At 37.7% G+C, this 144,179-nt stretch overlaps 1 protein-coding gene, 1 long non-coding RNA gene and 1 pseudogene across 4 annotated transcripts; 1 reads left to right on the plus strand and 2 right to left on the minus strand.

The window, feature by feature from the left end:
- Positions 1-309, minus strand: part of LOC109392689 (eukaryotic translation initiation factor 1A, X-chromosomal-like) — a 536-nt pseudogene extending 227 nt beyond the window's left edge.
- Positions 310-38,853: 38,544 nt separating this feature from the next.
- Positions 38,854-87,684, minus strand: TSC22D2 (TSC22 domain family member 2). 3 transcript variants are annotated; one of them, XM_019661310.1, is made up of 4 exons: positions 82,838-87,684; positions 71,505-71,576; positions 41,395-41,446; positions 38,854-40,558 (listed from the first exon to the last, which is right to left on the minus strand). In XM_019661310.1, the coding sequence occupies exons 1-4, from the start codon at positions 84,811-84,813 to the stop codon at positions 40,298-40,300; spliced, it is 2,361 nt and encodes a 786-aa protein (XP_019516855.1). In that variant the 5' UTR covers positions 84,814-87,684; the 3' UTR covers positions 38,854-40,297. The 3 variants fall into 3 exon arrangements, 2 of the variants coding, with proteins under 2 accessions (XP_019516855.1, XP_019516856.1); XR_002126110.1 differs by lacking the exon at positions 71,505-71,576 and adding an exon at positions 61,568-61,726 and having other exon boundaries at positions 40,530-40,558; positions 82,838-84,829; XM_019661311.1 differs by lacking the exon at positions 71,505-71,576 and having other exon boundaries at positions 82,838-87,682.
- A 4,309-nt stretch (positions 87,685-91,993) lies between these two features.
- LOC109392696 (uncharacterized) lies at positions 91,994-101,573 on the plus strand. Its single transcript, XR_002126111.1, has 3 exons — positions 91,994-92,376; positions 99,251-99,356; positions 101,162-101,573. It is a non-coding gene; the product is annotated as an uncharacterized LOC109392696 (long non-coding RNA).
- Positions 101,574-144,179: the final 42,606 nt, after the last annotated feature.

Here is a 144,179-nt window from a genome sequence, read left to right on the forward strand (position 1 = left end):
GCTATCCAGTAGTCTGCAACCCCACAATATAATGTCTGAAGTTCTAATCCAAACCTTTTTTTTTTCCTCTCAATTTCTCCTGATCATCAAAACACATTGCTTCTCATTGTCCATTTCCCAAAATTTACCTTGCTGGGCCAAGTGGTCCAATTTCCTTGAATACTACTTCTCTTATTTCAGATTCGTTCTCATTCTTACCTCTGCACCTATTTTTACTTTCATTCTTTGGCATGACTGCAATGAAAATCTGGGTCTCTATCACCCTTCCTGGTGTGTGGGGCCCAGCAGCCATGGGAGGCTGGGTGTCATATGTGGGAGAACATTCACTGAGGTTTCCTTATTTTCCTTTTTCCCATCTCTGATTCATATGAGGTTGGACAATAAGTTTGTGAACTCATCCTAGAAAAAGTGCTACAACCTCATTGCTGAATATCACTATGGTCATCTTCGAAATACTCCCCTTGGGAAGCTATGCTTCGATGCCAGCACCTAGTCCACCCTTCAAAGCAATTTTGGAACTCTTTTTCTGGAATGGCCATCAGAGCTGTTGTCATACTACCCTTGATGACCGGAATGTGATCAAAATGTCTTCCTTTTAATATTTCCTTTATCTTTGGGTAAAGAAAGAAGTCATTGGGGGGCAGATCAGGTGAGTAGGGAGGGGTTCCAATATAGTTATTTGTTTACTGGCTAAAAGCTCCCCGTAGACAGTGCCATGGGAGCTGGTGCATGTCGTGATGCAAAAGCCATAAATTGTTGGCAAAAAGTTCAGGCTGTATAACTTTTTCACGTGGCCTTTTTAGCACTTCCAAATAGTAAATTTGATTAAGTGTTTGTCCAGTTGGTACAAGTTCATAATGAATAATCCCTCTGATATCAAAAAAAGTTAGCAACATCATTGCAACAAGTTCACAAACTTAGTAATTGTCATACTTTGTGTTTTTTTTTTTTTAAAGATTTTATTGGGGAGTTGGGGGAGGGGAACAGTGCTGGGGAATCGGGGAAAGGGGAACAGACAAGTTGCTGTCATTTTGTTCTTCAGTCTAGTTGTGGAGGATGTTGCTTCACTGGCCCAAGCTGGCATTATCATTGCGCTCTTCCCGGGTGAGGCAGATCAGTTGCTGGTCTCTGGACTGTTGGGAGCCGGCTGCACCTCAGTATCTGATATCGCCTATCACACTGCTATTGTGACAAATCCTGAAGCTCTGGCTGAGAAACAGATACGGCTTTATGTTTTGAAAATTTTAAATTCCCCTTTCGATGCCCCCAGTAGGGTAAAGATCTGACACCCCTTCTTATATTGATTGTTTTATTTTCTTTAAGTGAGTTTTGGACATATTATGATAATTCTATTTTACTGTTAGTTTCTTAGATTCTTAGTGATAGACAAGTTATACACCTTATAATTCTTAAAGATCCTGTTTAGCCAGTAGTGTTTGAAATAGTTGCTAAGTAGTAAACATCCTTTAAGTGCCAAGGCAGGAACTCAGCTCTGGCCATTAGTGGAAGAAATTGATACATAGTTAGGATAAGTTAGTCATTAGTGAAGAACAGATCCGGCTGTACCCTGCAAAAGAAACATCGTGAGGAAGTAAAATTCGGTGAAAAGCAAACTTCTAAAGAAAATGGACCCTGGGAAGGAAGGAACATTGAAACTATGTAGAAAACAATTTCCTAATGGATAAAGGTTTAAACATGGGAAAAAAACTTTGGGAAAAACAGCTCAATGACGTAAATAGTTACCTGCCCAGTTTAAAAAGGACAGGCTGTAAAAATAAAGTGAGACATTAATTCTTGAAAAGCGCTTCTCTGTCTCCGCGTTCTTTCCTCGCCGACTCCGTCTCCACCTAAGGGAACCCCTGGACTTGTGGGAGCCGGTCTCCCGCACTGGACGGTCGCTCACTGCGGCTGCTGGCCGCTCACGCTGGCTGCTGGCTACACACAGTAGCTTATGACAGCCCACTGCAGCAGGGGCTGCAGCCTACGCTGTTGCCGGTGACCCACAGCAGCCCAGCTCCAGGTCGAGCTGTTGTTCAGCATCTTAGCTGTAGAGGGCAGTGTCACTGGCCCTCATATGTGGGATCCGAACCGGTGCTCTCTGGCATCCCAAGCTACTTCTTAACCAATGCGCCACTCGGCTGGCCCACTTTGTGTGTTGTTTAATATACCCAGTCTATGGTATTTTTGTCGTAGCTGCCAAACTAACATATCACTTCTCAACTAGGTTCTGACTTTTGGACTTCCATGTTCATCTTGTTATTGTCCAATTTTAGCAAGAATCCTGCCTAGTTAGTTCAGCCAGAACCCCCCATCCTCAATATCTGATCAGGGTCCTTATCTGTCATCATCCCCCAGATGACGTCTGATCACTCTTACTTGCCTTTTTGCAAGAATTCTGTCAGGCCAATTTAGCTAGAATTCCCCCTTACTGCTGATGTTTTTTCTTAAGAGTTTTCCATTCACTGACACCCCCCACTTCTGCCCTGCTCCTTGGCTATAAATTTCCATTTTCCCTTTTTGCATTTGAAGTTGAGCCCAATCTCTCTCTTCTACTGTAAAACCCCATTACATGGTCCTTACACCTATAGAAATAGTCCTGAATAGTCTGCTTTACTATTCTATAATTAATGTTGTGAATATTTTTTTAAACACAATTTTGAATTTTATAGTAATTTTTCAGAGAAGACTTTACCTTCGTAATGATTTCTTTATCTTCATAATTGGAAATACCAGCATTTTGCCTTCTATCTTTTGCTCAGTTGATAGAGCCTAATTTGGGGGTGGGAGTAGGGGATTAAGAAAGAAAAAGAATTACTTTATTTTTATTTTAAAAATCTTATTTGGGAATTGAGGGAGAGAACAGTGTTGGGGAATCAGGGAAGGGGAACAGACAAGTTGCTGTCCTTTTGTTCTTCAGTCTAGTTGTGCAGGACATCGCTTCACTGGCCCATGTCGATATTGTGATCCTTGCGCTCTTCCCGGCTGAGGCAGATCAGTCGCTGGCCACTGGATGGCTGCTGACGGCAGCTCATGGCAGCTCATGCTGGTTGCTGGCTGCTTACGCTGGCTGCTGGCCACTCATGACAGCCCAGCTCCAGGTCGAGCTGTTGTTCACCATCTTAGCTGTAGAGGGAGTAGCATCACTGGCCCATGGGGGATCCGAACTGGCGGCCCTGTTGCTCAGAGCTCACGCTCCCAAGGCAACTCTTAACCAACGAGCCACTTAGCCAGCCCAAGAAAAGGAATTACTTTAATGTTATTTGTCCCATTTTCTCTTGAACATTATATTCTAGTCACCCTTGGGAGCTTAGTGTATCAGGTTCTTTATTTATGGAAGAGTGGGTGATGGATAGCAGAGGGCAGTTGTTGGTTTGTAGACTATGCACAGGGTATAAATACTTTGGGTTCTAGGGACATAAAACCTGTTCTCCATCTACCTACTCCAAACCACTCCTTGTGAAGCATATTTTGAAAACCACTACATGAGTTTGAAAGATGAAGTTGCAGTCAGGATTTTCCTTTGTATTTCAGGGTTGGAGCTTATCGCTTTTGTTTCTAGGAAGAAGATCAAACAGATTTTGCTCATATGTTTTCATAAGGCTGAAAGCACTTTGGGGACAGCCCTGCATGTCTAGCCCTGATCACTCTAAAGAAGTTAGAGGGATGAAATGGCATCTTTGGGTGGGATAAAAGGTGGGAAAGAGGACCTCCTCCTCCAGCGCTGGGTGGGCAAGCAGCTGGCTCTTCAATTCACTGATTTTATACCTTTATCTCTGAGGCATCAACAGTGTCTCCTATATAGAGAGGCACGTGACTGAGGCAGTTGCTATTTCAAGTAGAAGAGATTGAGGGATGGGGTAAAATGCAGTCTGTCTTTGACTGAAATGTTGTTATGAGCACATGACTGTGTTTGTATACCTCTACATGAGAAAAGCCTTCTTTACTTGGCACCAGTGCCAAAACCCATAGGAAAACAGTGGCAGATATACCCATAAAATTAAAAACCTCCAATATAAACAGTAACTTTGGAAAAACATTATTTAAAAACTGGAACTATTACAGATAATGGGGCAGTGTCTTTATTAATAAAGAGGGCTTAAACCCAATGAAAAAATAAAATATCTAATTTTTTAAAGGCAAAGGACATGAAAAGAAAAACCACACACTAGAAATGAGCAATAAAAGTATGAAAATTTGTTTTATATCATTAATAGTAAAAGACACGGAAAAGAAAAATAAGTTATTTTTCACATGTTGTGTTGGCAAATATAAAACCCTCCTCTTCTACCCCACAAACTGAATTCCCACCAAAACTGACTGGGAGCGGTGGATTAGGGCTGTCCCTGCACAGCCATGGTGCTGGGCACACAGGGAGGTCAGGGGGAGCCAGTTTTGATGGCACAGGTCAGGGAGGGGTTCTCTCTGATGTGTGCAGCCTCACGTATCTCATGTTCACTGCATCTCCTAATCGCACCATTTTCTCTTGTGCTTGATTTAATCTTGTGTTGTATGAATTCATCACAGCCTATAGCATACAGTGTTTATAAAGTCTACAGGAGTGGACAGTCATGTCCTAGACTTTCTAATTCACTCACTACTCACTTACTCACCCAGGGCAACTTCCAGTCCTGCAGGCTCCATTCATGGTAAGTGCCCTATACAGGGGCACCATTTTTCATCTTTTAGACCCTATTTTCACTTCACTTTTTCTATGTTTTGATAACAGATACCATCGTGTTACAGCTGCCTGCACTATTCAGTACAGGCACATGCTGTATAGGTTTGTTCCAGCCCAGGAGCAATAGTCTCTACCATGTAGCCTAGGTGTGTAGTAGGCTGTACATCCATGTACATGTAAGTGCCCTCTATGATGTTCGCACAACAATGAAATTGCTTAACAAAACATTGCTCAGAATGCATCCTTATCCTTAAGCAATATGAGTATTTTTTTTACTATATTTTTACTAGTACAGGTGGTCCAGACTTACAATTTTTCGACTTTACAATGGTGTGAAAGCGATACAAATTCGATAGAAAGGGCACTTCAAATTTTGAATTTTGACCTTTTCTGGGCTAGCAATATGTGGTACAATACTTTTTCACGATGCCAGATAGTGGCAGTGAGCTGCAGATCACAGGGGATACAACCGATATTCTATGGTGCACTGTGTTGTCAGCATTTTTGGATGTTGTGTTCTGAGCATGTTTGAAGTAGGATAGGGTAAGCTATGATGTTTGGTAGGTTACGTGTATTATTAATAATTGCATTTTGACTTACAACATTTTCAACTTACAATGGGCTTCTCGGGATGTAACCCATCCTCGTAAGTCAAGGTTCACCTATATCCTCCTCTATGTGTGTTTTAAAATATTTATTCTTTAATGTAACAGAATTTATTTTCATGCATCATGTGAAGTAGAGATTTAACTTTGCTTTTCTTTAATATTGTGTTAAAATAGAGTTTGAAAATGGAAAGAATATACAACTTTTCATCAACTTTGACAGGAGTTGTGTTAATCTTGCTCTCATTAATTTCAAGAGAGCATTGCTATGGATTTGGAAGGAATTTTTTGTTTTTTTTCTTCCTGATTAAAGTGGTCATACTTGTTCATTATAGGACTTTTGGAAACTATGGGCATGTCTGAAGCCTAAAGTCAAAATGGGGAAATTATACTCACCTCTACTCTAGTCTATTCTCGGTCCTGGCTCCACTCCTGTGATCTCTCTCTGTCTCTCTCTCTCTGTCTCTCTCTCTCTGTCTCTCTCTCTCTGTCTCTCTGTCTCTCTCTGTCTCTCTCTCTCTGTCTCTCTCTCTCTGTCTCTCTCTCTCTGTCTCTCTCTCTCTCCCTGGCTCCACTCCTGTGATCTCTCTCTGTCTCTCTCTCTCTCTCTCTCTCTCTCTCTCTCTCTCTCTCTCTCACACACACACTCACACACACACACACTGGCAGTTTTTTATGACCACAATTTCATCTCTTCTTTGTTATCAGGTGAATCGGTAACCACAGGAGCACCTGCTGACCTCAGCTTAAATTCCTGAGAATCCAAATAAACTTAGTTAACAAAAGAATCACGGAGTTCAAAAGAGACCCTAATGGGATTTTCCCCCCCTCATCCTCTTGACCTTGCACAGAAAGGATTGTACCAACAACATTCCAGAAAAACTCTGCTCCAGAGAATTCCAGCATCTCCCTCCAGAAACCTTCACTTGCTATTTCTGCAGACAGAAATTTCTTGCAAACATTCACCCCACCGCTGTCTGATGAAATTTAAGCTCATCCCTTCCTGTCCCTTTCTCAGACAGAAGGCAGCTATTCACCACCTCTCATGGATATTCTTGCACACACTTCCATCCATACTTCAGCTGTATTCAAGGGGTCAGAGGCCCCGTCTCTGCCTAACTGCAGGACAGCAGTGGTGTCCTTGGATTGACAAGTAGCTTTTTCTTTTTACACTTCTCTTTTTCTGTTAAAAGAGTACCGTTTAGTTCAGCATTTACAGCAAAGCAGATGTTGAGGCAGACTACCTAGGTTATATTTTTGGACTTTTCTTGGGCTTCAGTTTTTTTCTCACCAAAAATAAAAACAGTATTATTTCACCAATACCCACGGTCCAATAGGACTATTTTTGGACCCAAGTATAAAGAAAAAAGTGTAGGGGTCTTATGTAGCACTTTGGCTTTTGGATTATTTCTATTATTTTTTATATTTATTTTTTAATTTTTAACTGTGGTAAACACACGCAGTCTGACAATTAAGTTTGCGAACTTGTTGCATTGATGTTGCTAACCCTTTTTGATATCAGAGGTACTATTCATTATGAATTTTTACCAACTGGACAAACAGTTAACCAAGTTTACTATTTGGAAGTGCTGAAAACGCTACATGAAAAAGTTAGACGACCTGAACTTTTTCCAACAATTCATGGCTCTTGTATCATGACAATGCACCAGCTCACACAGCACTGTCTGTGAAGGAGTTTTTAGCCAAAAAATAACTGTATTGGAACACCCTCCCTACTCACCTGATCTGGCCCCCAGTGACTTATTTCTTTACCCAAAGACAAAGGAAATATTGAAAGGTAGACATTTTGACGACATGCAGGACATCAAGGATAATACAATGACAGCTCTGATGGTCATTCCAAAAAGAGTTCCAAAATTGCTTTGAAGGGTGGACTAGGTGCTGGTGTTGGTGCATAACTTCCCAAGAGGAGTACTTCAAAGGTGACCATAGTGATATTCAGCAATGAGGTATGTAGCACTTTTTCTAGGATGAGTTCGTGAACTTAATTGTCAAACCTCGTATACCACACCTTGTTTATCCATTGATAGACACTTGGATTGCTTCCATCTTTTGGCTTTTTGGATTATTTTTGCTATAAGGAATATTTTTGTGATTTGAGGACAATGTGTACTTAAAAGAAAAGTAAATAGAATAGGGATTATGGGTTGCTTCATGGTATTTGTGTATTTATTCTAAGTGGCTATACAGTCTTAGAAGAAAGTTTTTCTTAGTACGTCATGTTAGACTTTACGACCCTCTAATTACTTATACAGTCTCCAGTTCTTCTGTGCCTACTGTCTAACTAAATATGAATCACTGAGCTCATCTGGGACAATTCAGCTGAGAACAGAGCAATGAGTTAGATGGCAGAATCATACCTAGCCATGTATCAGAGGTACTATCTCTTTCTAGTTGAGATTTTATGTAATACTACATGTTTGCAAAGTGTTGTGTGATCACATTAATCAGGCAAGCATCTTAAACGTCTTCTGAGGATTTATATTTTTATCAGTTCAGTGCCCTGCATTTGAAATCTCCAGATCTAACAGGGATAAGGGGGAGGGTGATTCCTGGCCTGGGGGCTAATGGGAGGGGAAGAGAAAAAAGGGGCGAGGAGTTATCTTCTCAACAGCTTTAGTGAAACTGACATATTACCAAACAAAATTGTCTCCAAAACTACAAAAAATGAAAAAGCAGCTTGTAGCCACGTAGCTCTGAGTTCCTAATCTACTCCTCAGCGACATCTAAAGTTCCATAAATAATACATCGCCGCTTCAAAACACTCCTAGGGAGCATCCTTTATCATTGTCAAGGGAGGCAAGTAAAAATCGGGTGCATCAGAAGAATGGCAGCCAGTGTGCCTAGGCGTTCCTCGTCCAACAGCCAAGAAAACTAGCTCCAAGCTTCCAGGAGGGAATTCAACCCCAGCCTTAGAAGTTAGTCACAGACCTCAGACCTTCTTAATATCATGAGTGTTGGTAACCTAGATTTTTCAAGGTGCTTGTCCCCAAGGGATAACTAAAACAAAATTCACAGTAGGGCTCAGTGTCTCATTGCACGCTGGGGAGGTGTTGTATTTCACAAATCAGCTGCCTTGACATCTCGGGCCATTTCATCTTTTCTCTGGCTCATTTTGCCTCCTTGTTCTTAGCTGCAGTGGGTGCCCTGTATTCACATGTTATTATTATAATCCTGCCATCCGAGCTTCTCCTCTAGCTGTGCTTTAGGCACTTAGTCTGAGACTTTGGTTTCCTGTTCACTTGGTTTCCCTTCTTTGTGTAGCCTCATCCTTACTACGACCTGCTTTTCAATCACTGGCTCCTTCCAATGTAAGTAGGGTTGCCAGTCTCCCGAGTGGGCCTGCGCAGGGTTACGAGTGGACTGGGCGCCTGCACTAGCTCTTTCCTATCCTAAGGAGCTAAACAGCAGGAGGCTAAAGCGCAGGGAGCCCAACCACTACTACAGGGCTCTTCTGATGGGAGGCATTCAGAATCACCTGAGGGCCTGTGGAAACAAATAATTGCCAGGCATGACTCGCAGATTTTATGATTGAGCAGGTCTGAGTTGGGCTTAGAGAATTTCCCTGGTGATGCTGGTATAGGGATTACATTTTGAAAATTAATGCTTGAGGGTAAAATATTAATATTGGAAAGAACCACATCTTATACTATTGGCTACTTACACACAAGACACTATTCTAAGTACTTTACTCATTTTGTTTTTACAACCACTTTTTTTCTTCTATTTTCAAATGAGGAAACTAAGTCAGAGAGGTTTACTGTCTTTCTCAAAGTCCCACTGTGAGAAAGTGCTGGTGCTGGGCTATTAACCTTGGTAGTCAGTTTCAGAGTCCATGGGTTTAAATTAACCTCTACAATATCAAGTAATGTATCTGACAGCTTGAAATGAGTATATTTTTCATTTACTTATGTATGAACCTAGAAAAACTCAGAGATGCTCAAGAAAAACAATCATTGGTATTACTATTAATCCAAGTGGTGCATTTCTCATCATTTCAATTCATTTTTATTAATATAATATATCAACCCCCATTGTGGACCAGAAGGATGGAGAATGAAGGAATATCATAAAAATTTTTAATGGAAAAATTTAAAGATGATTCACCTCTCAAAATGAGGAGTATTCTTGCATATTTTATTTCTCTCTATCTCCTGTCCTTTAGAATCAATCCCCTCTTCAATCTTCAGTTGCAGTAGCATTTCTTTCATGTACTTCGATCACCTGTGAAGATGTGGATTATTACTTTTCTTCTCCCCAAAGAAGGGCCCTTTGTGTCTCTCTGTGCCACTGATGCTTTATTCTGGGTTTTTCGTAGAGCTGAAGCTGAAAAAATTATTGATTTGGGAGTTTGCTGCTTAAATGGCTGTAAGTCATGACAAATTAGCTACTCTTGGATCTCCATACCCATGACCATGATAATTTAGAGCAAAGAAAGGTCTGGAACCAATACTACTGTGTTTCATCTAATCTAAGATGCCACTAATTGTAAGAAGGACCATTTTTTAATGTACAGGCATATCTGGTTTTATTGTACTTCATTTTATTGAACTTCATAGATGTTGCATTTTTTGCAAATTGAAGGCAAAACCCTTCACCATCCAAAAAATTATGACTCACTTTATTGTGGTGGTATGGAGCCAAACCTGCAGTATCTCCAAAGTATGCCTGTATCACTAAGAACAAAAAAGAATGCTGTCAATCAAACTCTGACACAGTGTTTCAGCTGAAGTCCTTGTGCAATAATTGGTCACACTAATCTCTCATTACTTTGACAATTCTTTCATCTGTTCTGGGGGATTTGGCAGAATTGTCAAGTTCATTCAGGTGCCATTTCTTGGCATGTGACATGCCAGTGATTCTCAAATTTGACTGGGCACATGACAGTTGGGAGTCTTGTTAAAATGCAGATTCTGATTCCATAGGTCTAGGGTGGGGCTAAAAATCTGCATTTCTAATGAGCCCCTAGATAATGCTGATGCGCTGGTTGCACACAACTCATTGAGCTGCAACGTGACAGGTAACCTTTTACATATGTCTCCTTCGCAAAATGTAACTCCTTTTCATCTACTCATGGATATCTTCCTTTTTTAGGTATTCTAAAACACGTGCTTGTTGCTTTGCAAGAAAGCATAGGGTTTCAGTAATTCCTTCAACAATAAATATTTACTTTGCAAATATCAAATATAAGTCCCACATCTTTGCTACTGGACCTTTCTTTGTACAATAACCTTTTGCTTCAATATTGAGTCATAGTGTAAACATTTTGAAGGCATTTTAAAGGGAATAAAGCCCTTGTTAACATATCCAATAGGACAATGCACACAAGAGAGAAGATAATATGGGCAGCTATGACCACGTTCATGAACGTACAGGCAATGACAAGTGGGTCACAGCTGCTGCCTGGAAGACAGTGAACACAGGACACCATCAGTGTGTACGACTCATTCTGATTTCTCAGCAATATGAAAATATGGAAAAAAAGAACATATGTAAAGTATAATTATGGTGTATTAAAAGAACAAAAACAATAGGAGGACAAGGAGATACATTGGAAAGGAACCTATATAAAAGTGTCTTGTAAAAGAAGAAAGTGCCTTGCACTTATCTGTTCGTTCATGATATATTTATTGTTTGCCGTAGGTAAGGCACTTGTGCCCTGAGGAAATAGCCGCGAACAAGCAGATCCACATTCCCTGCCTTCATGAGGCTTCCAATTCAGCAGGGAGACCAACATTAAAGAGACAGTCAAGCCTCATTATTTGTGGATTCTGGGTTTGCAGAAACGAACTGATAGGAGTATTCCCCCCCCCCCCCCCCGTTACATTAAGGGCTTGTATTCTGATTTTCAACCACCAGGTGGCGATCAAACAAACCAATTAAAGTACTGTATTCTCTGTCTTCTGTTTTACACCGAACTTGAGCAATTCCTTCATCTAAATCAGGGGCACGGAGAATTGTTTTTCTCTTGTGAGTGAGCTATTGACCTTCTAGGGAATAAAACCTCATAGATCAAAGCCACATGCAAATTCAAAACAAACAGTTTTCAAAGAGAACAATAATGTGTTCAAATCAATTACTTTTAAAATTAAAATTGGGAAACCTGTATATTTCAGATAAGTTTAGCAAAAGCAAATATATTTCCATGCTACATTATGGCCAGTTAGAGGATGGCTGAGATAAAGTAGAGAAAAACAGCAGGAAAAAAAAAAAAGAGGAAGAAAGAAAAGCAGACACAGACAGGCACACACAGAGTGAAACGCTGGGCGAACACTGAAGGCTCAGCTGGAGAGTGAGAGAGAAGTTCGGAGAGGAAGCCAAGGTCCGGTCCGACTTGGGGCCACACCATTTTCTGTGCACCGAGGTACCCGGGTCAGTAAACCCACAGAACACTTTCAAAGGCGGTCTAAACTCCAAGCATCCCCTTTCTGATCTGGGAATTGGGTTTGCTTTTATTGTCAAACTTCAAAGTTTAATTTTAAAATGAAGATTTCCGCGAAACGTGAAAGAGTTCCCACCCCATGCGAAGAAATCACTTGAGTTTTTAAAAACCCCTTCTTGTAATTTTAGGAGTACTGCCTTTGGGGGTGCGATATTTAATATCCAGAAATAGGTAGTCTTATGTCTATTTTTTTAAGTTAGGGGTTTTCGTTCCATCATATTGGAAGGTACAGTAATTCCGGTGGGCATGTATCGCCAATCAAATATATTATGTGTGCGCGCGCACGCCATAGCAGGTCACGTGCCTGCATACCTAATTAGAGCCCTGTGAAGATGTTCTTGGAACAAAGACAAGATTTCCCTTCAGGGAACATAGGGTGGTAACACAGACCCTGCTTCTTGCCTCTTGAGGGATCCAAAAGTTTCAGGCACCTCAGCTCACCACAAAGAGGGGGAAAGAGCTGTGTTTGCATAGCTCACTTCTCCTTATTTACCAGGAACTGGATGCTTTGAAATTAGGAGCCAGACCCCAGTTATGGGCAGGACTGCTCTGTGAGAGTGACATTGTTCAGCTGAAATGGCTAGCAAACTGCCTGACACAGCTGTCATTGTAACTAGAAAGTAATGGGGGTACGAGAGCCAGCCTCATTGTTTTAGAAAAGCCCATCTCCTAGCTACTGTGAACCACCACCATTTATCATATGTGAGGCTCCTGTGAAGTTACATCGTATGAAAGGTGGTAGCCTTTTCACAAAAATTCAACGGTATTCACATTTCTTCCTATACCACTTGGGGATTTTGAAAAAATGGAGCAAAAAGAGAAGCTAACCCTGCCTTGTTATTTAACAAGTACCTACTTACTTATACGAGCTTTAGAGCAAGAACAAAATCACCTCACTGCAAGCAGCTGTGTGAGCTTGGGCTACTCATTCCGCGTGTCTGGGTGTCTGAGTCTCCAAAGTGGAGCATCCACCCCTGGGGCCTGTGTCTCAATGATCCACTGGGAGCTGGAAGAAATGTTAGAACCTTTACTTACATTATTTTTCCACCTGAAATGTAAGGACACATATTAAGCTTTACTAATATTTAATATATGGATCAAGAGCATACAAGCATATAATTTATAAATGCATACATTTTGGACGTGCATGCTCAAAAACGTTTTACTCTTAATGGACTATGATTTAAAGTGTGAAGATGACTGAAATACACCTTTCAAAGATTTGGCTAGGTTTAGTGTTTTTTCAAATTACTGGTTGCAACCTATTGTTGGGTTGTGCAATCATTTTAATGGATTTTTAGAGTGAAATAAAATATCAGAGTGCATTGCTCATAGTAAGACGTAAGTATTGTTCTGTGAAACTTTTCAGATGAACACGTGTGTGAGTATTGGGTTCTGAGTAAAATGTTTCCCCTATTGTGGTTAAAAAAAATTGAAAGCCACTAGGCTAGAGCAGCAGTTCTCAAAGTGTCATCCTGGGACTAGCGGTAGCATCCTATGGGAATTTATTAGGAAGGCACATTCTTCCATCCCACCCTAGATTTACTGTACCAGAAAGTTGGGGTGCGGCTCAGCAATACGTATGGTTCAGCTAATGCTCCTGGTGATTTTGATGAGTGCTGAAGTTGAGAGCCAATAATGGCCTAGAAATCTCTAGGACTCATTTGGTTACAAAAGTCTACAACTCTGTTAGATAATCCTTTAACTAAGGCACTGCTTTTCAAACTTACCTGGTCATAAGAATCACCTGGGTGATGTAAAAGTATCTCAGGGATCCTAACTACGCAGGTCTGGAGTGGGGCCTTGGAACTCTCTTTTTAACAAAAATCTCTGGTGATTCTTGTGATCAGACACGTTTGGGAGACACTTTCATTAAGAAATGTAGAGATTAGAGAGTCTGTTGAATGTAATTATTTTACAGAGCAGAAACGGTGTTATGGAGAAACCAAGCCTAAGGCAGGGAAATAAGCAATTCAAACCAAAACCTAATGCTAAAAATTATCTAAATATTTTTAAACGGAAGGAAATGAACTTTCTTACATTTTGAGTAGCTGTGACTGAGATTCTCTTCTGAGAAACTTACTCTGGAGTTCTGTATGGCACTTCAGCTCTAACACACAGTAGGTGCTCAAGAATTGCTAACAGAATGAGCCTTGCATGCCTACAATATTTTGTCCTGGGGGGACGGAGGCACCTCCTGGACTCAGAGAATTTGGGCACGGGTTGGAGGACATGTTCTCAAATTCCTTCATGGCTAAATCAACAAATTCTGACACATTGGAGGGGTAGAGACCCCACTTTCAAAAGTGACTATCACAATTGACGTAAAAGTAAATATCATAATACATTAAAAATAAAATCTTTAGGGGTCGGCTGGTGGCGCAGTTAGTTAAGAGCGCGAGCTCTGAGCAATAGGGTCGCCGGTTGGATTTTCACATGGGCCAGTGAGCTGCGCCCGAGCTGAGCTGCCGCTGAGCTGCCAACAGGTGGCAAGATGGCTCAGCTGATGAGAGCACGTGCTCCTAACAAGGTTGCCGACTCCTGCATGGGATGGTGGGCTGTGCTGCGCACCCCCCCCCACACACAACTAGATTGAAAGCGGCAACTGGACTTGGAGCTGAGCTTGTGCCCTGCACAACTAAGATTGAAGGACAACGACTTAACTTGGAGCTGATGGGTCCTGTAAAAACACAGTGTTCCCCTTCCCCAATTCCCCAACACTGTTCCCTTCCCCAGTTCCCCAATTCCCCAATAAAATCTTAAAAATAAATAAATAAATAAATAAATAAATAAATAAAATCTTTATAAGTTATACAAACAATGTCTTCACATTATAAATATATTCAATAAAAATCTGAAATCCTCTGACACCCCACTCCCATTCTTAGCCCTAAAACCCAAGTAATTATTGCTAACAGTTTGGAAGATGTTTTACGACTTTTTAATATCCATACATATAGCCTTTAAAAAACAGAATTATTATTGATGTTATGCTATAATTTTTTAGTACACAATACATCATGGGTATTTTTCTGTGTCATTACATATCTAGCCAATTCTTTTGAACACTGGCAGATTTTAAATGTTTAATTTAATATTTACCAAACTTAATTGACCTCAGAACACTTTTAAAATTAGAATGTATTTTGAGTGCATATTCACAAGCCTCAAAGCAGACAATGTGTGCTTGGATTAAAGGAGACAGCTAAGCAATGTCTCCTGGACAGATTAATGCTGCAACAAATGATATAAATTTAATTTATTGCATTTTAAAAATCTTTATAACAGGAAGAATAATAAGGGTGAAAAAGTTAAATCTTCATATTTTACTAAGAACAAAGTATACTGAAATTAAGTAAAATATTTTCATTTTATATTTTGTTATAAACTATGACATAAAAAAACTTACAATAAAAATAGCATTTTGGGATTATTTTATCACATTGCTTAATAGCTGCAATGCTCTTTTGGGGTAAAAAAATCTTACCTGAGATAAAATATCAGATCTGTTGTTATATGTTGTCTCATAGCACAATATTTTAGAAATCCCATTTTTTATATAAGAACACTATAACAAAGGAAAGAAGCACATAAACAACACAAACATTTTACAGTCTTCATGTGTTTTTTATTTAGATGCTCTAAAAATTCTTTAGTATATTCTCTATGATAGCTCTCTGCTGATTTTTCTAGAATCTGATGTATACATCATTCATTTTTATGTTGATGTGTTCAACAATATTCCTCTTAGTTTGCACCAATCTTTTGAACTACAGGACTGTTTTTCATTTAAAACTGTCTTCTTTCAGCCTTAGCTCCATGAGAAACAAGTTTGTATATTATAAGGGTATAATAATGCCATAAATGTCAAATAGTAACCTCAAAGTTGTGTGGCAATTATGAGATAAGACACCTGGCATGGAGCCATTGTTATCCAGGAGAAGATGTGTAATAAGTCAGAATTTGTGCTTCCTAGGCATGCACTTATGAGGCCTGACAATTAAGTTCGCGAACTTGTTGCAATGATGTTGCTAATCTTTTTTGATATCAGAGGGATTATTCATTATGAATTTGTACCAACTGGACAAACAGTTAACTAAGTTGACTATTTGGAAGTGCTGAAAAGGCTGTGTGAAAAAATTAGACGACCTGAACTTTTTGCCAACAATTCATGGCTCTTGCATCATGACAATGCACCAGCTCACACGGCGCTGTCTGTGAGGAGTTTTTAGCCAGTAAACAAATAGCTGTATTGGAACATCCTCCCTACTCAACTGATCTGGCCCCCAGTAACTTCTTTCTTTACCCAAAGATAAAGGAAACATTGAAAGGAAGACATTTTCATGACATTCAGGACATCAAGGATAATACGACGACAGCTCTGATGGCCATTCCAGAAAAAGAGTTCCAAAATTGCTTTGAAGGGTGGACTCAGTGCATAGCTCCCCAAGGGGAGTACTTCGAAGGTGACAGTAGGGATATTCAGCAATGAGGTATGTAGCACTTCTAGGATGAGTTCACTAACTTGATTGTCAGACCTCATATATATGAGATATTTTTCTCCTGCAATTTTCTAACATTCTGGGGTAGGAAGTAACCTTAGTATTTGCTAACCTTAGTATTTGCTGAAACTTTATGGTTTAGGACACAATTGTTATATTTAACAAGAGAATAAATAAATGCTAATAAGATGCTATAAATTTAACATTTGGGCCTATTTTTTCTGATATAAAAATTAAACTCTTCAATCTGGTTGATTCAGCCCAGGACTCAGGCTCAATGGAGGCTGATATTCCTTTACTGAGATGTCTGCTATTAATTTATTTTCTACCTATTATTTCATTCAGCCCTTAGAAACAATCTGTGAAACAGGTGTTGTTGCCATTTTACAGATGAGGAAACTGAGGCCAGGAGTGGTAAAGTGACTTGTGCAAGGTCCTTAGAATTAAAATTTGAATTAGTTCAATATCAAAACCTGTGCTGTATCTACCTGGATTCCCTATGCTTCGTTCATTTATTTACCATTAAAATTATGCCACATGTACCACTGCTTTATTTTTTTGGTTAAAGTATATTTTTAAATTCTCTCTCTCTCTCTCTCTCTCTCAGGTTGTTACATAAGCACATTAGCATATTGTAAAAAGAAATTTTATTAGCGATCTTCAAAGCACAGATTGAAGATTTTACAAAGGGAAGGATAGTTTTAAGACAATTGATTTTCAGATCCTCAGCTTCCATAACTTTCCTAACACAGGTCTACCTGAGAATGTTCTCTTCCCTTCTTCCCCTGCCCATTCTGTTTTTATTATGTGGCCTTGCCCTGGGGGATCAAAAATGTCTAGGGTCCAAACAAATGGACAATAAAAATATCAGCTTAAATATTGACGGGTAACAAGTCATTTTGTAAGGTAGGAGTTTCTCAAGTTTTGATTTTGGCAAAATTGAAAAAAGATCTAATTGAATTTTCAAGCTTGTTGATCACTAAAAGTAATATCTGAGGAGAGATCATTATGTGGATCTTGGAATAGAATTCAAAGATTGATGTTGCTGTGTTAAAACTCTGATTTCCATCTACTCATGTCAACAAGGTTTTTCAGAGCTGACATCTATAAAAATGAAAAATAGAAATAGAATTGATGCTAAATCTGTCTCATTCAACCAGTAAGTAATATTCACCCATGGATACATGAGTTAACTTAAAAACATTCATCTTATTAAGATATGTGTTTCCAGTATAGCTTTTCTTTGCAAGTTTGAAATTTATCATGATTTTGAATATATTTAGTTTTTTTTTTTATCAATTGTATGCTGATATAATTATAATGATATAATGATACCTAACTGAGAAAAAATTTAACACCTAGAACTTTATGGTCCTGGGTAATAAAAATTGTCTTAGTCTTTTCAGGCTGCTATAACAGAATTGTAACCTTAGACTAGATGGCTGACAAACAACAAACATTTATTTCTCATAGTTTGGAGGCTGGGAAGTCCAAAGCAAGCTGCTGGCAGATTCAGTGTCTGGCGAAAACTTGCTTCTTGGTTCATAGGTAGCCATCTTCTTGCTGTATCCTTACGTGGTAGAAGGGGCAAAGAGATCTCTCTGTAGCCTCTTCTATTATATAAGAACATTAATCACATTCATGAGGGCTATACCCTTATGACCCAATCAGTTCTTACCTCCTAATACCATCACATTGGGAATTAGGATTTCAACTTATGAATTATGGGGGAACACAAACATTCAATCTAAAACAAAACAGTTTATTTTTATTCTTACAAGCATATTTTTGTTGCAGTAAGTAGAATAGGGTTAGCAAGACTTTCAGGCTTAAGGATATGTTACATAGGTCAGGGTTTCTTAACCACAACCCATTATGGGGCGGTTAATTCTCTGTTGTAGCTTGAGGAAATGCTTTCCTGTGCTATTAAGGATAATTAGCATTCCTGGCCTCTACCAACTAGATACCAGTAGCACTCCCCTGCCCCCCAAATCTGTCTAGATATAAGTCCCTTATAGGGCAAAATCATGCAATGTTCAGAACCACGCATTAGGCTGTAATTTTGTGGGGGGAGTGAAATAGAAAATGGAAATTCAAGGAGTAAAGGAATCATGTGCTGCCTGTTAAAGAAGAGTGTTCATTTTTAGTTGGTAATGGATATGTAGTCACTCAGGAATTTCGATTCTATGGCTCCATAACACCACATAAATGGAAAACCAGTTTTCCTTGCTGTTATGGTTGAATTGTGTTTTGCAAAAAAGCTATATCATGGGGCTGGCCGGGTGGCTCAGTGGGTTAGAGTGCAAGCTCTGAGCAACAGGGTTGCCAGTTTGATTCCCACATGGGCCAGTGAGCAGCACCCGAGCTGAGCTGCTGAGCTGCCAACAGGCGGCCAGAAGGCTCAGCTGGTGAGAGTGCGTGTTCTTAACAACAAGGTTGCCAGTTTGACTCCCGCAGGGGATGGTGCACTGCGCCCCCCGCAACTAGATTGAAAAGCGGCGACTAAATTTGGAGCTGAGCTTGCACCCTCCACAACTAAGATTGAAGGACAACAACTTGACTTGGAGCTGATGGGTCCTGGAAAAACACAATGTTCTCCTTCGCCAATTCCCCAACACTGTTCCCTTCCCCAATTCCCCAATAAAATCTTTAAATAAATATATATGTGTGTATATATATATATATGTATATATAAATATATAAATATAAATATAAATATTTGTGCCCCAAAAAGATATAATGAAGCTTTAACCCCATCACCCCAAAATAGGACATTATTTGGAAATAGGGTCATTACAGAGATAATCAAGTTAAAATGGGGTCATTAGGGTGGATCCTAATCCAGTCTGGCTGGTGTCCATATAAAACGAGGAAATTTGGACACAGACCCAGACACGCATAGAAGGGAGACAATGTGAAGAGGGCCGTGTGAAGGCAGAGAGGGGTTGCATGGGTGCAGCTGCAAAACAAGGGAAGTCAAGGATTGCTGGTCCCCACGGGAAGCTAGGAAGAGGCAAGGAAGGATTCTACCTAGAGTTTCGGGGGAGCATGGCTCTGCCAACATCTTGATTTTGGACTTCTAGCCTACAAACTGTAAGGCCATAAATTTCTGTTTTTTTAAGTCACTCAGTTTGTGTTTTGTTGTTGTTGTTATGGCAGTCCTCATAAACTAATATATGTGCCATACTAAAAAACCCCCATAAAAACAAATACAATGCAACTAAGACAATGCTCTGAATTAATGTATGAATGGATACACAAAATGTGGTATATATACACACAGTGGAATATGATTCAGCCATGAAAAGAAAGGAAATTCTGGTACATGCTACAACATGGATGAAACTTGAGGACATTGTGCTGAGTGAAATAAGCCAGTCACAAAAAGACAAATACTGTATGATTCCACTTATATGAGGTACTTAGAGTACTCAAATTGATACAGACAAAAAGTAGAAGGGTGGTTGCTGGGGGCTGGGAAAAAGGGAGAATGTGGAGTTATTGTTTAATGAGTTTTAGTATTTAGTACAGAGTTTTAGTATTTTTTTCCCTTGTACTATATTTTATTCAGCATTTTCTCTGTGCCAGGCATTATGCTTAATGCTTTACATTTATTTGTATAATTTAATTCATATATATATATATATATATATATATTATTGTTAGTTTCAGGTGTACAGAACAATGCAATAGTTATCCTTTTCACCCTTCACACAGAAACAACCCCCCTCCCCAATCTACTGCCCTCCCACCCCCAATATCATACTTATCTATTACAATTCCATTGACTCCATTCCCACATAGAGTTTTAGTATTTCAAGATGAAAAGAGTTCTGTGGATGGATAATGATAATAGCAAAACAATGTGGATGTGCTGAACTGTACACTTAAAAATAGTTAACATGGGGGCCAGCCGAGTGGCGCGTTGGTTAAGAGCTGTCTTGGGACGCCAGCTCTGAATAGCAGAGCCTGGGTTTGGATTCCACATGAGGGCCAGTGACGCTGTGCCCTCTACAGCTAAGATGGTGAACAACAGCTCGACCTGGAGCTGAGCTGCTGTGAGTCGCTGGTGACAGCACAGGCTGCAGTGGGGCTGGCCGGCAGCTGGCATGTGCTTTCGTGAGCTGCTGTGAGCCACGGTGAGCAGCCATCCAGAGGCTGGCAACTGATCTGCCTCGCCCGGGAAGAGCGCAATGATGGTGCCAACTTGGGCCAGTGAAGCAACATCCTCCACAACTAGACTGAAGAACAAAAAGGACAGCAACTTGTCTGTTCCCCTCCCCCAATTCCCCAATAAAATCTTAAAAAAAAAATAGTTAACATGGTAAATTTTATGATGTGTATCTTATCACAATTAAAAAGAAAAAAGAATAGCCAATGTTTTTTTAATTTTCTTTTTTTTAAAGATTTTAATTAAAAATATAGCTAATGTACAATATTATATTAGTTGCAGGGGTACACAATAGTTATTTAACATTTATATACCTAAAAAAGTGATCACCATGATAAGCCCAGCAACCATATGATACTCACGATATTATTGACCATATTCCCTATGCTGTACATTATATCCACATGACTTATTTGTTTTATACCTGAAAATTTAGGCCTCTTATCCCCTTTTCCCTCCTCCCCTTTTTAAATTTATCAATTACAGTTGATATTCAATATTATTTTATATTAATTTCAGGTGTATGGCATAGTGGTTAGACATTTATATAATTTAAGTAGTGATCCGCCTGACTAGTCTAGTACCCACCTGGCACTTTACATAGTTATTACCATATTGTTGACTATATTCCCTATGCTTTACTTTACATCCCCATGACTATTTTGTAACTACCAATTTGTACTTTTTAATCCCTTCAACCTTTTCATCCTGTCCCCAAGACCTTCTTATCTATCACCCCAACAAACCTAGTACCCATCTGACACCACACATAGTTATTACAATATTATTGACTATACTCCTTATGCTATACCCTACATCCCAATGACTACTTCGTAACAATCAGTTTGTTCTTCTTAATCCCTTCACCTTCTTTCACTCACACCCCTAAACCCCCTCTCATCTGACAACCATCAAAATGTTTTCTGTATCAATGAGTTTTTGTTTTATTTGTTAATTTTGTTATTTAGATTCCACATATAAGTGAAATCACATTGCATCTGTCTTTGTCTGACATACTCCACTCAACACAACACCTCCAGGTCCATTCATGCCACTGCAGATGGCAAGAACCCATTCCCTTCCCTGGCTGAGCAATATTCCATTGTATACATGTACCTCTTCTTTATCTATTCTTTCATCGATGGAAACCCAGACTGCCTCCACATCTTGGCCATTGTAAACAATGCTGCAATGAACATATGGATGCACACATCCCCTCAAATTAGCATTTTGGGTTTCTTTGGATAAATACCCTGAAGTGGGATTATTGGGCCTTTCATTGTCTATTCTTATAGCCTTTGTTTTAAAGTCTATTTTGTCTGGCATAAGTATTGCTATCCCAGCTTTTTTTTTTTTTTCACTTCCATTTTCATGAAATACTTTTTCCATCCTTTTACTTTCTGTCTGTATGTATCTTGCAATTTGAAGGAAGTCTCTTATAGGCAGCATGTGTAATGGTTCTGTTTTCTTATCCATTTAGCCCTCCTATGTCTTTGGATTGGAGCATTTAATCCATTTACATAGAAAGTAATTGTTAATAGATATGTAGCTATTGCCATTTTATTGTTCACAATTTTATTTATTTATTTTTCATCTTAAAGTTGTCCCTTTAACATTTCTTGTAATACTGGGTTGGTGGTGATGAACTCCTTTAGCTTTTTCTTGTCTGGGGAGTTCTGTATTTGTCCTTCAATTTTAAATGACAGCCTTGCTGGGTAGAGTAGTCTTGGTTGTAGGTCCTAGCTTTTCATCACGTTGAATATTTCGTGCCAATCCCTTGTGACCTGCAAAGTTTCTGCTGAGAAATCAGTGGACAATCTATGGGAGCTCTCTTATAAGTTATTAGGTACCTTTCTCTTGCTGCTTTTAGGATTCTCTTTAACCTTTGCCGTTTTAATTATAACGTGTCTAGGTGTGGGCCTTTTTGGGTTCATCCTGTTTGGGCTTCCTGGATTTGTATGTCTGTTTCCTTCACCAGGTTAGGAAAGTTTCAGTCATTATTCCTTCAAATAGGTTCTCAATCTCTTTTTTTCTCTCTTCTCCTTCTGATACCCTTATGATGCGAATGTTGTTATGCTTGATGTTGTCCCATAGATCTCTTAAACTGTTCTCATTTTTTAAAAAACCCTTTTTTTCTTTTTGCTGTTCTGATTGGGTATTTTCTGCTACCTTGTCTTCCAAGTTGCTGATTCAATTCTCTGCATCATCTAGTCTGCTGGTGATTCCTTCTAGTGCAGTCTTCATTTCAGTTATTGTATTCTTAATTTCTGACTGGTTCTTTTTTTATAGTTTCTATGTCCTTTTTTATGCTTGCTATCTCTTTGTTGGAGTTCTCACTAAGTTCCTTGAGCATCCTTATAACTGGTGTTTTGAACTCTGTCTCTGGTAGGTTGCTTGCCTCTATTTTGTTTAGTTCTTTTTCTGGATTTTTCTCCTGTTATTTCATACATGCATTTCTTTGTGTCCTCATTTTGGCTGTGTCTCTGTATTTGTTTCTATGTATTGTGTAGATATGCTATGTCTCCAAGTCTTGCTGTGTGGCCTTATGTAGTACGTGTCTTGTGAGGCCCAATGGCACAGTCTCCCTGGTCATCTGCTCCTGGTACTCCAGGAGTGTCCCTTGTGTGGGCTTTGTGTGCCCTTCTGTTATAGTTGAGCCTTGATAGTTGGCATATCAGTGGGTGGCATTGACCCTCAGGCTGACTGGCTGTGGTTTGGCCACATCCACATCTTATGGGCTGCTGCGCAGAAGGCTGACCTCACTGAGTGGGATTCACCCCAGCAGGTTCTGGTGCTGTTGAGACCATCCTTTGTGTGTGCCACTTGTAGGGTGTTGGGAGCCGGCTACACCTCAGTATCTGACATGCCTATCACACTGCTATTGGGACAAATCCTGAAGCTCTGGCTGAGAAACAGATGCTGCTTTAATGTTTTGAAAAATTTAAATTCCCCTTTGGATGCCCCCAGTAGGATAAAGATCTGACACCCCTTCTTATATTGATTGTTTTATTTTCTTTAAATAAGTGAGTTTTGGACATATTACGATAATTCTGTTTTACTGTTAGTTTCTTAAATGTTAGATTCTTAGTGATAGACAAGTTATGCACCTTATAATTCTTAAAGATCCTGTTTAGCCAGTAGTGTTTGAAATAGTTGCTAAGTAGTAAACATCCTTTAAGTGCCAAGGCAGGAACTCAGCTCTGGCCATTAGTGGAAGAAATTGATACATAGTTAGGATAAGTTAGTCATTAGTGAAGAACAGATCCGGCTGTACCCTGCAAAAGAAACATCGTGAGGAAGTAAAATTCGGTGAAAAGCAAACTTCTAAAGAAAATGGACCCTGGGAAGGAAGGAACATTGAAACTATGTAAAAAACAATTTCCTAATGGATAAAGGTTTAAACATGGAAAAACAACTTTGGGAAAAACAGCTCAATGATGTAAATAGTTACCTGCCCAGTATAAAAAGGACAGGCTGTAAAAATAAAGTGAGACATTAATTCTTGAAAAGCGCTTCTCTGTCTCCGCGTTCTTTCCTCGCCGACTCCGTCTCCACCTAAGGGAACCCCTGGACTTGTGGGAGCCGGTCTCCCGCAGTAGGGCTAATTCGGTGGTGCCCTGCTATGGTCTGAAGCCAACCTCTAGTATGGTGGTTCTGGGGCCTCTTGGGAGGGGCTCTGGTGCAGGCCCAGAACAACCACTGCCTATGACTGGCCAGGAGTTACCTGGTAAGAGCTACAAAGCAATTCATGGTTGTTCACTGCCTGTGCTAAACCTGGAAGCGCATGAAAGGAGCCATGATGTGAACCAAGGATGGCTGCCACCAGTACCATGCCTGGGGTAACTACAAAAACCCAGGACACCTGGAATCCTGCTTCCTACATGCCAGCTCCCTTAAGGTTTTGCTCCTGATAAAGCCTCACGTGGTACTTGAGTTAGGTGAGGCAGGGTCTCAGGGAGTCACTAGAGTGGGAAGAGTTGTGGTCACCAGGTTAATGGAGACTCCGGTTTGGTGCCAATACTAAGCCTGGAGTGACTTAGCAAAAGTCCCAGAGCACACCGAGGTCAGTTACCACCTGCCTGGAGCCTGCCAGACTCTGATAGTTTCCGGAGAAAGAGTGCAATTCTGGAGGGGCTGGCTACTCATGGAGAAAGTGCCCCCCAGCGATGTGTGAGTTGGGTGGGGTGGGCTCCAGCTGAGTCAGCAGGGCAGAGCAGTGGAGCTCACCAGGCTAATCAGATTCAGATTTGGCCTGTGAGGGGAGGGCTCAACACAGGAAAGAAGGTGCCCACCTGCTCGCTGCATTAGAGGATGATTCCTCACCAGGAAAATGCCAACTGTCCTCTAGTCCTCCCTCTGAGGCCACACACCTCAGTCTGTCCTTTGTATGCCTCTGAGGGCCCCCGACTCACTGTCCCTCCGCTGGAGCCCAAGGTGAGTGCCTTTGAGCAAATGAGTCTGTGCGTGGGCCGTTTAAGAGGACAACTGGGTTTCCCCTGCAACTTTCCATCCCACTGCAACAACTGAAATCCTTGCTGTTTTTGACAGCAGATTTTGTGGCAGGTCTTTTTTCTGGCACCAATATTCTGGGCCGGGGATCCTGGTGTGGGACTGGGGCCTCTCCCTCCTCCAGGGGAAACCTTGGTGGCTGAGATATCCTTCCTGATTCTCAATCACCAAAGGGAGGTTTGGGGCCCATTCAGTGTCTCCGCCCTTCCTACCAGTCTCAATGTGGCTTCTTTATAATTTTAGTTATAGAACTTCTGTTCGGCTAGACTTCAGATGGTTCTCCAGGTTTATTGTTTTATAATTTAGTTGTAATTTTAATTTGTTTATGGAAGGACACAGGCACAGTGTTTTTCTACTCCTCTATCTTGGATTTCTCTCAAGAATAGGCAATGTTAAAAGAGATGATAAAGGCACAATAACACAAAATTGAGGTGACCTAATGACACATATTTGGAGTTTCTTGAAATTTGAATAATATTTTGTATGAGTCAATATTATTTTTTTGCTGGATAAACGTCTACACAGGTCATCTCACAAGGTGGGAAACTCTACCCTATATCACATAGTAAATTCTTCTAAAAAAGTTTTAAGCTACACATAGCCAGAGCCAGGGCTTGAACCTAAACCTTTTGACTCTTAGTCCAGTACACTTTCCTTATAATGCAAAAGAACTTTTATTTTGAAGTAGTTACATATGGTACTTAGGTATTAGACCAGGAAGCAAACTGAGCTCAGTAGCCCTGTTAGGTTGGTGGTTGGCAGTAAAGTATTCTGAGGTGAATAGGGAAAAAAGAAACTCTTGGATTTTTGTTTCCAGGGGGAGGTCAGGGAGATTTGAAGCAAAAGTAAAATGCCAAAGAGAGATATAGTGACCAGAAAAAATAAATGCAGTCTCTATTATATCATTACAGTGTCACTGAGGAGGAAAAGTCAAGATCCATATTTGAAAATTGCAAAACATAGGCCTCTTGGAAAATGGAAGTTATTTGATAGTTGTCTATTTTATTCCTGCTTTGTTTGATCATCCTGGGGGCCTTGCAACATAGGTAGTTATTCAGTGATGGCTGGAGACAGATGCTTCGAGGCATTTAATCTAGAGTTAGAAGCAAGAAAATTTGGGGATAATTTTGTTAAGTGTGAATGGGAATAGTTTCCCTAACCAAATATTATTTGAAACACTATTTTATGCTTGGATTAGAAGAGACATTTGAAATGTGGGTTTAACATTAGTTTGGAAATTGTCTTTAAGCAGGGATTGTATAATTTATTTGAAAACTGGGCTTGATTAAAAATGCATTAAGGAACAATCAGATGCTGTGTGCTGCTAGTGTGGTGCAGGATGAGGCACAGAGCACCATGTAAGAGCTTCTTGTCAATAGTGTGGAACTTGAACCCAAGCATGCCTTTAGCAGTAATTCCTATTTACAGGAAATAGAGGTAGGAGGAGAGAAGAAAAGGTTAAATGACAACATGTGAGCTGAGATTCGCTTAAAATACTTCAGCAAGGAGAAAGAAGAAAGGAATGTGCACTCTTTTGCTGTAGCTGCCATAACAAATTGCCACAAACTTGGTGGCTTAAAAGAACAGAAATTTATTCTCATTCAGTTTTGGGAGGCCGAAAGTGAACAATCAAAGTGTTGACAAAGCTGCAATCCCTCTGCAAACTCTGGGGGAGAATTCCTTCCTTGCCCCTTGCAGCTTCCATTGATTCCAGGTGTTCTGTGGCTTGTGGCTGCATCACTCCAGTCTCTGCTTCCACAGTCCTATCGCTTCCTCGTCCTCTGTGTCAAAACGCCCTCTGTCTCTTTCTTATGTAAGGATATATGTGATTGCATTTCATCCACCTGGGTAATTCAAAATGAGTGCATCCTCTCAATATCCTGAACTTAATTACACCTTTTGTCATGTAATAGGTACTCTTTTGTCATATATAAGGCAATATTAATCACAGGTTCCCAGGAATTAGGGTGTGGACATTTCTGTTGGGGTAGGGAGGGCACCCGCTACATAAGGAAAGGAGAAATCTTGATAATTGATCAATTCAGTTAATTAACATATTTTCCGAACTTTACTGAGGAATAATTAACAAATATAATTGTATGTATTTAAAGTGTAGAACATGACGACTTCATATCTATACATTAACACAACCATCATCTCACATAGTTAAGTGTGTGTGTGTGTGTGTGTGTGTGTGTGTGTGTGTGTGTGTGTGTTGAAAGTGCTTAAGATCTACTCTCAGAAATTTTTAAGTATACAATATTGTATTATTAACTATAGTGACCATGCTGTATATTACATTCTCAGAACTTATTCACCTTGATAAATTGATAAATTCGAGAAATGGGCCTATAAAGGTTTTAGCTTGGATAAATTTATAAATTTTCCAAAAAAAAAAAATTGGATTTCTACCTCAGGCAATAATGGAGTAACTAAAACCAGATTTAACTTCTGCTGTAAACAAGTAGGAAACTGGACAAAATAGATGAAACAACTGTTTCCAAACACTGGACAAAAGACAATGCAGAACTGTGATTCCTGACAGAAGGAAACTACATTAGATGAGTCCTAGGATCAACCTTGCTTTCTGCATAGAGGTAATTTCCAGACCACAGCACAGGGAGGAAAGACTCAACTAGGGGAGAGAGCATGTCACTGAGTTGAGAAGACTCAGATTGGAGTTTGAAAAAGCTGAGGTGATTGGAATTAAGATAGAGCAACATGTATGAATCTCCAAAAACACTGCACTGAGCAAAAGAAGCCAGACCTAGAAGATCAATTCTGTAGGATTCCATTTATATTAAATTCAAGGAATGGGAAATCTAAAGTGTCAAAAAAAGAAAAAAAGAAAAAAAGAAAACCAGACTAGGGCAGGAAATGGGTGGGACTCAGCTACAACGTGGCAGGAGGGCACTACTGAAGGGACAGATGCTGTTCTCCATCTTGGCTGGGATTGCTGGTGCACAACAGCATACATTTGTCACAAGTCATCAAACTGTTTATTTTATTTTATTGGGGAATTGGGGAAGGGGAACAGCCAAGTTGTTGTCCTTCAATCTTAGTTGTGGAGGGCGCAGCTAACTCAGCTCCAAGTCCAGTCACGCAGCTCAGCTCAAGGTGCTGTGTTAAATCTTAGTTGCAGGTGGGCATAGCCCACCATCTCATGCGGGAGTTGAACCAGCAACCTTGTTGTTAGCAGCATGTGCTCTCACCAGCTGACCCATCCTACCATCTATTGGCAGCTCAGCGGCAGCTCAGCTTGGGCACAGCTCACTGGCCTATGTGGGAATTGAACCGGTGGCCCTGTTGCTCAGAGCTCGCACTCTTAAGCCAACTCTTAACCAACTGAGCCACTTGGCCGGCCCCGAGGCTACTTTAAATAATGCTTTTTTGCTTCAATTCATCCCCTGGGAGCACCTACATTCTAGCCATTTTTGCTTTTCTATTCACTCAGCGTTTCCCCTGGAGTTGTATAGCTAAATAGGATAGAGGAGAAAAAGGGGTTCAATAAAAGCAATACAGCATTTGGATATCTTATCATTAGAATAGAATATATTTGGAGGATAAAGGGAATCTGTGTTTTGGAACTAGGGAACTGAGTTTCTGCTCCTATTACTTATTAAAAACCTCTGGCTTTACCCTATATGAGCCTTAGTTCCCTATTTTTTCTTTTTTATAGCGAAATGACCTTACACCTATGGCTCAGCCATCCTCTTGCCTTTTTATAAAAATTTATTCATTTAAAAGAAATAAAGAGGTACAAAACTTCATTATAAAAAAATAAGTCACGGGGATGTAATGTGTAGCCATGTTCTTGTATTATCCACATGATGTGAAGACAAAGGATTCAAGAAATGTTGGCTAATGTTATTCTTATTCTAAAGAAATTCTCATCCATTGGGACAAAGACATTATAGAGAAACAATTTTGGTTACAGGAAAAAAATCAAGCGCTGTCTAAGTGTCCATTAGTAGGGGAATGCCATGGTATGGCTTATGATACAATACTATGCAACCATTTAAAGGAGTGAAGATGACATCTGTGCTGTTATGAAAGTGTGTCCATGATTACTGTAGATTTGTAGAAAACAGGTTGAAGAAGAATATATTTGGTATGGTACCATTTATATTTTTAAAAACTCAACATGTATATATGGGTGTGCATCTTAATTATATGCAGAGAAAACTCTCTGATAGAGATAAACTCTGCAGACTAGGGATAAGGATGAATAGGAAGGAACAGCTTTGCCTTTAAAAAAAAACTTCTTTATTGGAATTTTTCAATGAGCATGTGCTACTTATTAAGAAAATACATATTTCTAACAAATAAGCCGTCAGCACCTCTCCCCTGCACTGAGGCTGCAGAAGTCAGAGATGCCAGTAAGCTAATTGCAATCTGTTTAGTGTTCTTATAAATGGAGACGTACCTCTCTTTATTCCACAGAGGATATATTGTCATACTCGTATATTGTTCTCGTCTTGCCCATCCCGTACAGTTATCTTTTTGAATCACAGAGCCGTGTCAATGAGATCAAATAGATGAATCAATTATTAGAAATAATTTGTGGACAACTTCAATGTAATTTGTTCCAGAAAAGGATTATTTTTTCCCTGTGACCTCTAAACCATTTGAGTACAATGGGGGAAACACATAGGCTATGGCATCCCACAGCTTAGACTCTAGTGCTACCATCACCAAGATGCTGGGCAGGTTACTATCTCTATCTGTCAAATGAGTAAAATGGTTGCTTTCCCCAGACTTACTAGAGTAGTTGTGAGGATCTAACGAGATAAAGGGGGAAAAAGATTTTGGAAAAGGTGGTTTAACTTATCTAGGTCACCTGAATGATCATAGGTGCGTTTCTCAGGGCCTACATACATCATCCAATCTTTCCCAAGAACTTTTGGTCAAAAAGTGATGAGGATAGAGAGTACAGCCTTAACCAGATGCCTAGAAAGAGGTAAAAAGGCAAGCAAGAGAAAGCTCTTAGTATGCTTACTCTGGGTCAGGTGCCAGTTAAGCGATGTGTATATTTTATCACGTTCAATCCTCACAACAAAACTATGATTTGGTTATCTCAGGCTATTAATACATTTACAGATCAGAACACTAGAAAATAAAGAATATGTAACATAAATGTGAACATCATCCATCCATCCATCTATTTAATAATAGTACTAGGTCCCAGGAATGCAACTGTGAATAAAAAAGTAGAAGCCCCTGCTGTCACAGAACTTACCTTCAGGGGCGGCCTGGTTTTGAAGTTTCCCAGCTGTCTGAGGGCAGAGGGGGGCATTCTCATTCAGTGTTACACCACACAGCTCCTGGCACTAGCATTGCCACCCTCCCACCCCATCTTTTCTAGACTCTTTACTTCAAGTCCCACATGTAGGGTCCAGCAACCTTGATGCCCTCCCCCTCCACCCCACCCCCAGACTCTCCACCCTGTGCCAACACTCGTAAATATTCGGGAGCAAAGGCTTGTATTAACCAGTTTTTCTTCCCAAGGCGATTATCTGAGCAAAGGAAACTTCCAGGAAAGCTGCGTTTCTGGATGACTCAGCTGTCATCACAGCCATTGCTTAACGCTGAACTGGGATGGGTTTGGGAAGCCTAAGTCATCGAGAAAGCTCAGACTCACAGGTTTGGAACTTGAAGCTGCAAGGGGTGGGCGGGCCGTGTTTCTGCAGCTGGTGCCATGTTGCTCATTCTCTCTGGAGAAAAGGGCAGGGTCTCCTTCAGGAGTTCCATTTAAAAAGAGGGTGAGACTGCTGGGGCAGGGGCTTCTTTTCACTCTTTCTCAATGAGTGTTTAACAAGGATAGTCAACCAGGGGGCAGGATTGGGTGGGGAAAGCGGAGAAGAAAGAATTCGGGCTGGAGAAAGGCGGATATGGTAGGAGTGGCTACTGGCAGGGCCACACACACCTAAGTTCTAGTGCCAACCACTTCGGTTCTTAAACTGATGTCTCAACACTGAAATCTCTTGTGTCTGGGGCAAGGGCAAGGCTGAGCGAATGATAGATAAAGAAACCAGTCCTCATGGGAAGACAAGGCGTGCTTAACGAAGGCAGCAGCACACGTGGGTCCCAGTGTCGCTGATCTTTATTGCCTTGCTTAGAAGTAATGCTGAATAAGCTAAACTGTTGCCCATCCTACGCTGTGTATCTTCCTGCTTGTCAGCTTGGGTGGAGAGTATCTCCAGTCTGCACTGGCAGAAAGGAAGCACACAAAAGTCCACTGCTCATTAGGAACTCTTCACCCCCTGGATCCTGAGGGCACCCTGACCTGCTTTTGTGGCTGCTGATGCTGCTTCTGAACTTACTCTCATTCCCTTAAGGTACTTTTGACTCAGAAGTTACTCCCAGACTCAGCAGTAAACAGACAAGTTTTCAGCTTGCCATTTCCTGTCATCAACTTTTTGGGGGTTGTAATTTCCTGGCTTCTCTCCCCAATAACACCTGAAATACAGCATCCCAAATCAGCTTGCTTTATTCTCTCTTCTTCTGAGAATAAAATATCAGAGTAAGTCTTCTTCAGTTGCTCCTTATTTATTTTTATACCTTTCTAGGTACTCAATTCAGAAATAAACTTAGAAATAGAAGGAAAGAGTTAAGTCCCTGCCTTCCTTATAGAAACTCTACCTTAAGGTAACTGAGCAGTTGATAAGGGCAAGTTTCTTTTCGGAGAAGCATTTCACTAATGACTGAGAAGGAATGATAGAATTAATAAGCTAATGTGTCTGGGTAATGATTATCAATGCTGCCCAAATTACAAAATAGAGAAAGCCAGACATTATGTGATGGAAGTATATACCACTGCTTATGAATTAAACTTGACAAAATATAAACCTGAATCTGGTTATGCTTCTAGATATAACTAATTTACAGAAGATACAGGGAGGGGACAGATGATTCTACAAGAATGCAATAGGAAAATTCAATCTTGGGAAAAGCTACAGGAAAACCACCCAAACTTTTAAACAATTTCAAGGGGAAAAAAAAGAGAGGGGAGTGGGGAATCTATAGATTAAAAAAGACTTAAGAGGCACACTGACCAATTGCAATGTATGATCTTATTTTGATCCAAATTCAAAAAAATGCACTATAAAAAAACATCTAAGACAAGCAGAGAAATGTAGACATTGACTAGATTTTTAATGAAATTAGGGAATTAATGTTGAAGTGGGATAATGATATTAGTTATTTTAAAAAAAGAATCCTTATGTTTCAGAGATATATATGGAAATATTATATGGATGAAGTATTATGATTATCTTGAATTTCTTTCAAAATAATCCAGAGGATAGTGGGGTAAATGGGTATGAGTATAAATAATACAAGGCTAGCCAGGAGTAGGTAATTGTTTAAGCTGGGTGATAGGTGCAAAGGAGTTTATTAAAAGTGTTTACTTTTATATATGATTGAAAATTTCCACAAAAAATTATAAATTGTAAGATAAACTACTGGGAGAATGAACATGAAAGGTATAATTCCCCTATCCTTAGAGGGGTAAAAAATGAATAAGAAAACAATGAATTGAATAAAAACCAGGAAAAAGGAAAAAAGGGAATGATAACCTAGAAAGCATTTTGAGGAGATAACACACAATAAGATGGCAGAAATACATCCAATTATGCCAGTGATAATAATAAATGGGAATGGATTAATCTATTAAAAGATAGCTTGGGTTACAATTTTCAGCTACATACTTTTTTTTTTTTTTTACAAGAGAAACCCCTAAAAAACGAAAAGGAGGAAAATGAAGAGATAGAAAATGATCTACACAAATGATAAACAGAAATTAGGTAAAACAGTTCAATAAGATAAGAACTGGAACATTTCGGATGGAATTAACAACAAAGTGATCATTGGTGACTATGACAAGAATGGTTTGGGGGCACAGTGGGAGCCCCCACCAGAAGGCACGTGACGAGCAGTGAATGGAAGCGGAAGTGGGAAGGAAGCAGCAGCAGCAGAAAAAGCAAGTGGAGGGAACACATTCCCAGTTAGGGGAGGAGGGTTATTAGTTATCATTTATTTACTTATTGAGCCTGTACAAATACTGACGCAATGAAGCTGGAGGAGAGGGCGAAGTGGAAGAAAGGAGAGAGAGGGGGGAAACAATCCTGGGGCGGGGAGAAGGCTGAAAATGAGACCCAGAGCATCAGAGGAGACATTAGCAGCAGACAAGAAGAAAACACCTTCTATTTTATTTTATGTCTAATTTATTAATTTGTCATTACACAAACAATACATGAATGCATCCTCAAAAACAGCAAACAGTACAGTTAAAGCTAATGCACTCCACCAAACTCCTGTTAACAGTTTGGTTTTATCCTTCCAGACCTCCTCTATACATTTTTATAATACACAAATAGGTACCTAAGGAGTACACTATACAGTATTCGTGTGCGTGAATGTGTGTGGCATGTGTTTTAACATCAGTGGCGTCATATATAGTACAGGTATGGTCCTTCAATTTCCCCCCAAACTTTAAAAAAACTCACATTGTATCTTACAGATCTTTCCATGTTAGTACATGTAGGGCTTTCCTTCTTTTTCATGGAGGCCCAGTATCTTATAATGTATACCACGCTCCATCCTCTTGATGGGCATTTTGTTTTTTCCAATTTTATACTATTACAAACAAAGGTGTAATCGACATCATTGTACAAACCACCTTGCGAACAAAGAGTGTAAAGTGTGTTTCATTAAAAACTGGAATTGTTGAGTCCCAGGGCATGTGAATTTTAAATTTTAGTGGATACCACTTAATTGCATTTAAAAGTGGCCGTGCCCATTATTTATACACTCCCCAGCAACGCACGTTTCTTATTTTCCCATACCCTTGCCAGCTCTTGATTTATATATGTTTTAAATATTTGCCAATTGGATCTGAAAGTTTCTTGCGTTTTAATGTGCATTTCCCTTATTTTGCTGAGATTGGGCATCTCTTCATAACCTATTTGTAAAACGTTTTGTTTATGTGCATTTCACAGGGATATTTCTCAAAGGGCTCTGTGCTGAAAAAGCAGAAGACTCGCTGCTAGTCTAGCTGGAATTAATTTTTGTGAGTTAGAGATCTAAATTTATTTTTTTCCCCAAATGCTTATGTTGTTCCAGTACTATTTGTTGAATAAACCATTCTTTCCCTACTGACTGGAAATGTCATTTTATCATTTACTCAATATATGTGTGTGTTTCCAGATTCTCAGCTCTATCAGATTTATTTTTGGTATCAGGCACCTGAGTTATTCTTAACTTGGTTCATTGAATGGCAGATGGTTTTGTCAGCCAAGATAATGTGTCAGCCTATGAGACAATAGATATATAATTCGTAACACACAAATCCTATTCTAGTTTACAATTTAAATCAGTTTCATTATCTACAAACTTGGAATATTAAAAAAACGTGTAAACTTCTCTCTCAATTGGTTTCTCTTTTTTTTTAGAGGATATCTCATAGGCTCAATGTAGAGATAGGAGGCTTTGCACCAGGTCCCCTCTAAAAGTATTTCTAAAAGTATTACTTGAGGCTAAAGCTTTTTGGTGATTTAAAGTTGTTTCCTGGCAATGTCAAAGGATTTCATGGGGCATGGCAAGTTTACTATTGATTTATGCAAAACCTTTCATTCAACTGAGATGAGGTCCACAAACTATGACATATACTTTGAATAAATAATATGGCACTTTCGTTTTTACTTTTATGTTGGACTATAAAGTCCTGGAGTGCACAAATCATGTCCCATTTGTCTTTCTATCCCCAAATATCTAGTACATATACAGCACCTGAATAGAAACAGAATTGCATTTCAACAGTGTTTCTACAAAATAAAAAAGTAAAACCCGAACTTCTCAAAAACAAAACCTTCACTTTAGGGGCTTTACAAAGTTTCACGTATTTTTTAAATTTTTTTATGTCCATTTGCCACCTGATTAAATTACATATAATTTTTTTTTTGTAGGAACACTACAGTCATACACTGAACTGGTATTGTTTTCATGCTCAAGTATGGGGGAAATGTCCCCTTGCGGTCTGTGACTTCCTCGGGTATACTCTGTCAATAGGTGCGCTGCTTGCCAGTGAAATTATGGCAAGAACTGTGTGATCTGGAAAACATTTTAGATTGCAAGGGGCAAGAATACTTTACAGTTGTTATATAGAAATATCTCAGGCATGCAAAAGAGCGAAATGAGAAGATAAACTTGGCTTTTTTTACAGGAAAGTAGAAATGTGGCATTTGTTTTAAAATTCAGTATTTTTTATGGATTAAATTAGCACACCTTTTCCTTCCCTCTTTCAAAGGGATAACTTTGGCTTCTGTGGCCAATGTCTTAGTCCATAAACTTAGACGCTCTGTTTTATAGCCCAACCCATGACATCAGATCATGGGAAAATTCCCCAACTGCCTAATCTATCAGTTTCCCTGGTGAGAAGAAGGAAAAATAATGCTAATTCACCATCTAAGTATGTTGAACCAATTCTATGACCAAGTAGATTGTGCCAGTGCAAAATACCAGTCTCTTACTTTACCATTACCAATCCTGAAAGGCTATCCTACTTTGACAATTACATTAAGAAAAAAAAAAGGATGTCTATGACCTTTAACTTGCCTTGTACAGTGCCTCACCATTTGTCATCTGTGAACATAGCATGTTCTACCAATTGCAGCACACTCAGGTTGTTAAATAGCACTGTACAGCAATCTCTCCACGGACAAAGGGAATCTATGCAAAGCACAGATCTTGCTATAGAAGTTCTGTGACCTGGTGGGGAACTATATGAAACAGGGATGCCTTCTGGAATGTCGAAAAGAAGAAAACAGGGGGCAAATATACGTGACTAAATAATAAACTATTGCTAGAAAATAGACACTTGCATTAGTAGAGTTGAGGCAGGAGGAGGTGGGAGAGAAGGTCCAGTTTCATGTAGGCAGGGGATTTACAGGGAAGCAGCTTTCTGACTTCAACTGTGGCAAAGAATGAAAGGTCGAAACTTAGCAAAACCTATCCTAACTTGGGCTGTATCTGCCGTGGGGCCAGAACCCATATTATCCTTTCTGGGGAGGAGGGACTAGCTCTCAGGGACAAGCTTTGGACTCACGCTTCTGGGCCACTCTAATCCTAGTCACCATAAAAAAACTAAATTTACCTTTAAGGCTGAATTTACACAGAGGCATAAAGTGACAATCAAGTCTCCTCTATCCCCCTCTCTTTTTGATAAATTCTTGAAATTCCTTCAACAGGATTCAGAGACTTTTAATTTTTTAGGGATCTATGGCTGTTGGAAGGAAAAGTCTGAGTCAAACTTTCCAAGACTTGCTCTCTGATCTTTTCTTGGAGCAAGAAAAAACAGGAACCTGAGGCTGGGAATTGAATTTTCATTGTGGAGGAAAAAACGGTACAAAGACGCAAGATGAACTTCCTTCATGAGCATCACAAGACGACCTGTGTAATTTCGCCTATTCATTTCTTCTCTGGGTTATTGTTGTCCTTCCTAAATTCTTTCTCAGCTTCCAGTTTGAGCCCCCAATCTACTTCCCATCTGCCACTGGAACAATTAAGCTTTCTCGAAAGCAAATCTGATCACAACCCCACTCTTAAAATCATTCAATCATTCTTGCTTTCTGAATAGGTGCCAAATTACTACGGTGGCTGAGGCAATCATTGCCTGCCTGCCTCCGGTGGAACAATTTTGTGCCTACTCAAGGAGCTTCCTGTTCTCCTCTAAGCAGTTTTCTTACTCTTGTGACCTTCAAGACACCGGTGTCATCTTTGAGGAAGCCTTCCCTGATATAGCCATCCATGACTGTGTATGTCTTTATTATTGCTTTGTACCTGTTGGTTTGCCGTATTCTCAATTAAACTGTGAATCTTGAAGGCTGATTTTTGTCCTTTTAGCAGGATTCTTCAAGAGAATTATGTTACAAAGTGCCTGCTACTGAACTATAAAGCTTCCTTTTAAAACATACGTGACTCCATCTTAAAAATGTTTTCAGAAAGTTAGCTGGTATTTCTGGTTCTACAAAGATGTATTTCTATGAAGAACAAGTATTTTGGTTACTTTAATCTTAAGGACTGCCCCCCCCCCCGCCCCCTCCAAGGTCCAGGAATGACTAGAGTTTGGAACATGGGGAAATACCATAATCTCTGACCTGTGACAATTCTTTGTGATTATCCATCACTGGGGGCTTGGTGGTTAAGCATCCTTGTGTTAATACTTCTACTTAGTTCAGAACTTTGGAAACAGAATTGGAAATATCCAGCTATTTGGACATACAATTATGAGTTAAACTAACTGCATACTTAACACCCAAGAGGGAGTGTACTAAGTTGTAAAATCACATTTAACTACCTAAAATGAATTTCCTTTGAGAAAAGTTAGGTTTGTATTACAGACACATTGCCATTATCAAAGGAAATTTTCTTGGTTTTTTGGTTGTTTAAAGTAAACCCAACAGGAAACTTATGTGGCACCTAGGTCTATGGGCATTGCACTGAGAAAATTATAGCTGGCATTCCTAGAAGGCTATAACCCCAAACTGGCATCTCAATAAATTAATATCCAGCTGTGTGGTGCAGGAGACCCTAAATCTCTGAGGTCAAACTGAAATTTACTTCAGATGTTAAACAAATGAATTGGGGGAATACACGATGTTTCCAAATACAGAAACGTAACTTTCCCACCCTTGAGTTTTGCCCTGACTTTGGAGTGGGGGCGTGCCTCAGGAGAGTATGTTTGAATGAAAGGCTTCCTTTCAGTTATTTTTGGGGGTGAATGTAGGGAGGAGGTTGAGTTCAAAGGGAAGGAGGGAGGGATAGGAGAGCAGAGGACAGGCACTATTATAATTTTGCATTTTTTGAACATTGCATTATGAGTTGAGTATCTTCTCATGTCATTAAACTGAAAAGTTTATTAATATTTAAGGCTCTTGATACATATTGCCAAATTACTTTCTGTAAGTACACAGGAAAACTTGCCTTTCTACATTAGGCCCTACTATTTAGTGGTTGAAACTTTAGAAGCTACCATCTATTTCTTCTGTAAACTATCCATGTTTTTTCTTTTTAAAATGTAAAAATTGTAGTAACTGCTTTAAATTACCATTTTAAACTAACATTAATCATTTCCTCTGTGACTATTAATTTTATGTTTATAAAGTGTTTTCCTACCCCCAGAACCAAGATTTGTATTCTCACAAATTCCCACCTTTTCTAATACTAGTTTTTCTCTGCCCACATTAAATATCAGTTTGTACTTGAGGGGCCCAACTGGCTAGCCTTTTGGTTAACATCCCATTGTGGAAATTTCACTTTCTATGTCATGTGTGGCAGCTCCACTTAAAATCTTACTCCACCCACATCTTTAGGGTTGCTTCTTCAAGCCTACATACTTAGTTCCTTTAGTTATTTCTAATGTTATCCATTAACATTAAAATTTTGTTTATATTGAACAATATATCCTGAAGGACAACTACAATATAAAATATTTGGTAATCCCACGCCACGTATGCCCCGATTTAATGCATTTAGTTTGTGGCTAATCTGATTAAATTTTTATTTTAAGTAGATACAGAACATTTATTTATCCTCTTTTAACACAGAGAGCTAACTACTGGTTCTCTAACTCTTGTTTAGCTAGCTGGCTATAGATACAGAGCATGTTAATTTCTACAGGCACCTTTCTGAATTCAAGTAAATGTTTTGGTAGACAAGGATTTCCTATTTAAATGTCATTGACAGACATAATATGAATATTGAGTACAAATATTGCTCACCATTCTTGCATTCTTTAAGTTATTTTACTTTGAAAATTTAAGAACTATCAAGTTATTAATAATATAGGTTTTCATTAAAAGAATATTTTGAACGGTGAAAATACAAATCTAATCAAATTAAATTTTGAACACATATAGAGCCAAATATTTCAACAAAACTGCAGTTTAATTTCAGAAAATGTGTTAAAATATATATTTATACATCAATTTCTGACATACACTTAATGTTAGTATACACAAAATGATGCTTTCTCTTGAAACTGTATTTATGAAATGTACATTTTAATTTAAATACTCAGTATACACTGCACTTAATCTGCATGTTGCATTTATTAAATACATTAAAATCTGCAATGTAACAAAATGTTTTCTGCATACGAAATTCAAAACACCATTTTAAATGAACAAAAGATGGCTCACTTCATTTTTTCTTGTATTTTACAACTAGTGTACAGTACACTAGCTCAGCTCCACATCCTACCTGTTAGTTCTTTTTTATCTGACATTGTTCACAGACTAGTACATATTACAATAAGAGTGCTGGATAAAAACATGAGGTACGAAAGTGGTTCAAAGAGTATAGATCATGCAGATCATGCTAGACAGCAAAGAAAATTGTGACCCAGAAAACACTAAATAAAAATACATAAAGAATGTGCATTATAAAAAAAAAAACAAACTCCATTACACAGCTTTGCTTCTTTGGTTACAAAGTAGGTTGAACAATTTCACAGCTTTTTATTCCCACCCGAAAAAAAAGTCATACGAAATGTCGAAAAGCAGAGGAATCGTGGCAATTTCTCTATTAGAAAGTAGAAACAAATGAACAAAGTTTTCTTCATCAAAATAGCCCAATTATTTATTATATCACAATAACTGGTGACTACCTGTACAGTTGCACTATGTTCTTCATACTTACACTATACAAAATTTACATTCAAGCTGGGTCTTGACTACTAAAAATAAATACCGAAGGTAAATTGCCATTAGTGTTAGAAATATGCCAGGATTCTTTTGTTCAATTATTGCCTAAACGTTTTATCTGTTAAATGCAATCCTGTTTTCAATTCCTTTACTGATACTTATAATTATTCAAAAAAATTATAAAAGTTCTGTGACATTGTTCATGTACATTTATGAAAATAGCAGCCCTGTAATAAATAAAACACAAACAAATGAAAACTTACGTAGGCAAATGTTACTGATATTGAAAGAAAAGTGGCTCTTTAGATGAACTGTTATTTATAATGTGATAGGAAGGCTCAGGGTAAATCCATGGGTATAGGAAACATGGGAGAGCCACCAAAGCTCTTAATAGACCCCACTCATGCGCACCAGGTAAAATGCAGACTCTGCTCGCCTTAAGAAACCCCGTCTATTATTCTCCTTGTGTACTGATGACAAAACTGGCCATCAGCAGTGCTGCATGACATTTCAGAGAGGAAAAGCTCTTGTAGAATGATTGTCTAATACTGAAAAGGCCAAACACACAACCGAAGCATGGCTACTTGCTTTCGTATAAAGTGGAAAGAACACCAGTGGCACACAAGGATAGATTGCTTTCAGTTTTTCTTAATGAGGCAAGAAAGCTTTATGCTGAGGAGACATTCGGCTGCTGTGGAGGTTGTGTTGGCTGCGGAGGCTGTGCTATCACTGCTTGCTGTTGAGAAGTGCTACCAGGATTGGCCTGTTGGGCTGGGAGTTGGGATAATTGATCATTGTTTGAAAGAGATTTTAACAGTGCATTTTCTCGTTCAAGTAAAGAGTTTCTTTCAACTAATTCTTTTATTTGTTCCTTTAGAACTTCCACTTCTTCTCTTACTGCATACATCAAATGGCTTTTCACCAGATCCTGTGAAAAACAAAATTAGGAATGTCAAAAAGAGAGAAAGGGGAAGGTGCTGCTATTTGGTTCTAGCCTACCTGGTGCCTTAAAACATACGGTGTTTTTCTATTAGTTTCCCTGCTCTTGCTTAATGTTTCTACTGTATCACCCTAAGGGAGGTGGGGTGGAAAACAAATCCAGTTCCCAATTAGGGCAGCAAGCCCAGTATTTTCTTTTCAAAGTTTGGATGATACTAAATTAGTTATAGTACTGCTTTAACAGGTAAGCTGATCTGCAATTTCCAACTTAGGTTGTTGTTTTTCTTTTTAAATAGTTTGAGAATAATGGTCCTTACTTATAGCCTATCTACACTTTAAATAAACTTGAATCAAAATATTTTATATAATATGAATATCTTTAATGGAATAAAAAACTGATAGTAATAGCAGAAATCATAACAAGAATCAACAGAAAACAAGTCTATGTATTAAAGTTGAGTAGTGTCTGTAAATAACCAAAGGATGACAAAAATTTCCATCCGGAGTTTTCATTTAATAGTCTTTTGTCTCAACTATTTTTGATGCTGAAATATTTGGGGGAACATAACACATTGTTATGCCCCTTACAATGATAATGAATGAAATGTGAGATGTTCGAATGGGGGAAATACTTACTCCATTGGTACTTCTTGACTAAAATTTCTCAATGTTTTAACATCTTTAACTAAATCTCATTATCAAGAAATGTACTTTAGTCATCTTGGTTTCAAGAAATTAGGTGTTTGTTATTTAGAATTGATAAAAACCAAGTGCTTCATGTAACCAACAACCTATGAAATGAGAGAACTATCAACTTTTACTTACCATTGCTTGTTCTATTTTGTTGTCAATGGCTACACCACCTCCCCCAGATGCACTGGAAAAAATTAGAATATTTCATTAAATTATTCTAAAAAATGTAATCTCCTTTTCAACTCTTAAAATAATTACGAACATTTGTGTTTTACTTAAAATAAAAAAAATAGTAGTTAAAATAGCTTACTAAGTGTATTTTCACAATTTCAGTACTCAGAGCTCTCACTGTGAAAATGAGAATCTCAGTAAATAGATGACTTCTAAAAATCCTTTGTAGTTCCAACTTTTCTAATTAGCCTATGACAAAATATACTACTTTAATAGTAACTCCCAATTCTAGTCAGGAGTTCTCGATTCAGTGAATTTAAAAAGATAAATTCTGAATGAGCAGTACCCTTTCTACATCCCTTTTACTTCATTTACCAACTATATATTCTAATTGCCTTTCAGGTGGAAATTCCAGTAGTTACTTATTGCATTAAAATTTGGATGATGACTTTTCTTAATATAGATTTTATGTGTTAATATCTGGTTTTTAAATTTTTAGAGCTGGCTTTTAAAAATGATTCAGAGGGTTTTAGGGCAAGCAGTACTTGCAGGATTGGTTAATAAGGAACTCAACATTCTGGCAGACCTACATGCTTTGACTGTAGCTTACTATTTACTAGCTGGCAAAAATCAGTTACTAAGGTATGTGGTTTGGACCAGTTTTTCCTGGAAATAATTGAAAGTAGTCTAGCTGATAAATACATCCCAAGTTTGAATATCACCTTAGCATCTGTATGATAATGACACAGAATGTTGGAATAACTACACTCTTTGGCAGTTTATATTCTTCCACGTATTAACTTAAATACTAAGAGTAGCGAGGATCTTTGTCCTTTTCTTGGTGTTTTTGTAAATTTTGAATAGTTATTAGGTTTTCTTGTAAAGACCAATCTGATACTTTAATCCACTGTATCAATACAAAAAGAAGTCTTTAAACAACTTTTATATAAAACATTACTAAATACTCTTCGTAAAGTATACCCCACCTAAGAAAATTTAGATGCTAATATATTTAAAGACTATTTTACTTTAGAGGATGTGGACCCTTAAACCAAGGCTCAGCAATATCCTGTCTGATGTAGTGGTGCCTTTTATACTATAATCCAAGTAGATCTGGTTATAATCCTGGTTCTGACTCACTATCTATGTGACCATCAGCAAATCAACTATTTAACTTCATTGTACCTCAGTTTCCTCATCTATAAAATGAAGGGATTGGTATCTCAATGCCTCAATGGACTTTCTACTTCTAAATCCTCAAAACTCTGAATCAATACATGAGAAACACTAAGCTGGTTTATCTGAGCATTAAACACAATAATTACAGCATACTACTTACTTCATTTCTTGCTGCTATTTTTAAGATGAAAAGGGGATTCTGTATATCTTTAAATGCTTTGAGAGAGTTGTACAAAGCAAAGTATGTCTATATGTAACTATAAACTATAGAACAACTATATAAACTATAAGGCTTCATTCACTGTAAAGTTCAGTCCAGACACCATGTGGATATATTCACCAAATAATGGCCACAATTTAGTAAAAAAGATAGTGATAGAGATTTAGAAATTGCCTCAAAGTCCTAGATTATACTTTCTGTATTTTTAATTTCTATGTCAAGGAAAAACTGAATTAATTATAGTCATTTCATTCCTTAAATACATTCTTTTCAACACATCTGTTTGAAATAGAACACCTTAAATGCTAACTTTAATACCAGTTTTATATAAGCAACCAAAACGAACAAAAAAACCCAAATAAACCCCAAACCCTTTTAAAAAGGGTTTATTGCTTCATTTTTTGATAATTAAAATAAAATCAGTAAGTTCCCAAACCATTCCCTCAGCTAAGAAACAATAATTAGCATGCTATTCTTTGCTGATCTAATAAACTTTAGTCCTGACTCAGACCTCTTTTAACAGCAACAGAGGAAAGGGTTTGCAAAGTACAAATAGATCATGTTAAAGATCTGTGTCCCTTATATATCAATTCTGTTAAGCATTGTACTTTAGCAAAATTAAATCAGTTGCAGATATGCGTACAATTACTATCACTATAGTGACTTCTGGCTATTTTGAAGGCTGTTATTCAAGAATTCTATAACCTACCCCAGTGGTTCTCAAACTTCAATATGCAGCAGTCAGCTGGAGGCCTTGCTAACAGAGATTGCTGGGTTCCACCTCAGTTTCTGATACAGTAGGTCTGGGGTAGGGCCCAGGAATTTCCCTTGCTATAAAAAGTTTCCAGGGCTGGCAGAGTGGCGTGATGGTTAAGAACTGGCTTGGGACGCCAAAGGGCCCCAGTTCAGATCCCACATATGAGGGCCAGTGACAATGCCCTCTACAGCTAAGATGCTGAACAACAGCTCGACCTGGAGCTGGGCTGCCGTGAGTCACCGGCGACGGCATAGGCTGCAGCCCCTGTGGCAGTGGGTTGCCATGGGCTACCGTGTGTAGCCAGTGTGAGCGGCCAGCAGCCGCAGTGAGTGGCCATCCAGAAGCTGGAGACTGATCTGCCTCACCTGGAAGAGCGCAATGATAATACCAACATGGGCCAGTGAAGCAACGTCCTCCACAACTAGACTGAACAACAAAATGACAGCAACTTGTCTGTTCCCCTTCCCCCAATTCCCCAGCACTGTTCCCATCCCCCCAATTCCCCAATAAAAATCTTAAAAAAAAAAAATGTTTCCAGGTGATGCTGCTTCTGCTGCCTGACAGAACATAGGTACTTTGAGAACCACTGGCTTACAGAGATGCAAGTTAGAGAAAGAATAACAAAAACCCAATTCTATTTTAAAAACTTCTTAGTCTGGTACACAAAACCCTTCATAACCTTGAACCCTGCCTTTATAGTCTCCTTTCCTCTCATACTCCATCTGGCCTATTGTGTTGTGGCCTTACAAAACTATTTTCAGTCTGTGGGACATATGTTCTTCTCAGGTTTCCATGCCTTTGCAAAAACTGCTCCCTCATCTGGAAATGCTGACAGTTCAAATTCATCCAGTTATTTTTTACTTGTTCCTTAAGATGATCCAGTGCCATCATTTCTGTGATGCCTTATGGTTTTCTAAGGTAGTACCAAATACTCCATCCCTCCTGTGGTCCACTGATCTTCATAAACTTTATAGTGCATAACCAGGAAGGCAGAATAGCAAATGTGAATTCTGGGAAATTACTTAACCTTTCTAGACCTCATTTTTTCATCTCAAATAAAGATTATATGCCCCAATTCATAAACTCCTGTGAGGATTAAGTGAGTTTAAATAATACTATCACCGTTAACTCTGTGTCCTTGAGGGAGGTTCCTTATCTTCTTCACTTCTGTGAAGAAGCGAACACAGAGCTTGGGACATACGAGCTCAAATGAATGAAAGAATCAATATGATAGCAATTGGATGTGAAACAATTACTGGCTCATACTGGGAAGCCATTAAAAATTTCTGAGTTTGACTAAATCAGTAGTTCTCAATATGGTCCCTGGACCAGCAGCATCAGCTACCACCTGAGAACCTGTTGGAAATGTAAACATTTGGGTCTACCCCCAAACCCCTTAATTAGATACTCAAGGTGGGATCCAGAAAGTCTATTTTAATAACTCCTTCAGGTGATTCTGATAGAAATAAAGCTTGAGGACCAATGCTTTAAATAACTTATTTACAATAAAGATACCAATATAGTAGTCTTAAATAAGCAGTATTCTGTTCTATTTCAAGATCCCAAAACATGGGTTAAGAATATTGTTTCAATGAGGGTAACAAGTTTTCTACTGTGTTCAAAGTCAATGTAGTAGTTTGAGCGTCATGTTTCTCTTTTAAAATGAGAAAGATCAACTGAAGCAGAATGAATAATTTTCCTTTGTTTGCTTCCTTGACCCAGTGTTATAGTATTACACCTGTTTTCTTTTTTATTATTGCATTCACCACACTACAACTTGGTTAACCAGTTTCAGAATGTAAGTTTAAGGGAAGGCTTCCTGTTTAAGACTTTATAATTATTCTTATAAACTATAAATGCTATATAAAGGCGAGGCATAATTTTTAAAAAGAAACTTTTTGTTTACTATGGGTCACTCTTTTAAAATAAAACCGTACCTTGATTAGCATTTCCTAGGTGAATTAAAAATTATGGGTATGGGAAAATGGACAGAAATACAGAACTGTGGGCAAAAAATACAAGGATGATGAATTTTTATTTATTTAAATTGTAGTCCCAAAGGAACCAAATAAGCTTGAATTTAGTGTTTTTAAAAAGTAAATTATAATCATATTCAAAGGAAAAAGTAAAACTCGCTGAAAATATGCTACAGCAAGATAGCTTGGCTTTCCATGATACAGTTCATCTTTTAATTCCCCCCAACTTGCTGCCCACCACAGCTTTTCTTCCCAGGCCTCCCTACTCTTCTCACAATTAGATCACCTGCAACCTCACTGAAGCTACAAGAGGCCAGATATGATCCTCTGGCTTTACAAGTTCCCTACATTTTTATCCTCATCCTCCAATAGGCTAACGGCTTCATTCATACTCTCAGCTTAGCAACTTTGTACAAACCATCCCGTCTTTCCTCTCTAAAAATTAAAATCAAAGAGTCATGCTAACTTGATCTCACATTTAAAAAAAAATTCTATGGGAAATCAAACTTTTCTTTATTAATGTGGGCAGAGACGTCACGGCTATTTGTTTAAAATAAAAATAGTGCAAGTTTCTTCTCTTACATTTTGACTACTTTGTCTTTTTTCTGTTCTCCCCTCGATACAAATGCTAGTTAACAAAGCAGCAAGGCAGAAGAAAAGAACACTTAAAAGACTGCCTATTTTATGGCAGGCACACATTACTTTAGTGAGTCCTTACTGCAAGCCTGAGAAACATTCTCATTTTACAGTTAAGTAATTTACTCAAAGACAGTGCTCTAGGGACAGGATTCAAAACTAGACCCAGTTAATGTCAAAACACATGCTTTTCCTACCATAATATTAAGACTGAAAGGGAAAAAGCAAGTATCTATAATGACCTAAAAGAAACAGAGTTGTGTATATTATGAAGAGTACTTTGACTAAGCACCACATGCTAATTGTGAAACCATAGCATGGATCCAAAGATTAAAACTGTTCATAATATGCCATTTATCTTATCTAGCACATTCCTAGAAGAGGTTCAGCTCTGAGAACAAGGGAGGTAACTTCCTGGAAAAGGCAATTGCTTAGTGATCTTTAAACAGCCAGCATAGTTTTACCTTTTCACTAAGAGCTAAAATGTCCTTTTGGTTTGTTAGAAAGCTGAAGATATCTTTAAAATATAAAAGCTGAAGATATCTTTAAAATATATGTATCTATACACAGAATATTGTAAAAAAAGAAAAAAAATCACCCTGCTTCATTCACCCAAAGACCCTTCTAACTTTTCTGTGCTGAATTGCAATCACAAAATCCACTATAGAAATTTCCTAAATTACAAAATCAAATCTTTTGTATTAAGAACAAACTTTTTCGATTGAGCTGGCAAATCTGATATACTTATGTTCAAGCTTCCTTATCCAAACCAGGTAAAAATGATTCTTCATAAACTGACAAGGAGAAGCTATAATCTTTCCTGGAGACCAGTCCTTAAGAATCATGTACTACTGTTTCCAATATATCATCTACAATCTTCACCCCTCCAATCCCCAGTAAGCTCTTATAAATATCATCATTACTACTAAAATGCACTAATTTTAACCTGGATAACATTTTGCCTCTTCTCTAAGAAATGCATGTTTTTGTTTTTTAGAAAGAAACTGTTAAAGCTGATTGCAAAAAAAATAAATCTAATGAACCTAGCTCAGCAAACCTGTGAAGGTTAAATAGGAAAAAAAAAAATCTAGCACTCTTGTGCCAGTGGAATCTAAAAAAATATTTATAGTTTAACACTTAATTTAAAAACAAATAACAATTCTCCTTCCAAAAAGGAGCCTAAACAGATAAAATTCATGCAGACTTAATCTCTGGCCAAATGTAAACCTGTGTGATTAAGAACAAAATCTATCGGGGCCGGCTGGGCTGAGTGGCTCAGTTAGTTAAGAGCTCGCTCAAAGGTTTGAGCTCTGAGCAACAGCGGTTTGGGTCCAGCCCGAGCTGAGCAGCCACTGAGCTGCCAACAGGTAGCGTCTATCAAACATAATAGTAAATAAAGCTAAGATCTCAAAACTTTATGTATTCTAATTATTGATCATAAATCCTACCAATGTAAAAACAAATAATCTGATACATTTCATGATTTTAAAAAACTCATTAAAATGCCCCATGGAGATTTTTATTATTGATAACACAAAATAAGTGATTTTTTTTGTGGATGATAAAAGCTATTATTCGTGCTACGAAAAGCAGGTAAAATAGCTACTCACTAAATGTTATTATTTTTCTACAATGGTGTGAAAAAAGCTTTTTACCAAGGACCTATTAAAAATCCCAATAAATATTTACATAAAGATTGATATTTGTTTTTAGTATCTACAAAAACTTTGCTCACTAATGCCCTCAGCATATTCTACATTCATCTAATTAATTTTAGGTCAAAATCCTGGCCAGAAAAGAATACTTCAAAAGAGGAAAAAAGGATACATGCTGTGGATTGCACCAATGTCAATTTCCTGGCTTTGGATAGCTACAGCTACAGTTATGCAAGATGTCACTACTGGAGGCAACTGGTTGAAGGGATACAAGAGACCTACCTTCCTGTGCTTTTTTTTTTTTTGTAACTTTTTATGAATCTATAATTTATAATTATTTCAAAAGTTAAAAATGATACATGCACATGGTAAAAAAATACACAAAAAGATATACAATCAATACAAAGTTTCTGTCCTATGTCATCTGTATCAATGGCCTTTAAAAAAAGCCCATTTAGGAAGAATTTCTTTAATACTTTGGAGTGGGAGAGGCCTTCCTTATTATGTCTCAAAAATATAGAAATATAGAAAACTAAATATAGAAAATTAAACTTTGTCAATAATTTCCCTAAAATATAAAGTATTAAAATAATAATAAAGTGCTTCTACAAATCTGTAAGACTAGAATCCCAATAGAAAAATGGGTAGAGTTCACACGGATGGTTCACAAGAAATGACATGAAAAAACAGTCAACATCTCATTCATAATAAAAATACCGATTAAAAACTATATCATTTCCCTCAACAGACTGGCAAACATATTAAAATTTAATACACTGTCAGTGAGGCTGTGGGAAATGGGCCTTCTCATACAGTGCTGATGCAAGTGTTATAACGGTATATCCCATATAGATACCATTTTGGTTATATCTAACACAATTTCTTTCTCTCTCTCTCTCTCTCTCTCTCTCTGTCTCTCTCTGTCTGTCTGTCTCTCTCTCTCTCTCTATTCACTCTTTGAGCCAGTAATCCTACACCTGGGAATTTATCCCGTAGATATTTTTACAAAAATAGGAAACAATGTATTTACAAGGCTACTTATCATAGGGAACTGGTTAAATAAGACATGGTAGAGCCATCTTTCAATTAAATACTACCCATCTATAAAAAAAACACCACCACAAAGATGCTTTTCTGTGTAGATGGAAACAATGCATCCTGGAGATCTTTAAAAGTACAGATGTGTGTATATTAATTAGCATTTGTATGAAGGGGGAGATAATATACATATATTGTATTTGTTTCCATTATGCATAAAGAAACTGGAAGGATACATACATACAAACTAAGAAAGTGGTTATCTATTTGGGAAGGCAGGCAGATGGGGGACGGGGATAGAAGCAAGACTACTTTCAGTGTGTTTTGGAGAATACTGAAAAACATTCCAAAATGAAAATGACTCATTGAAGGAGTTATTACCCTGTATAGTGTGAACTCAAAACATGAACAAATGGCAGACAGGAAAGGAGGGAAAAGGAGCCAACAATTCCACTTTCTTTAGGAACTATTTCATTTTGGTATTTACTATGTTCAACTAAGAAACAACAATCAATGTAAAGTTGTATTTGTGATTTGTAAAATTTATTTCCTTGGCTTAGGGGGAATTATAGTCCCCTAAAAATATATATAGTATAAATAACATTCATAACTCCCAGTATAGTTATTTCTGTTCACAGTGATTCTGGTAAGTAAAAAGTAAAAGTTTGTGATAAAGATCTATGATACAATAGGCTACACATAAACTTACACAATAAAAACGTTACATTAAAAATGCATTCCAAAGAAGGTGTAGATAAGATTAACATTAACTTCACCTTTTTCCAGGTCTCTTTACATTTCCAAGTTATGATATTTTGGGGGAATTATTTTAGTATTTGGTAGTAATATTCTGATATAATTATAGTTTTTACTTGTAGAGACACTCTAAGGAAACAATTCAAAAACTAGCTGAACCGAAGTTGTATTAAAACACTCAAGATGGAAGATATAAAAATTTAGTCTGGAAAAACTAGAGACTGATACAAAACTGAAATATGCACAGCAATTTTACCATTACAACCCAAATATTCTAAATAAACTAATAAAGTTTAATATTCTATTATTTCAAGTTAAATACTTAAATGTTCTAAGAACATGGAATCATATCTACTTAAGATACATGAGTTTATGGACTAGCTAGTTATTTCATATTAGACTCACTTTAGGCAAGGTTTGACAGGACGAGAAAGTTATTTCCTTCCTCTGAGTCACAGTGAAAATAAGAAAGGGGTAGGAGGAGGGTGGCCTTTTTCCAATGTTGGAGTGCTTACATTTAGAGCAGGCTCTCTTGAAAGAGCTTTCATTGTACTGTTTACACAGCAGCAATAGGTAATTTGATGATAGCGCAATTCATGACTAAAGAATGAAGGACACACACACTAAGGGACTTAAGCCCAAATTAAAAATTTGACACTATAGTCCTGGCTACTTTAAATTAATTCCTGGAGACCGGAAAACAGTATATGACTGACAATTATTTAGATTGATACGTACCCTGGTACTTAAGAGTAAAAAAGGGAGAGGGATTTAGAAAGGATTTCAAATTTTGTCAATTGATATCTAGCTTAGAATACCTCACAAACATCTAAATAATGTAGTTATACCGAAAAGGAATAAAATTTATGCAGTCCCATATATTCATTCTATTGTAGATATTCTAAAACCATTCCTTTAGTGTTTTGGGACAGAAACTGATGGCAACCAATTTCTAAAAACATCAGAATTTAGTGATTAAGGTATACCTTAATCTAGTAAAAGATCTGTTTTTCAATACTGATTTTAATATCTTTCCTAAAAAGTACAAAATTTTAATAGGAAAGGAGAGAAAAATTCAATAAAAATTCTTAAATATAAATGAAGACAATAAAAACCTAAGAGTTCAAATTACTTCAGCTGTGTTAGGAAAACAGTAAAGATTTAGAAAAAGCCTTCCAGGGAAAGGACTATGTTTAACAGTCATATTGTGGTGAAGATCAATTCTCCTTCAAAAGGTTGAAAATAGCATTCCTTCTCTTGACTACCAGGAAATAGCACTTTCACCATCTAAGGAATTTTCATGGTGTAAACGCATGAAAATGAACAAAATCGGAGAAAGAAAATGATAGAAAAGAACGTCAAGGAAATAAAAACAAAAACTCTTAAGATTTGTATTTCATTTCAGACACCAACAAGCACTGAATAAATTTTCACTCAGCAGTACGCCTATTATAAAAACAACCTTTTTATATATCTAAGTCCTTCTAACATTTCTAAAAGTGATTCAGAATTCAATAATGACATAAAAATGGGCCAAAGGGGGGGGGAATAAGAACTGAGCTTACTAATTGATTTCCAATGCTAACCATTACTACATTCTCCCCCATTCTAAATGCCAGCTCAGAATTTAAACTGGATATCCGAAACTCCTGAGACCCCTCACGGCTCACTCGCACTCTCTTTGCTCACACTGTTTCTTACTCTCTGGGTACTTCTGTGGAAATTCTACCATTGTTTTTATAGCTTTCAGCTAAATATTTTCTGTAAAGTCTTCTCTATCCCTTTCAGAAGAAGCATACAAGTCATGCCCCATATTCCTCTTACTGCATTAACCACATAGACTGTTTTAACAGCTGTGTCTATCTCTTACTAGACAGAGGTATATGTGCTATACAAAATCTACCAAAAGGTTGGCAGCCATCTACTAAAGAATTCGTACATTGTAGAAGTCTGGACTCACAAATTGTATACTTGGAATTATAGTTCTATTATAAATACATCACTTGCACTTTCTAGCTCTGACATGAGCGAGCTGTACTGGAGCATCCCCAAAGCTACTTCCTACACTTATCAGCAAAACTTTTTCTAAGCAGTCCTAGGACATGAGTAATGCTATCATTTGAACTAAATTCAAAACAAATAATTGAGGAAATATTCTTTAATCTCATTCCTCATTTTTAGTTTGAAACTAAACTTGTTGTATGTCCTTGCTGCCTAATACCTAATTTATACATCTAGGTAATCCAATTTCCTTTGGAATCAATGGGTCATAAATCCTGAACTAACGTGGTCTCTTATTTCCTATATGGCTAAGTCTCAATGAGCTCTTTCTGGATAACACTTTTGTAAAAACTGACAAATCCCAATCTGTCTCCTCTGCACAATGTCCAACACTCAGTGAGGACTGGATGGAAGAACACAAAGTTGGACGGTGCCCAGCGGTGGGGAGATTACTAGGTGTGGAGTTAGCAAATACATGTTGCAGCTTGGCCTCACCTCAAATTTGCTGTGTCCTGAGGCAAGTTAATCTCATTGGGCTTTTTTTCCTTCATCATTAGTTTCAAAGACTTTTATGGAACTTAATGTAACCAGTTGAATGTGGTTTTTGGTGTGTGGAGGTGGTGGTGGTGGTGTTGATGGGTGGTGAGAAGGAAAGACAGTACATTCAAGAGAGGTCTTGGAAAGATGTGATGTTACCTAAGCAAGCAAGAGAGGAGGGATAGCAGGGCACTGCAAGTAGTTGGTCATGGGCATTAAGCAAGCAAAATGATACAGTTTTTGTGACTAAAACACAGAGAATCTGTGAGAGATCAGAGGGATGATAAGGCGAGGGGCTCACCCATATGAAAAGAATGCCAGGATGACTAGAGTTTTTAGTCTGGAGCAAGTAGGAGTTAACCAGATGGTTAATGTGTCACAGGAAGAAAGCTGTATTGGGGGGATTGGGGTGGGGGGATGAAGAGTGAGTGGCAGAGGAACTTGGGAATAAAAATGATAAAATGAAAATTTCAAGTATCACTTCGGACTGCTGAATTTTGAGCCACCTGGAATGGAGATCCTGGAAATATAGAAAGAAGGTTGATGGAAATAGGTATCTGGAACTCAAGAGTAATTTCTGGCCTAGAAGTCCAGATTTGAGATTTGTCAGAGTGTGGTAGGTAGTTCAAACTGTGAGAAATGAACTTGCTTACACAATGAAAAGACAAACGGGGCCCAAACACTGGAGAACACCAATCTGTGAAGAGTTATGGAAGATGGACTTGGGAGGGAAGAAACTACCCCTCTGGGAAACCTAATTATTTATGTCACTGACTGGCTTCATAATTGTCTCTTCTTTCTCAACCATTCTACTATGTTTTTTCAACAAAACAGCTATTGTTGAACAAATCCTCTCAATCCCATTTCCACAATGAAGCTTAACCAAATAAGTGAAAATGAGACTACCCCCTTGAATACCAAATGCCAAATACCAGTGAGGAGCATTTAGGTAAATTGTGCTCATTTCATAACTAATCTTTTCATTTATGCCCATTTCTTGAAGGTACAGAGATATTACTTAAAATAGTTTTATAGAAAACATAATTCTATGAAAAACATATTTGCCTTGGTACCTTATATTCCTTCCTAATTTGTCCCAAAGCCCAGGGACAGTAATAAATAAAAATGGAGGCGATCAAGGAACTGTTTTAAAATAGGGATAAACCCAGAAGAATAAAAGAGTGTCATGAGGTTTTTAAAGAGATAGTTGCTTCATTCTGATTTAGACTGAAGGGACAGCACCAATCGTGGTCATTAACCCTTAATAAAATAAAGAGAATATTTTATCAGGGAAAAAAAATCTACCTTATTTTACTTTTATTAAATCAATCAATGTTTTGCATTTGGTATTTTAAAAATTTGGATTGGCTTGGGTCTGAGCAAAGAATTAGAATGCTCATCTTCAACAAATATAAAGAAAGCACTGGGACTATATGCTCTGAAGAGTTAAAGTTTTCTAGGTTATCAGTTTACTACCACTTGGTACCACTTACCAGTTTACTCTCTTTTACTCTCAACTTCATTCTGGGGGCAAAAATTCTGGGGTGAGAGAGCTTACCTCTTAACAGCTGCCTACGCAAAAGGCTGAATTCTCAAGAAATAGTCAAGTGGTTTAAAAGCACAGGCTTTAGAATTATACAAGTCGGTTTTATATCCCAACTCCACAACTTACTGGTGGGGTGATTTGAGCATGTTAAAATACTAAAACCAATTTCCTCATCTGTAAATGAGGTCATGGTTATATCTACCTTAGAGGATTATCATAAGGATTATGAGACTTTTTACAATAGTAAACACTTAAAAAATTAGTTCCTTCTATTGTTTGAATCAAATTAGACTTCAACACTGTATAAGGTCTACTATCCCAAGTATCTTAAATTACAAACGAAGCCATGAGGTACAAATAAAAATCAATTATGATTAGTATAAGAAACAGCCTTCGTATTTATGTCTCACCCAAAGAATGACATAATCCTAGTTATGCCTTAAATTTACTTAATTTCTTTGTATTCAATTAGTCACATGTTAAAAGATTTAATGCAGTCACAAAATATATGCTAATAAAAATTGTTTGACTTGAGATTTAAACTTACATCAATACTTCTTAGCACAATATTCTGTGGATTGAACATTAACAAAGTTCTCACTGATCCTCTTTAGGATCTCAATGTTTCATTGTGTAGGATAAAAATTATCTTATCTTAATGTGGGAAATTTTTCCAAAGGCCACTGGGATGTAACTAAATTAATTTAATTAAAAATAAAAATTTCCAAAACAGCGTTTAACTAAAAATATCCCATGCCTTCTTTTATATGAAATTTCAACAATAAACATTACTAAAAACAAATTATAAGAATGGAATCAAGTATTGCTTTGCTTCTAAACCACGTATTACTCTAGTTGAGAATCACAGCTTTATAATTACCTAATTCAAAAATGGATTCTGGTATATGACAATAAAGTATAAAGTAACACTACTATAAAATCTAAAGGGTTTTAAGGTTTTTTCACTCAAGCAAAACTGTACTCAAATAGGTACATTTTCTGTGACAAGAAGTTTTTAACAATTAACAACTTTTTCTCAAATCAGTCTAGATCCATGTCCTTGAATTCTAGGCAATAACAATTCTATAATATAGATATGGTGAATGACAGCATTTTACAATAGTTTGCACACATCAATTTGTGTAAAATCGATAATGAGTTCTAGACTTAAATCATGACCTGAAAATCTGTTAATTCAATTTAGATTCTAGAGTTAAGACTGTCATCTGAGATGGGATGCTTCACCTATATTCTCTTTGCTCTCTTCCTTTCTTGTCAATAGGCCAACCCCTCTGATTCTTCCATAGATAGTTTTGTTTGTATTGCCTTTATTGAATGTTTTTCTCCTTGAATTAAACCTTAAAGGCAGAAACTGTGTTCATCTTAAGGGTCTATGTATTTAGACCCTTATAACTTAGACCCTTAGAACACCATATAACTGATATCAAATATTTAATTGAAAAAAAAGGATGGACTCAAATGTATAGTATTTAATATATTATCTAATTATAATTTGTAAGCTCAGTATGAACTTATGTTGGGCTCATCGTGCCAGTAAGAAGAACTAAGAAATTAATCAGCTATTTAAACTACTAGAAACTAATTAGAATAAGTGTCATGGAACACGGTAAAAAATGTGTAGACTTCCTGAGTTATTTCTCTCTGACCAAGATAGCTTAAATACAAAGTCAATAAACCTTTTTGTGATGTTCCTTGCGTCTGGTTGTTACTCATGGAGGAGGAAAAAAGTTAACTGTTTCTATAGACATAGATAACTGAAATAAGGAGGAAAACTGTTTTGGTATGAGGAAGAGAAAAGCTAAAGCTATGGATTTTAAGGTTACTTTTGACAAAATTACGCCAGTGAAACTTAGCAGTTCCATATACTGATCATGGTGATGAAAAAGTCATAGAAGACTTCATGGGATTGCAGATTGGTGCAGCCACTATGGAAATCAGTATGGAAGTGTCTTAAAAAACTGGAAATGGAACTACCTTATGACCCAGCAATTCCACTCTTAGGTATCCATCTAGAAAAACCCAAGACACCAATTTGAAAAAATATATGCACCCGTATGTTTACTGCAGTGCTATTTACAATAGACAAGACTTGGAAACAACCGAAATGTCCATCTGTAAATTACTAGATTAAGAAACTGTGGTACATTTATACAATGGCGTATTACTCAGCTATAAAGAAGAAGGAAATCTTAAACATTTGCAATGATATGGATGGACCTACAGAACATTATGCTAAGTGAAATCAGTCAGAGAAAGACAAATATCATATGATCCACTTATATGTGGAATCTAAAGAACTGAATATGAAATGTATGACTAGTGCATTGTTTTGTACACCTGAAACTAATTTAAAAAATGTGTAATAAAAAAATAATAAAGAACTGAATAAATGAGCAAAGTAAACAGAAATAGTCTCAGAGATATAAAGAAAAAACTGATGGTTGCTAGATGCGAGGGGGATGGGAATGAGGGGGAAGAGATTAAACAGCATAAATAGGTAACTACAATATTGCCACAGGGATATGAAAGACAGTTCGAGGAATATAATTAATAATGTTGTAAAGTTTTGTAGGGTGTCAGATAGGCACATGTCTTGTTAGGGAGACCACTTCATGGACGGTGTAGATGCCTGACCACTGTGCTGTACACCTGAAGCTGAAGCTGAATAATACTGTATATCAACTAAAATTTAATATTTATATAGTCATGGGATATGAAGTACAGCACAGGGAATAGAATCAATGGAATTGTAATAGAGATATACATTGTCAGAAGGGCAATAGATTGGGGGAGGGAGGTTATCACTTTGTGAGGGATGAAATGCATAACTATTACATTGTTTTGTACACCAGAAACTAATAAAAAAATTCTTAATGATCTTTTAGATAAAACCTTTACAAAGATCTTTTTATATGAGAATCATGGATTTATGGAGAAATCATTTTTGTAAACATAGTGAAAGGCTTAATTGTATAATCATGCCTCATAAATATCCATCTGTGGGGTTCTTTCAACTGCCCAATATCATAGTTTATAGACAATCAGAACTGAATCTAAAGGGAAGAAGTGAAGAACCAAAAACTATCCCTGAAGGTGGAAAGAGGAGGCCAAAGCCTTGCTGGTTTGGTCCAGTATGATACAGAAGACAATTCAAATTGCCATGCATTTAAGCATGCCTCATGAGCAAGTAGAAGTTCTACATGAACTAGATCCAGGAGTCTGAAGAAATTCAGATGTACTTTGCTCTTTTTACACTGGTGGATCAAAGCACATATGAAGGAGTCCTGTGAAATCCTTGCATCAGCACCAGAATCAGTTACGATGTGGGAAAACATCCTAGTGATCTCTACTATATTAAACAATGTCTCCTCATCCATTTTTGAAAAAGAACTTTAGTACTACGTTTGTACTAACACCAATGACCTATGGCCAAGAACAGAAACCCATATTTTTTATTATGGCAGCTATGAAAACACAGAAATAACTAGAGAATGTTCTCAGCTCAATATTTCCACAGAATTGTATGTAGTTCAGCTTATATTTTTACATAAACCTAATCTCTTTACTAAGTGCTTTAAGTAATGTTAATCATCTGATTTTTCTGCTTCACATTTTAGATTTTCTGTTGTACAGAAAGGGTTTACAAAAGGTCTGAACATGAGATGGAAAAAGGAAAGAAGACCAGAATGCCAAGATAATAAACATCACTGGAGGTGTTCAAAGGTTAGAGGGCAACTTGGAAGGTGTGTTGTAGACATGATCCAAATATGACCAAAGTGGATGGAATAAATTGACTACTAAATTCCCTTCCAAGTCAGATTTATACTTCTAGACTAGCTCTGGCTCTGGAGTCATACCCAGGTTTGAATCCCAATTCCATTACTTTTATGATATTTAGCTTTTCCAAAAGGTAATAATAGGACCAGATACTAGGATTCAGTGAGATAATGCATTAGTGTCTGGCACATGGTAAACACTTAATATGTTAACTATATAATTTGTATTAGTAAGGTATAGTGAGAAAAATCTAAGTAACATGAATTACACAAGAACACTGACTTAGAGTTAGGTGATCTGTTTCTACATGTGACACTTGCCCCTAACTGTATATAACAACTTCTAATATTCTTTCCAGATACCAAATTTTGTGATGCCACTTTGCAGAGGGATTTTAATGTACTTAAACATTTATCAGATGCTGATTGTAGGGTTACAGTATCAAAAAAACATAACTCCAGAGTTTCTAGTTTCGTGCAGAAGACCAACAAGTTAGAGGTGTGATAAATGCTAAGACAGAGAAAGATCTTTAGAGAGTGTCTTAGGGTCAGGAAAGAATGTTAGTAGAGGAAGTGTCACAGTCGGGTAGAGAAAAGGGACACATACAAGTATGTTCCCAAAACAAAGAAACAAAAACAGTAGGTACAGTTAGTGATTTAGAAAACTCAAATAATGAAGACCAGTTAGAAGGTTGTTGCATTTCCACCTAAGAAAGGATTGTGCCCTGAATGGGGATGAGAGATGTAAAGGCTGAAGAAATACTCAGGAGGCAAACACTGATTAACTGGCTATGAGAGATCAGGGGAGTTTCAATGTAAGGACAGATGCCTTGGTAACAAATGTGGGCGCCTAGAGCATATAGATGGCTTCCTACAGGATATAGGTGACACCCAACACCCACGTATATGCTTTTAGCATGAAGAAGAATGTGAAAAGAGGGTCTGGACAGCATCCTGAGGACACCAGTAATACTTAAAAGGACAAACAGAAAGAAAAAGCCTGTCAAGGGTACTGAGAAGAAACAACCAGAGTGGTAGAAAGAAAAAACTAGAAGGGATGCTTTCATAGATGTTAAAATACCAGTCCAAAATTCAAAACCTATGACATATCAGCATTAACTTTGTACAAATGGACAAATATTTGAAACACTAAAAACTATTTAAAAGCTACTTAACCATGATTGTAACTATTAATATCCATGCATATGTACTCAAAGTCAGGAAGGGAATATGCACACACAGATTGTAATTGTGTTAAAAACTTGGAGTAGATTTGATTGTTCTTATTTCCCACACTTTCCATAGTTTTAATTTTGAAAAGGCAAATACATTACTACTAAAGAAGCTGAGGTACAAATGTATTATCTAAAAGATGATAGGATTCTCACATTCTAATGACCTATCAAGTTGTACGTTTTTAACCATGACCCTGAAGAAATTAAGTTTATACTTGATCTGCAGACTATTTCAATTTAACTGAAGAGTAAACAAGTCCTTATGGTTTTACTTGTGTTTTTTTTTAAAGCAGTACTATTATTGTGGATTTAATTTAAGCCATATTTAGACAAAGAAACTTTACTATAAACACTTAAAAATAGGGAATCAGTTATAAGGTTTGGAGCTCATTTGAGAATAAAATTAAACCAACCAAAAGGATCTGCACAAAGTAGGTGCTGGGTTAAAAATTCTATGTATCCAAAAATAAATTTTGTCGCATACTTTAAAAGTAGACATAAAAGAGGTTTCTTAACAGAATTATTCACAATTAAGAACAAATGGGAAACTGATATAGCACTTAGTAGGGGTTTTTATATGTGATCCCCCTAATCCAAGAAACATTTGCAGCTCAAAGTAGCTTTTTAAACTGCTTTTCAGTATTTGCTATTTATAAATCCTAAATATTAAAAGGTGAGTTCCTTAATGGTTATACTTACTACAATACTATTCTAGTAAGTACCAAAACTTTTATAATATATATAATAAATTTGCTTATAATCATAAGCATTAAATTTGAACAGTGGTTATTTTTTAATGCAATGAATACTTAATGTTAGATAGTAAGCAACTTAACCGAATTTATTTTTTGGCAAGTGCTTTAAAAGATGGTTTTATAATAGAGGATTACCCATTGCTACTTAAGTTCAAAGGAAATCAAATTTATGTATTCACATTCATACAATATAAATTCTCCCTTATCCTTCGAGTTTTCCAGGGTTACTATGCATATCAGCATACCAACTGAGAGCCCAAGTTCCAGTTATAATACTAGATTTGAATGATAGCTAACAGCTATGTGGCCTGGGCAAATTACTTAATCTCTATAAAACTTTCAATTTCCTTCTCTGTAAATTGAGGATATTGATAGTATCTATGTAACATGGCTGTTGTGGATATTAAATGAGATAACATGCCAAAAATACTTAGCACAGTATCTGACACATAGTAAGCACTCAGGAGCAAGAACACAACTATTCTGTGGAGAAATCCAATCAACAGCGAGCACACAGATTGACAGTATGAAATTCCTAAAATGAATCAGTCTAATAATGATCATTTATAAGAAACTAGCCTTGGATAAAAAGCAGCAAGAGTTATAGAATCAGTGTACTCATTAAAAATTTCTTCCATTAAGTTACACACTTAGGTGTCTAACAAAGCGTGTCCCTTAGACACATTCACTAGCAATGTAACTCAACTGTTTTTGGAAATCTGACAAATGGTCTGAACCTTTTACTGAAAACCGAATATACATAAATTTCCATCCAATATTCCATAGGGTTCACAATCCCTTGACTACTAAATATGGATATCCTACATTAAAGAAATTATAAATTATTTTCCTAATTACCAAAGTTACGTAGATTTATTGTAGAAAAATTAAAAAAAAAAGTATCTAGAATAAGGGGCAAGTGTTGTTAGTTTGTTATATTTCCTTCCAGACTACCACTGACTGCAATTACTGGTTTAAGAAATCTAAGTTTAGAGAATATGAACAATACATAGTCATGGACTACCATATCAGAAACAATTTAGGATATTATTCAAAAGACAGAATGGGTATGAGTGTGTATGTAAGGAAGAGAATAACATATCTTTGGTTTAGAATAAAATCAGAAATAGATATGGTACCCTGCTTTAGATGATAATTTCAAATAATCTGATAGACTTGCAGGATCTGTGTACCATACTTTTAACAAAAATATTAATTCTACAACTGTATGACCTTGGACATATAACTTAACCCAGGTTCATTTTCTTCAACTGCAAAATATGATCTTCAGATTGCAGATTAAGATTTTATTCTAATCTAAAGTGTATTATTCCAAGAATCCCCCTACAAAATACAGCTGTACTAAAAACAAAGCAAAATAAGAAGGCACACATAACAGGTTAAGAAATTATTGTTTTCTAAGCAGAATATAATTCTGAAAGTAAACGTTTTAATTTTCAGGGGATACAAAAAAATGTATCTTGACTTCTAATGTATCATTTTCATTTGATATTGGCATCTTAGGTGTTCTCAATGTAAGAACTGAGAAAATTTTCTTGGCTTTATTTTTAGAGACATCTAAAAGAAAAAAGCCTTTTATGAAGAGAAATAAAATCCCAAAGTCAATCAAATTAATTTACACTCTATTTTATGAAGAAAATGAATATAAGTTTTTTTAAAAAAAGATTAATATATTATTTCTCAAATATTTCCTGGGATAATAACTAGAAAGTATTTGGGGCTCTTACCCATATTGTAAGCATCTACAGCAGATGCAATAGCAATATTTAAATAATCTTACTACAATACAGGATGTCACTTTATTTTTTAAACTGATTATTTATTAAACACCACTGTAAAGGTATGGCCTTTAGCCTCATGAAACTTTGAAAGAATTACATACTTCAAGTATTTAAAATCCCAAGGTTTAACTTATACTTAATACTATACTCTTACTTACACAATGTGCTCATTTTGTTCATAAATATTCATCTCAATACAATAACATCAGGTATAATACATAAAATCTAATCCATTAAGTCTTACCAATTTATGACCTGATGAGACACTCTTGTGGACAACATTCAGTCCTTAGAAGCTAGAATAACCCTCCAACCATGTGAGGGCATCACAACTTTTAAACTTTCGGCTTTCGATCATTATTATGTCACATTCCTCCTCCGATGCTGAATTCTAAAAAAAATTCTAGCAAAGAGTTTAAGTAAATAAGTGTTTTAATCAAATAGCCTTTAAAAATCTTTTATAGCAAAGTTTTATGTTTTACCATGATTACACAACTGATATTTTGTTAAGTATTTTTTGATGTAAAATAATTTCATATTTGATCTGGATACTCCAAACTTTAAATTTCAACATGGACTTTCAGGCCATCGGAATACTTGTTAGTAAAGAGTCAAGTAGAAATGGAATCAATTATAAGTTTAAGATCATGATCCAGAAATTAGGATTTAACACCATAACTTGCTATGGACAGCTTTGTAGTCTTGTAGAATGGCACTGGAATTCTACTGCTTGGTCCACATCCATATACAAGTTTCTAGACTTATAGCACATGTGGCTGGATCAGTAATCATCTATACCAATCATTTAAATGCTCAAGACAGCAATTTTTATACCTAAATCTTAGTCTGTCTCTACTACCCCCAATTTTAAAATTAGACAACATGGAAAGAATAAAATGTTATTATGTGTTTTATATAATAGCCATAACAACATGTCCTATTCAGAAGTGGTCCTACTGTTCATCTGTGTATGGGCAAGTAAGAAAATTGGGAGTAGGAAATTTTAATAATGGTAAAAATTACTTCACTAAGAATATAATCTTAAATTTATTAAATTTTACAAGAAAGCTTTCAATTGGGCATCTATTTTAATCGCTGAAGGGTGATATTAATAAAATTTTGTCTGATAAGGCTCATTTATATTTTCAGTTGCCAGTAACCCACAGAAAAGGCCCACATATTTATGGGTTTTTTGTTTTGTTTTGTTTTTGCCTAAATTAACCTCCTAATAACATAATGAGGCAAGGGGAAAGAGGGAAGAAGGGAGGCCTTTATTGAGGAAGATCAGAATGTGTAAAGCTATAGAAAACTCAAAGATAGCATTGTAAAGGAAACTGTAGCCATCTCCAGATATTTGACCCAATGTAGGGTTCAGAGTTATGCTGTTATAGATTTTAACTTTTAATGGAACTTTTCTACTATACATGGTCATTTAAAAATCTCCCATACAATCTGAACAACTATTAGGATTTTTCCAATTTACAAATATAATTTTTCCAAATGTAATCTCACAACACATTTGACTTCAATAAAATCATACTTTACTGTCATTTGTCAAAGCACAGCCTTACAATGTAATCACCTGGTGAAGGCAAAAATCCATATTGATGAGGATGAGGATAAATAAGAGTTTAAAGTTGTGGTCATTTCATCAACATATTACCAAAATGTTTTTAGCAAGTTTTAATTCAGCTCTTGTCGCCTATTAACCAAAGTACTACCTTGATTTTTAAAAATGTTATTTTGATGATTTTTACCCAGCCATGTTAAGTAAAGTACATGCTTCCTGAAATATATGTATCTGTAACGCTGGTAATTTGCTTGCCTGTAAGGCTTTGATGAACTGGCCATTTAAAGGGCAGACTACCTGACTCTTTGCAAAAGGGCCTGCCAACAATAAGCGTTGTTATGACAGATGCCTGGAAAGCCTGTGGAAGATAGAAGTTATACCACCCATTAAAGCAAAAATAGTTATTTCACTTTGAAGTTTATAGTAAAAAACTTTTAAGTGTGTGTGCATAAATGTATGGTAAAATTTGGACTTAAGAGCTATATACATTAAAAAATATATATAACTTCTATACAAAAAGTTTTCTGAGCATGTGTTTTTAAAATTGCTACCAGGTACAGGGGTCACACAAGAGTTTCAATCACTAATTCCAACATGTAAGAAATCTTTATTAAAAAATCTGAAATAAAATTAGGTAACTGAAAGGCTTGTGGCTGGATAGAGGTAAGATTAATTAGATATCCTGTAAATGTAATTTAAAATTAGAATTCTCCTAAAAATGAATATTTATTTAGAAAGCTGTTCTAATATATAAACCATAATCTTTAATCTCTGGCAACATAGCTATCAAAAACAAGTCCTGAATGTTTCCTACAGTTATCATTTCATTCTTTTTCAATTTGTTATGAGGAAAAACCCCATTTAACAGAGAATATCCTATTAAAAGTTCTGATAGTACAGTTCAGCAAGAACTAGGCTTAAGTTTACCATTATTTAGTTAATTTCATGGCAATCTTATATTAACAGAACAAAATAGAGAGCAGAGGAGCAAAAAGGTGGATGATTTGCAATTTCCAAGTCATTATTTGAAAATTGGTATGTGAATTCAAACAAACCTACAAGAGTTCCTAAAGGAACTTACTATTTGAATGAATGTGCTTAGCTTCATTTGATATAACATTTCACTTTCAAGTGTAAACCACATTCTTTAAAAAGTTCACTACACTGTTTTGAGAAATCTTAGACATGATAAACCAATGCTTGCTTTTCTAAAGGTCAGAAATGCTGATTTTTTTTTTTTTTAAAGATTTTTATTGGGGAATTGGGGGAATACAGGTTGAGCTGTTGTTCAGCAGCTTAGCTGTAGAGGGCAGTGTCACGGCCCTCACATGTGGGATCCGAACCGGGGTCCCCCCGGCGTCCCAAGCCAGCTCCCAACCAATGCGCCACTCGGCCGGCCCCAGAAATGCTGATTTTTGAATGAAGAAAGGGAAAAATGGAGCAACCCTGTATGCCCCCAATAAATTACATACAGTCTTTCCATAGATTATGTACTGAGGAAATGATGCTAGAAATATCAAAGATAAACTTATTGAAAAAAATTAGTCTAAATGTACCTGATAGAATGAGAACACTGGAAAGACAGTGTGCTCCAAGAAATTCACATATAAAAAGACAAAATTATAGGAAACCTCATATCTCTGTGGTTGAGCCAAGATACTAAATATATTTTTAAAAAGGTGTTTAGTATGTTATGCATTGTATCAAATGCACCTACTGGTGGAAGATATACAAAATGTATAAAGAATTTCATTAATACAGCTTTAAAAAACAGCTATAACAAGATAGGTTATTGACATTTTTAATTCATACTCCTCATTCTTTCAAAAGGAGCAGAAAACAGATTACAGAGGTACAAAAAAGGAAACTGAAACAGGGGGTGGAGGAAGATAAAAATGGAATAACAAAGTTAAGTGGAAGCCAGTTATATATTACTCAAATATATGCAATAAGGACCTGTAGGCTTTAACAGAAAGCTGCATATTTGATTCTGAGCTTTTATTAATGACAGCTAGCAAAAAGGAAACGCAATTGCTCTTAAAATTTAAGATACCATCACATATTATGCTTTTAAGAACTGATATCTCATTTCTTGAAACAAAGTATGTTATGATCATCCCAGACATACAATTAGTCACATTTTTCTGGAGAAATTAGCAATATCTACAACCAACAGCTGCTGCAAATAAACACAGAAATTTTCTGAAGATTAATGGTTAACAGTCACTGTGAACAGAAGAATGGGATTAGTCAGACACTACAATTTCTTTTCCTTCCTTGTTCCTCTTCTAATAGTGTGTAGGTCTAGGAACAGACTGCCTTATTTATCTTGATATTACCAAGCATATATGCAGAAAGATACGTTTTTGGATTCCTGGATACAGGTTATGCATACCACTATTTCTTGGCCAAATAGCTTGATTAAAAACTAAAAAAAAAACAAAACAAAAAAACAATGAGCACCTTCTGAATCTTTTAGTATTTATAATGAAGGATCTTCAAACTTTGAAAACAATCAGGGAAAAAAAAAGCATAAAAATGCTATTTCTTAAGGATATTTATTAGGGACACACATTCAAAATTATCAGCACCTGTTTATATTTATTTCTGTCAAATATGAAAAATATTTTAGAAGTAGTCAACTGAAACCTAAACACAGAAGCTAATTTTTGGTAAGCTAGTACATTTAAATACTCTATATCAATCACAAAATCTATTTCCTGATTCGAGCGATTTAGAATACTCACATGTGTATGCACATACACAAACAGAATGTCAGCTGTTCTGTCATTGCTCTCATCTACCTACCTACCTACCAACTCAAATCCTCATGAAAACAAAAAATTAAAATAAGCCTACCTAATATTTCTTTCTTCTCAAAAGTTTGCCAAACTACATACAGGTTTAAATACATTGAAAAAGTGTGAATTAAAAATTTTAAATTATTGAGGACTAGAATGGAAACAAAACAAACGTTATATATTTGTCTGGTTCAACAATTCCAGACTATAAATTTCCTTCTCATTTGACCAAGTTCAGGAAGAGTTTTTTCTTAAAAAGTTATGCTACAAAATTTTAGACTCTATAGAAAAAAATAAATTGGGTTTAGCAGATTACTTTATGCACTTATAAACATACATGTTTCTCTTCTACTCAAAGGCTTGGTTTACTTAAAATACATTTGGTGAAAAGTAAAAATAAAATAACAAAAATAATGACGTTACCAACTATTTCTACCTTTTTCAACGGTTTCTCAAATTTCACCCTGAAAATAATTACGGTGGCCTGTCAGAGTAGGCTGTGGTGATTTATGTTGAGAAAATATACTAAAGAGGAAGATGGTAAACACATGAGCAGAAGTATATAATGGAGAAGCAGTTAGTAATTTCTCATCACCAATTCTGAAGTCCGTTCATGTGCTGAAAATAATGCCAGCATGTCAGGTGCCGCATTTCAGCTAGCCACAGAAAAGCTGAGAGAGAAGAAATGCTATATATAAACATATATAAATCAGTCAGTCAATCGGTCAATCTGTCAGTCAATCAATCAATCTTCAGTCTCTTCTAGCCTTAACTTCTCTACCAAGCTTTAGATCTGCAGCTCCAGCTGTACCCTGAGTATTTCTACCTTGACTTTCACCAGTTCTTCACCTCATCCAAAGGTAGCTAAAAACAGAGTTTCATCACTATTTTCTCCTTCCCAAACCAATTCTTTCACTAAAACTTCCAGTGGTACCTCCAATTCCCTCAATTAGGTTTGACACTTTGTGGAGTCAATTTAACTGCTTCCCTAGCAAATCCAATCAGTTGCAAAATTATATAATTACTACCTTCTGATACTCATTCTTTCCTTCTCTCCATTGCCTAATTAAGGCCTTCATTACTCTCTAGTATCTTTGGTTTCTACCCAACCCAAGATCTCTTCTCTGTTGTCTCCAAATGTTTTATGCACCAATCTAATTTAACCACCTTCATCACATAAGCCCCATACTTTCACAATGGTGCCCAGTATCTCCTCTAACTGGAATGTTCCCTTTCCCTCAGTTCCTTAACGCTCCACGACCAAATTCTACCACCTTTCAGGTTCCAACTCAAAAAGCAAGTTGGAATGAAGCTTGACCAATCCTGCCAGCTGTACTTGAGAGGCATAAAATGCTATAATTTTAAATGATAGTTATCATTTTCAACCATGTGATGATGCTTTAACCTATCTTTTGTGGCAGGCCTTTCACTTGCTATCCAATACTATAAAATGCAGTCAACTAATACATCTAGGTATTTTTTACTCTATTCAACCTAAGTTTCAACTTTCCTGAATTTACATACAAGTTCTTCCAATTTCTGTACATGTTTCAGATTATTAAATTTATAAAGGCTGTCATCCAATAATAGCTATGACTTCCTGTTTTAATGTCATCTGAACATTTTATAAGCATGATTTTAGGTTTTCACCTAAATCTGAGACCCAGTACTAGAAGGTGAAAATGTCATTAAAACCTTGTCCTCTAATTTTTAGCATTAACAATTATCTTGTATTAGATATCCTTAACTGGAATAGGTCAAAATGTAATCAGGTAATACATTATGTAAGTACTAGATACAAATTATTAGGAAATATATTTGGGGTGGTTACAAAACAATACGGGTTCATATCCTCAAGGTGCTTAATATAATTAGGAGAGGACATTAAACCAGTAACAATCTCCAACAAGTAATCTACTATGGTGATTCTTTTAAATTAATTATGTAGTTCAGATCTACAATTATGCTGAATCATATGGATGAATCTCAAACATAATATTGGCTCAAAGAAAACAGACACAAAATACATAGTGTACAATTCCACTTCTTGGAAGTTAGGATAGGGGAAGGGAAGTGGGGAAGTGATGGGAAGGGCCCATGAAGAGCTTCTAATTTTCTGTATCTTGATCTATGTGCTAGATACAAAGCTATGTTCAGTTTGAGCTGTACATTTATGAATGGTGTACTTTTCTGACACAAATAAAATGATTTTTTAAAAGTCACACCACAGAGCATTCAAAAACTAGATTAGCTAAGTTCTGAAACCTGAGTTTTACCATTTGGGTTAACAAGTACTAGTGAGCGTTAGTGATGCATTCAGCTTCTTGGGGGATAGGTAAAATAAAAACTGTCTCGTACAAGCAGCTTAGTTCTGATTTTCTCCTAATTTCAAAAATAAAATCTCATAGGGAATGATAATAGGAAATACTGGGAGCCTTTTCTAACACAAAATACTTTAGGTTATTTAAACAAGAATTTTTTAATCCAATAATTTTAAAACTAAATATAAATAATTATTTTTAAAAAATTTTAACTAAAATCATTAAGTATCTAGTAAAAGACATACCATAAACGTATATGCCATTAATTTTAAGTGAATAATCCATGTGTACTACTTTCCGTATTTATTTCTTTAAATATTCGTGCTATCATAAGAACAAGCTGACCCAAGGAGATGGTGCACCTTGCAATTGTTACACTCCTTACAAGCTACCTGATTTCTTCGTTTCGTCTACCTGAGCTGAAGTTTCTTTCCTCAAGTACTCCTTCACCTTACTGACCTGATATTTACAAGAGGGTAAAATCGTTTGCTATAAATTCTCGCTCTCAGCTTTTGCAGACAAAGGACTTCTTGCAATGAGCACCCAGTGATCAAGATAAGTTTCTAAACTAATTCTATTTAACAAAGCAATGCCAATTAGTTTGGAAAGCTGTTCTTTAAAGCAGAAAAATAGGAAGTCAAACTTTAAAGTTACTACAGTGAAATGCCAATAGGCTATGATGTCACTAAAAATGAACTACTTCATAGTAAGATAATCCCAAGAAAGCGAACTATACAAGCTACATTATTCATTTTAATAATCGGCACAAACATTTGGGCTTCCCTAGAAAGGTTAGCATTATTTTTGAGCTATCAGTATCTATTAACCTTATATTTGGTGACAAGAAAAAAATTTCAGCTGATTGATTCCCTGAGGACTCTGCAAATGACAAATGGGGGAGCCAGAACAATGAGGGCACTTAGGAAAAGGGAAAGGAAAGCTTTACAGTAGTTTCAACTTTCGTATCATAACTGAATATGCGTAAACTTTAAATTTCAATGGAAACAGAATATCTAAATATAGGTAGAGGCAGACTGTTTGATGGAAAACTTCTCAATTTGCTAATTCTAACTGAAACAGGGAAGTAAGTCAATGTGAGAAAGATTTATTAGTTACTTATATTTTGATTAAAAGATACTCTATGTAAAGAATCCTGGAAAAAAAGATTCCAGTCTTTCAAATAAGGCAAAACCACGGATCTTCAGATTTCTAGGGCAGGTTTAATGAAACTGGCACAGAGCTTAAAAGCTGCCCCTACTGAAAATGATTTCCAAGATTTCATAAACAGGAGCCTGAAATATGTATCTATCAACACTGATAGGCAAATTTATATCTCAAAGCAAGTAGATAATGCAAAGGATTTATAGTCCTTTGAACTCCTGAACGGTTCTATTTAATAGAATCATCACTAAAAAATACTTGTCAAATTAGTAGTAAAATTAAAAAAAAATTCTAAACATGTAATAGTCAAAGATGAACAAGGCAATTTGGTGAGATCTAACACAAACAAGGTCAGAAGTTATAAATTTTTAAAGCTTAACACACACAAATCTTCAACCCCCGTTTGCAGTGAAAAAGAGTATCCCACAATAGTTTATTAAAAATACACCTATTAAAAAGTCTGTATAGTACTTGCCAACTGAAGCTGCAGATAGTTGGAACTAATAAAACTAGCTACCACTGCTCTTCTCAATTGAAAATTTAATAAGCTAGTTAAAAAGCTAAAAGGAAACCACTAAGTCAGTTTCTACTGGGTTGGGCTTGGCACCCTGGTACCAACAGGCCAATTTACAATGAAGAATGGCTTATTTAGAATATAAATTCTGATTATACTTTGGCTTTAACATACTATAAACAAGTATCCATTAACTTCTGGACAACAGGCTCCAAGGAGAAGAGAAAATATTTTCAACCCATGAAAAACTATAGATACAGCAACTTGCCTCATTTCTGATACCTTAAATGTTTCTGGTATCTAAAAAAGAAAACAGATAAGGAGTATTTAGCTGTAACAACAAACGAGGGGCAGACAATTTCTCTGGTTGTTTTATAATGAAACAAAAGAAACCTTTCAGTATTAAATCCAAATTATAAAAAATAAAGCTACATTAATTTGATGAAAACAATAGGTATTATTCATATTAATGTCATGGTAGCTCAAGAAAGTTAGCTATTTGAAATAAATTACTATACCTCTGAAAACTATCCTTATTACATTTCTAAATAAGAGTACTATTTTTCCTTTTTCTGAGGGAAAAGTACAGAGTACACCCCAAAGTACTCACCCTGGCTACATCTGGTAAGCCATTTGAATGTTTAAACCTTTATGCTTGACTGTCACAATTTACATTTATGTCTCAATTTATATTGCTATAACTATACAATTTAAAAGTTGAATCTATAAGCATGGTATTATAAATTTTAAAACTTCCTGTTCTACAAGTAACTATTTAAATACATTTTTAGTAAGCAAGGAACACATCATCAAAAAGATAAGTTTGTTAGAAAATTTCTTGATAGTGACACACATGGCAAATCAAGCCAAAGAATTAAAAGACTGTTACCATTTCTAGGCAATGTAGACCACGTCTTAACATGACATGTACATGCACTTAGCAATACTCTTTTCTAATGAAAGACATGGAGTTGAGTCCATGAGTATTATCTAAACTATGCCAGAGGACACAAATGCGTTGCCAGGCAGAGTTAAAAGAATTTTATAAAGCTTTGTGAATTTTAAAAACATCATTTGCGCTCATCTTCTACTAATTAGACCCAGAATGATGGTGTGCTAATAAATATTCAGCAAAATAACTGAACAGAGCATATACTACTTAAAATGTGTATTAAGCAGAAAGATAAACCAAAGTATCTTTTGCCATAAATGAACTCCAAGACTTCAATATTTTTAAAAGTTAAAAATAAAATTTATACATTTCTGTGAGAAAACAAACCATTTTAGGGGTTTCCAAAACAGTAATGCAAATCTAGTGAATTCTAGCGAACAAACTTGATGTTGAAGTTTCTCGCCAAGAGTTAAAGAATGACTACCACATTGATACCTTGGTCTTGTCTCTCCTCCAATTTCTTAATATAAAATAACATTTTGCTTTGAGTCACTAAAGCTCTTTCAGAGAAATCATATAAAATAGCACAAATTAAAATAACTGTAGGTAGTTTATTTTATTAAATATATTTTACATTAAAATACATGTGGGTAAGTAAATATTTCACATAATAAAACCCAATATGTAAATCCTTCCAAAAAGTAAATATAACTAAAAGCTTAGTAAGAAGAAATGTTTATATTCTATTTAAAATATGGAACTTGTCCTTTTGGTTTATTTTGCTGCTTTGTCTCATGCTAGATATGTGATTCCCCCCCCTAAAATAACAAAGATCAGTTTTAGTGATGAGAAACTAGTACAGTGCAAAGCAATTCATGCATACACTTTTGCATGTATGCATTCCATATGTGAGTATTCATACCTATCCCAGAGGTTCTTTGATTCCTGAAACGTGTTCAAATGGAACGCTTGGTAGAAAGCAGTTGAAGGATTCCTGTGAGATCCAAGAATCAAATGGAAATGAGGTTGAGAAAGTACAGTAAAATCACTGTTCAAAAAAGATGGAAGATTTTAGATTTAATACAGTGTAACTGCTTCAATACAAAGAGAAAAGGCAACATAAGCTTGCTTAAATGCATTCTGAAAGAAATAAGAACTGGACAAAATCTAGCAAACCCCAACAAGGATTCAGGATCATAGTGCTAAAAGAAAGGGGTAATAGAGTTAAAATTAAATACTAACTACCATTCAGTGTGTGAGTGTGTGTGTGAGTGTGAGAGTGTGTGTGTAGAAATTTATATATGTATGAATGTGATCAGTTCATAGCCTAATCAACACTACTCTGTATCAAATACCTTTATAAATGCCTGTAAGTTTAGCAGTTGTTAACAAAGCTGTTCTGAGGTATATGCAAAATAAGCTAAGCTATACTTTCATAATATAAAAATTCTTCACAGGATCTATTTGATAGGGTTTGATGATGAACAATGAATCCTTTTCTGGGTTGGACTTGACAAAATTTCCACCTTCAAAATCCATTTATTTATGTGTAGCTTCTCTGGGTTACCACAAAAAATGGCACTGTAATTGTATGGCAGCTTTCGAGCTTCTTGTATTAGCACAGTGTCCCTTTAAAAGGTAAGAGCTTAGGCACCTTAATCACCATCCACTTCTGTAATTCCTTGGGGACACCTTCCCTAGGGCTATAACCATAGAATCTTAACTGATGGGCTCATCTGGGCAAGCTCCCAGCCTGCATGATTCACCTCACATCTCAGGAGTAGTTTCTCTTGGGACCAAACTTTTGACAAACCTGCTCTCCTAACAGTTCCCCTTCCACCTCAGTGTATTTTCAAAGTCTCTCCCACCCCTAACCTGTACATTAGGGAGCTAACAAAAACTTGAAACATCACTTCTAAAATTGTAGCAGAATAACAGCAGCAAGCTTATATACCAGACACTATTTATTCTAAGTGTTTTACATTTATTAACTCAATTCTACAATAGCCCTAAGAGGTCGGTGCTATTATTATTCCCATCTCACAGTAAAGGAAACTGGGTCATAGAGAAGTAACTTGCCTCATGTCACAGAGTCAGTAGGTGGCAATCTGGTCCCAGAGTGCATGTTCTTCAACCACTATGCTAAACATACAGCAGAGTTAAAATTTAACCTCTTTAGGTCTCTTTATCAGTTAAATGATATTAGTATCTAGACTTGCAGGGTGGTTCAAGAACTGAGACCACATGTAAAGCTCCTGGTGCGTAGTCAATGCTCAACAAATGACAGCTATTGTTTTACCATCAAAATGAAGTTCAGGTACAATACCGCAATTATGAAACCTATTTCCAAGTTTAGTGGAATAGTAATCAAGTATCAATGATCATCAAACAAAACAAATACTCAAAAGAATTCCATGACTTCAAAACTCAGATTAAGACTCACTGTGTTATCTACTGAATTTCTTAAAAACATTTTTAAAAGGCACTTTTAATTCTAACCAGTAGGGTACCTCTTAGATGATCCAAAACTAGGAAAGGCAGACAGCCACTAGATGCCAGAGTGTCGCCAAAGCAACTGTCTGATTAATTACTAGTCCTCAGTATGTGTACTTACTTCTCTTTGCTTACCCTATTTCATCTCCTTTCTATTCTTTTAACCCTTTCTCTAACTTTTTTTCTTGACTAGGTCTAAGGCAATCAAAGGCACTGACTGATTAGACCTACTAATATCAAGAAAGGATTAAGAGGCTGCTAACTACTGTTTATTTAACAGCTTGTATCCTCTCAAGATTTATTTGTCAGGCCTCTTGTTTCACTTAGAAATCAGTCTGCCAAATTAAATGAAAGCCAATTGAACCAATTGAAAACCCAATTTGGCTTTTTTACAAGGCTTACCCAGGACCATATGGGAACAAGTATGCTATTCACACAGGTCTGTTTGCAGACCTTAGGTTTAAAATAAACAGCGACTCAAAAAGGAAGGTAGTAAATACAAGAGAATAACAGAGTAAACTTGGAAGTTATTCTGTAAGTCTGAACTAAAATTCGTTCAAAAGTATTTACAAAATACTATAAGGATGACATTCTTTTAAAGAACTTCACATCCGCTGACTTTGGAAAAACATATACATATACATTTAATTTGAATCAAATTCATATGTCAAATACATTCATTTTAAATTGAAGTAATATAAGTTATGAAATTCCAGCATTTTTACAGCATAGGCTAATAATGAAATGTTCCTCATAAAGTCAAAGGTAGAAGTGAAAACAACTTAACTGCAGTTAGTTTTGCATTTTGGGGTGAGAAAACTTGTGCAATAAAATACTGTAAATGGACCTAAAGTCCTTAGCACATGTCAGAACGCATACATTTAGGATGCAAAAGTTTGTAGTTAACAGTCACTTTCTACGTATATTCAAAACGAAGAAGCCATATGGAGTTATACAATATGAAAAATTTAAGTAGTCTATATTCCAAGGATAAAGACAGTCATAAAATACGAAATTTTTGGTTTCTGGAATACTTCAGCTGGGATGTTATCCATAAACTGAGGGATTTTTTGGCAAATAGCAACAATAAAAAAATTAATCTCAAAACAGTGATTCATAATGGGCATAGATTAAAGAAGTCAAGTCTGTGAAACCTAGCTGATTAAGAACTGCAAAACACCCATTTGTAAATAAAAACTGAAGGGTTAGATCATCAGAGAATTCTGTTTTGGAATGACATAAAATTGAAGAAATTAAGAGTCCAAGGAAAACACTGTTAGTAGGCATAATTTCAAGGTTCCAGTCTCTGAAATCTGGAGGGACCAAGAGGCAACTGACATGAAAAAATTTATTAGAAAGAAATACTGAATTTTATGCAGCACTGGTGACAAATTCTCTTCTGCCCAAGAAATAAAATTTGAAACCAGTTTTCTAATAACATATTTGATGTCAATGTAAACTACTAATCTAAATATAGAATCAATGAACTACTAGGAAGACTGAGGTGTGGTTATCCTGAATTTATTTCAGTCACCTAAATGAAAATGACATTTTCCTATTTGGAGACATTTTTCAAAACCAATGAATAAAATATATTCTTTTCTCCGACTTTATATAATAGTCTGTCATGTTAATTTCCAAGTACATGAAAGTAGTACATCGCCAGAAAGTGACTCAAATGTGAATATGTCTACCTGCCTTACTAAGGTACTACACTATCTTTATAGGGTAACTACAAAAGAGAAAAAAAACAAACATATATACTATATCTCAAAACTAAGCTACAAAAATCACTGAAGCTTAAAAGATGAGGTACATAAGCCCTGCAGTCAGCGAACTATCTTCTTCTTCTATGTCAAAACTCAACTTCAGAGTTCTCTAAATAGAAACCAGGGAAATACTACAATAAGCAGAGGAAAAAGGGCCATCTCCAACATTATTATCTAGGAATTTTAAATGATTAAAAATATCCTTTAGGTGAAGAACAACAATACAACAGATCAGTGGCTACAGGTTTTGCTTCCTCCAATCTTATAGTCAGCAAAGTAATAAAACAAAACTAACTCTGGGAATATCCAAGAGCACTGGCTTTGGAGTCAGAAGGCCTGAGTATGAATCTATGTTATGTCACTTAATAGCTATGTGTCTCAAATCCTCCAAGTCTCAGTTTTCTTAATCTGCAAAAAGGGGAGGAAAACACTTCCTTAGAGTTGCTTAGAAGATCAAATCAGATTACGTACAGGTAGGGCCTAACACAAGTAAACTTGGTTTGTGTTTAATATAGGGTTACAGTTTCCAAATTATGCTGTATAAAAATAAATTTTTGGTGGAGTATGTTAACATATACCAAAATATTTCACCATTATTAAGGTAATATTGAGGTAAACAAACTACTTAAGGTAAACAGAATACTTAAACTTAGAGCTAGGTATACCAAGCTATTTAGTACATTCCATTGGATGAGAATCCTGACTTCTGGGACTCAAAACTCCCCCAGGATTTCCCTACAAACAACTTTTATCACAAGATTTTAATTAAAAATAACATTGAAAAGGGTAGTGAAACGATTCCAAGACATATACTACTTCAATAATAAAAGCTTCAAGAAACATCTTTAATAGCAACCATACACTTATGATAAAAATCTCAACTTCTTACCATGACATTTAAGCCTTTCACTCTGGTTCCTGTCAATTTAATCACATCATTTTCCAAATCTGTCATATTCCTACTCTTCCACGTTGTTATACAAACTGCCTTCTTCCTCCACTTAGAAAATCATCCCCTTCTTTTATCAGTGGCCTAATGTGAATGACCCCTGTAAGATTCAGTTTTAGAATTAGCTTCAGAAGAATGCACAAGTAATGCTTCTAAGGACAGAAGCTGAAGAGGTGTCAGAGAGACTTTCAATTTATACTCTTGCATATTTTGAACTGTATAAATGTTATTGCCTATGTAGAGAATAAAATAATTTTAAGTTGAAATACTTCCTCTCCATACCAATCTGACATGACATCCTAAATTGTTCCCATTAGCACCATATATTTATTATTTTCATATAGCTGGAGATCTTTAAGGGCAGGATAGTCTTATAACTGTATCCCAGTACCTACTACTCAGAGAGCACAAAGGAAGTTGAATGATTGACATATTGTTGCATTAAATGTTTTCTTGGGCATTCAACCTGCTTAAGGAATATTTGTAAACTTCATTTTTTTTTTAATCACAATAGTTCTGGTGGAAAGATAAGGAGAATGCTTAATTTAAGCTGGCAGCTCTCCAATGAAACATGTCTAAATGTATGAACCCATACACACAGAAGCTTAAAATTTGATCGTCTCAAATTCTACAATAATTTTACCAATGAGGACAACTGAGAGAAGTTAAATGATTTGACTGAAGAAACCAGCTAAGTGGTAGAAGAGCCAGCATTAGAACACAATTTGTTGTACTTCTTACTACATGAGGACTTCTTTGGACTAAAACAATGTCTCCTTTTCTGTTTACATTCATACCAAGCAATTACACTTTCAGATCAAAACTGGAGTCTCTTGGTATGATTTGTAGCATGTCAATGGAGTGATCTGGCAAAGCATTTTAGATACTGAAATGTTGACCTGTCTATGATGTATGCTTGCCATGTTATGTGCGTATTATTCACAAATTACTTGCATAACTCATTTAATCTTGTCAAACTCTCAAAGGCAGGTATTATCCCCATTTTTCATATGGGGAAATAAAGAGGCTTAGAGGGCTAAATAAACAGCTCTACATCAAATACCTCAAGTATGCAGCACAGTTGGATTTCAGTCCAGGTATGTCGGACTCCATTGTCTATAATGGTCACTCATATAACGTGCTGATACATACGTAACTGAACACACCATTAATTTTATTTGAACAAAGCTTTCCTTTCCTCTTTTGTTTTTGTTTTGTTTTCAAAGGCTAGGTAGACCATACACCAAGCAAAGCTTTGTTTTGGTTTAATTTATGAAACCATTTAGAAAAACTGAATTCTAATTCTATCAATACTTTGGGTATCCTTCACTCACAAATTAAACAATTTACCTGTGTAACAATGAAGAGGGATATCCTATAACATTAAAAATAACATTTAAAATACACCAGTAGCATTTACAATAATTGACAATCAGTTTCCCTTCTATACACCAATATTCTTCAGTCAAATTTCAGTTACAGATTATAGGAAAGAAGGTTTTATGCAATTTAACATTCAGACTTCACTTATGTGTCTTGATTACTCTGATATGTATATATTAGCAAGATATTTACTCATAGTCTATATCCTAGTTGATCACTATTAAAATTAACTCAATGATCTGCAGCATTTTCACATAACCACCAATGTAAATAAATGCACAACTTAAAGCATGAGAATTCATTCTTTTAAGCAAATGTAAGCTTTGGTTCAAAGAAATAAAACTAAAAACTTAAATCTGATTTTGGGCTTTAAATTTGAGAGGTAAGCAATCCAGAGTGGATAGATGACATTTAATTTCACCTGATTTAACAGTAGAAATTATGTACATACATTTTAGAGGTAAAGCAGATAATCAACCTTTAATATTATCAGTCAAATTTGAACTGTATACATTAAAATGCATTATGAAAGTCAGGTAGTTATAATAATTGATTACCGTTCCTAAATCTTTATGGAGAAGTCCCAATTTTTGTCCTATGCAATGCCAGATTAAGAACATAACATTGAGTAATTTGGTATGTTCAAGAATTACTGTGGAAAGATATAAATTATATGAATAATTCAGGTATGCATATTCTTTATGACTGCAGTAAATCTAAAAGACCAGCCTCAAATTACAAGTCCACTGACTTCACGTTAGAAGAAAAAAAAACTTAAAAGGATTTACTCCTATTCAAGAATTTTGCTACACATGCCCCTTTAATACTTTCAATTATGAAGACTTCTTATTAAAACTCTACTCTTCCCATTAATAATTACTTAGGGAACATCATGATTCAGGCTACATTTAACCAGACAGATCTGTTTTTGTAATGCCTCTCTTCCTCATACTCAAGTGTTTAGAATAATGCAATTAAGAAATAAACAGTATCTGTTCAGAAAAGAAATACATACTGGTTTAAAGCAATTATTGAAAGAAGGAATTAGACCCTTGTTCCTAACACTAACAAATGTTCCTATTCTGTCTGAGACCACATTTCATGTCATTTCACTATATTTTCTCTGTCTTGGTTGTCTGCAATCACTCTCCCCACATCCCCCCAAATATTGCTATTTTAGGAAAGAGAAGTCAAAATCCTTTTATACTCCCCTATCAAGCATTCCTCAGGAAAGAGAGTCATTCTGGTTTCTTTACCATCTGATTGGTGGGGCTGCTCTTTGTTACTGGAGGACACTAGAGAGCATGACTGCTGCCCATCTCTTTTGGCGTGGAGAAAGACTCAACTCCATTCCAAATTAGCAAGTACCAGATCCATAAATCCAGTATCATGTTTTACTAGTTTCAAATTAGTGTTATCGAATAGACTGGTATTACACTTGTTCTCATGAATTAGAAAACATACCAGTACTATAAAAAATGACTTCTCATAAAGGTGATTTAGCTCAAGATACCTTCCTTCCTTCAAGATACAAGGAAAAAATAAGGGTAACTAAGTTACTTGCAGTGTGTCTTATTCTCACACATACAAGCCCATATGTTTTCTAAAAAGTTAACCAATGTTCAGCCTGTGTAAGTTAATTCACACAAAATTTAAACAATGTATGTGTCAACTATGAATAAAAAAGGCCATATTCCTACTCATACAACATTGTTTTGGGAATTGCAGGCACTTTTGGATCATCAGCCTTTCTGGAAATCTATAATTTCCTTTACTCAGAGCCATGATGATGGCTGAAGTCATCAACTTTATACTTTAGTCATCAACATGGCTCTCTTGATGAATGCATCAACATCAGTTTTTATAGTAAATAATGTCACTCATACACAGGATTTTACACTTTGATTACAAAATCCTTGGTAAGAGTACTTAGATACTTAAATAGGCAGAAGATAGTATCTATATCTAGTGTGTGATTTAAACATCAACTGTAAAGCTGGAAAGGCAAAATTACCTCCACAATTCAATATAAAGAAACATGCTCCCAACAAATACAGATTTAAGGGGCTTTCAATTTTAAAGACTAAATGCAGTAAGACTTTCAGAACTCTAAGAAGTATGGATAAATTTTAAAACAGAGTGACAATTCTGCCTCCTGATATACATTTACATAATCCTCTCACTTAACCATCAAGTAAAAAAAAAAAAAACTCCACTACAAAAATATATAGATGGTATGTGTACATACTCATCATATATGAGACATAGATATCTCAGGTATAATTATACAAACAAAATTTGTATTTATAGTACATATCAGGACATACCACTAACCATTCACAATTATAATACTTTATCAGTAGTCATTAGCTAACTACACAAATAAAACCATTAACAAGATATAGAGATATTTGTACTAAGGGATCCTTACAATCAGGTTTTCAACAGTCTTGGTTGCAGTTGACAGTTCACAATTGCAGCCATTCATTAGCGTTCCTGGAATGTGGCCTACAGAGTTCACACTGGTCAGCTATCTATGGAAAAACGATCTGTACTATGCATTCACTTTCAAAAAGGGCCAATATTTCGCACCTCCCCCATTTACCAAAAAGGAGATTGTTAAGTGGGTAGGTAATTTAAACAAATTTTGTTCACTGCAAAAGTGACTACAGATTTCTTTATGAACTATATTTTAAACCATCATTTTAATCTCCAGTTTACACCAAATCAACTTGATCTCAACAATTGACCATAAGTCTTTCTAAACAGAAAAGCTAAAATGATATATTAACTTTATGGTAATTAACAATATATGGTCACTGGGCAATTTTAACTAGGAACTTTAAGACTTTCCTTACTTCGTATATACAACCATCAGTCCTTTTAAAGGTATAATATTAAGATGTATTTAATATAAGGTCTTTTCAGATTCTTTAAAAGAAATGGTCTCAAAATGAGCCAATATAGAGCCTTGTATTAGGTAATGGAACCAAATCACAAGATGAGAGTTTTCAATATATCAACCTAAATCATCTCAATCATTTTGTGTTAATTGTCTATTTTCCTTCTTTTCTAAATGTGTTTTAAAAAAGCAAACATCCTGTTAACATTTTCTTAGGATTTGAAATTTGTCAGCTTCTTCATAAAGTTTAAGTCATAATTACGCAAGACCTCTCACTCCAATGTTTTATTTTACATTTGAATGACTGCAAGTAAAATTGTATGCAGTTTTTAATTTAATAGGGCAACCCCAAATCACCATGTTAAAATTATGATTTTGTTAGTACTGTCTCCTCAAAAGTACTCAATTAGTAATTTAAACATTAGCCTGGAAAAACTGTTATTTAATTTCAAGGATACAACTTTAAAATGCCCTTTTACAAAGGATTTCCATTAAAAAAGCCAAAAAACTATTTCTACTTAATGGATTTATTCCTTCACCAGGTGTATTGGTCCAGTGACAAAATAGTCAAATGTGTAAGATTACATCTTGGAAACTAGCATGCTTAAGTTAAAAAACAATGGAAGACTGTAACAAAAATTAGAAATCAATTAGAAATTTGATAAGCAATGCAGATTTTAAAAGACTGGGTGGGGGAGGGAAGTGCCACATTTAAAACAGGACTGCATTTACATCAAAACCCCTGCACTGGATTAAGTGTTGCAACTGATACAAACACTGATATAGTAGGATCTGTAGTTCAAACATTCACGTTTAGAAATGAGATTCTTGATATCAACTTTTTTTTTTAATAAAGAGAGGAGAAATAAATGCATATTTGAGGTCATGCCCTAAAGAATACATCCCAGAATTTCCATTTGTCAACAGATCTCTGCTTCATGCCGTATCATCAAATTAAAGTTATGGGGAATGTAATTACATATGCTGTAAACTGAGAGAGGTGTGGAGGATAGAAAATACATTCTTCATTCATAGGTATGCATGTGTTTTGGGAGGGGGTTGGGTTGGAAAACCAGTCATTTCTTAAGAGATATGGGGGCACTGTACAACAGGAACAGAGTTACAGGTAAGCAAACAGTTCTTTACCAACCCATCAGGGAAGAAAAAAAAATGCTTCTGACAGCTAGAAAAGGGAAGATTGCCTGTTGACTATTACCAAAGGTGAACAATTAAACTCAATTTGCATTTCGAGTGTGCCCTATGTGTGAAAAGTAAAATATGGGAGCAAATGCAAAGAGGGATTTTTCTGAGTGGCTTGTGGAATCAGTTTCTTTACTTGGTAGTCCCATCCATATACAATTTCTCAATGACTAGCTAGCTGAGCTCACTTATGGACACGTGGTATTCTCTAAGAGTTCTCAAATGGAAGAAAGACTCCCCATAAGCAAGTCACCTACAAAAAAAGATGAACTTTGAATTACAAAAAGCAGAGAAGATGAATTTCAGTAAGCATTTTTCAAACCAACAGAAGTATATGACAAAAATACAAGGATAATTACAAATGAAAAGTTAAGAATGTGAAGGAATGCAGAAGAAACATAGGAAGAAAAAGCTTTAACAGATCTCATAGTATTCTACATACCCATTATTCTAGAAATCCATAAAAAGTTGATCTTTTAACGCATCTAAAATTAACTTCTCTCTAAACAAAAACCCCAGCAAATAAATGTCTACCTGTAAAGTACCTGAAACTTTCTCTGTGATTTTAAAATATAAACTTAGAGCTTGTAACAAGTCAGTTTTTAAAAATTTGCATTATATATATATAATGTCAAATTTTCATGTGACATTTCCTCAAAACCATTTAAAATCCTCATTAAACCATAACCAAATATCAACTGTTATATTATTGATAGGGCACTATGCCAATTTTCACTTAAACCATTAAAAAAAGCATCCCTTAAATAAAGGGAGCCAATTGTTGACATTTACCCTTTTACTATAAAATTACTCTAATTTCAAGAACTACAGTTTCTACTATTGTCAAAGAGTCTATCTCATACCTCCCTTTCCTATAGTAAAAGACTGATGCATCTACAAATACACTTTTGCTTTAAAAAAAAAAGTATTCTAAAGAAGTCATTGGGGAAGCCTTTCTATCCTCTTTCATTAAAAGGCTGAACAAAGATATGATCTTCAAAGCCGGATTTGACATTTCACCATTATCTCTCCAGAACCTTTCCAGATACACTGGAGGAGATAGATACCTTACTCGGATCTTTTTCTACTAGAGGGCCTTCTGGTTTTCCAGAATGAGAAAACTTCTCATTTTATGTCGCAGTCTCAAAACTCACACTGACAAAAGTTTCTGTCCTAAGTGTTCCAGTGTGACTGACATCTAAGAAAGAGACAATCCTATGGGGCATAACCTACTGGCTAGCTACCACCTCTAAATTGAGAGGATTAAGCTAAAATCCACCTTTTAGAATAAACAATTTGCGTCCTTATCCACTTTAGTATTTTTAAGCAATTGTGACAAGACTAATTCTCTCTTACACACCTTTACATCAGCAATCTAAAGCTCAGGTCTTTTCAATCAACTTTACTAAACACAACTAATTTTTATATTTAGAAATGCTAAGGGCCTCAAATTGAAGGAAAAAAAGAAAATAAAAGAAAAACCAACTCTCCCAAAGTTGCATCCTAAACTACATTTGGCCAAACATTCCTATAAAATATTTTAAATAAGATTTCCATACCTGTCTTCATCACCATCAACAGGAATAGCTATGCTGAATACAGAGGTGGCCAGACTGTTCATAGGTGTTAACTGAAGGGGGTTTGCCAGGGCATCTGCAACAGGAGGCTTCACAACAGGCTTATTTTCAGCAATGAGAGAAAGTGGTGGTTGAGGTAGGGGTTCTGATTTTCTTCTAGTATCGTCAACTTGCCCGACCAAAGACTGGGTCTGAGTCTGAAACTGGCTTAGGTCAGGCTGTGGTAGACTTGCTGCATTGGGTGTGCCTTGCGCTAAAGGCAGCCCAACATGCTGGATTAGGCTGCCGCTCCTGCTGACTGGCGTATGGCTGCTCAGCTGCTGCGACGGGACCAGAGGCGCGGGTACATTTGGCATAGTAACAGAAGTGGTAGACACACTAGGCACGCTTGGGGCGGGCACGGCGGCAGGCACGTTTGGAACTCCGGGCACCACGGCGTGAGGGCCAGTAGGCCCGGCTGACGGCGCACCGCTGCCACCCAACTGCGGCGGGGGCGCAGACTGGGGCTTCCCGGCCCCGGCAGGAACCAGGCCCGGCTGCCCTGCGCCTCCCATAGCGGCTGGGGGGACTCCCGCCGGCTGAAAATGCGCGGCCTGTCCGCCTGGCGCGGGTCCCGGCCCTGGGGCCACAGTTTCACTGGGCACGGAAGAGGCGCCCATGATGTGCGTGCCCCCGGAGGAGGTATTCTGGCCGGTGCCCACCGGAAGGCTGGCCGCCGCGGCGGGGCTCGCTCCCGCGCCTGTGGCGGAGGGCTGCGCCGGGCTTGGCGACTTTAGGCCCGCCACGTGATGCTGCTGCAGGTATTCACTCGGGCCAGAGGGCTGGACCGGCATCAAATGCCCCGGCGGAATCTGAGGCTGGGGATAAGCGAACTGCTGAGGCTGCTGCGTCGCAGAAGCGCCGGCGGCCGGGCCCGGCTGCGGAGGCAGGGACATGCCGGGCTGCGCTAGGGTTACATTCGTCGGCGGCAGACCCTGTGCACTGGGCCCCGGAGGGACAACGCCGGGCCCGGTTCCCTGGGGCTGGGCTGGCTGCGGGGCTGCCATTATTTGCTGCGGCCCGGCCGCAGCGCCCGAGAACGATGGCATCGGAGCCGAGCTTGGAGCCACAGCCCCACCTACGGGCAGCGGCGGCTGAGGCTGCCCAACGCCAAAACTCAGCCGCGGGGCCGAAGCCGGCAGGTTCATTTTCTCCGACGGGGGTAGCTGTGACACAGCAGTCAAGGAACTGTCAGTTCCAGAGTCGGGCCCATGCGCCCCCTGCATGGAGGCCACCACCACCACCACCGACCCGCCAGTGGCGCCCAGGCCGCTGTCCCGCTCCGCAGTCTGGTCAAAAGTACTGCTGTGCCTAATGCAATCCCCTGACCTGGTCAAGACGCTGCTGTCGGAATCGCGCTCGTAGTATTCCATACACGTCCATCGGCCGCGTCTATAGGGCTCCCCGCTTCCGTGGTCCAGCTTTATCACGCGAAAACGGGAACTACAAGTGGTGGGGGGCTGCGATGGAGCTGCAGTCCCCGGCGCAGCAGATAAGCCTCCGGCGGCGTGGGCGCCGGGTGCCCCTGAGGCAGGGGTCGAGGTGGCGGCCGCCGACAGAGTATTGGCTAGCGCCCCTGCCACGCTCCGGGCCGAAACGGCTCCTCCTCCGTTGGCTGGAGCAGCCGCCGCGGCCGCCAGCTGCCCGTCCAGGGGGAGGTTTGGGGAGACCGTCCCGGGAGTCTCCGCATCCCCAACATTGTTGAGCGTCTCTTCGGAGGAGCTACGCTCGCAGACCTCCTCGGGGCCATAATCCGTGGCCCGAGAAACGTCGAATATCTCAGAGGAGACATCCTCTGTGCGTGACTCGTCCGGGTCGTCCAGGCTCTCGGTGTCCTCGGTGATGCTAGTGGCCACCTGGGCCGTGGTGACACTGGTGATCTGGAAGCAGCTCTTCTTCTTGGCCGGCATCTTGGACATGGTGAGGAAGGCTGGAGGGCAGAGGCACGTCGGCTCCGCTGCGGTCTTGCCGGAAACCAGGAAGGACAGCCGGGCCCCCAAAGACAAAGTCCGAGTCCGCGCTGGGGTCTGAGGCCCGCCGCCGTGAGCGTCACGGGCTGATCCGGGAGCCCGCCGCTCTGGGAGACATCCTCCTCCCCGCTTCCTTCTCTGTGTCGGGCTCCTCGGCTCTGCCCCCCGGCTCACTCGCGCGGCGGCTCCTCCTCCTTTTTCGCCTCCGCCAGCCGCGGCGCCTCAATTCAATCCCCTCAGAGGCGGCGAGAGCGCGATCCCAGGGGCGGGCCGGCTGCTGCTTCCTCCTGTCTCCGGGGCACCGTGGTCAGTCCAGCTCGGCGCTCCGCGCGGTCAGCAGGCCTTGGCTGGGGGTGGGAGTGGGAGGACGAGGGGGAGGAGGCGGCGGCGGCGTGAGGGGCGGTGCTGTCCCGCTCAGGCTCCGGAGGCCGGTGCCGGCGTCAGCTCCGGGCTCTCGGACGCTGAGGAGAGAAGGGGAAGGAGCGGCGGGTCCGAGCCGGGGATTTCTGACTCAGCCAGGAGTCGCGGGCTGGCGACGGAGCTGCGGTGCGGGCGGGCGGCCCTCCCTCCCCGGCTCTAGCCGGCGCTCAGCCCCAGACCATGTCGACGGTCTCTGGCGGAAACCCACTCCGGGAAAGGGAGGGGAAAACCGACTCGGTCCTCCCCTCACAGGGGGAGCCACCCCCGCGGGCGACGGCGGCGGCAGTCCCGGCCTCCCCTCACGGCTCTTGAGAGAGTGAGGGGCGGCGACCGGCTGACGGGCGAGCGGAGGCGCTCTGGGTGTGAGGTAGCGGCGGTAACTTCTTCGGCTCCGCCTCGGTGCGCCCGGTTCGCAGACCCTGTAGAAACTGAAATTCAAACTGCTGAACCGGCGACTGCAGCTCCCTCCCCTCCGCCAAGATGGGGCTGAAATGGCCGCGCCAGGGATGCTGGGAGGAACAGCAGCCCCGCAGCCTCCGCCGCTGTCGACTAAAATGCCGCCGCTGCCGCAGCCACCGCCAGCGCCGCAGCCGCCGCCGTTCCGTGACGCACCGGCGTCGTGACGTCACCACCCCGCCCCCTCCGGTTTCCTGCAGTTTCGCGTGGAGGCTTGAGGGCAGCGGCTTGTGGGCGTGGCTAAAGGTTAAAAAAAAGGGAGCGGTTTTTTTATTTAAAAATTTTTAAAATTTAAATTTCACGTTGTAGGTCTTTAAGAGTTGAAGAGCTAGTAACTCTTAAATTCCAAGCCTAGAGAACCTTAAAACCGCACCAATCAACTGTTCTTATATTTGTTTCGAGACACTGGAAGACTGGAGGTCATGTGCTGTGTCTAATGTTTAGCAAAATCTTAGTGAAACAAGGGCGATAGGAATGGGGGTTGGGGGATTTATCTAGGATAAAGAGGGATACGACTGGAGTAACCGAATCACTTAAGTCTTTCCTGAAAATAAATGTTGATCACTACAGTCAGAGGAGTGAAATGTTGAGAGAAATGGGGATGATTAACCAAGAATAGCAAGCCAGATTGAGTCAGAAAAATGATCTTCCAGCCAAAAATTGTCTCCAACAATGGCATCAGGAGATGGTTACTTGCCCAGGGTGAGGTCAGTTTAAAAAAAGATTAGAGGTTACTAACATATTCCTAATTTTCCTGAATTTGCTGTGATTCCAGCATCCAAGAGTTCATTTAAAGTCTTGAGACTGTTTTTACTTTCCCCAGGAAATCAGCTTATGGGCTCCATAAATGTAGAACCTACTGCGTTGAATAGTTACAGGTCTTTCTTTTGTTTATTCTAAAAGTCTTAGTTGGAGCCAGGGTGTTATATAGTTTGGATTGGGCCATGAAAACCAGAACAATTTAGAAAGCACCCTTTCCTGTCCCAGTGCAGAGAGCAGTTATGAAAGTACTGGCGAATTTATTATCATTTACCTACTTTTTGGCAAAAGAAAATGGTAAGGCCATTATTTTAAACAGTGGGAAAAAAATGAGTAAGGAGGCTCTTGAACTTTGAGATTCTAATACATTATTTTGGTAAAAGTTTAAGAAGTTTTGCTGGAAATCAAAATGTCGTATCTATTTCAGCTTTAGTAGTCATATCATGATCACTTACATAAATCAGTCATTATACTCAGTTCTCTAATATTTGAAAAGTAGAAATACGTTTTTCCCAAAGGATGTTTTGATAATTAAAATTTACAGAGAACTTTTTAGGTCCTTAGTTGTAAATAATATGCAGAGATAGGTCTTTTAACCTTGGTAGAAACCATTCTTCCAAACCCAAGTAACTGAGGTCAGGATGTGAAATAAGACCACATAATAACATCCCTGTTTCTTAAGGGGGTGGGAGAGAGTGAAAGAACAAAGTGTAACATTATGCTGCTATTGTGGCAGAGATAGCTAATGGAATATTTCATTTCTAAATGTATAATTTCAGTAATTGTTAGAGACAGTTTTCCATCAGTAAGTAGATCAACTGGTTAAATCCAATATGAGCTTTTAAAAGCTTAGTTTAACTTTGGATAGATTTACCAGATTGTTAAAAGTGGTGATCAATGGATGATGCTGAGCATACGGCTATTGGAAAACTAGTTTAATATGCCTGCTTGTCCCATTACATTATCTTATTACATAAACTTCTTGATTACTTGTTACGGTATTCTTAATCACACATTTTAAGGAAACACTTAATCTGTAAGACCGTTTCTCCCTAATGAACATGTAAAGGATTTATTATGAAATGAAAGTGATGATAAAGATAAATTAGGGAAGATCAGTGAGCGGGCTATATTTCTGGTAAGGATGGGATTAAAGATGTCTAAAGACATCTTAGCAAAACATAAGATTTATAAAGTTAAGTGTTTTATTTATATATTTAAGGATTTGTGTATGTTTAATAAAATAATTCTCTTAAAAGTAAGTTTTCCAAAAGTTTTAAAGGCCCTAGCTTTTTTTTTTTTTTATAGATTTGCTCTTTAAAAATGTAGAGAATTTATTGCATGAAACTCCCATGAAGAAATTATAAGAATTCTGGTTGTTGCAAACAGGTTTGAAATCATTTTACAGAGGACAAAAAGTCATATGGCTATCATCAAACTACAAAAAGCTATGTAATTCATGGTTGGTCCACAAGGGTTAAAAGCCTTTACGTAACTAATTAAAATGATAGAAAACAGGATATTCGTGCAGGTATGTATGCTCTGTGTTTGGAGAGTTGATAGTAAGTAAACTATGGTAGCCTAACTCACTGGAACTGGAGAGAACTCAATGGAACTGGGGATATCCCTGCTGTCCCAGACTTCAAGATGAGGGGTCTTACTGCAGCTATTCTGGCTTCAGGCCTGCACCCAGAAACCATAGGTGGAAACCGTGGGAATCTTTGATTACTGTTCCAGAGTCCCCAGCTTGACAGTCTTATATCTGATCCTTTCCTCAAAAACTTAATTTGAAGCAACGTATGGGAAGTACAATGTGTGTGTGTGTGTGTGTGTGTGTGTGTGTGTGTGTGTGTGTGTGTGTGTGTGGACGACTTAGACACTGAAGACTGTTTCCACTGATGAAAAACAAAAACAACTGCAGCAAGACCTTTGCATCATAATCCCAAATTTTACTAGGTTATTATCTAACCATATCAGTACCATATTGTAAATTGTTTCATGGTCACAAGACCCTGGAATGTGAACTGTAGATACTCAAGAAAAATTAGCTTTTTTTTTTTTGAATGAATGCATATTATATTCTAAATAGTAATGGTATATTAATCTAAAGAGACTGGGATAGAGAAAAGAAAAGCATACTTTCAGTAAAAATTAAGCAACTGCTTAGGCTAAGAGAAATAACCCTTTAGAATTAATACTATCAGTCAGTGACATTTATTGAGCACTCCCTGTGTGTATTTGGAATTGGACAGCTTGTATCCCAGCCAACAAGTTTTTCTGAGATTTAGAAATAGTTTATGTTTATTTTCTGTTTTTATCACCAAATTGTTAGAAAAATAAAAAATGGAGGACTAGTTTTCAGGTTCCAAAAAGCATTTGATGGAAATAAGTATCAGTTGTCTAAACAAGTAGTACTTGATTATTACTGTCATTTTCCTGGGGTTCCATTTCAGAAACAATATCTTATTAATAATCCCTTGCACTGAGGCCACTTTATAATATTATCCCAAAAGGCGGGGGGGGGGGAAATCCAATGAAATTCTATGAATACTTTTATAAAGGAAAACATAATCTGATTGAGATGCATAAATTTTACTTGAGCATGAAGTATGTAAATTTTTCACATTTAAGAAAAGTTCTATTACTCTTCTAGACTTTAATATACTGTGAAACTTTTTTAAATTGTGAAGGCTTCCATGAGTCCCAAAGACTTTTGAAGCTCAGGCAAAACAGCAGTTTGGTGGGGAAAAAGGGTACATTTTGAACTAACAATAAATATAATGCCCTATTAAAGCTTGTTTCCTTTTAATATGGCACTTAATTTACAATCCAAAATATTAGTTCTGTGTTTCTGAAATCTAGCTTAAATACTGCAATGTATGGCCATGTATTTTCATAGAAAATCTATTAATGACTATATTAAATATATATACATAGATGTGTATATATATATATATATGTGTACGTATGTGTGTATGCATATATACAGAGGGTACCAAAAAATGTATACACATTTTAAGAAAGGAAAACTGTATTAAAATTGTAATAATATATACCGATAACAAAAGATGAATACAAGTCACGTTTTACTTCTGCAATTACAAGAGGTGCTCAAAGCGGTTACCATCAGCATCCAGACACTTCTGATTATGGCGAACTACTGCTTGAGCAACATTGACCAAGGTGTCTGTCCACTTGTATACATTTTTTTGGCACCACTGGTATATATATGATATATGACCACCCAGGATAAAACTAAAGAAATCTACATTGCCTAACTGGAGAAAACTTTAGATCAAGAGTACGCTCTAGTTTTGCTATAACCTTGTTTTGTGACTGCTGAGAAGTCTGTTAATTGCTCAGTTTGCTCTTACTAAAATGAAGCAAAACTGTGGTCATGAAGTCTTAAACTACCAATCCCACTGAAAGAGGGGATGGGAAAAGATAACACATGCTGCATCTTTGGAAGGAAGAGCGCAACTCAATGTGATACAATTGGCAGTAATATTTTCAATGCCATTCGTTAATTAAAAGAGAGAACAGCTTCCAAGCGTACATGATTTTATGAAGAAGCCATATCCTGTCGTAGATGAAGTAGTTATTTAGAGACATTTAGTGGCTTGTCCTTTGGGAAGGTGAATCATCACCATCTATTTTGTCTTTCCTGTGTATATGAATTTGGTGTGTGCGCAGGTGTGATTTTGTATCTAAGTGGTAGGTAATATACCTGTAATTTTAAGTTGTAACTTTAACACAAAAGAACATTGAAAGACATAGCCAATTTCTAGACTACTAGGTTATAGTTCCTTCTGAATGTTACAATTATCAGCTTATAGAGTTTTTTTAAAAGTGTGTTTGAATGTAGAAACTTGTATAAACTTATTTTGACATGAAGGATGGTCTAAGTGTTCTTGATTGATCATCTGAAGGTCATCCTAGCCTGGCTGATTGGACTACTTTTAATTCATAGGAACCAAAAGTTGACAGGCACAGATAGAATCTTGACTACTTTTTATTCAGTTATGTTTTAATTCCAAAATAACTAGCTCTTTAGTCACTGGAAACAAAACACTTTTAGCATTTAATTTAGAATACTTGAAATCCTAGTTTGACAGCATTCATACTCATTAAAAGCTCAACCCATGATCCATGTTTGCACAAGGATTTGGGTGTTTCTTAAAATGGCCATGTAATAAGCTGCTTTTCTGCAAATTAGTACTCCCTTCCCCCATCTGTAACCTGGGATCTTTGGAAAAGAGGGAAGCGAGTAAGCAGTAAAGAAATAGGGGGGAAATGGGAAATCAAAATCATGGTGAAATATTAACCATAGGGTTGTTCAGTTGTGGCCATCAAATCCCAAATGAATAATCGGAACAGCATTACTATGACACCCATTTTGTGGCACTTGCCTATTTTTAAACTAAATCAACTAAATACAAATATATTTTCATCTTCAAATAATTACAGTATTTTCTCCATCTTCACCCCATTTTTCTCCCTGAATTTTGATATGAATCTTTTTTGTATCTGAATATTGTTTATTCAACAACTGATCTAATTCTATATTTTAAGTTTATATGTGTTACATTCCTACTTGTTTTATAGGCACTCTATTAATACAATGGTTCTACCCCCTAAGGAAAAAAAATTAGTCTATCTACAAAAATGCATGTTTTCAAGAAAGATAAATTATATGGTGATGATTCATTCACATTAGTTAAGTATTCGCCACTGAATTTCCTGAAGCTTAACTACTGTTTTAAAAACATTTTCTTATTAATATTTCATTTGAAATATTGTGGCATAAGAAAAATAATTACTGGTAACATCAATCTGCTTATTTATTTATTCAACATGTATTTAGAAGCCTCCTCTGTATGGGCCTTTTTGCTAGACTTGGGGAAAACAGTTATGAACTAGACAAGAAAAGGAAAGCCCTTGTTCTAACAGGTCTTGTGTTTTAATAGGGTAAAGATACCAAAGAAATAACTAAATGTGATTATTTCAAATATCCATAAGTGTTAAGAAGAAACAACAGTGGAAGGTGGGGGCAAGGGCCTCTTAGGTGTCTGGCAGGTGGGCCTGAGGAAAGGCTCTTTGAGCCAAGATCAAGCTCATAGTCAGTAGCCAGTATTTAAGGAAGAGGGATAGGTGCTGACAATGGTCCTTTGGTAGAAACTAGTGTGTGGTACGGAGGGCGCTGGGGGCACCTGAGAGGGAGTAGGGCATTTAAGATGGTGTCTGGAGGGATCAGGGGCCAGATCTTATGGACCTTGCTGGCCAAGTGAAGGAACTTGTATTTTAGATGTAATGGGAAGCCATAGGAGGGTTATAAGCAGAGGATTAACATCATTTGATTTACATTTATAAAGAAACTTTTTTATTTTCTTAACCTCTCACATGAATATGTTGTGTATTATGTTTAGACAGGTGTTTATAGGGCTATCATATTGTATCATACCAAAATGGTAGAAATATTGAACACTCTCCATAACATTTCTTATACAGAAATTTAATAACTTTGTAGCAAAACAACTAATTAAATACCTGTAAGAGAGAAATCTTTTTCTCAGTGAAACCCTAAGAAACTTAATGGCAGTGATTTTGACTACTCAAGAAGAATTTGAAATGCCCCACTTAAAAAACAACAACTCTGAGCAACTGTGAAAAAGGAAACCATTTTATTTGAGTGTAATTATTAGATAAGTGTGATAGAACCACCTGACAAGAACTCTTTAACAAGTAGAGCTAATTTTAGGCTCAGCCTGAGCCTCATTTTTCCAATGAGATAAAAATATACATAGATAAACCTAGGGATACTTTGAAGCATTCAGTTAGTCTTAAAAGAGCCACAGCGGAGGGAACTTTATGGAAGAGGTAGGAAGCAAGGCCATACGTTTTGCTGTTGGTGGGTTGCCTTTGTTTTAGACAGGTATACATGTTCTAGTATTGCATTTTTGTTAACTATCATTCTAAAACTTTTAAATTATGTTACAACTTCATTATGAAGCTTATGAAGATTGATCATTATTGGTTTATAATAGCACCTTGTAATGGTTTGAAAAATATTACCCAAACTTTATAACTCACCTTTATCAATGAACTTTATTTATAGTTGACTTCTATTTGCAAAACTCAAAACCATTTTGAAGATGAACGTTTGTCATCATTTGATGATATTTAAAAACTAATAAATATGATAGAATATCAAGTAAAAAAATTAAACAAAATTGTATTTCATCTTTGAAAAAAAATTATCTGTATGCATAAGAAAAGAATTTTGGGGAAAATACATCAGAATTTAAATAATGGCTATCTCCAGGTGATGAGATTACAGGCTTTTTTTTTTTTTTTGGTTTTTAAAAATATTTTCCAAATTTTCTACAATGATCACATACCATTTTTTATCTGAATATATTACTTTTATGTAAAAAAAAATGTACCCATACATATCACGTAAACCAGCGGTTCTCAACCTTCCTAATGCCACGACCCCTGAATATAGTTCCTCATGTTGTGGTGACCCCCAACCATAAAATTATTTTCATTGCTACTCTATAACTGTAATTTTGCTACTGTTATGAATCATGATGTAAATATCTTTTTGTTTTCCTATGGTCTTAGGCGACCCCTGTGAAAGGATCATTTGACCCCCAAAGGGGTCGCGACCCACAGGTTGAGAACCGCTGATGTAAACCAAAAGTAAAGGTATAACAATAATGAAGACCACAATTTTAGTTATGTCATAGATGATACTTCATAATTGTTATCCAAAGAAAGATAAATCACCCAGCAGAAAGAGTATATATTTGAATGCCATCAAAAAATTATATTAGGAAACAGTAGTGCTTTTTCAGCTGAATCAAATTAATGCAAAGATACTTTAAGGTTAATTTATGAAATTAAAAAGGAATGAAAAAGGCAGAAAAATAAAATATGAGAAATAAAGTTGAAAGAAAATGGGGTGTCAGGAAACCTTTGTTCTGTTGTAGGCTCTGCAGCTTGTTATGGCCCTTGAACAGGTCATAATCTCTCTGGGCCTCATATTCTTTATAAAATAAGGGAGTTGACTGAGAAGATGACTATTTTGGGTTTTAAAATTTTATGGATCTAGACCAGGGGTCTGCAAACTGCGGCTCGCGAGCCACATGAGGCTCTTGGGTACATATATGTGGCTCTGAAGTAAAATTGAAAATGAAAATGAAACTACCATAGTTTTATTTATAAAATTTTCAAAGGATATTATTCACATAATGGTTATTTCATTTGTTTTATGACTCTTGAATAATTTTTAAATTGCTGTGAGGGACAGAATTGGCTCTTTCGTCTCAAAAGTTTGCCGACCCCTAGTTAGACTATCAAAAGGCAAGTTTGGAGTCTTGGTTTTGCATGCAGCAGCCAACATATAAATGGGTCCACAGAATGTTTTTACTTCAGCTTTGATAATACTCATATTTGCTGGTTATTGCCTGATCCCTGCAAATTACCCTCCTGCCTCAGGACCTTTGCACTTAACTGTACCTTCTGCTTATTCTCTGAAATATTCGCATGCCTTCAAGCCTTTGCTCAAATTTCACCTTTTCACTGAGATCTACCCTAACTATTCTATTTAAAACTACAAGCCTCTCCCACTCCCATCCCTATTTTCTGCTTTATTTCCCCCTGTAGCACTCATTACCTTCTAATATATTACTATGTTATTTATTTATTTTATTAGTTGTCTATCTTCCCACACTAAAATAGATTGTTCCAAGGAGGGCAAAGGCTTTCATCTGTCTTGTTCATTCTTGTATTCCCATGGTCTGTAGTAGAGCCTGGCACATATTAAATTGTGAATAAATATTGGTATAAATAAATGAATTTTCCATTTTTACAAGATTCTACAACATTTTCATTCAACATTATGAAAGTAAGGTAATAAACATGCTCAAAATTATGAAACATTGGTACAGTGGAAAATTCCCTGCAAATCTAGGTAGTTTTATAAACATGTATCTTTAAGATGACAACAAAAAAGAAATGATTTTAATTATTAGACAAAAAAATTTTAAAACCTTTTTTTGAAGCAATTTTATTCTTTGCAGAAATTTCAGAAAATATGCAAGCTCTATATTGGATCACCTGCAGAAGTATTCTGTAGAAAGCATCTTTAATATTCTAAGAATACAGCACTTTAGTATTCTGCAGAATGCATAAGGTTGAAATTTTGATCAAGATACACATTGCTGTCACAAGCCATTCTTAATCATATTTAATTCAAGGTTCATTGAACCATATTTATTTGGTATAATAGCCTGGTTTAAATAACATTTTTTTACATAGAAAAAATTTAAAAATAAAGCCACTTCTAGGGATAAAAACATCTTATCATTTAGTTTTAACCGTAGGCCTATAGATATGTCACTATAGTAACAAACTACTGGTGGGGGGAAAAGCTCAATTTTGAATCCACAGAGTCTAAGTGCTCTGGGTTAATGAATACCTCTGCTAAAAAATGTCTTTTATAGACTCCTTGGGCTTTGTTTTCTTCAACTGTTTGGTTTGGCTGCTCTCATTTACATACTTGTTCTCATTAGGGTTTGAATTTCAGAGCTGGCCTCACTCTGCAATGGGAACAAATGTCTTGCCATGTGATACTAACTTTCCATTACATCCTGAAGCATTTGCAGTCCCAAAGGCAAAGAATTTATGGTTGGTACATGAGAGATGGAACTACTGCATAAAAGCAGCCAAATTTGAAAACATGTTTTCTTGTGGGCAATATAGCTTCAAGATAATGAGAACTCAGAATAATCAGCTAATGACCAAAAATGAATCATTGTTAAAACACTTTTTTTGGCATGAAATAGCTAATGTTTTTAGTTGGTTGATAATTTTCATAGCAACCGTGGTATTTGGCATGTCCTAAACACCTTTCATTAGAAGCCTTCAGACCCCTCTGAAGCAGATCATTATACTCTGAAACAGCTCTGAGACTAAGGGAGAAAAATACACAAGTTTTGCTGATATTCTGTAGCTGTGTAGAGAGCATAGTGTAGCAAGTACTTAAAACACACTGCAGGATTGTTCAATAATTCTTCAGCCAAGTAGGAAATTGAGTAGATGAACAAGAGAGATTCAGAAGTACTGAAAGTTAATCCCGAAATTAGAGTTTGGTCAGAATCCCAAACTTAATTGTTTTAGTCTTTAAAAAATAAAAAATAAATGAGTCGTGGAGGCTATTTCAATAGCAGGGTCACTATTAATGTCTATAAAAATAACATGACACCATATTTCCAAGGAATTCTGTATACTTTCAAACTATTCCTTATTCCTCACTATCATCCATGAGATTTTTTTGGTGGCAAGTGTTATTCTAGTTTTGGCCAGAAAGTCAAGGGAAAAACTATCAAGAATAGAAGTCAATAAACATTTATCTCAGTCTGTCAAGATCTTGTATCCAGGTTTATCTTCTGTTTCACTCAAATAAAATTTTATATATATACAGAGGGTACCCCAAAAAAAGGATCCACATTTTAAGAAAGGAAAAAACTATTAAAATTGTAATAGTATATACTGATAACAAAAGATGAATACAAGTCACGTTTGACTTCTGCAATTACAAGCGGTGCTTAAAGTGGGTACCATCAGCGTCCAGACTCTTCTGATTACGGCAAACTAGTGCTTGAGCAACGTTGACCAAAGTGTCCACTTGTATACATTTTTTTTGGCACCCCCAGTGTGTGTGTGTGTGTGTGTGTGTGTGTGTGTGTGTGTGTGTGTGTGAAGTCAATAACTGTAAGAACTCATCACAGATCTTTATATCTCTGGACATCTCTTGTATTTGTGTAACACTTTATAGTTGTAAAACTCTTGCCATACGTCATAACCCTATATCTGTGTGACCTTGGGCAAGTCACTCAGTCCATGGCTGTGGCTCCCATTTGGTAAACTGTGTTTAATAGTTGCCCTCTACTAAGTCTACAGGAATGCTTCAGAATTAATAATAGAGTAGTCCAACACATATGAACGCTTTAAAACAAAGGTATTATTATAAATGTAAGGTATTATTATTATTCATCTAACTTGGGAAACAAATTTAGAGTGACTGAGTTGGCTCTAAGTATTTAACCACTTTGATCCCAAGAAACCCATAGAACCATAGATGAAAATGTTTATATTATACAACTTAGGTAAAAAAGCATGAGATTTTGTCACAAAGGGCAAAATATTGCCTCTTAAATGGGAATAGTACTTTCTCAAAATATATAATCAAATATTCATTCTGAACCATAAACTCACTACTTTTATTTAAATTCATCAAACTGCATATAATTTCATCAGTTACTGACCAACATTCAGACTACATATGGCAAGTGATGACAAAACCAATCTGTTTGAAAAGATGCTCAATTTTGGGATAATTAATCCCATAATTACTATGATATATATAAACTGAAGAAGAAATAGGTAATATTTTTGAAAAAAATTGTATTTTCCATATATATAAAATAAAGAAAATACTTCATAAGTAATACTTAAGGAAGTTAGCTACAATAGCCTTGTCATATAGCTCACATATTAGAATAAAATCTCCTTAAGGACATTAACTATTCTATAAGATGTGTCAATTTAAATGAAATGATATTCTCTAGCTTCTAAATTATTGTTCTTTTAAAAATATATCACTACCCAAAATCCACGTGATTGATAGATTATTTGTGCTAACTAAACATTGCCATCAGAAAATGATGATTTTTAAATTATTTAGAAATTTTTGTATAATGAATGAAAATAGTTACATATTCAGCTAGGTTCCTAGAAAACAGAAAAAAAAAAAGAGCAGCAGAGAGAGATGGAAAAGAATGAGTGTTTAAATATGTGCCAGGCAGTGTGGTAGACATTTAAATGATCTTCATTTAATTTCTACAACAACCCTATTGGATAAGCACTATCATCACCTATTTAGAGATGAAGAAATTGAGCCTCAGAGCCACTGAGGACTTCCTCAGGAGTTCAGAATCAGAGCCACATTTGAACTGGACCCGGGTATTCCCCAGGTCCATGTTCTCTCCTATTACTCCATTTTATACTTTATGAACCACAGGTTAGATGTTCCCAAACTTGTGAAGAGGAACTGCTTTGTGGGTTTTTATTTTATTGTGAGATCTTACAGTGGTGGAAGGGAGAGGCCAAGAGAGAGGGGCTGGACCTCTTACAGATGAATTTAAGGAGAAAGGCTCTTGAGTGGGGAAGGAAGTGGGAAAGAGGTGGTTTCTTGCCGTGCGAGGGAAGCACTGGACCAGTGCAGGGCTTAGGGTGTACCATTTAATGAGCCTGGTGGTGGGAACCGCTGCCGTGGTTGGAGGAGGCTCTCCGGAGGGCCTTCTGTTCACTTGCATTACGGAGTAGAGCTTTTATAATATGAGATAAAGAATTTTATTTTTCTATTCCTGAAAGCCAAAAATATGAAACAAGCCCAAAACTAGAGGTGTTGGTCTGCCATTCTTTTTCAATTCAAATGAAGATGCACCTTTAGCTGGAATGTATGTGTAACTGTTTTGGAATTACGTGCTCCAGGGTCAGACTATCTCCGCACAGCAGACAAGCAAATTCCCGAGATACCAGGCAATGTTTTCAGCAGGCTGCTGCTTCTTCCTGTCCCAGAGAAGAGAGGTCTTTGGTTCTAGTCCCTGCTTTGCAACAGGCAAATCATTTCACCTCTCTGGCCCTCTGTTTTTTCCTCCTTTGAAAAATAAGAAGGCTGAACATGACAAATCCTAGACCCCCTTCCAGCCCTTCTGCTCAGTGGTTCCAGGAGTACAGAAATTACAGTTTATTTCTTAGGTGCTCTGAGGGAATAAAACAAACACAATGACCTTCCATGATAAAACTCTCTGTCTGCTATTCTAATTTTAGTGTCCAAAGATTAAAATTCATTAATCCTGTAGACTTGTCGGGAAGCAGGTCAATTGACATTTCCATATACTTATTTGAATGTGTTTTAGCATTGTGGGACAATTTTTCTGTGGGCTGAAACTTTGCTGGGAGTTAATTCGATTTCCTTTTTTTACATCTTATTTTACAATTTTAAAGTAATTGACTTATTTTGGTTGTCCTATGTGGGTGCTTTTAAAATCTCAAATAATTTTGTCAAACACTCCAAAAATTGTGATCTGACCCCAGAAATTATTTTAGGGACAATTGCTTGCTATATGAAAAGGAATAGATGAAAATACAAATTTTAGAACATTTCAGTTATTCAAACATGCTGAATACATGCTGAATGGAAACATTGTGCTATAGTATTACTTCATGCTTTTATACTGCCTAAGGTTCATTAATTCACGAATGGGTGGATAATCTTGGTGAGAAAATGAGAAGACTTTTAATTGTGTGATGTGAGAATATAGATCCACCTTATTTTGGAGCTGCACTTGCTCAGTATACACGCGGTGAGTTCCTACTAACTTGATGAGCACTGCCTACTTGCTGAGGTTACACAGATGAGTCAGATATGTTCCCTGCCCTGGGAAAATCAAAGCTAGTAGAAGATGCTTGTTGTTCATCTGGGAAAAAGAGAGCTTATAAAGTTATTCGATTATATTACCTTATTTGAACCAATGATGTGATATTATTTTCTTTATTTTACTCATGAAGAAACAGTCTCATAGAGGTTAGTCATAGTCAACTTGCTCTTACTTGCTCAGTATTTGGTGTCCTGTTTAACGAGGTCTGGGACTTTGTCATGTCTATCCTTTTTACTTTGTAGCCCCAGTGCCTAGTACTGTACCTGGAACATAAAAGGTGCTCAACACACATTTGATGGGTTAATAAGTATTGGACTATTAGTACAGCCAACAGATATTGGATCACAGGTAAGCATTCGTAGTATTAGTCTTCTCATACTTCAAGCAACTGCTCTTTCACTATGTCTTGCTGCCTCTTTAATTATATCTGTTTAGTATTAACGGAATGGATGCTTGAGGTCTGGAAAAAGAATTATGTACTACCTAATTTTTTAAAGAAGGAATGAGATTGCCTTTGAAAAGTAGAAGCTGAACACCCTTACAAAAAAACCAGGATAAATCCCAGAGAGCTTGGATCTTGAAATTCAACCATCAAAGTATTCTTTCTTTAATAAGAAACAATTATGTCATATGTCATATTGTTTAATGGTGTGGAATAATTTTGAATTGCCCATTAGAAGAGATGGCAGTAAGTCTGAGGGTCTAGTAATAGTTTGTGTGCTTTATTAGTAATTTGGAGGATATTTGTGAAGCTGAGTTTATGGCTGATATAGGATTATGAGCTCTTTAGAATTAAAGAATGGAATTCAAAATGACCTTGACAAAATTGAGGATTGTTAATCCTAAACAGAAGCGTGTAGATGGGAAAAACAAATGTACAATAATTGTAATATGCAACTGTGGCACGAAGGTGTTTAGAGCACCAAATTCATTAATCACAAAGTAATTCTTGTATTCCATCCTTCAGACTGTTAGCTGAAATACTCTATTCAGCCATGGGCCTACTAGTTTAAGCGATTTATAACAAATTGTATGAGATTCAGAGAATATAGAAAATAATTGAAGGTTGGAAATTTGGGAATATGAAACATAGAAAGTAAGTTGAATTTCAATCATGTAAGGTCTCAAATATTTTTTTACCTCTCAAACACCCCTTCTCAGAAGGTACTCTAGGATGTGCTCCACCAAAAGGAGGGAATTAGCAAGATAGAGGAAGACAATGGATATAGGATACAGGCAGAGGGAGTTCCTGGGAGGTAGGGGAGGGGGAGCCTGGATGGCAAGTGTGCACCTGGTATCCAGGACCATCCACCTGGGTCGATGTACATTACAAGATGAAAGGAGAGACTTCTTTAAGAAGATGAAAATGAACAAATCCTGATGTGTTTGAACATTTTAAGAAAAAATGTTGGAGGAGAGTTTGGGGTTAAATTAGCGACAATACATGGACAAACAGTGCATTTGACAAAACAAACAAAAACAAACTCCTTGGAAACAAAAGTGTGAGCCACAAAGAAGAGTTATAGTATTATATGACAGAACTTAGCTATAGATAACATTTATATGCCTAATATAAACAGTAAGTATTAATCTAACCTAAATTATTATATAATGAGATTGAGTGGATGAAGAGATGAGAAGAGGAGATGCATGTGATGAGGAGGATGGTGAAAGAAAGCTGCATCCTTATATTCCAAAGTGAGAAGTCGTAAAATGCCTACACTTGAAAAATCAGATTAGCAATATAAGCAAATGTAGCATACTAAGAGTTGTGGAAGTAAACACCAAAAACATTTATCAATGAATTAATCAAACAAACAAAACAAAATAGCTAAAAACGTTGAATATGGTTGTTGCCTTTGGAGTAGGGAGAAAGGTGTGGGGCAGGGAGGGGGGGAGGCAGTGCGTGCAGGGAGGCAGGAGGGACTACTATTTCATAACAAGCTAAATTGGATTCTTTAAACTATGTGCATGTATAACTTTAAAACAAACAGAAAAGAAATCAAATTAAGTAACTATATAAAAAATCAGTTAAGAGGTAACCTAATAATATCAAATGTAGGGAACTTTGTCAGTTCTCAGGGTGATAGCTAACGAACTGCTTGTTGTATTTGTGAAGTCAAGATTCTGATTAACACTGTGTTTTGGTTAAGGGTTGTTTGATGGGCGTTTCTACACAGCTGAGGCGTTTCCTTTCCTGAAGCTGTGTGGGACTAACAACCTACATGCATCAGTTTGTTATGGTTTATGGAGTAAGGCCTTCGTGCATTGCCCTGGCTCATCTTCTGCGTTCCTGATGACTCTGGGGGTCTCTGGCAGAGGTGTGAAGGAAAGGGCACTGGCTTTGTAGACACACAGACTTAAGGTCAAACTCCAGCTCAATTACATGCTACTTGTGTGACCTCAGAAAATTTACCTAACCTCTCTCAACCATAAGTTCCTCATCTGTAAAATGGAGTTATGTGGTACCCACCTCATAGCAGTATTAAGTGATTAAATGAAATTATGTTTATAAAGCACTCGACAGATGCTTAGAAAATATCGATTTCCTCCCCCTCTGAGGCAGTAATCCCCTCACATGTTCAGAGCAGTAATCATTTGAATCATATTATTATGGTGTCAATTCATCTGTAATATAATCAGGTAGAGAATTAAGATGTATATTTTAAATATATGCTTGTTTTACCTTTTACATGATGTAAAACGACTACTTCTCTCATCCTAAATGGATATGCTTTAAAAAGAATTGATTTACTCAAGTTAGATGGCTATTTTGATGTCTTGTAGACACGACCTGAGTGTTTATGTAGCATATATGGCATACTACCGTGAGGAGATTTCAGAAATGCTCAAGGCTTGTAGGTGGTGGAATAGTCAAAACATGCCCCATCCAGCCTGTCTCTCAAATTGCTACATAACCCCTGAGACCTTGTGATTCATGGTTTATAAACAACTATTCATAGATACAGGTATTTCCCCTAAGGTATTATTTATTTGAGGCTGCTAAAGAGCAATTTTGTTTTTCTTTGCTAAGTATTAACACTAGCACCTGGCTCACAAAGGGTGAGGGGTAGGAGGGTGGAGAAGAATCCACTTAGGAAGAGAGGTGAAGAGGCCCCTTGCAGAGAGAGGATAGCAAAAACAAGCTAGCCTTTGAAGAAAAGTCTTCCTAGGTAACAAGGACCCTGAGGTCTCATGGTCCTCCATAGTCCGGTTGCCAAGAATAAACGATCCTGGTTGAAGAGAAATTTACCATTTTACTCAGTTTTGTGATTCTGCCTGAAATGGATTTCCAGATAAAAGATTAAAAAAAAAAACCTCCATGTTGCTGCCTCTTGAATCTGCTCCGATATTATTGTAACAGTTCAGTGCCTATTTTCACATTGAAATTCTTTCATTCAATAAAAATATTTTCATTTTACATATTTTTACTAATGCAGCCAGTAACCACTTTTTATTTTTCCAGAATCAGCTCACAATAAAATAGATTGCTCACTTTTGATGTAGGTCAGGGGTTGGCAAACTTTGGAGACTGAAGAGCCGCCAGGGGTCAGCAAACTGTGGCTCGCAAGCCACATGGGGCTCTTTGGGTATGTACTTGGGGCTCTGAAGTAAAATTGCAAATGAAAATAAAACTATCATAGTTTCATTTATAAAATTTTTAAAGGATATTATTGACAATGGTGATTATGTAAAAATATATTTATGGCTCTCAAATAATTTTTAAATTGTTGTAAGGGACAGGATTGGCTCTTCCAGGGGTTGGCAAACTTTTGAGACGGAATGTACCCAAAGAGCCGCACATGGCTCGTGACCCGCAGTTTGCTGACCCCCGATCTAGGTGAAAGAGTATTGAGATTCTACTTTGTATTATTCCATTTTTTAACCTAAAACAGGAATAAACATTTTTTCAATCAGCTATCCCAAGACCTCACAAGACCTGCTTACCTATGAATTGATATTGAACTCAGAACCCATTTTGTTTGATTGTCTTTACCTCTCTGCTAATGAAATTAGTGATAATAATAGTTATACTTGTTCTTTGAGTTTTTCTATGTAGTCCAAGTGTTCATGATTACTGAGCACATATAACTGTTAATACTCTTTTCATGGCTTATGTAAATGTTACACTAGATGCCAAATATAGAAAAAATGATACAGAAGGCAAAACTACTCTGATCATGATAATTCATGGGATAGAAATGATCTAGTGGTTTTTCACAGTTAAGGCCACGAGACCCGACTGCCTTCCGTTTACCTGCCCTTCCCTTTTTGGGAAAAATTCGGCCTCAACTGAGATTCCATGGTTACAGTAGTGTCCCATTCACCATAGTCAATAAGACGATGTTGATACTGAGACTTCTAGGAATGAGCCTTCTTAGCATTGTGAGACCACACTATCCGATGAAAAGGCTGGTCATGAATGCATCCTTCAGATTGATTTATGACCAAAAGGGATAACTGGGGATGAAAAAAGGGGTTCTATGGAAAGTAACCTCACAGGGTGATCTGATCATAAATTCCTAACTGGGCAAGTCATAGTGGGTAGTCACACGCCAGGCATATGACTTTTTAGTAAACGGTTGATCTTCATCTTAAGCCAGCCCTGTCCATTGTTTCTGTACATCTATGTTAATAACACACCTTTGAAATAAGCTGTAACCACCCTCAAGGGAGCACATCATCTTGTTAGCTATCCTGTAATCCAGTCCCTGCTTTGCTTTCTCCCACCTTGATATACTTCCTTCCTTAATTTCAGACGCATAAAAGAAGCTATAAAACTGTTATTCTTGGAAGCATTTGAGATTTTGCTCCCCGGCATATGTCATCAGTTTGGCTTAAATAAACTCTTATAAAAATTAAAAAAAATTTCATTTATTCACCGATTGAATTCATCAGTTTCTGAATTGAGCACCTGCTGCACTCTGGGGTTACCAGATGACTGTGACAGAGTAGCTGGCCTGGAGGAGCTCATTTTCTGTGTAGGGATGATGGTGGAGGGAAAGGAACCTAGATGTGGAAATAGACAGAGACAATAAGAATGACAATAAAAGTATGTACAAAGGTTAAGATAGCACAAAAACTAGTAAGTCCAAGCCTGGAGCTTTCCGGAAAGGCTTCCACAGATGAGGTGGTTTTGACTTGGTCTCGAAAGCCTGGTAAAAGTCTGCCAATCAGGCAGAGGGGACATTGAGGACAATCAAGAAGGACAGCAAAGGAACCGCGTATGCAGTATGTTTAGGCGACCACATGAGACTTTATGGCTAGGGTGGGAAGCACATATGAGAAGGTGGTGAGAGGTGAGAAAAAAGAGGTGGGATATCCTCTAGATAAGTAACAGGAGTGACAGGCTCTGAGACGTGTGAAAAACATTGCCGACAGTGAGGATGGGCTGGAATGAGGTGAGAGACTAGTCAGGAGTAGTCCAGGTGTGAAACAGGGATGTCCTGATGTATGACAATAAGCATGTCAAGGAGGGGATATGTGATTCGAAATCACTTTAAAATGTAAAGTACTATGTAAAATCATAAAAAGATATTTATTATTGCTATTATTATCTCTCCTAACTTGGAGTTTGTGTGACAACCCCTCTCCAGTTTAATAAATATTTTCTGTGGCCAATCTAGTGCACAGTGCCATCCACAGTAGGTATGTGCTGCCATCAGTCTTCTCATGACTTCCCAGAATTTGTTATGAAGGCTATTTGCGGAACCAGCTCATTTTAGTCTCTTTAAACATCATAAAATAAACTGAGATCGCCCATTTGGTTTTCTTTAAGTATCCTGCAGGAGATGATTAACTTTGCCTCTAGCACAAAAGATACTGTCAATATAACTTCTGTAGAATTGGTAAAATGGTAAAATTTAAGGATGTGGCTAAAGAGGCCTGTGATTTTATGGGGTTTTCACTTAGATGAATGACTCGATGGCTTTGCCACAGCATTTTCAGCATTCCAGGCTTGTGATAAAATAGAATCAAGTTCAAGTTACTTTTAACCTTCATTTTAAGGAACCAAGTGGCACTTATGATTAGATATGTAAACGTTTGTAAATAGACATGTTTGGATTTGACAATGATTTAACTAAATACCTATGCTAAATCCATCAATGACACAGCTGAGGAAATAATTTCTGGAAGAGTTTTTACTGTTTTTCAGTGTTCCTGAGGCAGGAAGCCACAGGAAATAATGTATTGTGGTACATATTTCCCTGCAGTATTTGGTGTGTCATTCATTGTGCAAAATTTTGCTTTCCAACTGCCTGTAGTTCACATTTTTGTACTTACTTTTCCATCCAGGATAATTTGATGAAGTCAGTTCCTCAGAGATAGAAAAAATATTTTTAATTTTTTTAAGGTCAGATTTGTTTGTTTGTTTTCCCCAATTGCGAGATAAACGATTAAACAGGAAAGATTTAAGTAGCCAGAATTAATTATTTTGACATATGAAATAACCATGATTGCAATATGAAGATCATTAGGTAATTTTAATAATCTAATAAAATATGTGTTTTTGGTTAAATTAAAATAATGTCTGTCAAAACTGGAGCAGTTTAGGGCCGGCCGAGTGGCGCGATGGTTAAGAACTCGCTTGGGATGCCAGAGGGCCCCGGTTCGGATCCCACATATGAGGGCCAGTGACACTGCCCTCTACAGCTAAGATGCTGAACAACGGCTCAACCTGGAGCTGGGCTGCTGTGAGTCGCCGGCGACGGCGTGGGCTGCAGTCCCTGTGGCAGTGGGTTGCCATGGGCTACCGTGTGTAGCCAGCAGCCAGCGTGAGCGGCCAGCAGCCAGCGTGAGCGGCCAGCAGCCGCAGTGAGCGGCCGTCCAGAAGCCGGCGACTGATCTGCCTCACCCGGGAAGAGCGCAATGATGGTGCCAACTTGGGCCAGTGAAGCAACGTCCTCCACAACTAGACTGAAGAACAAAACGACAGCAACTTGTCTGTCCCCCTTCCCCCAATTCCCCAGCACTGTTCCCATCCCCCCAATTCACCAATAAAAAAAATCTTTTTTTAAAAAAAAAAAACTGGAGCAGTTTAAGATGTAGTACGTTAGAACCTGGAATATGAAAATGAAAACCACCCGTTTTTCTGAGAAAACCTCACTATTATTTTGTTAGGTTTGGTTTTTACTTTGTCTGTGGTACAGCATTTCTTTCTTTTTCACTTCTCTGCACCCTTTATTGGAGAGTGAAATATTTTCTCCACTCTTAAATGGGAAAGTGGTAGAATAGAATGCTTTTCAGTCAGGACTAATATTCTCATTTTATGCAACTGTTTTTTCAAACACTGATATCAGGGCTTTTCAACTCTGCCTTTGCCTTAGACAGCGGTTCTCAACCTTCCTAATGCCATGACCCCTTAATACAGTTCCTCATGTTGTGGTGACCCCCAACCATAAAATTATTTTCATTGCTACTCTATAACTGTAATTTTGCTACTGTTATGAATTGTAATGTAAATATTTTTTTGTTTTCTGATGGTCTTAGGTGACCCCAGTGAAAGGGTCATTTGACACAAAGGGGTTGCGACCCACAAGTTGAGAACCGCTGCCTTAGAAGAACCTGGAGTACTTTAAAAAAAATAGCAACGCACAGACTCTACCCCAAGAATTACTGATTTGATTGGTATGGGGTGGGGCCTAGGTACTTACAGTTCTTAAAACTTCCCAGGCTGACTCGAATGAACAGCAGAGTTGAGATCACTGACCTCTATTGTCCTTTGAACAGGGTTTCCCAGGCTCATTTTCAACCCGCCATACATGGCTTCCCTATCTACCCACTTAAGGGCTGCTTTTGGGATAATTGTGACATCAAGAACAATGGTCTCAAAGGAAGGGGCTCAAGATGATTTCTTTGGGTATGGGAAAAATATGAGAACTTCCATCTCCATTTTTTTTTGAAAGATTTTATTGGGGAATCGGGGAAGGGGAACAGACAAGTTACTGTCCTTTTGTTCTTCAGTCTAGTTGTGGAGGACGTCACTTCACTGGCCCATGTTGGCATTATCATTGCGCTCTTCCCAGATGAGGCAGATTGGTCACCGGCCACTAGACGGCCGCTCCTGGTGGCTCTTGGCAGCTCATGCTGCCTGCGGCTCACGCTGGCTGCCCGCCACTCATGCTGGCTGCCAGCCACTCATGGTAGCTTACGGCAACCCACTGCAGCCTACTGCAGCCTACGCTGTCGCCGGTGACTCAAGGCAGCCCAGCTCCAGGTCCAGCTGTTGTTCACCATCTTAGCTGTAGAGGGTGCAGAATCACTGGCCCTAATGTGGGATCCGAACCAGGGCCCTGCTGCTCAGAGCTGGCGTCCCAAGCCAACTCTTAACCAGCGTGCCACTCGGCTGGTCCCCATCTCCATTTTCTAGTCTCCTTCTCTAACGATACCTGTTTTTAGTATATTTTATGGTGTACAATAGACTTTTTTCCTGTTCTTTTTCTGCAGATGAGGATGCACCATCAAAGTGTTCACAACCTTTGAGATAGGCAGAACACAAAACACCCTTTTCCCCATTACTTAGGTCTCAATTCTTTGCTGTCACCAAGAACAGCTCAGATGTTGGCTTTTGTGCCTACTGATTGCTGCAAAGCCTTCTAGAGCAGGGGTCAGCAAACTGTGGCTCGCGAGCCACATGCGGCTCTTTGGGTATGTACATGTGGCTCTGAAGTAAAATTGAAAATGAAAATAAAACTATCATAGTTTCATTTATAATATTACTTTAAATTTTCCTTATTTGTAAAAATATATTTATGGCTCTCGATTAATTTTTAAATTGTGAGGGACAGGATTGGCTCTTCCAGGGGTTGACAAACTTCTGAGACGGAACATACCCAAAGAACCTCATGTGGCTTGCGAGCCGTAGTTTGCTGACCCCTGTCCTAGAGCTATGTATTGAGTCTTACAAGATGTCTGTCCTCCACTCCACAGCCCTAGAAGGAACAGTGTTATATGAAAAACTATAGAACACAGTTCTCTTGCTGAATCTCTGTCCTTTCCAGAGCTCCTAATACAGCTTCACCTCCTCGCCTCTTCTCGTAATAAAATGTTCTCTCATCCTTCCAAACTATTCTAAAAAGCACAAGCACTTTTTGGAACAGCAACAGAAGGAGGGGCCTCAATGTACAAATGCCTTAGAAATATCTCCCAATACTAAGGAATTGTTTTTAAGACATAATAATGATATTATGTTTTTTTTTTTAAAACAAAAAGAATCCTTATCTTTTAGAGAGTCATAGTGTAATATTTATGGATGGAATGAAACAGTATATGGAATGTGCTTTAGACTAATATGAGAGTATGTTTAATCACTAATAAAAAAACAACTAATATGAGAAAGGGGAAATGGATGGAGGTTGGATGATGCGTGCCTGGCTGGAATTTGACAATTATTGATTTAGAATAATGGGTAGATGAAAGTCATTATATTCTGATTGCTTTTTTGTATGTTCCATTTTCTACAATGAAAAGTTTAAAAAATCTCTTGGATCATTTATGCTTCGTTTATTAAAAAAGAAAAAACCCAAGCCCAATCTAATAAGGGCATCCCATACCACACCTCTTGGGCCTGAACAGTTTCAGATTTGGGCCTCAGATTGTGTTCTGCAGTGAATTCCGCCCCTTCTGGGGCTGTTTTCCTCCATCCCCTCTATCCTCACCTATTTTCCTTCTCCCCACCCCCATGTCTGTTACCCCATGTCTGTTATCTGTCTGCCAACCTGCTGACCATCAATTTCATATAGTTAGCATCCCCTCTTCTATCTTGTCTCTTCCATCTCCCTATATGGTTCTCCTATCAGATCATTTTGTTCTCTGCCACACTGTAAATTCCCCTCAGATATCATATACTTGAACCTGGTCAGTTGCCCTCAGGCCATTTTCTCACCCCTCCACCTAGTTTTGCTGCACAGCCTGGCCACAGCACAATCCTCCTCTGCTGGGTTTCTGTGCTGGGGCTCGTTGTGCCAGCAGGGCCCAAAAAGCAGCTTCCCTCACCTCACCCAATGTCCTTTGCGTCTTCCAGCCTCATGTCCCAATCTGGCATGAGGGGATTTCAGATATTTACAGACTGAGGGGGGGTGACCTTTCTGCTGCTTTCTGCTAGACCCAGTGGAAACCACCCCCTTCCTTGTCTCCACGAAATGGAAGTCTAGACGCAGGTTTCAGAGTTTCTGTTGGGGGAATTTCTAAGATTCCTATGAATTTTCCTGAGTTTTTATACCCTTTTTAAATCTACGAGTTGCTCTGAAAGTCCCTAAAGCGTTTACCCTCATAATTGTAATTCACCCCTGATATTTGGAGAACTTCTAGGTTTTCAAATAACTTGCATGAACCAGTATGTAGTCTCACTTGTACCATCGTTTATTGTTCTTTTGTAATGTGCACGGCGCCTGCTTTGCACTTTCTATGGCGCCTGCTTTGCACTTTCTATGACTATCGGTGAGAAGGGCCCCTCTCAGCCCCTCCATTCATTCCATCGTCTGGACTTTGTATTTTTCCTAAGAACTTTCTGGTCCCCCATTCCTAGCATGGCTATTAGATATTGCATCACCACTTCCCTTTCTCCTACTGCTCTGTGACCTACCACGTGAACAGCGCCGGTCAGTGTGAACAAGTTGGCATCGCAGTGTTGGTAGCTGCTTTATCCTGAACTGTAGCTGGGCCTGGGTTGAGGAACTTAGGGGGCGGAGCTGCAGCAGGGAAGAGGAGAAACCGGTAATTATTCACTTTCTCTTCTCTCTTGGCACTTCCAATTTCAGAGTGACTGGAAGCAAATGTGCTGCTGTAAGGAGGCTTCCACTTTCACTTGTGTTTTAAGGGCACTAGGAGAAGTAAGCATAGGACCTTCTAGCCCCATCTGCATTCCCAGGACTGAGAGAAAATAGAGGAAAGGAGGAAAACGATGAGGCACTAGGGCAGTCAGAAGTGCCAGGAAAAGGGGTGGGGAGGAGAGAGAGAGAGAAAGAAAGGAGAGAGAGAGAGAGAGAGAGAGAGAGAGAGAGAGAGAGAGAGAGAGAGAAGAAGAGACAAGCAAAGAGGGAAAGGAGGAGAAAGGAGGAGGAGGAGGAGGAAAACATTTACTCTTTCATCTACTTCTTATGTTAGAAGAAAGCTGGATTATCCTGTGCCTTACTTCATGAAAATGCATTTCACAGACTTCTGATGAGATATGTAAATGTCCCAATGGTAGGTAAGCTATTGACATGCTAGGATTTTATGAGCAAAATGAGGCAATTTTTCATGTATTTCCTAAGCAAGAAGTTCCTGATATTGAAGAGACCGTTATTTATTGACCATATTTATCCAAGTGTACTTCTCAGGTCTTCAATAATATACTTTATGTAATACATACTTGATATCAGGTTGGTGTTTTGACTCAGTTTTCCAGGCCATTAAAGGTAATTGCTTAAAACTCTTTCTTTTGCCTGTACAGAGAAGGTTTATGTATTGTTAAGTTTCATTTATTCTTTTTACATAAATCCTGGCAGGACCATATAGGTAACATTTATCTTTCTTATTGCAATGGTGATATATTCACTTAAGGAAATACAGAAAAAGTACAAAATAAAAATAAAATGCCCAACCCTCAGATATAATTACTACTAATACTTGCTGCATATCCATTCCAGACAACCTTCTGTACACATCGATTTCTCCCTTTCTCTCTCTCCCCCAATAGGGACCATGGTGTTCATTCCACTCTGCACCCTTCTGTTTATTTAAAAACACTGTACCACAGACATAGTCCTCTGTATACAATAGAATTTTTAAAGTGTAAATTTGATTGCAGTGTAACATACTGAAAATGCACAAATTCTAAGACTGCCACTTGATAAATGTTCACAAAGAAAACACTCCCAAGTCACCAACAGAACACAACAGTCACTCTAGCACAGAACATACCAGCACCCCAAAAGCCTCCCTCATACCCCTTTCTAGGCTCTAGGCTCCATCTCAAGTGTTACCACTATCCTGTCTTCAAAGCATGGGTTCTACCCCCCCACCCCACCCCAGTCCCATTCTGAACATTTTATAAATGGTATATTTATAAAATAAATTGCATATTATAAAATATCTATGAAAACTACAGATGGTGGGGTTTTTTTGTTTTTTTTTTGTCTAGCTTCTCATAATTGTGAGTCATGCAGTTTTTGATTGGCTGTAGTTGGCATATTCTCTTTGAGGTACAGTATACCATTGTATGCATATATCACTGTTTAACCATTCTATTCTGATGAACATTTGTGTTGGTGCTCGCCTCCCTCCCGCCCCCAGCTATTGTGAATAATGCTGCTGTGAACATCTTTGTACATATCTATCTGCTGGTGGACATATGCACTCCTTTCTCTTCTAGGAAATGGATTGCTGGGTTATATGGTATGGTAGGCATAGGTTTAGCTTTACTAGATGATGCCAAACAGTTTTCCTAAGTGGCTATACCAATTTTACACTCTTACCAGTAATGGATAGGAGTTCCACTTGTTTCACAATCTTGCCAACACTTGGTATTTTCAATTTAAAAAGGCCAGATCATCAAAGGTAATTGCTTGAAACTCTTCTTTTACTTAGACAGGTAAGACCCACATGTTTATTCTTTTTGTATAAATTCTACAGGAGCATATAGATAATATTTATCTTTTTTATTACCATGATGATATAGTCACTGAAAGAACCCAGGAAAATTTTGATCATTTAGATGGGGCATAGTGGTATCTCATGGTTTTAAATTTCATTTCATATGTTTATCGGCCATTTGGATATCCTGTTTTGTGAAATGCCTGTTCAAGTCTTTTGCCTGTTTTTCTCTTGGGTTGTCTGCTTTTTCATATTGACTGTAAGAGTTCTTTATATCTTTGGATGAATCTTTTGTCAGGTATATAGTACAAATAGCTGCTCTCACTTTGTGGCTTGCCCTTCACTTTTTTTTTTTTTTAAGATTTTATTGGGGTATTGGGAGAGGGGAACAGTGTTGGGGAATCGGGGAAGGGGAGCAGACAAGTTGCTGTTCTTTGGTTCTTCAGTCTAGTTGTGGAGGACGTTGCTTCACTGGCCCATGTGGTGTTATCATTGCGCTCTTCCCGGGTGAGGCAGATCGGTCGCCGGCCTCTGCACAGCTACTCACAGTGGCCCTTGGTAGCTCACACCAGCTGCTGGCCGTTCACGCTGGCTGCTGGCCACACACAGTAGCTTATGGCAACCCACTGCAGCAGGGGCTGCAGCCTACGCCGTTGCTGGCGACTCACGGCATCCCAGCTCCAGGTTGAGCTGTTGTTCACCATCTTAGCTGTAGAGGGCAGTGTCACTGGCCCTCATGTGGGATCTGAACCGGGGCCCTGCTGCTCAGAGCTGGCGTCCCAAGCCAGCTCTTAACCAACGTGCCACTCGGCCGGCCCTTGCCCTTCACTCTTAATGGTGATTTTTCATGGAATAGAAGTTCTTAGTTTTAATGAGGTACAATTTATCAATATTTTGGCTTATTGTTAGTGCTTTCTGTGTCTTGTTTAGAAAAATCTTGGCTTTTCTTAAAGTCATAAAGATATTCTCTTAATTTTTATTCTCAAAGTTATATATTTTACCACTCATATTTACACCTACAATACATCTAAAGCTGATTTTTATGTAGACTTTGAGGTAAAGGATCCAGCTTTTTTTCATATGTGTATCTAATTGATGCAGTATCATTTGTTGAAAAGACCATTCTCTTTCCACCCAATGTGAGTTTTACATGGGTCCATGGTATTTCATCCTGTAGATGTGCCATTTAACCAGTTGAGAAAGCATTTTAATTGAGCGTATTCTTCCTTGATATTTGGCCTGAGTGATTTTAAAAAAAAATTACTGGAAAGAGTTCTAAATTCTATTAAGAATAAATATTGAGATGCTGGAAACAGCCAAGCGTTTGTAAAATATGATAAAAATTCTTAGTTATAATTCTGAATTGACAGTTACAAGCCAAAATAAAAGGTGGACTTTAAAAAGTGAATTTTGACTGGAGGCTTGTCTACATCAATGATCTAGGGGCTTAGATTAATTCTAGTTAACAGTGATGCTGTTCTTAAAGTGTATTTTATTAGATGTACATTAATCAGTAGAATAATTAAGTTACTATTTCATATTTTGAAGACCAGTTTGGAGAGTATAGCAAATGATTTGATATTAGAGGAAACTTGGTTTGAGAATAAATTATACTGTTGATATTTATTATTATTCTACTACATTTATCCCTCAGTGACTTATTTTGACTTCACTATACTTGAGATGACTCATAATTTTAAAGGTATTAGAAAAATGGAAACTTATGAAGAGTTATTAGAAAAATTGAAACTTAACAAAGTTTGACAAAGGTGGCTATCATCAACACTTAGCCAGGAAGTAGGTTATGTGTACTCTAATGATATATATGTGAGCTCTATGTTTGGATTGTAACATTTTCATATGGTTAGAACAACCATTTTGCATGGTTAGATTTATTAGAATAGACTTAATCAGGAAACACAAAATTAGTTTCCCAAGTGGGCTTTAAATATAATATAGCCTGGTTTTGGAGGAACTTGCTATTAGTCTTATTGTTAGCTACTGGGAGACTGTCAGTGGTATTAATTAACCTTTGAAGTTTTCCCATCTAAGTGTCTATATTCCTATGAAGTCCAATGTACTTGATTTTTAAAAATTAACCTTAAAGTGCTTAATAGTCCTGCCATTTAAAATGGTTGTAATAAAAATAAGCAAGATGAGTTTGTGATGAGTAAGCCTAATTTTTTGCACTTGGTTGAGCAGAAATTATTAATTTTAATAAAAATAATTTAAGTAATCTGCAATGCACAAAAATGCATTCAAATTGGATTATAACCTATAGTAATTAGACTTATTTTTCATAGGACTTATATTAGAATACATTTACACATATTTACCCTTACATGTATTAATCGTTTTTAGTTCTGTTGAGATTATTTTAAGGTGAATATATGTGGTGAAATTAGATTTATTGAGACTTTTGCACCATTTGTTTTCACACATAAAAACCAAACTGCTCTATGTTTTAAAAAATCATATCCTATTATTTACTTAATGTTACCATTAAACAAAATGGAACTGGAAGCTAGAGATTACCACAGCAAGACCTGTGGGTTGTGGAGAGTGATTTAGACCAGAGCTTCCTAGAGTGTGTTTCACAAAATGCTGGTTCACAGAATTTAAGCAATGCTGTGTTCAAACAAAACACAACAAAACAAAACACAACACGACACAACACATACAGTGGTCAAGCTAATTTGGAAAATAAAAGTTAACCAGGTTTTCCAAATGCTGAGTTATTCAGAGTCTTTAATATGCTAATATGCATTATGAGTACCCAGGTGATGATGGGGTAGGGTGTGGGGAGCAGTGTAGGAGAAGCAGTCCAAGGTCTAGTACAACATTTCTGGAATATTCTTCAGGAAATGTTGATTTATAGAAACCTGCTTCACCCTAAGGTCACCAGTTCAGCCTAGCCCCTGACCACTATCCCCAACCCCCAAAAGGTCCAAAGTTTAAAATGGACCTGATAATTTTGGTGCTTTTTTCTGATTTGTGTTCCTGAACTGAAACATCTTGGTAATCCTGATTTCTATACAGGAGAAATTTGAGGTGCCTTTTCATCCCTGAACAAGATCCTAACCAATCCCTTCCTTCCTTCAACAAATTCTTCCCTCAGCCCAGAACAATCTTGCCTGTGATAGGCATGACTGGCTCCTCATCAGTTTTTTGCTTAAGAACCATGATTAGACCATTTTATCGTGTGTTGTTCTTCCCCTTTCTTGCAACTCTTTAGCACATTGAGACATTTTATTATCTTCTTAGCACTTGTCACTATCTGAAAATACTTATTTATATATTTATCTATTTATTAATTGTCCGATTTACTCCCACTGGACCATAAGCTCTGAGACATAGGGAACTTCATCTCTCTTGTTCTTTGTATTCCCAGTTCCTACAACCGTGCATGACACACAGTGGGCCCTGGAAAGGACCCAGCCTCTATGGTCGGGGAATGCACATTCGAAAGGGGGAGAGATACAAACATGGAATCCCATGTTTGTATCAAGCTGTCCTTGAGGAAAACAGGATGCCATGGGACCTCCAAGAAGGAACTCTGCTCTTGGGCAGCAGCAGTGGGGTAGGCAAAGATGTCCTAGGAGACTTTGTACAGGCAACCTCTGAGTCCTAAAGGCCAAGTAGGACATACAACGTTTTTCATCAAGGAAACAGCCTACACAAAGGGCTGAAGTTGAATTAGATGATTCAGATAAATGCAAGTGATCCAGGCAGGCCAGTTGGCAGAGTAGGGGAACTGAGGCTGGCAAGGCCAGCAGGAAGAAATGGTGACACGACCAGAAGGCTGTGCTAACGAGTTGGAACTTCATTCTGAATTTGACAGGGAGCAGTAAAATGTGAAGGATTGTATTGTTCAAATTAGTATTTTATTTCTGGCAGCAGCAACAATGATGGATAGGAGGGTATAAGGCTATAGGTGGGGAGGCCAGTTTGAAGCCTTTGAAACCAAACAAGTAATTTGTCTTTAAAACACCCACGATGTACTTTGCCCTTTCTCTCCTTTGCTCATAGTTGTTACTTTGGTTGAAGTATCTTTTCTTCCATCTCTGCATGCTCCAGTGCCACCTATTCCAGAACCAAGATGTAATCCTGGATGTGTTTCTGAGGATACATGACAGGAGGTTATTCTGATCATTCATGCATTTGTTCTGGGCATTTGGGAGTATAGAGAACTATTCAATGTTTTGTTGTTTCCTACATGCCAGACACTGTATGAAATGCTATATTTACAAGGATTATCTATTTAATCCTCATAACTCCCTGCATGTTAGGTGTTATTATTAGCTTTATATTATGGATTAGTCAAATGAAGCACAGTTTATAAATTAAGTTATTCAAAGAAACATCACCATTAGTTAAGATTAAAAATAGAATATTGGAAGACTGGCTTTAGAATCATAATAACAGCATTACCTTGTAAAGAGCGTTAGACTCTAAGTCAAAAGAGCAGGATTATAGTTACCAATGAATAGTGACCATATATCCAGCTCAATTATCTAGTAAGATAGATGTTATCCTCGCCATTTTAGTAAGGATATTGTGAAGGATAGAGGGTTTAAGTTAATTGTACAAAGCTATACAGTTTAGAATTTGAGCCCAGGCCTATATGATCCCAAAGTCAATGATCTTAACCACTTGACAACGTTCTTCCTGGCAGCTCGGTACTGATTCATTAGAATGGTCTGTGACTTCAGACTCTTAAGTTTCCAGCTCTGTCATCTGTGAAATGGCAGAACTGGACAGGATGGCATCGAGGATCCCTTCTGCTCTCTGATCTATGATCTAAGAGCAACATGGAGCCCCGCTAATTTTTTCCCCTGTTATTCATCTTCACTGCTTTAGGTTGGATTTACTTCTTTGAATAGTGAGAGAAATATGAATAAAGATGACCTGGATAGGGGTAGAGCGTAGAGGGCTGGCTCCCAGCCCACTGGAAACTAAAAAAGGAATTGAGGTGATGACAAGCCAGAAGCCAAGCTCCATACAGCCAAAGTATAGGAGGAGAACACTGGGGAAATGTTTACAGAGTTTCAAGGTCACTCAGAGGCCCTGTGAGAATCAGGAGAGAATAACAAAAGGTATGTTAGCAACCAGTACATGTGGCAGGAGTGGCTTTGGGAGAGGACTGAGAATGGAATTCAGTGAAGAAAAACCAGGACTTAGTGGATAGTCTGTTGAGACAACATTGTACTAAGAATAAAGGTGGAGAAAAGCAGGTCAGTTGGGTGACACCTGATCAAGGCAGATTGTCTAAAATGGAAAGATCATATGCCATCTGGGGACATTTCCTCGGAAATGTATTTGTAGAAAACCCAAGTTTTAGGAGATAAATTGCTGGGAAAGCGTTCAGCAGAGAAGATGCAGGACATTTTTATTATATCATATTTATTTGGGGCTGTGAGGTTTACAATGAGCAATTAGCCTTCTGTGAGTTTTCATGTCAGGGAAACAGGAGTGTAAAAGATGAGAAAGGGTGAGGTTTTAAGGGAGTGGAAAAAAAAAGCTAAATTGACGCATGATAAAGAATAAAAATTAGGAAAACAGAAACTTTTGTTGTGCAATCCATGTGCAATACGACTGCAATAGATCATTAGGAAGGGAGGCCCCATTCCCAAGTCTTACAGGCCTGCCTGCAATTGCTTAACTATTTCTGTCTGAAATATCGAAGCAAAATTATAAAGAGAAGAAGTCATAGACCCAGAGACATTCTTGTACTGGAATACTTTTCTGCATTATAAATTTAATGAGATTCAGTTCTTTTTAGAAGGGAAAACCTAGTCAAATTTCTAAAACTGTGGCCTGGTAATTGGCGATATTCATTTCATTATCTTTCTGTCTAATTTTCTCCACACTGAATAACGCTGTCTACATTTAAGGATGGCATGCTTAACGTCTATCAGGACTGATTACCAATGAATTAATGTACAAAATAAAATTGGAGATATTTTGACATGTAGATAAAGTGATAGAAAAATATAATTTATATTTCTAGGGTCCCAAATGCTATGAAATGAAATTCTGAAAATGTGATCTGTGATAATGGCATAACCAATCAAATTTCTTTGTCACCATTAGGAGCCTGTGAAGATAAAAACAGGAATAAAGAAGCTGTTTGGGGGTGAATGATGATATAATGTAAGATAGCTCTCAAGAGGCAAATGCATTAGTAATAAGATAGAAACTTGAGACTTCACAGATGTTAAAGTGTTTGGGAAAATATGGAGCCTTCCTTAAGCAAAGTAACACACATAAAAAACATAGTGCCTGATACCTAGTAGATCTTCAGTGAGTCTTCTTTTTTCTCCCTTTCGACCCCTAATTAGTGAATATGGGAAAAGAGAGACTGTGGGCTTCCTTATTCTTCTAACACTCTTATTGGACCACAACCAGGTTCATGGCAAGCTACTGCAGGGAAGAGAACTAGCATCTATAGAACCAGGACAGATTCTTTTAGGAACAGGGCAAGCAAATTAAAATATTGTATTTGTTGAGCACTACTTTTTCCAGGCACTTTACTATGTGTTAGTAATTTCATTTTATGCTCACAACAATCTAGCCTTTACTTTGAAAATGAGGAACCAGAGAATCAAAAGTGTAAAAGTTGGTCCAAAATCACATAACTGCTGACAAGGCAAAGTTGGGGGATTGGCTCCAACCCAAACTGCATTCTTTTTTAAACTGTCCAACCTTTAATATCATCATGTAAGTCATTGAAGGGCAACTATGATTCAAGAGGAAATTGGTAGTGCAGGAAGTGCACCTAGGCCACCTGGGATGATGTACAGACATCACTTTACAAGCCTTTAAGTGAAACAATAATATTATTTTTCTGCTTGCAAAGATAATACAAAGTTATTCAAACCTATGGACAAGTAAAAAGAAGGAAATAAAAGTCACCCAAATCTTGCCACCCAGAGATAAGCAGGGTTAACAATTTTTATTATATCTCTTTAATGTTTTTTTCTATGCTTATGTGTTTATAAATATCAGGTTTATAAAAATCTATATTTTACAAAAAGTGATTATAATATACATGCATATTTGATTTGCAGACTGATTTTTGCTCATTCAAACAGATGGCATGTGAGAGCTTTTTCTACCCTAAAATAATTAGAGCTGGTAGTATAACAATATTTTGATAAACAATTCTATTTGCATTAATAAAAGTGTTACAATGTTTATTAAATTTATTGAGCGTGCCAGAGAAGTGAAACTAATGAGCATGAACACTATTTATATCTACTAAAATAATATTTATAATGTGAGGCATACTAGTCTAATCTAACATAAATTTGATGTGCAATGCTAATATCAGTGCTGAAAGAGCTGAGTACACAAAGTGTAATTATATGGGCTTTGAAACTGGAATTTTTACATACCCTCAGTCAGTGATAAAGACCACATGAATAATTTCTTTTCAGATATTATGAGACCTCAAATTGTTGTTACATTAGTCTGACTGAGAGTAATAATATTCAGGAGACACTAAGTGAACTGCTTGCTATTCATTTCTTCTGGGGTACTCTAAGTTTTATCTTTGGATCAAATAAGGTCTTTAGGTGTCATGTGCTTATACATCTTGAAACCATTCACTGACTTCAATGAGGAACCGTATAGGAAGCACATACGTGTATGTGAAATTCACTCCTACACTTGCTGTAGAAATGTACTGAGGACAGTGTCTACCACACCACTGAATGCTCCCAATGTCTGAGGACAGTGTCTACCATACCACTGAATGCTCAATGCTTTGAGAAAATTTGTTTTAAATTTTAGTGCCAGGAAAAAATGTCCTGCTGACAAACACATATTTTTTCCTTCATCATAACAGCAATTTGAATGATTGTGATTCCTAACTTCCCCATCACCAACCAGGAAACTTTGAGCCAAATTTTATGCCAAATCAAATAAATTATGTAAATAATGTTAACATGTTTGCATTTTCTTCTTTTGTGGTATTGTTTTCTATTTCCATTTTATTACCTTTATTGTTACATTTACATGTAAAGGACAATTCTTCCTTATTTCTTTTTTTCCTTAACTTAGGACTCTAAAGCATATATCTTTTTGTTAAAGGAAATGTATTATTATAAATATTGTTTTACCACCTTATTAATTTGTTTTGTTCATTTCAATTTGTTGTGTGTATGTAATCTCTTAAGATTTTCCCTCGATACTTGGAATTTAGAAAGTGCATCAGGCTGTAGCTCGCTGTGGCTCGCTTCAATAATCTTACCTGGGCCATTAATGAGACCTCAGGGAAATTTTCTTACTTCTTTGATGATTGCTTCCCCTTTATCTGATCTATCCTGTCATGACGCTACCTTTTTCTTGGAATGAAACACCTGTAAGGTGGTCAACTCATCCTGGTTTGCCTGGGACTTTGCCAGGTTTCTCACAAACCAAGACAGTCAGTTATCCTACATTTAACTAAACTATTATGTCCCCGAGGACAGTAACTTTCCGACTATTTATGGCAATAGAGGAGTTTTTCATTTTTAATTTGTAATCCACTGGGAACTGATTTTTTAAATGTGATGAAAATCCATACAAGAAAAATGATATAAAAAAGACATGCAAAATACATGCCCCCCCCCCGCCCCCAAAATCCTTCTTAGTTCAAAAGCCATACGATTACTCTGTTAAATTGTTCCAAAAGTTCTAAATGCTTTCTGTCAGTTTCTGTAGGTGGCTTGTAAGATCTGGTGTCACCTTGTGGACCACACTTTGAGTGGCCCTGCTCTAGGATTTCTCTAATCTGCTCTGATAATCTCTTCCATCTCCTCCACTCCACATTCCATTCTCTCCAGCCTGCACTAAATGCCTCTTTTGTGTTCAGATACCCCATAACACTAAACTGTGCGCTTCTTAAGGGAGAGGGATGGAACCTTATTTATCTTTCTATGCTCAGCAGCCACCACACTGCCTGGTAAGGAGGTTGTTAGGTGGTTGTATTCCTTCTTTATTGAGACTGGAAGAAATCTACAAAGTTTTAGTTATGGTTGTTTTGGAGAGGGTGAGATTGTGGTTTTTTGTTGTTGTTGTACTTTTCAGTATTTCCTAATTTTTTTTTTAACACACAGGCACTTTTTAAATGAGAAAATTGAAGCATTATTTTAACAACTGATATTGTGGAATAAGGGATAGCTACCTCGTGGTTTGTGGTCAGTAAAAAGTCCCCTTTCACAGTGTAGTTGAATAGTAGGACAGAGGCCAGCTCGTGTAAGAAAAAGAAAACAACGGTAAATAATCCCTGTCTTCACTGAGAAACTGGATCCTATTATCATTCTATTTGGATTGAGAAAATCATCAAGGGAGAGAAATGACTAATTTTAGGATATAAGCAAGGATATATTGTACAAGTTTCCCCCTAAAATAGAGGATAAAAAGTGTTTCTTTTTCACACTGTGTTCCTTTTCAAGTGGCCTGTAATGTTGTAAAGTTCAGTAACCATCTCATTTGCATTATTCAGACACTGGAATAACTGGATGTGATCATTTAAACTATGAGTGATGGGGCCCTGACTTCCCAACTAGACAATAATGCTGTTTGAACTGGCACTTAATCACAGCTTAACAGTGACTTATCGGTAGTGTACAAAATGACTAATTTAGCAGCTAAGCAGTTTCATTGTAATCTTGGTGTCAGTGGAATTTCTGTCACCTATCCAACAGTTAAATCATATTGCATAACTGTTGGGTGACATCACCATGCTACAAGATTATTGGCTGAAGGAATGAAAAAAAGTTTCCTGAACTGTCAGCCTTTCCGGTATCTGAATGAACGGCTTGTACTGTTACTGCAGTACAGCCAGAGAGCAAAGCAAAAATGTGAGTTGAAGTGGCTGGCTTTTGGTGTGTCATTGAAAACCGCAGTCTGTATAGTAGTACACGGACAGATTCTCTAATGTTCCTAATTATGAGGTCTCTTTTTTTTATGTGTGACTCTACAGTGCCAGTTTCTAAGGTGTGGGGTGAGAGAGCTGAGACAATGGCACTCTTTTGTAACGAGGGCATTTAATTGTTCTAAGAACTTTCAGTCTTCCCTTTGGAGGGAGTAGTTTAAAAAACACAGCTCACCATCTGCTATACACATAGACACTGAAGAGATGGTCAGCTGGGACCCAGCTGAAAACCTTTTATGGTTAAAAGCCTGGCTTACTTCCAAGGGAACTGGTAGTTCAGGTTAATCACCACAGCATACATAAAATACAGAATACATCAGTTCATTTAGTTGTACAAAATATCAAGCTTTAAAATTTCCCACAGAATTGCATAAAAACTGGAGCTATAGCTGATTGGAATTTATGATAATAATGGCTAACATTTATTGGTTATTATGCACCAGCACTAGCTAAATACTTCACACATATGAATTTGTTTAATCCTATGAAGTAGATACTATTAATATTATTGTCCCCAATTTACAGATGAGACAATGAAGACTCTGGGATCATGTAGTAAAGAGTAGAACCAGGATTTGAACCCAGGTAGTTCAGCACTAGAATACACAGTCTTAGCTGTTGCCCTTCACTGCATCTTTTATAATGATAACAACAAAATTAACAACTACTACAACTTCCATATACTGAATGCTTCTTAAGGGACAGGCACTCTATTTATGACCATCATAACCTTTCATTAACTCTTTGAGATAGAAACTATACTATTATTATCCCCATTTGATAGATTAAGAAAGTGAGGCACAGGGCTGGCCGAGTGGCGCGATGGTTAAGAACTGGCTTGGGATGCAAGAGGACCCCGGTTCGGATCCCACATATGAGGGCCAGTGACACTGCCCTCCACAGCTAAGATGCTGAACAACAGCTCAACCTGGAGCTGGGCTGCCGTGAGTCACCTGCGATGGCGTAGGCTGCAGCCCCTGTGGCAGTGGGTTGCCATGGGCTACCGTGTGTAGCCAGCAGCCAGCAGTGAGCGGCCCTCAAGCCGCTGGGAGCTGCCGCCCAGAAGCCGACGACTGATCTGCCTCGCCCGGGAAGAGCGCAATGATGGTGCCAACTTGGGCCACTGAAGCAACGTCCTCCACAACTAGTCTGAAGAACAAAAGGATAGCAACTTGTCTGTTCCCATCCCCCCAATTCCCCAATAAAAATCTTTAAAAAAAAAAAAAGAAGAAAGTGAGGCACAGAGAAAATAAGTCATACAGAGAGTAGGTAATGAAACAAGGATTCAAACCCAGATGGCCTGGACCCAGACTCCAGGCTTTTCACTACCACGTTACATTGCTTTCATAGCTACAATTTATTGAGTACCTGCTAATGTGTAATCCTCACAACAATCTTGTAATACCTGCAATACCTGTGATGCACAATAATACCAGCATTGTAGGCATTATCACTCCCAATTTATAGATGAAAAACCAGGGTACAAGAGATGGGGTAACTTGCCAGATTCTAACCAGCAGAACCAGGATTCTTCCAGGTCTGTTGGACTCCTCCATAACACATTACCTCTCAGAAAGCCAGGGACAGAATTCTGATGCAGGTGCCAGAATATATGTCAGGTAAAGGGCTGGGATCTCAGAAGTCACTGAGTGTGAGGAGTGATATCGAGGTCTGGGTATCCCCAAAAGGTGGGCCTGATAAAAAGACACCAGGAGGGCCCTGGAAGTTAGCAGCGCTCTGATTAAGACATGTCCTTCCTGGAGCTGACCCTCTCCGTTTGTGGATTCTGGGTGATCTCCTGAACGTGGTCAGACAATCCTCTCTCCCTTATTAGGACCCTTTCTCTTTTCATCCTCCTCGATATTTCCAAAATTGCACTTCTCTGCTCTCCTTCGTTTAGTACAGAGCTGTGCACACGCTCAGCCCTCTTGCCTTGTAAGGGTTTCCTCCCCACCCCCAAGCCTCCTTTCATTTCATAGCGCGTATTCAGTTCTCTGGAATGTGGCCACCCATAAGCATGACACACATTTTCAAAGGGCTTCAGAAATGAATGTGATTAATGAATTTGATTTTATTAAAGGAGAAGCATATCAACACTGCATATGTGTAGCCTGTTAATTTTACAGTATCGGTGTCTTGTCTTCAAGAGTGTAATAATTTTAAAACTCTGAAATCACAACAAAAAACAAACTATAAAACAAGCTAAAGATTGAAAAATAGTTTGAGTATTATAAAAGTAAGTATTTTAGCGTTTTCAAGGTAAAGAGCCCTTTTAAGATGTTATGTTATTTAAAAAAATCAAATGTTATCTACTTATTCAGTTAAGAAATATTTATTTTGGGGGAGCAGAGAATAAAAATATGCATGACATGAGCTGCCTGTGTCTAAATACTTAAAAAGCAAACTCAAATGCTATAAGGGTGAAACAAATTGGGATATAGGGTTGGTCTAATAAGGAAGCAAATTCTCCAGGTGGAATGATCAGGGAAACTTCTCGAAGGAGCAGACAGTTGGCTGGAACTAGAAGAGCTGGTGGAATTCTAATAGGTTGATGTTAGACGTTAAGGAAAGGATAGTTCATACAGAGAACTAGTGTGAGACAAAAAGACAAGATGAAGGTATAAAGCCATGTGCACAGCTATTAGGTGATGGGAGAGCCTTCTGTAAAAATCTGCACTGAGCCAGTTCTTTGCTCTGCTGTTATACCAGAGATTAGGATGCAGTGAGGAAGTCTCATCCCAAAATTAGAAATGAAAAATCTTAACAGTTCTATGAGCTGGTCATCCCGTGGATCTATGAATCTCCCTTTAATGAAGACAGGGGAAAACTCAGCAACCAGAAGGTGTGCTTATCTGTAACTCACTCTGGTAATTCTCATTGAAAAAGGGGTCTGCTCCTGGGTTATCAGACCTCCTGAGTGACCTCAAGTCAACCACACCATCTTCCCTGGTCTGAGTTTGTATCCCTGAAAAATGACAAGGCTCTTCTATTCAGGGAGTGGGAGAAGAATGGATAGGAACTTCTCTGAAGCACTGTTCGTGGTCCTAATCAGTGTCCAGGGATGACTTTATTATAGCCAAGACTGCCTTAAGACAACGAATGCATTTTGGCTCTTTGATCACTAAGTGTTTTGAGATATAGATCAGATGAGTTCGCTTCATTCATTCGTTCATCTATTTAGATATTGACTACATGTCTACTATGGTTATCAGGCTCTAAGATGGCTCTTAATGATCCCTGCCTCTTGGCATGTATGCCCTGTGTAGTGCCCTTCCACATTTACCAGGGTCATTCTGTGTGACCAATAGACTATGTAAAAGCGATGGCATGTCACTTCTGAGATAGATTATAAAGACTATTGTGACTTTTGCCTTGCTTCCTCTCTTGGACCACTTGCTCTGGAGGAAGCCAGCTGCCATGTCATGAGGACAGTCAGTGACTTATGGGGAGACCCATGTGGTGAGGAACTGAGGCCCTCTGCCTACCGCCGAAGAACAATTGAGGCCTTTTGTCAACAGGTACATGAGTAAGCCATCTTGGAAGCAGATTCAACATCCCCAGTCAAACCTTTTGATAACAGCAGCCCTGTCTGACACCTTGATTTGCACCTTATAAGACTCTGCCAAACCTACACATCTAAGCTGCTCTTGGGCTGTTGATCCTCAGAAACTGTATGAGATAATAAATATTTGTTGCTTTAAGCTGTTAGTTTTGGGGGGTATTTTTTCACATAGCAATAAATACTATGCTTACCATTTTTTGTTCCTGTGCCAGGTGCTGAAAAGGGATACAGTTTAGATTTTGCACTCTAGAAGCTAACAGTACTCAGAGCAACAGCAATAACAACATACCCAGGGTGCCAAAAAAAAATGTATAGAAGTGGACATTTTGGTCAACATTGCTAAAGCAGTAGTTCGCCATAATCAGAAGTGTCTGGACACTGATGGTAACCACTTTGAGCACCTCTTGTAATTGCAGAAGTCAAACATGACTGTATTCATTTTTTGTTATCTGTATATATTGAGTATTACAATTTTAATTGTTTTTTCCTTTCTTAAAATGTGTATACATTTTTTGGGCACCCTCTGTATACTCGTATATAAGCACCCACCTACTTACAACACAATATAACAGATGTTGCAAAGGAGACCCCTTACCAAATGCCAACTATGCAGCTAGAACAATTAACTCTATTTGGAGAGAACAAGTTTCAAAAAAGCTTTACAAATTGACATTTGAAGATTAATCTCCAAGAAAAGTCAGTACTTTTCCAGCAAAAAGGAGGGAAGAACACATGCAAAGACCTGGAGGTGGAAGACCCATGGCACGTCTTAGGGAATATGTTCAATTTCATACAGTTATGGCCAAGGGTTCATGTGAGGATTCTTTGCTAGGGAAGATGGATTTATTCTAACACATGAAAAGCCATTGATGGGGTGTAAGAAAGAGATTGACAAGATGTGTATTAGATAGATAGCTATTGTAGGTTTCACTAGAAGGGCCTAGTAGAACTAGAAGCCGGGAGGGATGGAGGCCATATAGGAAACTACTGTAGTTCTCAGTAGCTACTCCTGTAAGAGACTGGTGAGCTTCTGATGTGACTATATCACTCATTTTTTTTCATTGATTCTTTAATCAAGACATATTTTTATAATAATTTTTATTTTTTGTTATCATTTGAAATGACTTCAGATTTACAAAAAAGTTGCAAAGCTTGTACTGGGAATTCCTATATACTTTTCACTCAGCTTCCTTAAATGTTAATGTTTTGTATAATTAACAGTACAATTATTTATTTATTTATTTAATTTTATAAAAGATTTTTATTGGGGAATCGGGGGAAGGGAAACAGACAAGTTGCTGTCTTTTTGTTCTTCAGTCTAGTTGTGGAGGACGTTGCTTCAGTGGCCCAAGTTGGCACCATCATTGCGCTCTTCCCGGGTGAAGCAGATCAGTCACCGGCTTCTTGGCTGCTGGCTACACATGGTAGCCCATGGCAACCCACTGCAGCAGGGGCTGCAGCCTACACCGTCACCTGCGACTCACAGCAACCCAGCTTCAGGTTGAGCTGTTGTTCAGCATCTTAGCTGTAGAGGGCAGTGTTACTGGCCCTCATATGTGGGATCCGAACCGAGACCCTCTGGCATCCCAAGTCAGCTCTTAACCAATGCGCCACTTGGCTGGCTCAACAGTACAATTATTAAAATCAGGATATTAACATTGATACAACACTTTAAACTAGTTTTCTAACCTTATTCAAATTTCACCAGTTGCCTGATTAGTGTATTTCTTCTGGTCCAAGACTCATACCTTGTTTTCAGTTATGTCTCCTTAATCTCCTTCAATCTGGGACAATTTCTCAACATGTCATTGTTTTTCATAACCTTGATACTATCGAAGAGTACCACCCAGCTCTTTTGTAGAATGTTCGTCAACTTCAGTTTAGCTTATCTGATGTTTCCCCATAATTAAATTTAAGTTATGCAGTTTTGGCAAGAATACTACAAAAATAATGTCATGTGTCCTTAGTGCATCAAATTGGAAGTCACATGATATGTCTCATTTGTTAATGTTAATTTTGATAACTTGGTTACAGTAGTGTTTGCTAAGTTTTTCCACCATAAAGTTAATATGATTCCCGGTGTAACTAGTAAGTATTTTGTGAGAAGATATTTTGAGAATAAGCACATTTCCTGTTTTGTTTCGTTTTTTAAATCAAACTTTTGCCCAGCCATTTTAACTATTGATGCCTGAAATAGTGATTACTTTGGTGATTGCTAAATGGTGAAAATCAAGAGATTTTGAACTGTGTTGTTTGGTAGTTTTAAAACGTCCACAAGTTCTTTCGTATACTGTCCTTCAAGAAATGGAGACTAATTCTTCTCTCTTTGTGTGTAGACTATACTTAGTGCCTCTCTCCTACTGAATAGAAAATGGCAAAAGTGACTCCAAGACCAGGTCATAAAAAGCATAGTGATTTCCTCTTTGCTCTCTCTCTTGGATCACTCACTTTGGGGGAAGTCAGCTGCCATGTCATGAAGACACTCAAGCAAGCTTATGGAGGCTCCCTGTGGAGAGGAACAGAGGCTTCTCTCTGCCAATGGCCAGCACTGACTTGGAAGGTTAATGAATGAGCCACCTTAGAAGTGAGTCCTCCAGCCTCAGATAAGCGTTCAGATGACTGCTGCTCTGGTAGACACCTTGACTGCAGCCTCATGAGGGATCCTGAGCCAGAACCACCCACCTAAGGCACTCCTGGGTGCCTGACCTACAAAATGAGCATGCGAGATAATAAACATTTATTGTTTTGAGCCACTAATTTTTGATACAATTTGCTACGCAGCAATAGATAATGAATTCATGCTGGTAGGGAGGAAAGAAATCATCAGAAAAATATTAAGGAAGAACAAATACTAGAAAAGAAAGTGTACCCCCAAAATGGGGTAGGAATGCATATTAAAATCATGATAGGATTCTACTTCTTACCGATCAGCTAAAATGAAAAATCCTGACAGTACCAGGTACTGGGAATTCTCAAACACTGCTGGTCAGAATGTAAGTTGGTAGTCATTTCTGAAAGTAGTCTGACATCATCTAATAAAGGTAAAGATACATATACCACCAGATAAGTTATCAGAATCATAGTCTTAGACATACAGACAACAGAAATAGGTACACATGTATATCAAAAGACACCAAATGAATGTTCATAGCAGTATTACTCATAGTAGCCTGAAACTGGAAACAACCCAAGTATCCATCAACAGTAGAATGTGCAAACAAATTATGAAACATTCATTCACTAGAATACTACAGATAAATAAAACTCACCAAAACATATCTACAAGAAATAATGTGGATGAATCTTAAAAACAAGGTTGTGTGGAAGAGATCCAGCACAAAGGAATGTATATTGTAAGATTCTATTTGTAGAAAGTTCAAAAGCAGATAAAATTACACTACATTTTTAGGGATACCTTGTTAGGAGGTAAATTCATTTAAAAAAGCAAGAAAAGTGAATACCATAAAAGTCAGAATAATGGTTTCTTTCGGGAGGAATGTAGGAGTTGTAATTGGAAAGGGGCCATGGGTGGGGACTTTCAGAGGTGTTCACAATATATCATTTCTTTTTTTTTAAAGAAAATCATTCCTATTGAGGTTTAACTTACGTACAATAAAGTTCATGTAACATTTTACACATGTATAATGTATATATGTATGTAATGTGTAATATAAGCTGTGTATTAGTTACACAGATGCTGAGTTTATAATAATTCATTGAACTGTACATTTGTATTCTATGTACTGTATGTGTTGTATTTTATAGTTTAGAAGTTAAAAATAGTTTAAATATAGCAAATCTTGGGAATCAGGCTGGATCAAAGTGAACATGAGCTAACAATTAGAGCTCAGTTAAAAAACAATTTACACATGCTGGGAAATAAGAATGAAGGTAGCACACAGTAGACAAGAAACTATCCTCCCAGCTTACATCTGGAAACATCACTGGGTGGGCCAGTGATCAGATCCTGATTGGCAATGCAGGACTTAAACCTGGGCAATATGATGTATGGGCGTTTGACCTTGAGAGCAGAAGGCAGATGGGTCCAAAAGAAGGTAGGCTTGATGCTAGCAAAATTATGAAGACGAAGCCTTAAACACCTCGTCCTGTTTTTGCTTCTTCCTGCTTCTCCACACCTTCTGTGGACACCCAGCAGCCTGTGTACTTATGACAAGCTTCCCTTCCTGTCATATACCCATATCTAAAGCTAAGTCAGGTCTAAAGGCCAGCTTTGTTGACTCCTGGTCTAGTCTGTGGTGTTTCTATCGTTATCACACTGGCTGAAGGTATTTGTACCTTAGCCTTTATCTCTGATTATGTTTGACAGGTTTTGTGTCCTAGTAAAGAAATCCCTGTAACTAGTGATTGGTTGAATGAGGTGTATTTTGGGTGAAGAGGACCTTCTGCCTCTGAAGTAGCACATTGTAAGTTCTGGTATGGTGTGCCCTGGGGAGAAGGTGTCAGGTAACTTTAAAAAAAAATTACCCCAGGTGATTCAGACATGACAACCTGTATCCTGTATGACAACCTGCCTTCTCTCCACACCCCATCCCTTTCTGAGAACCACCTATTTACAGGAAGGCCACTCACTGAGCAGGTATAATATCTATTCATCTATTCATCAAACAAGTGTTTCTTGAGCTCTAACTCTGTGTCTGGCCCTGGGCTCGAACTGATGATTCAGGGTTGAGCAAAACCAGGCATGGGCCCTGCCTTCTTGGAATGTTTTAGTACAGGACACACATTAATGAAATCAAGCAGATAAATGTAAAATCACCAATCAGGTAGGTGTAAATCTGTTTTTTTTCATCAAGAAGAGAGGTGAACTGTGGAGTAGCATAGTAATTATGATTTTCAAATATAAGGTGAAGAATTATATGGATGAGAATCTAGCTATTTTGCATCGAGACAAGACATTAAAAAAACATGGAAAATGAGGTTTGCAGTAGCATAAAAAAATGTAATACAATAGTTACTGTTATCAGAGGGCTTGCTCTGTGCTAGGCACGGTGTTCACTGATATATATAAATGTAGATATATATCACTTAAAATAGTCATATGCATATATCAGTGATTATGTATATAATAGTGATTATATATCAATATTTATTAAATTTTTATATATATATATATAAATAAACCCTCATAGAACCCTAGAAAGATAAGAAATAAAGACTCAGATTAAAAACCTAAGGTCACACAGCTGATATATCTATCTATCTATCTATCTATCTATCTATCTATCTATCTATCTATATAAATGATGTATAATTCACATAGTAAAATTTACCTTTTTAAAGTATCCAATTCAGAGACTTTTTTAGTATATTCACAGAGTTGTAAATTACTACTATCTAAATTTAGATCATTTTCATCACCCCTCCCCTCCTGCAAAAAAAAAAACAACCCTTTACGTATTATGCTTTCACTCTTCTTTCTTCTTCCTCCAGCCCCTGGTAATCATTACTCTCTACTTTCTTTCTGTATAGATTTGCCTATTCTGGACATTTCATATAAATGGACTCATATAATATGCAGCCTTTTCTGTCTAGCATTTTATGGTAATGTTTTAAAGAGCTCTTCATGTTGTAGTGTATATCAGTACTTCATTTCTTTTTATTGTCAAATAATACTCCATTATATGTATATATCACATTTTACTTATATATTTATCAGTTGGTGGACATTTGGGTTGTTTCCATCTTTTGGCTATTATGAATAATTCCCCTGTGAACATTGTGTACAAATTTTGTGTGGACATATATTTTCATTTTTCTTGGGTATAATTTAGAGATGGGATTTCTGGGTCATATGGCAATTTTATTTCAACCTTTTGAGGAACTGTCAGACTATTTTCCACATAGGATGAACCCATTTACATTCCCACCAGCAGTGTATAAGTGTTCTAACTTCTCCGTATCCTCACTAGTACTTGTCATTTTCTGCCTTTTTGATGATAGCCATTATAGTGGGAGTGAAGTGATTTTGATTTGCATTTCCCTAAGGACTAATGATGTTGAATTTTTTTCATGTGCTTTTTGGAAGAATACTATATATGATATCATAAATTTTTAAAAAATGAAACATACCAACATTCATAAACAAACACATAAAAAACATAAGAAGACCATGCACCAAACAAACTGTTAGTAGTGGGTAGAACTTAAGAATAGAATAATGGGAGATGTTCACTTCTTAAGTTCTAAATTCTGCACTATTAATTTTTATAGCAGCAGGCATACATTTCTTTTATAATTAGAAAAACAAAACACAGTTCATAAAAACAAAAAATACTAGCAAACAGAGGGAGACAGACTACCTCTAACCCTGGAGTGCCCGAACTCCCTCAGCCTTCATGATCCGGTCTTCTTGTGTTTAAAAGTGCAGGAAAAGTGTAGAGGGAGGCTGGTTAAATGACTTCCTGAGCTGTGTTTTGGAATGCATTTCTCCATGGTAACAATATTATCAAAAGTGACGAGTTTCCAAGGCTAACCCATTCTGTTAGAGGTTAGGGGTAGGCTTCTCTTGTAAGCCGAACTACCAAATCTAATATTGATCCCAATTATATGTGTGTTTCAACATCCAAATGCTCAGCTTTTGGAATTCATCCCTACAGTCAGTAGAGAGCTGCCTAGGCAGGTAATATAATGAATAAATATAAGAATTTGAGTGTGAATGTGGCATGTTATGGCAATGTGTTCAATGTTTTTAATTCTCTTTCACTACAGAATGTTTCTTTGATTTCTCACCTGCTATTTGTGTGGCTCATAAAGGCAATTGTATTTTTATTTTAGTATTGTGAGAAATAAAATTGATAACCTTCTGATGTGCAATACTTTCTTGTTTTTGAGCAGATCAATTTTTCAGAATGTGGAGAAAATAAGCAGTTCTTTTGGGAACAGACTTCCCTTCACCCCCAGACATTTATCCTGGAGTGAATATTTATGGTCTAGATGGAAACCCTTGAACATAGAAATGTCACATTCTTGTTTATATGTAACACTTATTTATTACAAATATGGCAGGAAATGTTAATTAAAAACTAACTATTAAAAATGAGTCCAGAGAAACTTAGTTTAGAATTAATTTATAGCTTGAACACTTTAAGAGAATATTTGGGTCAATTTGTTATTCACTGAGATCATTGGAATATATATGATGATTATTCTGATTCTATCTCTAGGCAGAAGTTTGCTTTCTATGGAAAAAACTCCAACAATATCTAAGTTTATTGAAATGCCATGCATATAAGCATCCAGATTCCATTTGCAATTTGCATGTGTATGTAGTATGTGGTGTACACACACACACACACACACACACACACACTCACTCTCTCTCTCTCTCTCTCTCTCTCTCTCTCTCTCTCTCTCCTTAAAATTACCTGGAATATTAACAAATAATATCCTTCCCTTCCGTGTTAGTGCAGCAATACTAGTCAGAGAGATGGTTGTTCTGTGAGACCCTGTAAGCATCTTGCTAATGACTAGTTTTATACCCTGACTCTCCCGTTTGAGGCTCACAGCAGTTTACCCATGTTCAGACAGTGAGCTAGTGACAGGCTCTATGGGGAACAGAGCACTCTCTGTCCTCAGGGTTTCGGGCACCAGGATGAACACATATGCACTGTATACTTTGAGTCCTTTTATATGACTCGGTATAAATGTATACATTCATAGCCTCATGAGCACATGCCTGTAAATATGGGTGTCTCCATAGCTTCATGCATTTTCCTCACTGGCTAGTGAGTTCTCTGGTAAATTTTATAAATCCTCTACTACTCCTGGATAGGAAGTACTAAATTTCTGAGGGTTTAACAAATATCGGATTTCACTTAAACAGTGTAGAAATTATCCCAGTTATAAGTACATTATTTTTTATGTGTTTTATTTCAACTTTTATTATTTAAAAAATAACATAAGTAATGCACATTTATAGTGGAAACATAAAATACAAGTAAGTAAAAAGAAAAATATCACACCTGATCCCACCACCTGGAGATATAACAACCATAATAAATTTGATATATACGTCTTTAGGTTTTTTTCTATGTACATTTATATATGTATATAATTTTTCACACAAATAGGTTATCATAAGATGTCCTAAAACCTTCAAACCTTGCTTTTAAAATTTAATGTACCATGAATACCTTTCCATTTCCAACACAATATTTAGTGGCTGTTACCCAAGGGGATTCTAGTTACATGGGACCAGGAATTCCTTGCCTGAAAGACCTCAGCCCCCTTAAGGCCCAGCCTCCTGAGAGAGTGGGCTGCATCGTTGTGTCATCAAAATGTAGCCAAGGGACAGCTGTCTCAGGTGGCTGGATGTCCATGTGAGTGTGTGTGTGTGTGTGTGTGTGTGTGTAGCAGGTACTTCACAGCGTGGAACTGAGCTAGAGGTAGAAAGAGTTGTGGACTGCAGGTCATGGACCAGGGACCAAAGGCCAGACAGGATCTGGGGATGGATATACCCACACTACACTTGAGAATTCTAAATTCAATTCTGCTTTCCAGATAATTTTGAAGCTACATTTTACTATATTTTATAAGGTAAAAAGATAGAATATATTTAGTTTAATAATCTGTTAGATTGATTTTATGATTTCAAAATATTTTGCATATGGTAGGTATGTGGGCCTCTATTTGTACTAAATATGGGCCCCCAAAATGGTAGGAGCAGGGCTGAATGTGTATATTCCATGATTTCTAAGTTTCTAGAATGCATGTTTTGTCTTGATTAATAATTTACCTTTTCCTTATGGATGAAAGGGAGTAGTACCTAAATGTGCTTATTATGGATTGACTAGTTAAGATTCAGCTTAATAAGAGGTTTAATGAAACTTTACCATGTTCCACACTCTGCTAGGTGTAGGGACAAGTGGTAAAAATACATAGCCAGACTTTTACGAAGCTTACAATCTCCTACGAATCTCAGCCATGTGAAGTGATTATTGCATGGAGAGATAACTGCATCAGTCAAGTGCGGACATGGGTACAGAAACCACAGAGAGAAAGGAAAAATCTGTAGTTCAGGGTCCTGAGATGAGATGAATTAATTAATTCACTCAACTATAACCTCACAGAAATCTTCAAAAGCTGTGGCACCCATCCTATCCAAGATGAATTATTGTAAACTTCCTAAATGGTTTAAAGTTTTTAACTTTTTGATCAATTTGGTAAATTGGTCTTTTGACAAAGTAATCATTCAGAAATTCATTCTCAGTGAATGATTTTTAACTAGCTTGCTTCCTTGAGGAGAAGCTCTGTTCAAATTGGAATATAAAGAATGCACAGCAGTTTGAATGGGAAGGAATATGGAAAATTGATGAAGAAGGATATTCTGTGAAGAGGGAATAGTATGTGTGTCATCTGGAGACATGAAATGGAATGTCACATTCTGAGAACAGTAAGTCTTTAGAAGTGCTTGAGTAAAAAGAGTTGTGGGGGTAGGGGTGGTAGAAAAAGCTGGAGAAAAAGGCAGAGTGGCAGTCTGGAGAGCTCTGTAGCCCTGGGTTTCTAGCGAATTCATCTTATATGAAATGGAAGCTGTTGAAGGATTAGAAACCAGGAAATGGGAACATCAGATTTGCGTGTTAGACAGATCATTATGGCAACAATATGGAGGAAGATGGAAAGTGAGCAGCTCTGGAGGAGGGAGTCCGCTGCTGAGAAGGCAGAGTACCTTAAGGTCATGATGAGGGCGAGTGCTGACTGCTGGGTGGGATTCAGCCCCTGATTCTATCACTTAGGAGTTGGGTGTTTGGGCAAGTTCCTTAGCCTCTCTGTTGACCTGGTTTCCTTATCTGTAAAATGCAAGTCATAATCACTGTGAAGTTTAAGGATAGAATACCTATCAAGTGCTCAAGGCAGGGGCTGCCATATAGAAAACTCTAAATATATGTTAGATATTATTAATACAATATAACAACTATTATCTTACAGTAGTTCAAAAAAAGATAATGATGGTGTGAACTAAGGTACAGGCACTGGAAATTGTGAGGAGGGAATGAGGATAAGAAAGATAAGGAGTGGGGCCGGCCGAGTGGCGCGATGGTTAAGAACTCGCTTGGGACGCCAGAGGGCCCCGGTTCGGATCCCACATATGAGGGCCAGTGACACTGCCCTCCACAGCTAAGATGCTGAATAACAGCTCAACCTGGAGCTGGGCTGCTGTGAGTCGCCTGCGATGGCGTAGGCTGCAGTCCCTGTGGCAGTGGGTTGCCATGGGCTACCGTGTGTAGCCAGCAGCCAGCGTGAGCGGCCAGCAGCCGCCATGAGCGGCCATCCAGAAGCCGGCGACTGATCTGCCTCCCCCGGGAAGAGCGCAATGATGGTGCCAACTTGGGCCAGTGAAGCAACATCCTCCACAACTAGATTGAAGAACAAAACGACAGCAACTAGTCTGTTCCCCTTCCCCCAATTCCCCAGCACTGTTCCCATCCCCCCAATTCCCCAATAAAAATCTTTAAAAAAAAAAAAAAAGAAAGATAAGGAGTGGATTTGACAGAACTTTTAGTTGATTAGGTACGGGGTGATGAAGGAGGAGGTATCTTGCTTGAATGACTGAGTGAAGGGTGTTGGTTCTAAATAAGTTTGGGAAGGCAGGAGCAAGAACAGGTTGGGGGTGGAAGATAATAAATTCTGTTTTGAACATAGTGACTTTTAGAAACCTATGGGTTATAAAGGTGGAGATGTCCAGAAGGCAGATGGATATATAGGCCTGGAGCTCAGGAAGGAGGGGGTAAGGCCACCTGAGCTGAATGCCAGCCTAACAGACTCATTGACCAGAAATAGCTGCACTGACATGTGGAAATCATTCCATCTGTTTGGCCCTTGGTGCATGACTTCTGTTAGTACCCAAAAGGGAGGATGCCTTAATGGTTATCTCAAGTGCAACTTCAATTATAAAAATCTTTGCCGATCAACCCAATGGGGTAGGGTCTCTCTACTCTGAGGCCCTTTGTCATGGATTGAATGTTTATATCCCTTCAAAACTCATATGTATGTTGACATTTTAACCCCTAAGGTGATGGTATTTGGAGACAGGGTCTTTGAGAGGTGATGAGGATTAGATGAGGTCATGAGGATGAAGCACTGGTCTGATAGGATTAGTGCCCTTGTAAGAATAGACACCAGAGCGCTCTCTCTCTCTCTTTCTCTCTCTCTCTCTCTCTCCTTCCACATGCACCGAGGAAAGGCCATGTGCACACAGAACAAGAAGGCAGCCATCTACAAGACAAGAAGAGAGCTCTCATCAGAAAGAAACCCTGGTGGACCTTGATCTGGGACTTCTAGCTCCCTGAACTGGGAGAAAATAAATGTTGTTGTTTAAGCCATCCAGTGTGTTTTGTTATGGCAGCCCAAGCTGACTAAAACACCCTTGTATAAAGGATTATTTGTATTTTTCCTATTGGTTGGCCCTTCTTTCACTCTAATAATGTATGTTTCTTACTACTCCTTTCAGCTTGAGTGCAGATCCTGCATCATATTTACATTAGAATACCATGTCGTGTCTTATTTTGCCCATAATAGATGTTCAGTAAATATCTTATGATCTGAGGTCAGTTTGGAAAGATTGAAGATCACATAGCAGTTTGTGTGAAGATGTCCACAGAGCATGATATTGGGGTAGGGTACTAAACAGATTCCTGGGGCAAATCAAAACTAGAGTTTAGATAGAGACAGGATGGTTTCAGTATGAAATGTGGAGATTAAAAAGAAAAGTCAGCATTTCCCAAAGATCACTGGGAAGACTGAAATGGCCAATGTGTCCACAAAATACATGTATTTTCTTGAGCAGTTTGCACTATGCAAGCTATTATGTAAGATTACATTGTGGCTTGGCTATTTCAAATTGATTTGAATATTTTTAATCATTTTTGAGTTAGGATTTGTCTAAAGCAAATTAGTTTAGGGTTAAAATTAACAACAGTTTAGGTTCATAATAATTTGATGAAATTCGATTTAAACAAGAGAAAGGACAACAACCTACTAACCAAACAAAAATCTAATGAGGACAGTCTCCCTCCAAAGAGATGAAACAAAACAAAACACAAACAACACAACACAGGTTTTGTACTTCAAACTCTCATCAGCTTTACTGGGAATCATTTAAAGTTGACTGAATGTTTTTAAGTGGAGACTTGGGTGATGCTGATTCTGTGTTTTCTCTGTGGGATGCCAAGTGTGTGCTGGCAGCAATGGTAGAAAACATAGGGAGCTTGGCCCAAATGTCTCAAGATACCCCTCTGTGAGGATGGAAAAAGTGGGAAAGATTTTTTTATTTTATCTCTGGAGCATCTTCCATCTCCATCTTGCTAATCCCCCGAGTGTTACTGGAGGCAGGAACTTTCTGGCATCATGTACTCTGAAGCCCCACAGTACAGAGGATAAAATGGGGTATATATGTGTTGAACTATCTACCTAAGAGAAACCAGAGGTATATGGATCGATGGACAACACGTACCGCCTGGAGCTGTGGGAGCTATTAGACCTGAGCTCTCTGACATGGGAGCCACTAGCCACATGTGGCTAATAAGCACTTGAAATTTGGCTAGTCTGAATTATGATGTACTGTGAGTGTAAAATACACACAGATTTCAACAACTTTGTTTAAAAAAAAGAACATAAAAATAACTCATTAATACTTGCTTACACTGATTATAGGTTAAAATGATATTTTGGATATATTAGGCTAATCAACTATATTATTAACATTATTTTTACCGGTTTCTCATTATTTTTTAAATTTGGCAACTAGAGGACTTAAAATTATAAATGTAGGTCACATTATATTTCTATTGGACAGAGTCTGAGCCTTACACCGTCAAGGAGCAGATATACGCATATATCTTGGTCTTGACAGGATACAGAGTTGATAGGAATTTGTCTCTTGTCACGTGAATCATGCCCAGCTGTGTGTAAATGCAGTTTTATTGTTTGTGTAATAGCCCTTTGCACATCCAGAAAGTCTTTCATCTGAGGATCTCAAACATTAATTAAATCTCAGTGAATAGCTGAGGAAGACTGGTATTCTTAGTTCTATTTCACAGACAAGAAAATTGAGGCATGGGGAAATTTAAACTATTTATCCAGGGTAGAGTGGCAGAGCTCAGGACAGACTCTGTGATTCATTACAATTAATCACACATTTAGCCAGCAAACAATTTTTTTTCTCCTTGATTAGGTGAACTCCTTCAAGGTAAGGACCGTGCTTTTAAAAAGCGATTTCTGACTAGTAAAATACTGAATGCTCAGTGAATATTTCACAACAGTATTCCCATTGCTACTGGATTTACCCCATTTTGGCATTGGCAATTAGGTAAAGTACAAAAGAGGTAAATAAGTGGCCTTTTAAATTATATGCCATTTTCATACTCTAGGGGGGAAATCATTATTACCCCTTGCTTTGGCAGCAGATGAATAAATCATACCTTTGATTAGCTCACTTGTTTTTAAAACTAGATTTTCTGGGTCTTATTTTGATACTTTGAAGAGCAGACATTCCAAGCAAAAGCATGTTGGTCTAGATTTGGATTCTAGACTAGCAGAGGAAGAGAGCAGTTTTGGAACTCTGTGGTACCCCTACTAACATTGTTCTGTCATCTTCTACCTGTGATCTAGCTCTCTTTTCACAAGCTCAGGCATCAGAGCTCTGGTGAGTGAGTTTTGTCAAAAGACTACACCTTTACCCAACTTATTTCGGAGGGAAGGCCATCAAAAACAAACATCAGTCTTCTTAAGCAAAAGCCGCAATACATGAAACAAACAGGTTTTCTTTTTCTAGTCTTCATATTAATTTTTCTTATGCTGAGCAAGAAAAATAAAAGAATAAAATCTACTGCAGCCTTATGATTACATTCCCTTTGATCGAGGCTGATTTTCAATCACTCTAAAATATAGGGCCACTAATGTACATGAGTTTAGAAGTAGAATTAAGGAATTATGGAAACCATTTATTCATCCAAAAATACTTACACTCTATTATATATTCCAAAAATGTTATTGTGAATGCATGAGTGAGAAGTTTCTACATCCCCTTAATTTTGTTCCTTGTAAAAATGATTTGAATAACATGTAATATTTTTCAAAAATGGTGGAAGAATGTTCATTTTTGTCAACACACATATACGTGCACAAGGGATTATGTTCATACAATGTCCTCTCTACCTTCATTGCTGACAGAGTTAAGCCTGATCAGTTCTCAGTGTGTCATCTTGTCCTTGTGACAGGAAATATGACTGTAGTGCTGAAAGGTTTTTAATTATACTCCCGGTTGCCTCAAATAATGATAGCCTACTTGTGGGCGCATGTTTTAGAGGAGAATCATAGTCTACGCTTTGTGCACGAGACAGATGCCTTCATTTCCTTTGCCTGTTGTTTGAACCAGAAAAAGGGCTTAGAGAAATTCATGCACACTTCCCTGCTATCCCCACCCATGACAGTGAGCCTGAATCAGTGGGAGAAGAGTTTCCATACCTGTGGTGTCTGATACTCCAGGCTCAGAATAGTAGGGAGGTGAGTGGGAGGAGAAGGGGAGTGGGAAATGCTGTAGACCCCCCTCCCAGATGCTGCGCTTGATGTTTCTCATTCCTTCAAAGCTAATGAAGAATTCCACTTTTGGGGATTGGGGGTAGGGAGAGGAGGAAGGGTACGGTAGAGGAGGTGATATGTGGAGTCCTTTACAGATTTCCTCCAAAACGGTCTCTGCAGACCTCTTTGATCGCCACATCCTGCCATTCAATTTGCTCAGATGTATTTATATATTTTCTGATTGTTGAAAGCCATTCAGCATCCCACCACCAGAATAATGTGATACCAATGCTGGCACATCTCTGTTGGCAGAGAAATCAGGAAGACTTTTTAAAAACAGTGATCATTTAACCTCACAGTATAATGGATGATTTTGTCATAGGTGACCCTGAAGTTGAGGTCTGTTACATGAATTTGGTTGTTATGAGTTCATGCCAATGGGAAAGCACAGGGAACTGGATTTTCAAAACCTAGTGGACAGAGGGAGTCATTTCATGGATTGATGTCTCAGAAATCTCTAGTCCAGAGAAAGCTCTATAAAAACAGGCTATCTTCATTCTTTCAGCAAGTGGGCTAAAACTACAGTAACTTATCTGCCAGGAGTATTATCTGAATGACAATTGAACAGACAATGGGGAGAACTGTTTCCAACTCAGATCTTTATTTAATAAAGCTTTATGCAAAGCACAAATCTTCAAGTGATGATAAATTGAAGCAGTGAGAATATAATCATACTTTGTGGGGAGGTTAATAAAATGATCTTATTTTGCAGCAGGGGAGGTAGGAAAGGTGGGGGAAAATAATAGACTAATGGAATTTGAGGGTGCTATGAATTCAGAAAACAAATGCTTTTCCCTTCTGATGGGCCCTCCAGAGACAATTCTTGGATCTTTCCCTGCAGAAATTCTGTAGAACGGCAACCCCCTCTCCTCCCCAGCAGTAGCAAGACACTGCGGGCGAGAGCATGGCGCCTGCTGCCCAGGCTCTAATTCATGCCTACAGAATAACAATCTGCTCTCGGTGCACCAAGCACAATGAAGGCTCTCTAAGCTGCCACTCATGCGAGGCCTGCTAACACTCACGGCCCTTGTTTCTGATTCTTGGCATTGTTGGCACAGGGAGTGTGGAGAGAGCCACGCACTTCCACCCTGGGAAAGGCAGGGACCCTGGCGGCCCACAACTCATCAGATGGCCTAGACAACAGCAGCAGCCAGACTAGCAAGAGGGGAGCTGACATCGCTTGGCAAACTTGCCAAATATTCAGGAATTTGGGGATTGCGTTTTCAAAAAGTCTGGTCTCTGCCCCCTTACCCCCAACTCCAGAAAAAAAACAAACACCTCATTAAAAATTCTCTTGACATGGCAGACTGATACAAAGTCTGATTGTAGCACTGATGTCTTTCTACCTACCCTCCAAATGACAAGGCTGACAAAGTTCCAACGGCACTGGGGCAGTCTTCAAAATCTGTATAATCTTGACCTGGTTGGACAAAAAGTGATGCTAGCAAAGGTGATTGATTGAGGATTGTAACAGGCAGACAGGTTCCATGGTGAATACCGGAAGTAGCAAGTTTATTGCCAATCTTTACACTATAGACAATAGAAGTGACATGTCGAAAACATCACACTCTGAATATATTCATTACAGGAGGGAGGAAACATTCTTAAATGCATAGTGTACTTGCAGTCTTAGGTAAGGCTCAAAGCTTGTCTCAAAGCAAAGATTGGTGTTGATTCCCAGCTGATTTAAAGGGTGAAAGGGGCTATGAGACTATTTTAAGATAAAAACAATAGCAACTACTTTTTGAGGACTATGTTCCAGGGATATTCAAAACATTAGGTAATTTAGAAATAATGGTAGCCTTGTCAAATAGATGCCATTGTCCCCAGTTTATGTACAGCTGAGGATTTTGAGGCCCAGTGTAGTTAGGAAATTTCTGCCTGACCCAAAGCAAGTGCTCTTAGATTCACTGTATTAAAATGCCTCTCAGAGGCTACAAGGAGACACAAACCTAAGGACATGAAACACATGGTGTGTTTTTTTTTTGTCCTAAATAATTCCAGTTTTCCCTGAGTTTGAATTAGAGCTTTATCCTAAAGAAGCAACCATAGTTCCTCTTTGCAGACGAGCTATGACAGCTATTGGGTTGTCGGAAAAGTCATGATGTATTTTTTCTATGTTTTTCATTGCAAAAATGCGTCATGACTTCTCCGGCAACCCAATGACATTGAGAAAAGCAGTGAGCATTTCTATTTCTGATGAATGAATCAAATTTGGACAATAAAGTCTAGCCTTCGTGACAGTTCTTTGTCTCCTCCTCGGCAAAGAATGTCTGGACACACTGAGCCAGTCAGTGTCGGCACTCTTTCGACCTGGCATGCAACTTAACATGAGTCACTAGAAGGATTGGAAACTCAGGGTCGGGAAAAGCCAGTCTCGTTAAGTTGGTACAGCTAAAAATATTCCAGTGACAACTTTGTGCTCCTGGATACAACTTGTTTATTCATTTATTTGTTTATTTGCATAATAAATGTCTATTCTAATATACTCACTTAAATGCAAAATACAGGAGGAAAAGTTCAGTTAGGAGAAAATAATACAGTGAAAAGCAAGTTTCTCACCTGAGTTCCCCAGTTCCTCTGCTTAAGGACAACCACTGTTACAAGTTTCTTGGGGGTCCTTCTAGAGACATTTAAGGTGTAAATGTACCTTTCCCTTGGTTTTCATAACTGTTATTGAATCCTTACTATAATCTGGGCACTGATTTATAAAAAGTGATGATCAAGACTTGGTCCTTTTCCCTGAGGAGGAGATAGACACATGAACCAATTGGCCACCATGTAATTGATAAAAGCCCTGATGGAGGTACTTGTGGGAATGGTGGTGGTCTGAGTAGATCAGGGTTGAAACACCAGCATGTCTGATCAGCTGTCACAATAAATTGTTGTTACTAATAACATGTCAGCATTTGCAAATTATTTTAAAAAATAGATTAGAGCTTATTCCTGTGATAATCACGTATTCCTGTGATATCAAATTAATATTCAAATTTGCTTTTTATGAGTGAGAGGGAACAGTGGGGACATTAAGCTGGTTTGCTGAGAATTGTGTATGACCCTGGGCACTCCCATGGGATGCCTTTTTGTACATGTAATCAGGTGCACATTCTGAGGGGTTGAAAGTTTCAGACATCCTGGGGACCAGGTGGGTATAATTTCCTCATTTTCTGGGAGGCTACTAGAAAGATTTCCCCAAATAATATATGCCTCCCATTCAGTTGGGATACTGGTCTCCTAGTTGCCTGGTTTCAAAATATTCATATTTGTAATAGAAGGAAAGTCAGGAAGTGGCAAAGTCGCCCATCTGGATTGAATACAGTTTGGGACAGTAGTTAGTGCACAGTGAGGCAGATAACGTTTTGCAGATTTAAGAGACAGCAGAATCTCAGGCATGTGGGTGCAAACTGCTGGTGGAAGGCTTGGAGTAAATCCTTTCAATGCAACTCGGATTTATGGGAACTACTTAAGAGCCAGTAGACTTTTGATGAGGGGCATACTGTGGTGATTTGGTTCACAAAGAGTCTATGTTTACTTCGGTTCACCTGGATTCTCACCTTGTATTGAGCTGCGTTGAGTTTTACTTCCAATATGATTGTAAACCAGCTCCAGACTTGGATGCAACCTCTGCTCAATGTCTGATAGGGAGTTAAAAAGAGAAATTTTAAAAATGGCATAAAAAGTTTCACATGATTTCCAATTCAAACTATGAGTTGGCTCTGTTTCACTCAATCAGTCCAGGGCAGAGAGAGTTTTGCAAACTTCAGTGACCCTTTCAGAAAGCCTGTTCTACATCCTGCCTTCAGAATAAAACCCAGAACTGGTCAGATGTGCCCTGTTCCGGTTTCTATGGCAGCTCGCCTTGTATTAATAGCTGACCTAGGAGAGAATGTGGCCCAAGTACATTCTCCTCTCGATCTTCCAAATATGCCCCTCCAAGGGGCAAGAAGTTTCACTGGTTATTATGACACATGAGGCAGAAATGCACCTTGGAATAAAGCACAGCTGAATGGCTGAGGGCAGACTATAACATTCAGCCTTTCTCAAGGATTTCCTTCCTCAAGAGCTCAAATGGCAGCCCAGCTTGACAGCAGGGTCTCTGTTCTCGCTTAAGTTTTCATATCATGTCAGAAAAATATAAATGTAATTTTCCTACCTCACTAAAGAAATCCATAACTCAAGACTTGTACAGTTAATCAAATTTTAGTTGGAAAAATAACTGAAATATGTTATTGCCCTTTTTAAAGTCCTGTAAATGCTATGATACAGGGTATGGGGTTTGAGAGGGTTTCTTCCCGCCCTCCTTTCCTTCTTTCTTTCCTTTCTTCCTAAAAGTAATATAAAGCAGAACTAGATCTTAGTGAAATCTTGCCTTTTCACTCCTTTTTTTTTCCCCCTAGCTGAGTTAAATAAAGCATAAAAAGAGCACATTTTCCAAGTACCTTATGGGATTCTGTCAATTTATTTCTTCCCCTTGCTTTGAAAATGACCCCTAAAGAGATAAAATTACTTGCAT

Source organism: Hipposideros armiger, unplaced genomic scaffold (assembly GCF_001890085.2).
Source record: "Hipposideros armiger isolate ML-2016 unplaced genomic scaffold, ASM189008v1 scaffold_344, whole genome shotgun sequence".
Lineage (NCBI taxonomy): Eukaryota > Metazoa > Chordata > Mammalia > Chiroptera > Hipposideridae > Hipposideros > Hipposideros armiger.

Coding starts and splice junctions, on each gene's coding strand:
- TSC22D2 (XM_019661310.1), bottom strand. CDS start 84,813: ATGTCCAAGATGCCGGCCAAGAAGAAGAGCTGCTTCCAGATCACCAGT. Junction 71,577..82,837: donor GTTGATGGTGATGAAGACAG/GTATGGAAATCT, acceptor TGGATCTCACAG/GAATCCTTCAACTGCTTTCT. Junction 41,447..71,504: donor TCAAAGAACCTCTGGGATAG/GTATGAATACTC, acceptor AATTTTTTCCAG/TGCATCTGGGGGAGGTGGTG.